This window comes from Cavia porcellus, unplaced genomic scaffold (assembly GCF_034190915.1).
Source record: "Cavia porcellus strain 051 isolate PalLab524CR breed Dunkin Hartley unplaced genomic scaffold, mCavPor4.1 scaffold_3, whole genome shotgun sequence".
NCBI classification, from domain to species: domain Eukaryota; kingdom Metazoa; phylum Chordata; class Mammalia; order Rodentia; family Caviidae; genus Cavia; species Cavia porcellus.
This window is the reverse complement of record NW_026947486.1, coordinates 85,233,822-85,378,000: the sequence shown is the minus strand read 5'-3', so window position 1 is coordinate 85,378,000 and position 144,179 is coordinate 85,233,822. Positions and strand designations below refer to the sequence as shown.

At 35.0% G+C, this 144,179-nt stretch overlaps 1 protein-coding gene and 1 pseudogene across 7 annotated transcripts; one reads left to right on the top strand and one right to left on the bottom strand.

The window, feature by feature from the left end:
• Nucleotides 1-27,532: 27,532 nt before the first annotated feature.
• On the top strand, nucleotides 27,533-142,786 carry Thoc2 (THO complex subunit 2). Of its 7 annotated transcripts, none has more exons than XM_063246356.1 (40): nucleotides 27,533-27,677; nucleotides 45,764-45,822; nucleotides 49,619-49,710; nucleotides 52,440-52,491; nucleotides 56,286-56,356; nucleotides 57,172-57,293; nucleotides 57,829-57,962; nucleotides 68,557-68,723; nucleotides 76,237-76,329; nucleotides 78,784-78,939; nucleotides 79,580-79,752; nucleotides 80,931-81,126; nucleotides 99,294-99,335; nucleotides 99,869-99,999; nucleotides 100,097-100,198; nucleotides 104,460-104,544; nucleotides 105,389-105,482; nucleotides 105,868-105,948; nucleotides 107,691-107,787; nucleotides 110,241-110,358; nucleotides 111,504-111,683; nucleotides 112,590-112,754; nucleotides 115,768-115,836; nucleotides 116,471-116,746; nucleotides 117,958-118,099; nucleotides 118,569-118,726; nucleotides 120,958-121,086; nucleotides 121,428-121,559; nucleotides 121,645-121,829; nucleotides 122,310-122,485; nucleotides 122,719-122,821; nucleotides 123,604-124,031; nucleotides 124,230-124,288; nucleotides 125,724-125,840; nucleotides 130,860-130,997; nucleotides 131,317-131,386; nucleotides 131,469-131,626; nucleotides 133,641-133,717; nucleotides 134,523-134,568; nucleotides 140,007-142,786. In XM_063246356.1, exons 1-39 carry the CDS (start codon nucleotides 27,607-27,609, stop codon nucleotides 134,548-134,550), a joined length of 4,926 nt encoding a protein of 1,641 aa, XP_063102426.1. In that variant the 5' UTR covers nucleotides 27,533-27,606; the 3' UTR covers nucleotides 134,551-134,568; nucleotides 140,007-142,786. The 7 variants fall into 7 exon arrangements, with proteins under 7 accessions (XP_063102426.1, XP_063102429.1, XP_063102427.1 ...); XM_063246359.1 differs by having other exon boundaries at nucleotides 123,601-124,031; nucleotides 125,805-125,840; XM_063246357.1 differs by having other exon boundaries at nucleotides 123,601-124,031; nucleotides 134,529-134,568.
• LOC100719853 (tyrosine-protein kinase Fer-like) lies at nucleotides 139,804-142,862 on the bottom strand (annotated as a pseudogene).
• Nucleotides 142,863-144,179: the final 1,317 nt, after the last annotated feature.

The following is a 144,179-nucleotide window of genomic DNA, read 5'->3' as shown; positions in this document are numbered from 1 at the left end:
TGAGCCCAAGTCCAGTCTGAACTACATAGTGAAACTCTGTCTCAAAAAAAGACCAAAACAACAAAACAGAACTAAATAGACTCCCAGATAGCTATACTAAGGTAGGCTGGAAGAAAGAGAGAAAAGGAGAACCAAAGGAGAGAAAATATTAGGTAATAAAAAAGTAGATTTTAAAAACTTCTCATAGGGTAGTGTGGCAGGCTATGGGCCCTCCAGGGGGAGAACCACCTGTGGCTCCTGAGATCCGAGCCTTGTTGGAACTTAGAACCCTGGAAAACCAAGCAAGCAGTTCCCCTCCCTGGTAATTGGCTGTGTTGTGGCAGGCTGCAGCCGCCCCTGGGGAAGAACTACCTGTGTCTTCTGAGATCCGTGCCATGTTGGAACTTAGAATGCTGGGAAATAAGCAATCAGCCTGCCTCCCTGCTAAGCAATAGTGAGCCTACTGGTGCATGGGCTGAGAACCAATCATCCCACGTCCCCTACCTCCTCTCTCCTGCCCCCCGTTAGTAAATGGGAACCAGGGATCTTAGTTTCTCTTGGGAGACTGACCATAGCAAATAAGGGGAATTTCCTTCTACCATCTCTTTGAAGGCAAATATTTTTATTACTGTATTGCTTTATTCTGATTAATGCTACTTCTCTATTCAATATTCTGTTTTGATAAGTTCTGTAATGTTCTGTATTTCATTTTATTTTGATATACGTGATTGAAAGAAGAACTATTGTGAAAATAATGAGATATACTGTAATACCTATTACTGTTATCCCAGTAACCTGCTGTGAAGTTCTGTACCAATTTCACTACACTGTCTCAGTTGGCTTTATTCTGTCTTGTTCTGTTGTATTTTACTACCTTCAAAATAAAAATTAAAACAAAAAACCAAACAAACAAAAAACCTCTCACAACCTTATAACTCTGGTCATATCAGTGGCATTTGCACATAAGACATAAGGTTCACAATGTGGACAAATATTTTGGAATGAGTAATACAGGAGATGTACAGGATTTTTATTATGAACATTGTAACTTCACATTGGAGAACATAACACAAAATCTGAAAAAATTGAAAGAGATAAAAACAATAACCTCTCAAATAATAAAGAAATTTGAATATGAAACTGAAAAATCCATTGGGTTGCATAAAATAATTTTATATGACAAGTATCATAAAAAACTAGTATTTATTTATTCTTTTAGAACATTCATAATGTTGAAGCTCCAAAATAATAACCAAGGATCAGGGAGTGACAAGGCTGTCTTACACCTCTCCCCCAGCCACTCAGTTGTCTTCTACATAGTTTGACAATCTCCTGTGTACTTTCAGAGATGTTTACATCACACTTTTTACATAAGTGCTAGCATAATGCATACATTGTTCTGTTATTTCCTTATCTTAATATTATGACTTTGAAATGTACCAAAGGAGCTTGCTTCTACTTCTTTTTAGTATCTACACCATATTTTATTTTAAGGGTAAGGCACATTGTTATATTATTTGTTTACCATTCCCTCTTATAAATGAGTAGTCAATCTTTTATTACTATAAATAATATTCACTGAATAACATTGTACATCTCTATGTATATATGTAGAAGATTTTTTAGACATGGGATTTCTGGGTCAAATGGCATGCACATATTGAATTTTAACAGCCTTTGCCAAATTGTTTTCCATAGGAGTTGTAACAATTTATACTCTTACCAATGATGCATGAAAATTGCCTGTTTTTCTGCACTTCATGAAAATTGTTTTTTTTTAATTGAACTTTTGGTCTTATATCAAATGTAAAGAGTATTTCAGGGTGGTCCTATGTTTTAGTTTTTTAATTATGAGAGAATTTGAACATGTCCCTCAATTGCATTTATTTTTTTAAAAATTCAACTAGTATTTTGAGTTTGGAGGAGGAAGATCTTGAAAACAATGTGCTATCTGTTCACATATTGAGAGTACACATCAACAGGACTTATCACTATTGATCTACACCTTGATCACCTCTTTGAGGTAGTGTTTAGCAGGTTTCTCCACTGTAAAGTTGCTCATTTTTAAAAACCACTTTTTGTACTTTGTCATTTGGAAGTATATCACAATTCCCAGTACACACTTAAATAGTGAGGACTTATGATCAATCTCCTAGAAGAAAGAGCACATACATAATTTTTTTAAAAAATGAATTCAAAATCCATAATTATTTGAAAACCTTCTTCATAGATTTGTTCCTACTACTTATTACTTATCTATAACAGTATGAATATCTATTTTATACCTTGTGTTTTAATCTAGTACTACTTTACTTCCTTTTTTACATATGTTGTTCTCGGTAGATCTTTATTATGGTGTTTTTTAAAAATTTTTGAGAATTTTATTACTTTGGGGCACTAAAACATGCTTCAGTTTCATCTTGTATAGTTCCTGTTCCAGTTTATAGAGTCAGTCATTTCTCTAAGAAGTTCTGGTTCATTTTATTGGGGAATAGTATTAGAAGTCAAGATGTGAGTATTTGGTGTACTCATTGCTTTAAGGGTACCATTTCTTCTATGAGACTCTTAATCTCAGGGTTGTGCATTCGAGCCCCATGTTGGGTGCCAAATATTGTAATCCCAAATACTGAGTACAGTCATCCAAGTATTATATTCCCTTTTCCAGTCTTTCACACAATCCAAAACGTTATGTTTATAATTCCATTGAGATATTATTGGAATTCCAGCCAGTTAATTTCAATATACCTCCTCCAATGCAACCCACAGTGAGATAAAGACACCAAGACATGTTCAAAGTTAAGGGCAGCCGAGGCATCCTCGGTCCAATCCCCAGGAGGATATGTGGACAAAGGTCCTGATTTTAGGCCTTTCCCAGAATTTATGATCTTGTGAAGAAAGGGGTGGTTTGAAGATGAGTGACAGTGAGGACGGCAAGAACTACACGAGTAACGAGCTGGCTAGTCAGATGGTGAGAAAAGCATCTCTGCAAAATACAGAGATAAGGATACGCAGAAGAATCAATTTGCAATTAAGGTAGCAACTAGATTGTTTTTGGAGGCTGTTGCACTGGTTTCTGATATGTAAATTTTTGTGCCTGGGGGACTCATAGTTTCTTTACCTTGAGGCTCGTACCCAGTTGACATTGCTGGAACTGACTGACTCTACCATCCTGCTGTACTTTTATATATTTTAGAGAAAGCACTATTTGAGGAAGCAGGAGACTGTGATAGCTTTAGAGATTACATAACAGTAACTCGGTAGCCTTATTTGCAATGCTTAGAGCCAATTAAAGAGAAAAGAAAATACCATAGTCAGCTCTGAAACTATCAGTATAAGAAAATAAGTCTCCATATAATCAAAGTTACAACAGTTGTTCTGCATTCAAAGGGAGTCACTCAAATTGTCTCCCACATAGCTGACACCAAAAGGAGATATATGTACTTATGTGAGTCTTTATAGGTTCTTACAAATATTTTACTTGACTATCTACATATTAAGGTTAAAAATAAATTCATACTAACATATTTTACTTGACTCCATTTCCTACAGATCATTCTACTGCCCAATTGTGCTTTTTTGTAATATTTGATGAATAATTATATAACAAAATTGTTAAAAACTTTAAAGAATTTCTAGAAGAACATTTATTGGGACGTGGGAGAAATTAATTTGGATCAGGAAGATCTTTTTCGTTTATATCAGTACCAGGGATCGAACTCACAACCACACACTTGCAAAGCAAGTGCTTATGCCAATGAGCTAAATCCCCAGCCCCAGGAAGATCTTTTAAAATGAGACATAAAACCCAGAAGCCATAAAGGAAAATAGAGTTATTTGACTGCATAATTTTAAAATTTTTTTGTATCTCCAAACAGCACAAATAAAATAAAATAACTCATACAGAAAGAAGTATTTTCAGCACATACACAATACATATAGGAGTTATACTTCTAATACTCAAAGTATTTCTGCAAAACAAAGCCTAACTGAAAAGTGAGCCAGAACTATGAATAAAAAGATTCACAAGGATAATATGTAAATGGCCGGTTAATGTATGAGAAGATAGTCAATTTCCCTAGTGGTGTCAAAAATAAAGGAACTAAGAGAAAGGGCACTCAAAAGTTTGCTGGAGATAATTAAATTGTTCTAAAATATAAATTTTTCTAACACTTTGGGCGATAAATATGAGTGTAGATGTTTTAGAAGAAAGTAAGGAATAGGTTTTGACAACCTGTATTAGTCAGATTTTCCAGCTCTGGGAAAATGTCACACTGGAAACCTAAAGGAGAAGGGGTTAGTTTGGCTCTTAGTTTTAGAGAATTAAGTCCATGATTGGCTGGCTCCAAGGAGAAACATCATGGCAGAAGGGTGTGGTAGAGCAAAACTGCTCATTTCATGGCAGCAGAGAAACAGAAAGGGGAAGAACATCAGAGGCGCCAGCAAGAGATATATTCTCCTGAGGAGCTCCATCAGTGACACACCTCCAAAAGGGCCCTGTCTCCTAATATGGCATTGAACTATGAACATGAGTGGGCTAATCTACTGATGAGTATAGTACCTCAGGGCCCAATCCGCTCTCTGGGAGTTTCTTAATCCACTCAGTGTGACAATTAACCTTGCCCATCACAATCTCTCTCTCTCTCTCTCTCTCTCTCTCTCTCTCTCTTTCCTTCTCTTTCTGTCTCTCTCTGTCTCTCTCTGTCTTTGCAGTGCAGGAGAGTGAACCCATAGCTTTTACACTGAGCTACATCCCTAGGCTTTTATTAATTTTTTTTTAAATTTTGGGACAGAATATTGCTTAATCACTAACTTGCCTACCCTGACTTCAAATTTGTAATCCTTCTGTCTCAACCTTCCAGAGTTCTGGGGTTACAGGTGTGTCTGACCACACCTGGTTACAATTCTTCATTTTGAAATCTGTCTTACATAAATAGAAGTACAGGTACAAGCATACTTATGGTAGCATTGTTTGTAGAGGCAAATCAGAAATTTCCTGAACGTTTACCAACAAATAAATGATATATCCAAAAAATAAAATATGACACAGCTATTAAATATAGATTAGATATATAGTTTATTCACCTGGATGAAATTCCATTAGGCATCAAAAAATAAACAAAGATCATTGCAAAATAGTGTATATAGTACAATCCTGTTACTGATAACAATGAACAAAAATGCCAATGATAGTTTATGCTTATTTTTTGAATGAACAAAGGCCAGAGAAGAGATGTATTAGATTGAGGTTTCCCAGAATTGAACATTGAGGTAAAGATTTAGCACAGATATTGTATTTGGGAGGTGCTCATGTGAAGTATTGGTAAATAAAAAGAAAACTGAGGTAGGGGAAGAAGAAATCTAGGCAGAATACTAGTGAGCAGGTTATGTGTGTGGGTAATGGGGCTCAGTCCTACTGAGGATTTCTAAGTAATTATAGAACACTCTTCAGAGTGTTACGAATCTGAAATTACTGTGCCAGTGATGAGTCTGAAATTACTGTGCCGTTCTATTCCGTATATGGCATTGCTTGTTGTTATTTTTTTTTTTTTTTTTGGAGTGAGGGAGATTCAGAGGCTTCCACTTAACCATTCTCATGATAGTGGCCTTTTCTCTTTGGGTAAAGGAGCAATTAAGGATTCATCCAACTTCTGAGGATTTTCACTGTAACAGTACATTCAAGGACTAGAGGAACAGACAAAGAATGATCTGTGGTTCCATTGTGAGACTCGTGTCAGGACTTCATTTTTCACCAGGCCTCATTACATTCTACTCCAAGAAGGGGTCATGCTGGGGTTTTGGATTTCCTGGTTTCAGCCCCCTAAAAGATGCATACTCTTCTTTTCCCAGTATATAATCATGCTAACTATATAGTTGCCATGGCATTATAGGCTGTCCCTCCAGAGGACCTGGCTTTTTCTTCACTTGCTTGGGTGTGGGACTGAGAAGTTATTCACTGATGGAAAGTGGAAAAAATACTATTTTACCCCCTGATTTATGGTAGCTGACATCAATCTACTATTCAGTTATTCTTTATTTTTTCAAGATTTTTCTCCAGTGGTGTTGGTGGGCACTAAGCATTTAACATAGGGCCTCACACATGATAAATGCATGCTGCACCCAGAGCACTGATTTTTTTAACAACAAATTGGCAATATTCTCATGTTTTGTCATGGGATGAGCAACTCTACCCATTAATAAGTTGAAATTTTAACTCTTAGAACCATGAGAAAATAAATTTGTATTGTTTGACTATGGTATTTTGTTATGGCAGCCTAACATTAACACAGTTTCCCATCTTGGTCATTTCTAGCAATGCCATGGTATATTAAACATCTATCTATATGGACTCCTGAAGACCCAAGTTCCATCGTTGCCATTCCAGACCTGTATATTATGGTTATTACATTCACCTTGACTCTGATTGTTAATTGATGCCACTTATTCCCTGCTATTTTAAAATTCCATCATCTCTGTGTACACAAAGGAGTCTAATTGCATAGCAGTTTCCCTTATCTTGAATCCTGACCCACAGTCAGCATCATGGAATTTTTCAACATTGCTAATAACACATTCTTTCCCTTAACAAAAGTAGTGTCTGCCAAGTCCTCCCAGGGGACATCACCAGCTGGTGTGTTTTCTGGATGCACATGAGTTAGCCATTCTAATTTGCCCTCCTTTTTGAGCCTTTTGGCTCTTATGCAAGTCAATTCCAACAAGTCCACTTCATATACTGTTTAAGTTGTTGTTTCCAAGTTTCAAGGAGCCAGTCCAGCAGTATGGTAGGACTGGTCCCAATATCCTTGCCAGAAAGGTAATCCCTGAGTCATTGGAGAGTGTTCCATTGTTGATACACCCTCCCACATCCAGTTTTCCATTCCTCCCTGTTCCAGCATTCTCAAGATCCATCACAGTTTATTCTCCTGGTTCCTACAAAAAGACATTCACCAAATCCTAGAACTACTCAGTGAATAATGTCTTTTCTTTCATAGTCAGAATAGTATTTCCCTTCTCAAGCCGTGCTAAGAATTTCGCCTTGTTGTTTGTCTGTAGAAGAAGCATACTGAGGTAGGGGCAAATGTCATGGAAGACAAACATCAAATTTATGTATAACTCTGCCACTCTCACAAACAAATCTGTGGTCCAAATTTTCACAGAGACTTTTTCTAAAAGAGACGAAAAGGTAAAGTTTCCATGAAGGTTTTTTGTTTTCATACCATTCCTAAAGTAAATAATTGGCTGGCCAAGTTTGTCATCTTCTTCCTTTAGTGTTTCTATGGCCATTAACAACAGGAAATTAGCTCAATGGAGTTTTCATTTGTAGTACTGCAAATTAAATGCAGGGAATGTTGAGCTTTGTCCCCCGAGCTTTTTATGTAATTTTGAGATAGGGCCTTAGTACGTACTTCAGGTTGGCCTAGAATTTGAGATCCTTCTGCTTCAGCCTTCCGTATAGCTGGGATTAAAAGTGGATACCACCACACGTGGCTGTAACTCCTCGATTCTTTTTTTTTGGGTGGAGGGGAGGGTACTGGAGATTGAACTCATGACCTCGCCATTTGCCAGGCAGGTGCTTGTGCCATTGAGCTAATTCCTAACCCCTAACTCCATGATTCTTAATATTTTCATCTTTCAAGTGGTAGAGTAATTGCATAAGCTGTGCCTTCCACCTGTGCCCCATCCCAGTCTCAGCAATAGTGATGTGATATCATACAGGGGATTACAACCAGCCTACTTCCATGAGTTATGAAATCCTTGCATTCATATGTTCTACAAGTGACCCAAAATCAGAACTATGTTTCAAAGCACTAATTTAAAGGACTATTTCTGACACTAACTGTGTTGAGTAGAACAGATCCTGAGGTCAATATTTGAGAGCCAAGTATTTGAACTGGGAGGTAATCCCAGGAATCAACATAGGGAAGTGAAATAGGAAAGAAATGGAAAACAGTGTAAGGTCTATTAATGAGCAGGTGAGTGCCGTGGGCAACTGGGATTTAGTCCACTGAGGTTTCAGAAAGCCTAAATAGAACAGAGTTTTCTAACTAAGGAGAAAGAGCTGGTGTATTTTCCTTCCATTCATATCTATCATCGATTGAGGATTGTTCCTATGGGCCTTAACTTCCTGGTTCTAGTGGCCTACCTTGCACACTACTTAAGCACACTTCTGTGTTTAGAAAGTCCTTAGGTAAAGAGGTACAGGTGCATACATTGTTTCTGGTCTGTACAGAACAATGAATTCCCAGGGGATATTGAGAAGAGCATCAACAGAGTCAGCTATAGGGAATGAGAGAACACTATTAAATTTTCTTTATATATACTGCATCTTTTTTGCTATTGTTGTTGTTGCTGTTGAGGTGAACATGTGCATGTTCACTGATTGCCGAGGGGCAAAGAGATGAAAGATCTTCTCCTATAGATTTTGAAACAGAAAGTTTTGAGAGCCATTATTGCCTATCACAACCCACTTATGACTTACTGACTGAAATTTTACTCAAAAAGAGCTGGGGAAAATTAGGACTGAGAGTTGAATCAGCTGAATTACACCTTCTGCCCTTCCTTGATAGCACTTCTCACAGTTTGTAATTACATATTTTCTAAGTCGTGTTTTCTCTTAGTAGATCATGTAGTCCATATGAAAAAAACTCATGTATGTTTTGCTCACTGATATATCTTCAGGATGTAGTGGAGTTCCTAACACATAGTAGCCACTCAGTACATTTTCAGTATATAAAAGAAATATATTCTTTTATATATAAGCATAAGTAGACACACACATATGTGTGCACAGTCACTATAGCATTTTGGGCTTGTAGTTAAGATCTGGAAACAATTTAGCTGCTCATTTATAGGAAACATTAGTTGATCTTTTCAAAATAAATTCCACTATGTTATACAGTGAAATACAATGCAGTCTTTATAAACAGTGAAGACTCTCTCAACTTTAATGACTTTGAAGGTTATTCATGATGTATCATAAAGGGAAAGTGCCTGTTGCACAATAGAATGTATCATATGACCCTATTTATGTGATAGAGAATATACTGAAGTGTATTCCCTCTGGAAGAAGGAAGAACACAAAGAACTAGCAAGAGCAAAGAATCTAATTCTTGATTTTGAATTGTTTTGGGAACATGTACAGAGCACATTCCTGTCTCATAGTCTTTGTACTTCTAGCGCTTAGGAGGCTAAGGCAGGAGGATTGGTACAAGTTTGAGGCCAACTTTTGCTTCATAGTGAGTTCAAGGCCAATCAGAACTATATGCTGAGATCCTGTCTTTAAAAAACCATAAAATTACAAATATGAATTATTATAATTTATAGCTTTCACTCTATTCATTAGAATCCCTGTGCAATGTTTTCTCTTTCTATTTTTTTAACTGAGGCAGGGGCTCACTTTGTAGTATAGGCTGGCCTCAAGCTCACAGTGATCCTTCTGCCTCAACCTTCCAAGTGCTAGGATTATAGGCACCACCATGCCCAGCCTCAATGTTTTTTCTTAGTCACTTGACTTCACCATCCTATGTAAAGTAGCATGATGCCACTCTTCTCCTTGTTCTACTTTACTTTGATGATATGTATGTCTATCTGTTTGTTTATTGTATTTCTTCTCTCAAACATAATTCCCATCTCATTAGGCCACAGATGTAAGTGATTCTGACCTGGACTGCTGAATATCTCACTTTAAGAACTACCAACATTTAGAGCAACCATTCTCAAAATACTATCTGCAGACCAACAGCAGCAGTGTTACTTAGGAACCTGTCAGAAATGCAAATTATCAAGCCTTACCCTCCCAGATCTTCGGAATTATTAACTCTGGGAGCAGGGCCCAACAATCTATGTCTTAACAAGCCCTCCAGGGGATTGCTAAACACAATTAAATTTGAGAACCACTGGCCCTGGCTTTTTTTTTTTTTTTTGAGTAAGCATTTTTCCAGCTCTCTTCGTAGGTGTATTTTACAGAAAAAAAGATATTAACTCTCTTTGCTATTTTCTCTGCTATGCTGTCCTTAAAGTGTTCTAAATAAGATAGAAATGTTGAAATCCTGGGTTTAACCTACCATGTATTTAAATTAATTTTTTCTTTAACTTTACTTCTTAGAAAAAGGACTAATGATTTTTTAAAATAAAAGGCCTGAGAGTAAGTATCACTGGCTTTGTGGGCCATATGATCCATCAGAACTACATGTCTCCATCATTGTAGTATATAAGTGTCCATAGACAATATGTACATAAAAGAGTATGATTGTGTTTTAATAGAAATTCATTTACGGACACTGAAATTTGACTTTTTGGTAGCTTGGTAGACATGTTTGATACACAGTAGATTGACTGATCATGAGGTTATTTTGCATTTTTCGGATTATATTTGTTTTTATTGTCTTGTAAAATACCTGTTCATGTCTTTTGCCCTTTTTTCTGTCTGCCAAGGGGAAACCATTCTGGAGGACAGTATTTTTGGTGATTTACTTTGTGTGGAGGGAGATGAAACAGGATGTATGGATATGCAGTGAGTCTTAGGATATGGCAAATAATTTTGCTCATTGGACAAAGTTAGAGAAGAAGCAATGCTGGCATATCAGTGGTAAGGAGATCTAGGTAAAGATGTATAGATAGACTCTTGGGAGTGGGAAAAAACTTTGTATCTCAAAGTAATACTGTCAGAGAGCATCCACTGCAAAGAAGATTCTCAACAACCAGATGGTTAAGATAGAACATCTTGTAAATTTTAGCCAAGCTTTCTCCTTAGCCACCCCATCTCCAGTGCAGTGGGGCCCATGAACAGGTGGTTACCTAAGCAGGAGTGGATACCATGCCTAGGCCCAGTAGCATGGACTTCATCTTTCCATGGTTGATTTATCTACTGTCATGGCTGAGGATCCAAGAAGACAAGGACAGAGATCTATGCTGTGTCCTTAATATAGTACCAGCAAATGAGGGGATGAGCTACATTGTGTCATCTTTACTGTATCACACTCCTGCTTTGGAGGGGACAGTGAGTTGTCCCCTCCTAAATGTAATCAACACATATTTCAGATTTGGGTTTGTCTTGCTTACCTATAATGCCTCTGTCCAGTCCTACTACTACTTTTCAGTCTTCCCTAAACCCTGTGTACTCCTAACTCAGCTTCAGCTTCTGCTTTCTAAAAATCACAATGTTCAGTAACCTCTTTGCCAGGGGTAAATGGTACACTTGTAATGTGGCATGTACTGAATGATGATTACTCAAATTATCACTGATGGTGATTTGAAATGGGATGAAATTGAAGGGCAAAGCTTTGGGAAATCAAGTGGCTGGAACACTTAGTCCCTGTGGTGACGACAATGATTGCAAAGGATGTTTCTGGTGACCCTGGAGAGTTTCTACACAAAAAAGCACAAATTGAAAGACTTGAGTGGACAGTTCAGATCACAGGGAAAAATAAGAGTCTCAATGCCAGCATTAAAGTACTCTTTAATCTCCTGGAGCTGCAGAACTGATATGCCTAGAGATCACGCTCAGGGACTGATTATAAATGTTGCAGAAGTGCAACATCAATTAAAGTAGCAGCCTTGCTAGGATTCTTAGACCAAGTTGAGGATACTCTTGGGGAAAGAACAGGACCCTAAAACACTGGGTGGAAATATTTGGACATAAACATATGAGGCTGAGAAAAATTTAGCCCCAAATACTCCTGAGATTTTCTTGCCAACAGAAGTACTCCTATATTCCTGACTAAAGGTGCCAATCTCCCATGCATGAAAATCTAGTGACTTCCATTAAAGTATTTGCGTCACAAGGAGTATTGATTGTTCTCAAGACCAACTTCTAGAACATCTTGTTGCCTCTGCTGTCATAAAAAGTGTTAGATCTCAGCATAGCTATCATGCCTAAACACCCAAGAGCAAGAGGAGGTTGAAATGGATCTGTCAAGTGCCATCTGCTCAGTGTCCATTTTCAACTGTACTCTTAGAAGGACTGGGATATGAGAGTGACTCACTGCCTTGGTCTGCCCAGAAATTAAGGGTTTCCTAGGTTATGGGAGTTTCAGCTTGGAAACCAGTAAAATCATAGGAACACTGAGTTGGCTATCCTCCAGGGAGGACACTATCTTCACTAAGGCATCAAGAAATACACTGGGGAGGGTAGCATCTGTCTTATGGAAGAGCCCTATGTAATATCCTCTGCCACCCAGAGCTGATGTGGGAGATGATTAAGTGGAACTGCACTCCCTGACTTTTATAGTAGGGTCCCAAATGGTATAGAATAGCTGATGGTACTTAACTGTCAGTACTAAAGTGGGAGCAATTAACATAATAAAGCACAAGGACAAGTGGTAATCAGAGTATTTTCACTTTCTTCTGTTGCGTAATTATGGAATTACCTAGGAACAAAATAGAAGTGACATATAGAAGCAGAAAAATCCTAGGTTTGGTAAGTGAAAGGGTTTTGGCCCAGACAGGATATTGTAGCCAGGAAAGCCTCAACGGGAAGCAGGAAGCCCCTATCTCCCCCGCCCCTAGGAAGTTACCTGTGACGCCATCTTCCCGCCCCTGGAAATTTACATATGGCGCCAAACCTAGGACCAATGGGCTACCTCTGCATCCCTAACGACCTCCTTAGGTTCCACCCCAAACCGAGGCTACTTACATACCCCTACGCCACGTGTCGGCTAGAGAGATCGCTGGACGCCAGAGGTCGGGGGTGCTGGCCATCTCTCTCCGTGTTCTCAGAATAAAGGCCGCTTTTTGTTTTATACTTCTCATCTTTTGGAAATATTTTTCATCTTTTGGAAATAATCCTAGCAGTAAGCACAAAATTGGCAGGCCCTGGACTCAGCTCAACTAAATTGGTTTGTAGATCTGGGACCCCTTGATTAATAGGGAGGCCAGATCTCTTTGGGAAATGTCCCCACAGCAATACTATCATAAATGTATACTACAAATCTTCCAAGTCTTCCTCTGACTAGGATCTGTGGTTATTTACTACAGGACCATGACCAAGGAAAAAGACTGACTTATCAAATCCTGGCTCTAATGTGTTTTAGAGACTCAATATGTGTGTGCCACTGTAGTTCATCACCAGAGTAAGGATTCAGTTTAGTCAGGTTATAACCAAAATCTTTCTCTGTGAATTCCTTTTAATGGGAACTTGCCCGCATCTTGGCAGAAACACCACACATCACTGTATTTTACTTATCCACTGATCCACTGAAGGAGGGGCCTTATAGAAAGACAGAAGCCTGCAACTGCTTTTTCCTGCTCATATTTCTGATTCTCAAGTAATACTGAAGCCCTGGGACAAAGAAGAGATTAGAGTCAAAACTGAGTTTTAAAAGTGGAATTTTTTTTTTTTTTTTTTTTTTTTTTTTGGTGGTAGTGGTGGTACTGTGGATTGAACCCAGGGCCCTCATATCAAAGACATCCCCAGCCCTATCATTTATTTATTTATTTATTTACAGCCTCCCTTCTATAGTTCAGGCTGGCCTTGAACTCACTATGTATTCCAGGCTGGCCTCAGATTCACGGTGATTTTCATCAGCCTTTTTTATTTTTGTTTGTAGCAGGGATCAAACTCACAACCTTGTGCTTATCAGGCAAGCGCTTGAACCACTGAGCTAAATCCCTAGGACAGAGTTTCACCAAATTGCTAAGCTGTCCAGGCTGGAAATTAATTTGTGATCCTCCTGCCTTGGCTTTCCAGAGTGCTGAGACTACAGGCATGCACCAACACACCCAGGTAGTGTATGCTGCCCTATTACTTGGGCCTTATGACTCAACAAATGGGCTTTGGAAGATTCTGGGTGAACTGCTCTATGAAGTCCAATAGAAACTTCATAGAATTTGGAGCCAGGTGTGGGTATATATGCCTGTATTTGCAACACTCAGGATGTTGAGGCAGGAGAATCGCCATGAGTTCAAGGCTAGCTTCAACTACATAGAGAGATCCTCCCTGTCTCAAAAAATTGAAAGAAAGACAGAAAGAAACCTCACAGAAGAGACTTAGTGGGGAATGAAGCAAGACCATGGGTTTTTTTTCGATGATTATTCTGCATTTGAAAGGCAGTACCTGTTCTACTGCTAGGCCCTGGTAGGTGTTCTTCAATTCACACCTGGAAACTATAAAACTTTATAAAAGGACTTTCTTGGGTCTTGGGAATTGCAATTCAGGAGACATGGGTTCAGATAGTTTTGAGTCAGTGTTCTGAGGATGGCAGAAAGCATGGGAACCTACATGTTGAAAAGGAACAGGGGCTGTGTGACTGATGAAGAAAAATGGAAAAAATGTGTAGACTGAATGACTGTGTCTGTAGTTCAAATCAAACAACTTGTTGATATGAATCTTGAGCTTCTGGGAACAATATAATTGTCTGATATTTTAGACCGTTCTAGATGTCCATGGATAAAGTGTTAAGATGACTAAAGTTCACATTCCAGGCTAGAACTGGATTTGTGCAAGTATAAAATACTACCTACTGCTTCTGTAATGGCCACCCCATTCCATTTGAGTACTTTTTTTTTAGTTCTTTTAATGTTGCTTTCATTGTCATTGTTTTGCAGTGCTGGGGGTCAAATTCAGGGGCTTTATGCAAGTAAAACAAATGCTCTTATCACTGAGCTACATCCCCAGTCCACATACTTATTTTTATTGTCACGTATGACTGACTTTCTGACCAGGGGACAATGAAAGACTTAGATGATTTGAACTGACCATCATGAACTGGATAATAGTTGATAACTCAAACATCAAATATCTACATGCAGCAGTGTTCCATCATTATATACTGAATATGAAATCAGATCCCAGAGAACATGTTTTTGTTGTTGTTGTTTTGGTTTTTGTTTATTTGTTTGTTTTGTTTTCTGATGCAGGACCTCATTATGGAGTTTGGGCTAGTCTTGAACTCTGTATGTAGTGCAAGTTTGCCTCAAACTCCCAGTGATCCTCCTGCCCAGCCTCCTGAGTGCTGGGATTACAGGCACGTGTCACCACACCCAGCTCATGTGTTCCTATAAAGAATGTTTATTTTCCAGTTGTTACATATAGCAATTTGTGCATTTCTATCAGATCAAGCTTGTTCATGTATTGTTAAAATTATGTACATCATTACTGATGATTTTGCCTATTTCATCTAGGAATTTCTCAGAATAATGAATGAAAGTCTCACTAGAGTGGTGGATTTATATATTTGTGTGTAGTTTTGCTTCATATATTTCAAAGCTGTAACTGGATATTTTCAAGATTAGTGTTATTTTTTTGTTGTTAGGATATTTTATTTTGCTCCATATTACCATGGAGCCCATTAAAAGACAATCTCTTGTCTACTCTCAGGGCTAGGTCCAGATCTCTCGAATCTCTGATACCAGATTTGTATATCCATCTTCTAACTTGTGCATTTTTCTGGGTGGTCTTGGCTTCATGTAGGGCAGGGACATGCTTACCACTGATGTATCTCCTCAACCTTTGTGTGAATTTTTTTTAAAAGGCTGGCACCACCAAATTTCTTCAGCAGCCTGCTTTTGAGCTACTAGTGCTACCTCTTTCTGTAAATGTGTGGAGAGTTAGAAGTGCCTAGGAGTTCATCTCTCCTAGGGCGGCCTATAGCCACTGACTGACATGTGGGAGTAAAATGTCCAGCCCCCTTACATCATGCTGGCCAAATTCTGTGTAACCCAGGTTTAGATCTCACTAAGGAACCAGACGGTGTTGCATACATCATTTTGTACCCTTGTTTTTCCTCCTCTGATCAATTTCCTTTATTCCCTTATTTGTTTCTCCTGGGAAAACTTCCTCAATAAGCCATTTGAGCTCAAATATTCACCTGAGGGTCTGAATCTATGAAACCCAATCTTTGATAAAACATATGCATGTGAGAATGCTCAGCATACCGTAACACAGCTTCCATACAAACACAGGCCTAATAAGCCCAGGACTTATATTAAGAATCTCTGTGCAGCATACAGACAAAGCTCATATTTGATTATGACCCATGTTTATGCCACTGTTCAGCATCCTACAGATGGTGCTATGATTAGGGTCCATATAAGTAATAATAGCTAATCTTTATTGAACTTTTTACTTATATACTTGGGACTGCATAGTTGAGTTTTTAAGAGACTGAATTACTTGCAGATTTAACACCATTATCCTAACCACTTCATCTTTATTTTTTTTAAAAATTGGTTTAGACCTTGGAAAAGGGATGAGTGTGAATCATTTCAACCCTTCCAATCCCAACTGATACTGGTAGTTTTGTTTAATAAAGACAGGAAGAGAAACTTGGAGAAGTTAATTAACTTGCTCAAGCCCATGCAGGTGAGTAGTGAAATCTTGGAACTGGGAGTGTAGCTCAGTGGCAGAGCACTGCTGGACATGTGGGAGATTCTGGGTTCCATCCCCAGCACTGTAAAAGCAAAAAAAAAAAAAAAAAAAAAAAAAAAAAAAAAAAAAAAGAAGAAGAAGAAGAAAACCTCCCCCAGCATTGTAGACAATAATTTTTATAATCTGGGCACTGATAATTCCTAGCACACAGGTACTATGTTAATGTCCCAGCTGCAAACTCTGGTCATCTCTGTCCTGTGACCTTGATAAATCTTTCTCATAAGGGTCTGGATCAACCTCTCTTCACCCTTCTCTTCATATTCTGCCTCTTTTCTGGGATTGTAGTTCCAAACTGAAGCCCTAACTCTGTCTCTGACACAAGTAAAAAAACATCTTTTCTCTTGAGAAAGACACATTTTGCACAGGCTGATGCCAGCTAGATTGGACTGTTATAACTAGATGTAGCCTCAAATATGGAAACTATCTGGTAGTGTATTTCAAAGAACCTTTGTTAATTTTGCTTTTTTTTGTACCTGGAATTGAACTCAGGACCCTGTGCTTGCCACGCGGGTCCATGCCACTGAGCTATAAGCTTAACCCCCTTTCTTTATTTTGGATCTTAGAAATCCTCTTGCATTCATTCTTCACTTAGTGTGTTATCCTGTCTTATTTGGCTTTTATGTGCTTCCTTTTTGGTCTCATGATATATGTTTACAGAAGTGGAAGGGAGATTGCTTGAAGTTAAAATTAACTAAAATTAACCTAGCACTCCATGCATCAACTGTCAACACTGTAAGCACTCAACCCCTAGCTTTCACCTGAGACCCCAGATCCTGACACTTTGAGCCAGTGAGAGAGCACCGGTGACATATTTCTACTTGCTGAGACAATACTTCATGTTGATAGTAAAGAACAGGCAAGCCAGTAACAAGGTTGCAAAAGATAGGGTAACTTTGTAATCATAGAACAAAAAGCCAATTAGCTCTAAGTAATTCCTAAAGGAGTCATCATGTAATGTAAAAAATAGTTCTGCAGGCTCTGTGAGAAGGGAAAATCAAGGCCTCAAAGGGCACAACTGCACTTAAGTCATACTATGTCTGTTTCATATGGAGTAGTGTGCATATAGCATACAGTTCAGTGTTTGGAAGGAGAAATCACTGTGATGCATGGTAGGGTAAGCCACATAAAGAAGTATAATATAGCTCAGTGGATCTCAACAGTGGGCAATTTTACCCTCCAGAAGATACTTAGCAATATCTGGAGACACTGTTGGTTGTAATAGTTGGAGTGTGTTGGGCCAGGGACTTAGCTCAGCAGCACAAGTGCAAGTACAAGGTCATAAGTTTGAACGCCAGTACAAAAAAAAAAAAAGTTGGTGTGTGTGTGGAGGAGGTTATAATGTGTCTAGTGGATCAAGGCTGGGGATGTTGTTACAATGCAGATCTTCCCCAACACACGCACAAATAATTATGTGGCCCAACATATAAAGGTTGAGATTTACTGCTTCAAGGTTGAGAATTACTGCTACAGATTATATTGAGAAATATGTGTAAATAACAAGCTAAGGCTTCTTGTTTCACAGTAGCTATACTGTTTCAATTTTCCATGGCAAATGGTGATACGTGAAGATTCACAATGTGGGGGCTGGGGATTTTAGCTCAGCCGCATAAGCACCTGCCTTGCAAGCAGGACATTGTGAGTTCAATCCCTGGTACTGTTAAAAAAATTTCACAATGTATTATTTTACCTTGTATATATTTGAAATTTTTCATAATAAGGAAAAATGAAAAGATTAGGATGCACTGATATCTTAGGTTTGCAAAATATCACAAAGTTTTTTTTTTAATAGTTTTTAATTTTGGGGCTGGGGATTTAACTCAGCAGCACAAGTGCCTGCCTGGCAAGCGCAAGGTCGTGAGTTTGATCCCTAGTACCAAAAAAAAAAAAAGTTTTTAATTTTATTGGCACATGTTTGCAGTACACAATGATTACATTCATTATGGGGAGTTGTTACATGTACAGGACAGATCTCAATTTTTAAAATTCTCCTCCTCCCTCTCCGTTTCTCCCATTCTTTCCCCCTCCCTTCCCTCCATCTTTTGATCCATTTCCTTTTGAAAAAGATCTCCCTATTTCTTATCATTTATCTTGTATTTTGCTATTTATTTATGGTACTGGAAATTCAACTCAGAATCGCACATTAGGCAGGTACTGTGATGCTGACCTATGCCCCAGCCCCTTGCTCTTTATTTATATTTTGAGTTTCTCATATAAGAGAAACCATGTGAACATGGTGGATAGATAACAGCAGCTATGGAGGCTCGCTGAGATAGCCAGCTTAGAATCCAGGAATGGTGTGGTGTGAGGAGTCCTAAGCAAGGGGAGATACACCCTGCCGACCCAGCAACAAACTAAGCTGAGAGAAACCAACTGGAAATGCAGTCCCGGTGCTATAACCGGAACAGATTAAAATCTCAGCATGGAAGCTGCAACCCATGTAGCTGGAAACCGCGATTTGAATTTCCTGCTGCCACTGCTGCATCTGAATCAGCACAGTAGGGACAGAGATGCAAAAGCTCTGAGAATGGGGAATTGGTGAACAAAGTTGAGAGCGGGACGGGTGGGGAGCCCTGCATCGACCTGCGGTGAGTGAGAGGAATGGGAACCCTTCCATAGACTAGGAGGCTCCAACAGAGGACCTTCTGGGACTGGGCAGACTAGCTGGAACAGGACGTTGCAGTGACTTTAGTCGCATATTCCCCTATCAAGCAGGATTGGTGGAGAGCGCTTGGCCTGGGTGACACTTCAGACTAAGACTCAGTAGGCTAGCCCAAACCAGGTCCCAGTGCCTGGCGGTGCACCCTAGCAGTGAAGCATTCAGTAGGTTGACCTGGAGGGTTGGGTCCAGCATAGGCTGCCCAGTTCTGTGTCTCCCTAGTACACTGCTGGTGGCGGGAACACCTAGCCAGCACAATTCAAACAAACTATAACTGACAAAGAAAGAAACTGGGCCTTCTATATATGCTTATAAGGAAGGAACAAAAAGTATGGGAAGAGGGAGCAGCAAGAAAGGGTCCTCAGTCCCCAATCCTGAGAACACTGATCCAGGAAAGGTAAATGTAAAGGAGAATGAGGACAGAAAATATGCAATATCAGGCACGGCACCAATAGACATAAAGCGGTATCTCTGGGGCCTCATAAATGAGTTCAAAAGTGAAGTATTTAACCAAATAAAGCAAGATATAAGTAGAATAGTTAAAGAAATGCTAAGCACCTCCCAAGAAAAAACAGACGGTGGAATGGAAGAACAGAAAAAAAGGGGAGAATTGTTTGATGGAGAAAATAGAGAAAACATAGAATATGTGAAGCAGCTTCAAAGAGATTACCAGGAAACTAAAAATTCTATTGAAAGCTGGCATAACAGCTTGAAAGAAACTAAGCATAGATTATCAGAACTGGAGGACAGATATGTAATGTGGGAGCATGAAATGAAAAACTTTTTAAAAATAACAAGGAAACAAACAGCAATAATACAAAGGCTAGAAGATGATAAGAGGATCTATAACTTAAGAATTAAGATCACAAAAGAAGAAGTAGGGACACAAACAAATGGACTCCAAAAGCTATTCACGGAAATAATCCAAGAGAATTTCCTTAATTTAGCAAAAGGTAAAGATACACAGATGTATGAGGTATACAGGACTCCAGCCACCTACAACCCAAACAGAGCTACACACAGGCATATAATAATCAAAATTCCAGAAATCCAATATAAGAACAGAATATTAAAAGCTGTCAGAGACAACAAACAGATCACTTACAAGGGAACACCCATCAGAATTACAGCAGACTTCTTGGCACAAACCATCAAATCACGAAGAGCGTGCGGGGAAATAATTCAAGCTTTGAAAGATAGTAATCTCCAGCCAAGATTGATATATCCTGCACAACTCTCCATAGAAATTAATGGAGAAACAAGGTGCTTCCAAGATAAAGAGGAACTAGTGGAATTTGCAACCACCAATTCAACTCTACAGAGAATACTCCAGGACATTCTAAAAAAGAAAAATACCAAGATTCCAGAAATAGTGGCAGAGAGGCAGAAAGCAAAATGAAGAAGAACACAAACTGACAACTAATGACAGAAAAAGAGCTTAACAGAAATGAGACAGAGAACGTTGAATGGTAGGAACAGATATTTTGGAGAAAACAAGACATCATAATAGCTAGTGCTGAGTTAATATCATCTTGTTTTAAAGTCCCATCAAGCTTTTGTTCTTCTGTCTCCATTGGTCTTAACATGTTGTATCTTATTGGATTTTATTATATGTGATAATATAAACAAAAACTTTTATGGACAAAGAGATTATACAGAAACCCTTGTTCATTTTCTGTTAGTTGATTCTAAATACCCTGTAATACTGTCATTCTCTTGAATGGTTTTACATTGTCTTGATATGTTTGTTGCTACAATATATGAAGTTATAGTCAAAGATTTCAAGGAAAGAGACACTATGGTAACTACTTTTATGTTGTTATATCTTGTGGTGAAACACTATTTTGATTAAATGGTTATGTTTTGACCTGCACTGTTTTGTTGTTATGTCCTCTTTTATCTCAATCTCCTTTTTTATTATTTACTTGTTTATTTTATCCTTTTAATTAAGGGAAAATGAATAAAAATAGCGGGAAAAATTTTAGTAACCCACTTTGATTTCCTATTAACTTGATTTAAAATCCTGTATTGCTCTCACCATCTTGTTCTGACTGATTTTTCTCTATTCTGCTTTGCTTGATAGTACCAAGTTTAAGAGTGTAGGCAACAATTGTGGAGACAATAAGATTCATTATGATGCCCATTCTGGTTTGACTATTATCTTCTTTTGAAGTCCTGTAATGTCTCCAATGTTTTGGTTTTATTCGTTTTGTTCTTTATGTTTTGTTCAACTTTATTATAACTGATAATATAGGTAATTCTTTTTAAGATAGCAAGAGGCATTATGGTAACCATTGTTGATCACCTTGTATTGTGTTTTTACATTATGTATTATGTCCACCCTTTTGATTTGACTGACTCTGTTTTGTTATGTCACATTTGGTTTGTTCTCCTCTAAAAATTAATAAGAACTGTGGGAGTAATAAAATCCAAAATGTGTAGTTGTCATTGTACAAAAGAGAGGAAAAGAAAGTGCTCTAAAGGTTATTAACTGCATGTATATTTAAGCATATAAGATAGATAACCATATTACTGAGTTTTGTTGGGTCATTGAACTGTTTGCAGTCTCATTGTTTGAATGTCCACTTTATATGCTTTAATTTTGTAACTTGAACAACTATTTCTAAGATAACAATATGTAATCTATTAACTAGTGATTTCCTACTGTTTGTTTTCTGAAATTCTGTATAACATATACTTTTTCTGTTTTGTTTTCTTTTTCTCCTTAAATAAAATTTTAAAAAAAGAGAAACCATGCTACATTTAAGTTTGTGTGTCTGATTTATTTCACTTAATATTATGGCCTGAAGGTGAATCCATTTTCCTACAAATGACTCAAGTTCATCCTTCTTTGTGGAAATTTAGCACGCTATTGTGTATAAATATAAGATTTTCTTTAGACAGTTATCTGTTGATGAACACAGAGGGCATTTCTAAAATTCAGCTATTATGAATTGTGCTGCTAGAAAAATGGATATGCAAGTATTACTGAAGATGATGCCCTTAACTGTTTCAGGAATACCTATAAGGGGAATAAATGAATCAGATGGAATTCCTAGCTTTGGTTTTTGAAGAATCTCCACAGATTTCTAGAGCAGTTGTACTAGTTTACTTCTCATCAACAATGTAGAAGGGTTTCTTTTTTTTCTACAGCCTCATCAGCATTTGATATAATTTTGATATGGGGTATGAAATTCCCAACCTACTATATATCTAGTAAGAGTTGATGTTCTCTAAAATCAAAGAATGAATTTTAGGAACAACATAGGTTAAGAGCAGAAATATTTATTGAGAGAAATACAGGGTCTGTCTGAGAAAGAGACAGGAGGGGTCTCGAGTGGGTGGTCAAAAGATTGTATCTTTTCTAGGGTTTTTTTAGAGTAAAACCATGAAGTGAGGTGGATCTAAAGTGGGGAAAACTGGGAACTCCCAAGGCAATTGGGCATGCAGTGGGACAGAACTATGATCACTCAATCAGATTAATTGTTCAGGTAGAAATGACCAAATTAGGGACGAATGGGGGAGTGAGTTAGGTAGCAAGGGAACATTGTTGGATCAAAGACTCATCCTGTAGGGTATCAGGATGATATAACTCCTGGCTTCTAAAGGTGATCCATACCTAATCCCTAATGTTTATAATTATGGTGTGGTTGCATTAGTTTTGCCTTCTGTTTTGAGATCTATCCCATAGCAAGAGGCGTTTGTCTCCTCCAAGGTCATAAGACATTTGGCCCCCTGTGCCAGCTTCTTGGAGGGTCTAGCCCTGTCTGAATGCCTATAATATTTCTAACTAGCTCACCTGCCTGTAACAGTTTGATTTCTTGATGATGGTCATCCTTACTGAGATATGATGAACTCTCACTGTTGTTTTAATTTACATTTTTCTAAAGCCAGCAATGCTGAACATTTTTTCATGTATTGACCATTTGTATTTCTTTTGAGAAGTATTCACTTAAGTTGCCCAGTTTTTTACTGGACCTTTTATTTGGGGGGTGGTAACATTAAATTGGGTTTTTAATATTTCTAGATATTAGTCCTCTCTCTGAGGAGTAGCTGGCAATTTTTTTCTCATTCTGTAGGTTTTCTCTTTATTCTATTAGTTGTTTCCTTCTTGTGCAAAAGTTACTGTCTATTGATTTTTGACATTGTTTCTTGTTGCAAAGTGTTTTTAAAAGAGAAGTTACTGAAACTGAATGACATGGATTTCCTAGTGAGTAACTAACATTTCAAAGTCAGACGAGATAATATGACATTAGATACACTTGCTAGAAAAGAATAATAACTAACCTTATTTTCCTTCTTCTTCTTCTTTTTTTTTTGTTTCACTATGTAGCTCAATCTGGTCTCAATTTGCAGCAATCTTTCTTCCTCAGCCAACCCAGTGTTGGGGTTACAGTGTGTGCCACCATGCCCCACTGACTCCACCTATTTTGAAAATGGCTATTCCCTGAACAGTTTTTTTAATGCAAGTGAATCTGGCTCACTTGACAAAAAACTTTCAAATTTAGAATATCCTATTTCTAAAGTTCATATATTGATATATATGTGGTATGGTATCTTCATTTTCTTACCTGTGTTTTGTAAACTTTCTGCCAAATATATACTTTTTAAAAAGTTTGCATTTTGAAAAACAGCACAAAAATATAACAGAGAATCTTGTCTGTCCTTCATCCTTAATGAGAGGGAAAACTTTTCCCTTACCCTCTGAGTAGTGTTTGATAGTTGACTTTATGCAATAAATGGACAGTAGACTGGAGAGAAGATATACACTTTTATTATGTGCATGGGACATCACATTAAAGCAAAGTGACTATCCCCAAATCCGGTGAGATCTACAAATTTCCATTCCCTCTTACTTGAGGGAAGGTAGGGGTAATGTAGAACACTTAAGGGGAGAATAATTTTTGAGAAAGATGAATGGGCCCTCAGATGAATAGGTAAATGACTGTGACTAAATCTGTTTATTGTATTGACCTCCAGTCTTTTCTGTGATAAGAGTTTGGTTTTCACTGGCTGGTAAAACATCCCTGGAGGGCATTCATATCAAAAAAGTTTCTTGGGAGAAGGTCTACCTTTTCAGATAAGATCAGAGAAAGCCCTCTCCTGCATTTGTGGTTCTCCAAGTATGCCCAATTTGAACTGAGCACAGTGAAGCAGGAAATGTGGTGGGATTGATGCCTGTAATCCCAGCACTTGGGTGGCCAAGGCAGGGGGATTGTTGTGAGTTCCTGGCCAACCTCCACTACAGAGTGAGTTCAAGGCCAGTGTGAACTACACAGTGAGGCCCTGTCTCAAAAAAAGTATGATGTATGTTAAAAAATATTATAGTAAAAGACATATTTCCATTAATCACACTCAAAATACTCCTGTTCACTTTGAACAAAATTGTTTCATCATCTTGCTGCATTCTAAAGCAGTCCTGGAAGTCCTTTTCACCAGTGTCTTTTGTTGTACAATGTTAGGGCTGCTGTGATGTCACAAATCAATTCAAAAAGTTTAACTTCCATGGTTATTTTGATTTTGGGGAACAGCCAGAAGTTGCATAGTGCTAGATCCCGTGAGGACACACAGTAATGTTTTCATGAACCTGTCTTTCCATTGGAAGGCTCCTGGCAGTAATGTTCACTGTGTTTTTGGCCCCATCTTAAAAACACTTATGAAAGAACTTTTCAGAACTGCTACAGAAAGTACCAAGATGATGGAATAATGATGTTCAAAGCAAGAGGGAAGATTTTAGGGGAATTAATGGCAATGCATCTTTTACCATATTTTTAAAAACTTTAAATATTAACTATATTTTTCTTTCTTTTTTCTGGTACCGGGGATCGAACTCATGTCCACCTGCTTGCAAGGCAGGTGCTTATGCCGCTGAGCTAAATCCCCAGCCCCTTAACTATATTTTTGATCATCCCTTGTATTTGGGGGTAGCTGATAGAGTATTCTGGTGCAATGGAGAAGTAAAAGTACAAAAAGAACAGGTTTGTTGAGTTGAGGACATGGAAATATGCACACAACCCATGGCAGATGGGCTGTCTCCTTTGACCAGAATATGGGGTATGGGATATATGTAACCTTTGACCAGGGTGGTGCTTAGGGCAGGCCCTGATGACCCTCCAGGAGCTGACTGGAATTCTCTTCATGCACTCTGTGAAAGGAAAAAGGAAGTTGTATTAGGGGAAGGAAGTGACCTTATGGTAAACATTCCCGATTTGGCCGTCCATCACCATAATGTCCTGTAATTTATTCTAGGACAAAACTCTTTCAGTAGCATTTCTGGATCTCCTTTAACCCACTTTAGAGTGCTAACATTTTACATTTGCTTACTCATGTAATTAGTTTTCCTTCCTTCCCTCTGTTACCAGGGTTTGGAGATATTGGTGTCTTCTGGAGGTGTTTTCTAGGTTCTTTTTGTCCTGAGCAAAGAACAAGCACAAATGGTAACAAACTTTTATTGAAGATGGGAAAAGAAACAGGCTCTGCAGAGAGTTTGGACCAAGTAAAAGTAGAAAAGAAGCACACTCCACTGCATAAGGGTGTGTCATCATGGAGAGAACACAGTGGCAAAAACTCAGTGTTGATTGTGGTACTGGAGATTGACCCCAAAGTTTTCACAATGAGTTACATCCTCAGCGTTTTTTATTCTTTGAGACAAAGTCTCAGTGATAATCACCCACACTGGGCTTGAACTTGTGATTCGCCTATCTCAGCTTCCCAGAGTGCTGGGATTATAACACCTGTGTTAAATTTTACTTAGAGGCCAGTTCTGAGCATTGTTTCTTGACACAAGGATTTTCTCTTTTGTACCGGTATTAAAACCAAGACATTAACACTGATATAGTATTACTTAATCTACAGATATTCTGAATTAGTCAGTTGTTCTAAACATGGTTTATGTTTTTTTTTTTTTTTTTTTTGGTACTAGGGATTGAACTCAGGACCTCACACCTGCCAGGCAAGCACTTATGCCACGGGGCTAAATCCCTGGCCCCCAACGATGTTCTTTATAGCAAAAGACAAAAAAATTACTAGCCAGGAGTCAGTTATCTTATTTCTTGTCTTCAGTAATCTACATGAATTCTTTAGTCTGTCTTTTTAGGTTTTTTTTTTTTTTTTTTTGAGATAGAGTCTCTCTGTGTAGCCCAGACTGGCCTTGAACTTTGCAGTAATCCTCCTGCCTCAGCCTCCCAAATTCTGTGATTACATGTATGCACCACTATACCTAGCTAGTCTGTTTTCAGCCACCTTGACAATTTTGAAGGCGTGAGTCAGTTTTTTCCCCCATGTACTAGAGCTTGAACCTAGTGCTTAAATTGCCCCGGCTGGGCTCAAATGTGGGATCAGCCTGCCTCTGCCTCCTAGAGTGCTGGGGTGAAAGGCCTATGCCACCAGGTCCAGCATGTCAGTAACGTAAAATTTGGGTAAATGGGTACTGGTTATTGAATCCAGGGCCTTCCTACTGAGCTACATCTTTGAACTCTTTTTATTTTTTATTTTGAGACAAGGTCTTGCTTCAAGTCAGTGATTATGTAGACTGTCCTTCAGTATGGATTTGTTTGATGTACCTTCATGATTAAATTCAAGTTGTACAAATTTTGGGCATGATTTTTATTTTTTTCTTTTGGGGCATGATTAATAAAAGCTGCCCAGTGATTTTTCTAACACCTCATAATGAATCACATGGTAATCATTGCCATACTTCTGTGGGCATTTATTTATTTTTGCAGTATTGGAGATTGAACCCAGTGACTCTTGCAACCTGGGCAAGTGCTTTATCACTGAACTATTCCTCCAAACCTGGGCAAATTCATTTGCATCAGATAGTATGTATTCCAATTTTATGTATTCTGATTCTATTTGGTCCTCTGTAATAAGTATTTTTTGGCGAGCTACTTAAAAATTTTTTTTTTGTTTTTTTATCGGTACTGAGGATTGAACTCACAACCACAACCACGCGCTTGCAAGGCAGACACGCTTATGCCGCTGAGCTAAATCCCCAGCCCTAGCTACTTAAATTTGTGATGTTAAACACTTTGTTTCTGTTTATACTTCCACTCTCTACTTTGGCTGACACAGTGTATTCTCCAGTGCTAAGTAGTATCCCTTTGTTAGGATATTGCTTGTCATGTAATAAATGGCTGAGTCCTTCCCCATTAATTCATGTCAGCAGTTAGCAGAAGCATGTCGTTATTGTTTATATTTGTCTCACAAACGGTGAGCCTGTTGAGGGTAGGTGGTATCATGGTATGTTGTTTCTTTGTCCCGTGTCTAGCACATACTGGGTGCTTGAAAAATAGGGGTTTGAATTAGGAATCTGTGGAAGACAGGGCTACGAGTTGGCCTGGGGAGGGCATTTCCCCCATTTTAAAGGAAAGTGAGGGCGGGGATTGTGGAGGGCGCGGCCAGCGTGTAATCACTTTGCAAAGGGGCTCACGGGTCTCAGCCACTTCCTCAGTGGCGGGGCCTTGGGCTTCCTCCGGCTGGGGAAGCAAGTGGGGCGGGAAATCAAAAACCGAACTCGCAGCTCCCGGCATTCCCCGTGGGCGGCGCTCCCCTTTGACCTCTTGCTCGCGTGCTACACATCCGGGCTTCTGTTACTAGTGAGGGGAAGATGGCGGCCGCGACTGTGGTGGTTCCCGCAGAGTGGATAAAGAACTGGGAGAAATCAGGGAGAGGCGAATTGTGAGTGTTCCGGCCAAAGGCAGGCCCTCGGCCTGGCAGATCTAGTGTATCTGCAGTACTCGCAAATGGGATGGGAGGCGGTGGGGGGGGGAGGAGGAGATGTGCCCCCTCCCCCACCAGGGCGGCGGGCGTGGATGGTTGGCTGGGAGTTTCGAACTCAAGGAGGATCGGTCCAGGTAAACGGATCGTCGTCCTTTTCTTGTCGGACCTCCTTGAAATCCCGGTTGCCTACAGTAGCCCGACTTCCTTTAGTCTCTTAGTAGAACTCCCTTTTTGCCCCTGCGGATCTTCGTGCTTTCCTCGATCTCTTTTTGTCCCCCTCTTCTCTGGCGCTACTTGACTCCTTTCTCTTTATGGGTCTTCGCCGGAGCGATTTGGACTTTCCGTCGCTCTCTGTCCCATTTCTTTACTCTGCCACCCTTTGACTCTGCAGTTTGGAGCCTGGCACCTCCTTTGCCCAAAGTCCGAGGAGGGCGAACCGTCCCGTACTCTCTTCCCACTCTCGGGCTGCCGCCAGCGAGCCCCGGGCGTCGTGGAGATCCCCGCTTGGCACCTCGCGTCCTTCCGCGGAGCGGTGTCTCGGACTGTCCCGGCCTTGCGTAGCGCCGCGGGCCGTGGGGAAGTGTGGCAGGGATTGCCGCTTTCCCCGAAGATCTACCGGCTTTTTTTTTTTTTTTTGGTTTTGTTTTGTTTTTTGCTTTTGCTCCGTCTTTTCACCTTAGAGCTATTTCAGGTTGGAGTCAACTTTTCGTCACTAAATGTTTCCTAAGCCCCATTTTGTCGTGGAACTGTAACTAGTTTGGCAACTCTCCAAGCTTCTTGAGAACCTAGGGTAACACGTTTCCATTAGTCATAAAACTTACTCCCCCCTCCTCGTGTAACAAGAGGCAGTAATTTGCGATACCCGCGGTTTCCTCACCCCGAATTTTCAGAGCTCCATCCCCCCTTTCCGGAAAAAAAAAATCGCTTAAGCAACAAAACCACTGATTTAAAAACAATTTAGTTGTTATTTCCTTCTCGGAATAGCTTTGGGAGCTGAAGCTGAATCCTGTATGAGATTTACTCTTGTTAAAGTCATTCTGGACTTCTGTTTCCCCATTTCATCCTTTCAGTAGCCAGTTTACATTTGGGGATTTACAGTTGCCAATGCGAGAGATACTATGAATCTTTCACTTTGCTGCTTGGAAAGAAGTGAACGGAGCGCTTTGCGTGATCTTGCTCTTGTGTTGCCAGGCAAAATGGTTTTTAAACGCCCCCCCCCCAACACTGTAACAGTGAGCTCTAGAATTGTATTGCGCGGATTGCGCGAATAAGCGGCTGTCTTAACTACACTTAACTAGTTTAGTGACCTTGGGTAAGTTACTTTGTTTCCCCTAGAGTAAACTGGAAATAATAAGTACTCTGCTCAAAGGATTGTTGTGAAGACTAATGCCTGTAAAGCACTTGGCTTATAGTAAGTGCTCAAGTGATCGCTATTAAAAGTAATATTACTACAGCCTTTAGAATATTTAAACGTCTGAGGACAGCTCTTGCACTGAAAGACTACTACCGAGGTTAGCAATTAATTGGTCTGTGACTCTTGTATATTGACTCTTGTCCACTAATGAATTGAGAGGCCCTTGAATAGGAACTGTCTCATTTCTTTTGTTCTGACATCTCACTTCCTACCAGCATATACTTATGAGTCCTTATTGTATTTTATTAACCAACAGGTTTGATACACTTTCATTTTTTTTTAACTGTTGAAAACATTTTTTGAGTCCTTGTATGTGCCAATTAATGAATAGCTGCCAGGTCTGTCCTGTGCTGGAAGGCTGGATAGGAAATAAACCAATCAAGTTCATTATTTTAGGGTAATAACCCAAAAACCTGATAAACCAGTTTATTGTTTTGTTTACTTTTAAAGTCAGTCAAATCGTTTATTTAGGTGCTGCCATCTCCTCTGTAGGTTGCTCAGCTTCCTTTCAGCTGCATTTTTTTTTTTTTTTGAGGTACTGGGGAAGTGCTGTTACACCTTCAGCTCCAAGCTGCTGTTTTTGACAGTTACTGCTTTCACCTTAGAATGACAGCTATTTAGGATAGTAGATGAAATTCTACTTGGCTTCAGGTGGCACTTGCTGGAGAAAAGCTAAGTGATTTAGGTGGTCAAAATAGCTAGTTAAAATAGTTTACTTTATGGCAGTTTACTTGATTTGTGCTGTGTCTTCTTAGTTCCTGTGTTAGAAGAGCTACTTAAAGACTGTTACTAGGAATTAGAGATATATGAAGTTATTGCATGGCTTGTGGAATGTGGTTTGAGTTAGTGTAGTTCCAAATTAGTATAGTCAGTTTTATAATTATATTGTTATATAAAGTGATTTAAAATTATATAACAGAAATGCAATATTTTTAAAATGGTCAAACACATCACCATCCAGTACTTAACTTTTATTCATTTGACCTCGTTTCTTTTAATGAAAACTTTATTGCATATAACCTAATCTGGAGTTTTTGCCCATTGCTGAAGATAGATATTAACATTTTCATTTTGTGAGAACAAATGGTTTTGTTAATATATTACAAAATAGTCATTTTCGTTTTTTTTTTTTTTTGTCTTTTTCCTTTTTATCGGTACCAGGGATCAAACTCAGGACTGCCTGCTTGCAAGGCAGGCGTTTATGCCCCTGAGCTAAATCCCCAACCCCAAAATAGTCATTTTCTTTGTCTGAAAACAGAGCCTCTGTAATATAAAAGAGCAACAGGAAATAATTAAAAACAAAGGTAGTGTGCCACCAAATTATTAATGAATTCATTTGGAGATTTGACTTTTCTAATATGACCTGTATTTACAATTGTATCTTACATGGATTTTTTTTTCCTTTTAAAGAGAAATTAGCAGCTGAGTTTTATTGACAGAAAATCATCTTTTGAAAAATGTAAGATATATTCATGAGCTTGTGAGTTTATTTCTTGTCTGTCACTTCTTACCAGCAGCGTAAGTCTATTCTGGGAGTTGTAATTAGCTTCATGTGTCATCATGTTAAAAGCAACATGAGATGTATGGAGAATTTATAACTTTTCAAAAAAAGTAAATTCTTAACTGCCCTTTGAAAAGCAACTTCTAGGTAGAATGTCTTGGTTTTGAAGAGGAGGTTTTTTTAGGTATTTAAAAAAAAAAAAAGTAAAATTGTCCATCCACGACATACCTAGGTAGGCTATACTTTCAGAGATACTGATTATATTGTTAAGGTTTACTATTCCTAAAATGATCTTTTGTCAGAAGGGCCAAAGAGAACTACCAAAATATAAATAAAGTATTCTTTTCAGTAATTAGAAGTTATAATTTGAATGAAAACTGATATTTTTATACATATATGAGATATGGATTTAGTCACCTTAATTTTGGAATTTGAGTGTTAGTTTCTTAATTGTTTCATGTTAACCATAAGACTTGCCCATGATTTATGTAATATCCTTGCATGTACTGTTAAAGCCAGTGGACAATTTTTAGTAGAAACATAAACACAGTAAGCTTTGTAATTCTGTGTCACAAACAACCTTAATGGATGATTTATAGTCTAAATTCTTAATCTGAAGATAATAGCTTTATGCCAATACTTGGTCTAATTTTGAAATACTTTGTTGAAGTACTTTTCCTGTAAAAATTTTTCGTTAAAAAATTTACTCTCTCTTCCTCACGTGCTGTTTTAAGAAATAAGAAATTTTGTTAGGTCTTGTCTTACTGATTTTTGGTAGCTAATAAAATGTTTCAGAATTTAATTGCCAAATGTTTTGGATGCCATTCTTTTTCTTCTGCTACTAAATAATTCCAGAACTTATCTAAGTACATTTGAGTCTTTTTAAATTTTTATTTATTTATTGGTACCTGTGATTGAACTCATGACCTCACGCTTGCCAGGCAGGCACTTGGGCCACTGAGCTAAATCCCCAGCACTACATTTGGGTCTTTAATAAATGTCTGATCTGAATTTCTTGGAAAGAAGTAGGAGGGGAGATAAATACAGTCATTCTAAGAAATTTTAGTCTTGGTAGTTGAGTTCCCCCACCAATTTCTCTTAAGTTCAGCTGAAAATTATGTAGGCTACTGCTTTCTTTGTTTAAAAAGATTTCATAATGCTTAAATGTTAGAGTAAGTGCTATTCACATACTTGTGTTTTTCACACTGAGTTTTGGGATTGCAGGCATCATACTCTGCCTTTAAATGTTATTAAGGGACTAAAATAATAAATTGAATTTGCACCAAGACAGAAAATTTTGTTATTTTTTAAAGACATACTAAAATGGACAACTATTGGAAATTGTTTTGTTTGCCCTTCACCCCAATAATTTAGGTTACTAAAACTGACAAATGTGTACTAAGACAAATGCAGCATTCAAAAACAATTATTTCATCAAAGATACTTGCTGCTGTTAATGGATTGCTTATGAAGAAGAGCACAGATTAATGTACGTGACTCATTGGGGAAATTATTTCCTCCTATAACCAAGGAATAAATCTTTTATAGTTGAAAAATGTAAGTATCTCTTATGGAAGTGAATTGCCTAAATGTAGTAACCCATTAATGATTTTTTTTTGTATCAGAAATAGAACCCAGGACCTTGCACTTGCGAGGCAGGAGTTGTGCCACTGAGCTGTATCCCCAGTTCCCATTAATGATTCCATGCACAATTTAAACAAATCTTTGAGGTATTAATAGCCCATGAATATATTATCATTTGCAATCTGAAGAATGTTTGTGTCCTAGTGACTGATAGTATAGAATCATATTTCAGTTATTTTAAATTTATATAATAGTGATTCTAACATTAGGTAGGAGTTTGGAATGCTGATACAGCCCCTGTCTCCCAACCATTGGAAAGTTTTTTAAACAAGATGTGTATTTATTACTAAAATAAATAGAACATGAAACTATTGAAAATGTGAAGCAGCAAATGCATTTGCCATAAAAAGGAGTTCTTTTAAAAATTAAAGTTTCTCTAAGAAGGAATATTTGACCTTGTATTTTATTAGCTGTAAGCACAAAGTGAAAGATGAGATACTGTACTGTGTTCTGTTAACATTCTTCTCTCAAAGACATGACACTTTGTGGTATTGTATTTTAAAAGGAATTGAACCTATAGGGACCATGAGGGTGAGGAGGAATTTTTTTAATACTTCATAGAAAATATTGAAGCAGTTTTGTTATTCCTTGTATATACTTAATAAAAGAACTAAATGGTAGACTATTTTTGCTTACAGTCTCTAATGGTAGTCTGAAGCAGATGTTATTTCTGTTGCCTGTTAGAAGGAAGATTGATTTTATTTTATATTCTAGATAAGCTTGTAAGTTTAATGTTTTGTGAAATTAGAAACTTAACTAGTGTTTTTAACCTGTTGCAAGGCCTCCCTTGGGAAAGTGGTTGAAAGTGCTTGGAATCAAATTTAAGTCAGTTAATTTTACTGCTTATAAGGTGCTCTCTGAAAATTGGTTTTTTTTAAACTATGTTTTTATTTTAAATGGACACATTGTGCATATTTATGGGTACAGTTTCTAATTGTATTACATGTATACCATATGTATCAGACCAGAGTAATTGATACATTTACTACCTTGTACTTTTACCATTTTGTGTACAGATCATTCAAAATCCTTTTTACTAGCTGTTGAGCTTTTTGTTTTTGTTTTTTAATTGGGAGGTAGTTAAAAACTTAAAATGAAATAAGCTTTTTAAGTGTGTGAGGATTTAAAATTGCTTCCTAGTGGACTTTTTATTCTTTGGTTTTGAAAATAATTTTGTAAGATCTGCAAGTGAGTTGTTAACCAAAATGTTTATTCTGTTTACTAACATCCTTATCCTGTTCATCCTGATGATAGAGTATTAAAATAATTGAATGACACAGAGGTGAGCTGCAAGAGTATGGGTAATCTTCAAAGTAGATAATCTTTCTGGGGATGATGGTAATGTAGTATCATATTTAGCTTTAGATGTTATTTATAAGGCGATCCTGTATGTCTTAAAATTGTTTCCTGGACTAGAAATAGGATAGCTAGATATAAAAGAGTAAGAAACTCTATTTGTGTATGCATTCATTGTTTTTTTTTTTTCGAAAAAAAGCCTTGTGCAACTTGTAAGAACAATTTTTTTCTAAATCATGACATTTAACAAAAAATGCATAAAACCAAATTGTAGAACTTAAAGTATTATTGTAAAGTGCGCATACAACTTAACCTTCAGGTCAAGGCAACATTACCTTCTTTCCTGATCAAAAAAAGCCTTCTGGCCTCTTTATCTTGGCACTTAAGGTTTTCTTCTTTGTCTCTGTCTCTCTCTGTCTCTCTCTGTCTCTCTCTGTCTCTCTCTGTCTCTCTCTCTCTCTCCCTTCCTTCCTTCTTTTTTTGGTTTTTTTTTTTTTTTTTTTTTTGCCTTTTTCCTTTTTAGGGGTACCAGGGATCGAACTCACGACTGTCTGCTTGCAAGGCAGGCACTTATGCCGCTGAGCTAAATCCCCAGCCCCCCTTTTTTTGGCTTTTTGAGATAGGGTCATGCTGTCTTGTGCAGGATGGCCTTGAACTAAGTCATGGTAATCTTCCAGCCTCGGTCTCTATTATTGCTGGGATTGCAGGCATGTGCCATGATGCACAATTCATCCTTGCATCTCTTTACAGTTTTAGTAATAAATTTGTTCTTGAGCTTCATACAAATGAAATTACAGGGTATATGTTAGCTCTGGTTGCTTTTGCTCCACAATTATGTCTTTAGGATCCACCCGTGTTGTTGCACATTTATAGTTTGTTTTCTAGTTGCATGACATTCTATTATAAAACTATACACTTTGTTTCTCATGCTGTTGATGAACATTTAAAAAATATTTTTCAGCCATTAAGGGTACCAATAGAAACATTCTTATGTAGCTGTCTTGAATACAAGTCAAGATTGGAGTGTACACTCAAGTGTAGGTGTGCTGGGTTATAGACTACACGTAATTAACTTCATCTCTATTAGTGCTAAACTATTCCTTTATTTATTCTTAGCATTAGAGTTTGAGTTGATTTTCTTTCCAGTTTTCATTAACATTTGATACCATCAGACTTTAAAATATTTGTTAATATATGTATGTGGTAGCATTTTATTATGTCTTACATTTTTATTAAATATCCTTTTGTATGTTATTGGTCATTTGAGTTCTGGTTTCTTTATCTGAAGGGCTTTATATCACTTGCCTGCAATTCTATTGTGTTGTTTTCATTTTTTCTCTTTTATTTGTAGAGGTTCTTTATATAGGTCTGTATTTGAACCCTTTGTGGGTTGTAATATGCTGCATATGTTGCAGTGATCTTTTCTTATTCTTTGGCTTGCATATTCACGCTCATAATAGTGACTTTGGATGAACAGAAATTACTCATTTTAGAGTCCGATTTATCCATCATTTGGTTTATGATTAATGCCTTTTTGTGTTTTAAGCAGTCTTTCTTGACTCTTAAGTTTAATGAAGTTATCTTTCTGTAATATTCTGGAAACTTATTTTTTTTTTCATTTTTGAGTTTTAGGCCTGGTGGTGATCTTTGCTGTGAGGTAGGGATTGCAATATGTTGTGGTTGAAGTATATGAAGAAAATTTATCACACAGATAAGTGCAGTGGTACCTTAGTTCACAAATGCAAACAGTTTGGTTCAAAAACAGAAGTATTTGGTAGAATTTTGTTTTTTGGAAACTGCATTGAGTGACAAGCACTACCATAGTCAGATTTCCCACACAAACACAAACATGACCATCTTTTCCAAAATTGTAGAACAAAAGATGTTCATGAATTGAGGTACCACTGTAGTCAAAAAGGGGAAAAGAATTTTGATAGCTTCTTTGGATGATTGTACATATTCTTTTTTTTTTATTGGTACCAGGGATCGAACTCACGACTGCCTGCTTGCAAGGCAGGTGCTTATGCCGCTGAGCTAAATCCCCAGCCCCTGTTGTACATATTCTTTGATGTCATGTCAAAATTCTGTCAAGTGGCAGTTTGTTCCTTCATCCTCCCTCCTTCTCTCCTTTCCTCTCTCCCTCCCCCAAAATTCTCCATGTGTTGTCCAGGTTGGTCTCAAACTCCTGAATTCAAGTGATCCACAACCCCCCCCCTCCCCCCGTGCGCTCTAGTGGCATTTCGTTTCTTTTCTTTCCCTCCCTCCCTCCCTCCCTCTCTCCCTTCACAGTCTTCTTCCTAGTCATAGGGATTGATTGAATCAAAGGAGCACTGAGCTATATCCACATCCCATTTTAAAATTTTTTTTACTTGAAACAACTTTTCACAAAGTTGCCCAAACTGGACTTGAACTTGTGACCTTTCTGCCTCAGCCTCCTGAGTAGCTGGGATTACAGGGCACATGCCATCAGAGGCCAGCTCCCCAGTGACAGTTTCTTGATAGTTTGTTTTAACATAAAATTTATAATCACATTAATGAACTTTTTGTACTTTAATGTCCATTTGTTTCTCTTTTACTTAGAGTAGATCTTTTACCTCTGAATTATTTTGCAATGTCATGTATTGGTCAATTGGAAAATTTTAGTTCACTGAATTATGTAGCTCTTCCAAACACAGTATTTAACACACTGCACATACTTATCAGGAAAGTCTTTATGAATTGGAAAGTAGATAGTCAATTCCATGGTTACATTAACAAATTTTCCCAAATTCTAGTTCTTATTTGAAAGCTTAAACTTGTTATTGACAACAAGTATTCAGAGACACAAATACTCAGAACAAAGCAATAGACTCAGTGTATTTATTTTTGAGAAAATGACCTGCCAGAGATCTTAAGTTTGAATAAAACTGTAGTTTGACTTTAAGTCATTCTTTCAAGTAAAAAATGATGTTCCATTAAAAACAAGACTGTTCAGCTTACAATTCAAACAATTGCATAAAATGCTTCTCTTGTAGACAACCATAATAATTTGAAATGTGACAGAAATTCTTTCTGTATGCTTTTCATTTTATTACATGGACTATTAAAAGACATTTTAAAAAGGATATGTTCTTTGGGCTCATTTTTTGTTTCTTTTTGGAATTTAGGGATCTAACCCAGTGCCTCACACATGCTAGGGAAATGTTTCTTTTACTGGGGTATACCACTAGCCCTGGGCTCAGGATTTAATAAAATTAACAACAACTTTTTTTTTTTTTGGTGCTGGATTTGTTTTTGAACAGTAGTCTGTTACATAAAGTCTCAGTTACACTCAATTCTAGGTGAGGGGAGATGACCAAGACTTTAGGGTTGGGTTTTTCATATGTCTGTCTACAGGGCACCCAAGTTAGGGTGCGATAAAATCTAAGGTAGAGAGTGCTAGGAAGCCAGATTTGGTGGCACTAGATTGAAAGGCAGTATGCACAGGGCCCAGGGTGGAGATTTTTCCAAGGAAGAAGAGAGACCAGAGGAGAGGGAGAGCAACTCACTTCAGTCACTTCACAGTCAATGCCCCTGGTGCTGGGAATTCCACTGAAAGCCTCAAGCATGCTCAGTATACATACTACTACTGAACTATATCCCCAACCAAAAGCACATAACACGAGATCTACCTTAACACATCTTACATGAACTGTACAATTTCCTAATGATAAGCAGCACATTGTTGTGCATGAGATCTCTGAATCTTTTTCATCTTCACAGCCATTAAATGGTAACTCCTGTTTCCCTTTCTCCCAGCCCTTGGTAGCACCATTCTGCTTTTTCGCATCTATATGTTTGACTATACAGTAGATACTTCATATAAGTAGACTCCTGCAATGTTTGTCATTCTATGATTTGCTTATTTTCCTTTAATACTGTCTTCTAGTTTCATCCATGTTGTAGCACTTAACAGGCTTTTCTTTTTATGGCTGAATATTATTCCATAGCATAGTAATATACAAACACATTTTCTTTAACCATTCTTCTGTGGATGATATGTTTCTACCCTCTTGGTTGTTGTGAATAATGCTGCAGGGAACATGGAAGTGCAGATACCTTTTTGAAATCCCGAATTCAGTTCTTTGGGGTAAACACCCAGAAGAGGGATTACAGTAACATATAGTGGTTAGTTTTTAAAATTTTTGGAGTAACCTTCATACTGTTTTCCATAGTGGCTATGTCATCATGCAATTCCATCAGTACATGGAGTTTCAGTTTTTCCATGTTCTCCCTAATGCCTATTTTCCATTTTTTTTGTAAAAGTAATGGTCTTTTAATTGTCATATCAGTTTAAGTTCTTTGCTCATTTTTTAGTCATATTTTTTTCTCATCAACTTATTAAAGCTTATACAGTATTGTGCATACTCTATCAGATACAATTGAGTATCCCTAATATAATAAACAATAAGGAAACAGGAATTAAACAAAACTGTATAACAAATGGACCTCACAGCTGTATGTATGTATGTATATATATATCATTTCATATATGTATATATACATATATATGTATTTCATATATGTATATATATGAAAAGATAGAATGAATGAGCAAGTGAGCATGGATTCCACTCAGAATTTGAATACAGTATTCTTCTCCAGCATACACAAAGCTTTCTAGGGCAGAACACATGTTAGGTCACCAAAAAATTTGTTTTAAACAAAATTAAGGAGATCAAAATTCTACCAAGTGGAATAAAACTGAGTATTAGTCAATACCAGAAGGAAAACTGTAAAATTCACCGTTGTATGAAAATTAAATGACACACAATCAAAGGGTCAAAGAAAAAACAAAAAAAATTAGAAATAGCTTCAGACAACTAAAACAAATTAAAACTTACGCAGCAAAGTAGTACCAAGGGAGAGTGTGCAGCTGTGACTATACATTTAAAAAAGGTGTCATGGGCTGGAGATGTAGCTCAGTGATAGAGCTCTTTCCCAGCATTTATAAGGCACTGGAGTTCTGTCTCCAGCATTCAACAAACAGCAAAACCCCAACAAACAAAATGCCTCAACTCTAAAACGTCAACACCAGGTGCAGTAGTGCACACCTATAACAATCCTGGGTATTCAGTACTCTGAGGTATGAGAATTGCAAGTTTGAGACCAGCTGGACAAAACCCTGTCTCAAATCAAATGTTAAAAGGGCTGGGAAAACTGGAGGTTACAGTGCATACCTGTAATACCAGTGCTCTTGGAGGCTGGAGCAGTAGAATGGCAAGTTTGAGCCCAACTTGGGAAACATAGAGACCCTGTCTAAAAACAAACACAACCCCCTCCCCAAAAAACAAAATAAAAGAAACAAAAAGGGATCTGGCTATAATGGCATACACCTATGTATATTTATGGTACTTGGGAGGCAAAGGCAAGAGGATTGCAAGTGTTAGGTCAGCTCAAAAAGTTAGAGGAAGAGTTTGGAGGTAGTTCAGTGCTAGAATCCATGTGTATTTGATCTCTAGTTTGGGAAAGGAGGAAGATTAAGGAACTAGAAAAATAAACTAAACCACAATTAACGGAAATAAGGAAATAAAATTAGAGCAGAAATAAACTGGGAAGAGAAAAAATCAACGGAAAGGTGGGTTATCGGAATTTCCTGTATTTTGCCATCTTTTTTTCTTTAGTTATTTCTGTGTCTCATCTGGATGTCCATGGTGTCCTGTTGTTTAGTTGTGTTTGTATATTTATAGTTATTATATTTTTTGATGACTTGAGTATATAATGTCTTTGTCTTTTGTGACAGTTTTTGACTAGTTTCATGTATGTATAGCCAGTTGGGCTTTCTTTTGGTTGCAATTTGCGTGGAATATATTTATCCAGTTTTTTCACTTTCAGCCTACTATCCTTATATCTAAAGTAAGTTTCTTGTAGACAGCATGTTGTTGAATTTTATATTCTGAAAAACCCATTTAGTTACACCATCTTATGTTTAAGATAATAATTGATAAGAAAGACTATTGCAGTTTGGTTGTTTCCTGTGATGCAGCTTTTTTTAAAAAATTAAGTAGTATCTCATTGTTTCCAAAATGACCTTGAATTTATGATGATTCTCCTGCTCCAGCCCTTCAAGGGCTGGGATTATAGGCATGCACCACTATGCCAAGCCCAGTTTTTTCCTTCTTTCCTCTTTTGGCTATCTTCCTTTGTAAACACTTAATTTTCTTTCTACTGACATACTTTGATTGCTTTATTATTTTCTTTTTGATTTCAGATATCAAATTCAGGACCTTGCATTTGCCAGGCAGGCAGTTATGCCTCTGAACTATAATCCCCGGCCCCTTTTATAGTTATTTTCTTTGTGGGGCTTACATAAAACATCTTGCATCTGTAATTTACATACTGTACTAAATTACATACAGAAAATTCATACTTTTTCTTTTCTCCCAGCCATATATTGTTACTCATGTTACAAATTACCTTTTTATGTATGTTAACATTTTAAAAGATACTTTTGTCTTTTATACTTGTATTAAACGTGATTTATGTATCATTCTTGGAGGTGCTACATTTGTGTGTCTGTATCTGTGAGGTATATATTTTCAGAGACTTTCAGGTTGCTCTTCAGTGCTTTTTTTTTTTTTTTTTGAAACAAGATCTTGCTCTGTAATTCAGCCTGGCCTTGAACACACTGTGTAGCCCAGGCTACTCTCCAACACCTGGGAAGTTCTGGGATTACAGACATGCTCTACCATGCCTGACTTGAATAATATTTTTTAAACCAAATATGATGTTTATGGTTGGCAGATTTTTTTCTCAGCAGTTTTAAAACATCTCACTTTTCCCAGTGAGATTACAATAATGTTGATAAATCCACTGATATTTTTATGGAGTTTCCCTTGTACATGATATATTACTTATGCTGCTAATATTCTTCCTCAGACTCTCAGGAGATCAGCAAGGTCCTTAACTTTTGACATTTTGATGATAATGTGTCTTGGTATGGAATTTTTAGAGTTTGTCTCTCTCTAGATTTGGGAAGTTTTTGACCATTATTTTGTTAAGCTTTCTGATTTTGTCCTCTCCCATTTTTCTGAAATTCCTATAGTGCATGTTGGTCTGCTTGATGGTGTTCTGGAAACCCTTAAGATTTTTTTCACTGTTTTTCAACATTTTTCTCCTTTCCAATTGGATAATTTTAAATGATCTGTGTTTGAGTTTGTGGATATTTTCTTCTGCCTTGCACAGTCTACTATTGAAGTACTGTATTACAATTTTCAGTTGTGTTATTACATTCGGGTTCAAAATTTCTCTTTGGTTCTTTTTTATATTTTGTGTCTGTTGAATTCATTTTGTTCTGGAACATTTTCCTGAGCTTGTTGAACATCTATATGATTATTTTGAATTCTTTTTATTGGGAAATTCATGTACCTCTGTTTCTTTAGGATTGGTTTTCTTTCTTTCTTTTTTTTTTTTTTTTTTGTACTGGGAATCAAACCCATGGCCTCCTGCTTGCCAGGCAAGCACTTGTGCTGCTGAGCTAAATCCCTAGCCTGTCTTTTTTCTTTTCTTTTTTTTTTTGTGTTGGAGGTCAAATTCAGGGCCTTGTGTATGCAAGGCAAGAAGTCTGCCGCTGAGCTACATTCCCAGCCATTGGATTGGTTTCTTGAGATTTATTTCGCTCCTTTGATTGGCAGTTTTCCCTTGTTTCTTTCACATTCCTTATAACTTTGTGTTAGTACTTTCACATTTGAAAAATCATCTATCCTAGTCCTTCTGGAGTAGGTTTATTCAGTAGAGAGCTTCACTAGCCAGTCCAGCTAGAGAATTCTGGGAACATCTGAAATCTTTTCTGTATTTTTTTCTCTAGACTTGTGGTCATACATTGGTAGTAAGGGGCATACACACTTGCTGGAGTTTGTAATGTCTTGTTCTTTGGTATCTTCATGCTAAATCACAAGTCAATCTCGGAAGCAGTAGCTTGCCATTCTTCTCGTCTTAGCAGCCTCCAGACATCTTGCATACACCAGCTTCTGTAAGTACCATGAGTCAGTCTGATCAGAAACTAGTCTGCTCTGAAGCAGAACCCCCAAAGATGGAATTTTGGATGCATTATCCACTCTTCTTTTTCTTCCCTGAATGAGAGCTGAGTGAGAGGCAGATGACATGTATTGTCCTTTAACTGTTGTGCTATGGATCCTCTGGGACAGAAGTATGATTCCCTGTTTTTTTTGTTGTCATTGTTCTTAGTTACCCTGCAGCATCTAGATTTTGACAGATCCCATCTGTGTTCCAAGACTGGCAGGACAGAAACTAACTAGTCTCTTGATCTGCACCATCACCAAGAAGAATCAGGAACATTGTCTTCTGTTTTCCTCCTTAGGAATTCAGATGCTGGGAGTTTGTGCCTGAATCACATGGCATTATGCTAGGGTGAGAGACTGTGATAGCATATCTGAATTTTTCTGCTGGAATTGAAGTGTCTAGTTTTTTACATTTACATTGGTTACAGGAGTCTTTCAATTAGTGTCTGGATTTCTCATAAAGGAAATTATTTTATGTGTTGATCTTTTTAAAGAGAGGAAGATTTGAGGCTTATATTCTCTTGCTATCACTCTCATCAAAGACATGCTAAATTGGCTTTTGTGAGTGGTAATGAGGAATACAATGAAATAGTTTTGTGACTTCTTAAGTGAGACTGACTTTTGTTGTTTACTTTTGGTCATGAAGGATGCAGTGACATTTTGGCAGTAGCCTTGGTATATGCCAAGCTTTGCTTTTAGATTATTGCACATATCTGTACAGAAAAAAAAGAAAATGGTGTCATGGTATTATGAATATAGTTTTGACTTTGTCTCTTAGAGAGTCTCAGGTGGCTCGTTGAAACACATGCTTGTAACTGCTTTTTTATTGAATTAAAGAAATTTCTATTATTTGTCTGAATCTTAATTAAAAATAATGCATAATGATTTTGTCAAGTCCCCTTTTTGGTTGTGCTGAGGATAAAATCCAGGGCCTCCTTCATGCTAGGGAAAGTGTTCTACCACTGTGCAACATGCCAAGTCCCTGTCAAATGCTCTTTGTATGTCTGTTGAACTAAAATATAATTTTATTTATTTGTAGCTCTGGGGGTTAAATTCAAAGCCTTGTGCATGTAAAGCGGGTACTCTGGCACTGAGCAACAGCTTCATCCCCTATTGTGACTAAAAAATGTGGCAGATTACTTTGAATGAACCTTGTGTGTTTGTGATTAAACTCAGTTTAGTCTTGTTGTGTTTTGATACTTTTCTCTATATACTTAATAGTGCATGTATATAACTATATAGATATTATTGTTAATTCATTTAGAATTGGCCATATATTTATCTATCACTTTTTTCTGTGGTATTGATGCTTGAACTCAGGTGCACTCTACCACTGAGCTGTACATACACTCTTTATCCATTTACTTTTTTGAGACAGGGTCTCGCTTAGTAGCCAGTCTCACTTAAAACTTGTGATCTTCCTAGGTCAGCTTCCTTTGTAGTTGGGACAGGGTCTCGCTTAGTAGCTGGTCTCACTTAAAACTTGTGATCTTCCTAGGTCAGCTTCCTTTGTAGTTGGGATTACATACATGTGCTACCATGTCTGGCTTCCTCATCATTTCTTGTAACTCTATTTGTACCTGGATTTACTGTCATCCTGCTTAAAGAGTGCCTTTAGGGTTACAGGTGTGTAGTTCAGTGATAGTATTTTCTTATCATGTACTTGATCCTGGGTTTGGTCCCAAACTGGTGGCAATCCTGTGTACCTCAGCCTCCCAAGTGTTGGGTTAAAGGTATGCACCACCACACCCAGCATAAAATTGAATCTTCATTTTGCTTTTCCTTAGAACAATTTTTTGGGTACCAAATTCACCGTGACAGGTTCTTTGTTTTAGCATTTGGGTGTATTTCGTGGCTGTTTCTAGCATTTTTCTTTTGAGAAGTCATATAGAACTTGTCTTTTTTCTTCAGGTACTTGAAAAATTTTGCCTTTGGGTTTCTGTAGCTTAACTATGGTGTGTAGTTTTAGATCTTGTTTCAGTTCCAGAAAACTGAATTCTTGGCTATTCCAATTTTTTACCCTAGTCTTTTTTTTCTTTCTGGAATTCCTGTGAAGTATTTTTCCCCATTACTTCCCATACATATTTAAATTAATCTAAGCTGGATTTGGTGATGTATGCCTATGATCCCAGCACTCTGGGGAGAATGAGGCAGGAGGACAGAAAGAGTTGTGATCAGCCTGGACAGTTCATTGACTTACTGAGACCCTTTCTCAAAATAAAAAACAGAAAAGACCCAAGATGTAAATCATTATGAAAGCCCTGGGTTCAGTGTCTAGTACTACAAAAAATTATCAAAATACAATATTTTTTTAATTTTCAATTTTTTTTAAAAAAGCTGTTATTGAAAATACAACTTACAAGAAAGTAGAATAGCTCTCCCAAAAATCTTCAGTTGTTTTCAGCAGTTACCAAATCCTGGACAACCTTGTTTAATCAATAATTCCATCCATTTTCCTATTCTTGTGTCTTATTTTATAGCAAATAGCATTTGTTCTGTAAGTAAACATTCTCCTTCAAAAGATAAAGATCATTTATAAGACATGCTATTATCTAATGAGTTCTAATTTTTAAATAGCTTGGAAAAAGATCCAAGTAAGAGTTTACACAATTGTTATTGTCTTTCTTAAGGCTCTTTTAATCTGCCGATTTGCCATTGTCTTTTAGTTTTCCTTGGAATTTATTTGTTAGAGAGAGGAAAAAGGGTCTTTGTCTAGTAGTTTCCCACTATCAGAATTTTAGTGATTACATTCATATGATATCACTTAATATCTTCCTCTGTCTTCATTTATTTCCTGTAAGTTGGTAGTTGGAGCTAAACAGCATGATCAGATTTTGGCTTATGAGTGTTTTTTTTTTTTTTTTTTTTTTTTTTTTGGCTCATGATTTTTTGTTGCTGATTTTTTAAAGACATGATTTTTTGTTATATGATTTTTTAAAGATATCACAGGTGGAGCAGTATGTTCTTTTTAAATATATACTTTTATTTTAATTTGGTGCAATAATTTTACATATTTATGGAATGCATTGTAACATTTTATGTGTATAATGTCTAATGATCAGATAAGAGTAATTGGCATATCCTCAAGCATTTAACATTTCTTCATGTTGATAATATTCAAAATTCTCTCTACCAGCTGTAGTTATCCTACTATGCTATAGAACATTAGAAATTATTCTTTCTGTTAAATTTCTACATCCCTGTACCGCTTAGTCATCATCTCACCATCCCCCTCCCATATAATCTTTGCAGGTACCAATAACCACTGTTTTATTCTCTATTTCTATGAGATCATATTTTTTAGCATCCTCATATAAGTGGTGATATGTAGTATGTGTTTTTTAGTGCTTTATTTCATGTAACACGGTATCCTCTAATTCCATCCTTGTTCCATAGTGAATTTTACTTTTATGATTGAATAATAATTCAGAATGAATATTCCATCTATCTATGTCTTACTTTCATTTTTTGTGGTGCTAGGGATTGAACCCAGGGACTGGAACATGCTAGGTGTTTGCTCTGTCACTGAGCTAAACCTTTAGAATCTACCTCATTTTTATTCACTTGTTCATCGATGGACATTTTTTTGATTTCATCTTGGCTATTGTGTAGTGTTATAATAAACACAAGAGTGTAGGTATCTCTTAAACATGCTAATCTTACTTCCTTTCGGTTAGTACTTTTGTTTATCAGGATTAGGAGGCACATAATGTTTTGTGATGTGAACAGTCGTTGACAGATGGGGGATTCTTGATATATAAGAATCTTTATTAAATAGTGATGTTTTAATTGACGTATCTATTGGCTCAACTCCCTGAGTGAGAGCTGAGTGAGAGGCAGATGAACCGTATTGTCCTTTGTCCATCATGCTATGGATCCTCCTGCTAAGTATACATAGTTTGTATATGAAAGGCAATCAAATACTTGATTTTAAAAAAAAGGTATTTTCTAGTTTTCAGAATAAAGAATTCACAGGAGCATCCTCCAGTTCTGGCCAGCTATTTTGGGGTTTGTTTTGTCATTATGAACTAACACATTTAAACATATCTGGTACATTCATATCTATTTTTCCACTGATAAAACTTGTGTAAGAATCATCTAGTGGTAGGGTTGGAAATTGATAGTTTTTTTTTTTTCTGTTTTGTTCTAGTTTGCATTTATGCCGGATTCTCAGTGAAAATAAAAGCCATGATAGTTCAACTTACAGAGGTAAGATTTTAAGAAGTAGCATATGTAGAATTTTTGGATAAATTAGTAACTATACTGCCATTTTCATTCATTGTTATATATGAAAACCAAAGGTGTAAGAGGTATTATATGAAGCATGAATATGTTACAGTAAGGATTAAATCTTGTTATATAGTTAAGACTATATATTTTGTATACTGAATTTTTTGTCCTGTATGACTTTTATAATTGGGACTTTGTATATTTAAATTTCTGCGGTTACCTGTACTAATCATAAATGTGAAAGCTTGGGAAGAAAAAGTGGTTTGTACCAGAAAATTTTCACAGATGTAGTTCAGTGTTTCTACTAAAGCTGGTTATCTTTAGATGGTGTCTGTAAAGGCAGTTGTCATAGAAAACATTAAAAATGGAGATGTTTACTGTGAATTACAAATGCAATTTATAAAGAAAAATGTTACATAATTAAACAGAATGTAGATTTTAGTTTTAAAAGATTTTATTATTTAATATTAATCTAAAATAAGTCATGGACTTGGTAGTAAAGCAATTGTGTCTTAAGTTTAAGGTATTTTCTTTCTTTTTCAATAAAGAGTATTTAACCCAGACCTTTGCAATGAACTCTACACCCACTTTCCTGTATGTATTTTTATTTTGAGACAGTGTCTTGCTAAGTTGTCTAGGTTAGACTCAAATTTCAGGTTCTCCTTCTACTTCGCAGAGAGCTAGGATTATAGATTCTACCACCATGCCCAGCAAACATTTTTGTATATAGCTTTTGTTGAGGGTAAAACTCATGTTTTTTTCCAATATGAAAAAAATATTTTCATAATCAGTATTCTATTTTAAGCTAGAAATCAGTACATAGAATGTATTATACTTAAATTATGCTGGTGTAAACATTCTGTAGAATGCAATGTTTTTCTATATATGTGTATATTTATTTTATCAAAAAGTAAATACCTTGATATAAGAAAATCTACTTTTTAAAGAAATTTGGATGCTTGAGTGGAATCTAATTTTTTTTAATCTTAATTTTTTAACAAATAAATGAAAGAATCATTTTTGTTTTCTGTTAATGGAGATATATTTTAAGACTTAACATCCTTAGCATGCCACCTCCAAAATTATTAATTTGTTATACAGTCTGCTTATAAAGTTGTATAAACAAGGGCCCATGGTATGGCACACAGCAAGCATGAGGCCCTGGGTTTTGTCTCCAGCATCTTCCTCCTGAAAGTGTATAATCACTTATAAAGACTTTTGAGGATATATAACTTGTTTTGTTTGACCAAGCCATTTGACTGCCAGAAATGTAAGAAAATACAAAATTATTGCCTTATAGAAACATTTGGATACTTAGGGTTTTTTTGCTTCTCTGTGCTTAAAATCACTGTTTTGCCATATTTGACTTTATTCTCTCCCCCCCAAAAAAGTAATAAGAACTAAGGAGTAATAAAATCCAAAATGTGTAAATTTTGTTGTAAACTTCTCACTTTGATTTTGAATGGAACCTTATATGGATAAGAGAGTTCTTTAAAAAATATTATAAAGTTAATATGTTACTGTTCTCTCCTAAAATTGTTCCAGTTTTAAGTGGGATTGTGTGGATTTTAAATAACTGATTTTTAATTTTAATGGTTGTTTTGGTTCATATATAAATAAAAAATGGTTGTGAATATGGCCTCACTGGCTGAATTGCCAGCACTCTTCTCTTACTCCTGCTTGCTTCTTCAACAATACATATTCCTTCGGCTGTTGTTAACCAGTGCTTGGGGTTTGGTTTGAGGGTCCATGTGGGTGCATGTAGGAAACTAAATACTGCTTCTTCAGAATCTCCTTGATTTTGTCTTGTGGATTGAGTTTGAATAATGTTCCTTCTGACTTTTTCCTTCTGTCCTTCCCTTGAATTAATTTCATTTCAGGCAGGCAGTTTCCCTTGCACACAGTAATTGTTCTTTTAACAAGCAATTCCCTTCCCCTCATCAATAAAACAACATTGTAATAATAGTTGATAAACATGAGTAGTATTAGTATATTAGACATAATCAAAAATTGGTGTCTTCATCAAACCTGTCAGAGAACTTCTAAGAATCTCTAGAAGTCCCTTCTTAATACTGCTATTCTTAAAACTGCTCTTTCTGAAATATTAACATTATGATAAAATTTTCATTAACTTTTTTGTGCATAATTACAAGGGTTGTAAGTTTCCCTATTGTGCATGTGAAGTTTTTCAACTCCAGCATTTTATAGGCTTCTGTGGGCCCTCTCTGGTGGTCTTGAAGCACCACTTACTGCCTCTGTGGATAAAACACAGTAAGATTTCTTAATCACTTTTAGATAGAAATTTAGCTAATTTGTGATTCAGGGACTATTTTTGGTACTTTGTGAATTACAGTGAATATTTTTATATTACATTAGTGTCAGCAGAATGACCTAGGCTGTGTGTTCTCTATTTTAATCTTCTTCTGTGATTAAGATTAAAATTCCCTGAGCCCTAGTTGAGCATTAGTGGATATACTCTTACATATACATAGTTTATGATAATTGGCTGTTTTGTTCTTTTAAGTGATTGCTTTAAAAATTCTTAGTTGTCTGGATAATTTAAAATAAGTGTTACTTATTGTAAGGCACTAATGGAAATGGAAAGCATGCAATTGAATTCATTCCTACCAACACATAGACATTTTTCTTTTATTTTTATTACCTTATAAGCATGATGAATTTTTAGTTATGAAAAGGGCGTATATGTGCATGTATATATGTGTGTGTGTGTGTGTGTGTGTGTATGTGTGTGTGTGTATGAAATAATACATTTTTTATAAAGATTTGGAATAATATGGCTATATTTTCTTTAGGAATTGATTTAATGATTCAATTTATTTCATTGAAAAATAGCATTTTCATTGGCTAAAAGGGGATTGATTTTGATTTCTATTACGTTCTTGTTTTGAGGTTGATACTCATATCTGGGGAAGAACATTTTTTAAATATTTCATTTTCATTAGCTATTTTGCAATGAAAAAAATTTGATTTACCTCAAAAGATGACAAAGAGATATTAGTAAGTTTAGAGCTGCTTGTTTTTCTACTTTTCGTGGTTAAAGTATGAATTAAAGAAAAAGATAGGTTATCACTCAGCTCCTAGCTTCCCAGTCTAAGAACAAAAAGGTTTTTCTCCAGGAAAAGGGGCTGTGATAATTAATAATGAATGTGATTACTTGTGGGTGACAGTTCTCATATACAATATCTTGAACTTTTTTGTGTGCATATAGGTAGGTATTTTTGTTTGAGTTCTGATGGAAATTGATTTCAACTTACTTTCTCTGACAATAGTCCATGGATAAGACATATTGTTTTTTCTCTAAACTGTTCCTTACCTGTTGTCATTGTAGCACTGACGTTGACTAAGTATAATCTGAATATATGTAGAAAACTGAAGTTGACTGTTGAGAAATGGTTTTTGTTTATATCTACTTGCTAGAAGTAATGTGCTCGTTGAAAGTAATTATAGCAACTTTAGTTACTTGAAAAAATGTTTTAAATCTGTGAAATTATATGTAGACGTATAAAATAATCTTGTGAAGGGAATGCTTAACCACTTGGAAATAATAAGGTATGTATAACTTTTTCTAAACCTACTAATGTGTTTTGAGACAATGGAAGAATAAATTGCTAGATAAAAGTACTAGAAATAACATTTCCTTTATTATTGATGTTTATAAAAATTCTGACAAGTAGGAAATACATTTTCCTGTAGAGAATCTACTTTTCATGTTCAGGAGAATATGTTCTTACTTCATTTCTTTTATATTCAACAGATTTCCAGCAAGCTCTCTATGAATTGTCATATCATGTTATTAAAGGAAATCTAAAGCATGAACAGGCATCAAATGTTCTTAATGACATTAGTGTAAGTACTGTATATATGTAGTTACTTAAGTTAGTAATATCAACATTCTTTGTGGCTTTGATACAAAGATCCTTAAAGTATATGTCTTAGCTTAATTTTTTTTGAAAATTACAGTAATGAATGTTTTATGATATTAATTTTTTAAATACTTTTTGAGACAATGTCTCACTAAGCAGTTCAGGCTGGCCTTGAGCTCACTTTGTAGCCTAGGGTGGCCTCAAACTTGCACTAATCCTCCTGCCACAGCCTCCTGAGTGTTGCAAATACAGGCATGTGCCACCATGCCTGGCTATATTAGCCATTTTTGATAGATAGCAATAAAGATATTTTAATCTGACTCTGAATGAAACAAAATGTTATGTAATGTGGGAGAACAACTAAAAATGTGTACTTTTGAAATGAAGATATCTTAAAATTGAGGATTCAATTATTTTAAATTGTGGTTGCCTAGCTGTAACATTTGTTTTCAGTTTTCATCTGCTTGATGTTTTAGAAAATATTTAGATTTTTAAAAACCTTTAAGTAATTAATTCTGTTTTACATTTTCATTTTTTGGAGAATGTAGATTAAGCCCATATACTTCTCGTGGAGGTTTGGTATTTGAATTGGAAAGTGGGATGTCAGTTTGTATTTGTATTTGTATTTTAAAGCAATAGTTAAGCTTGAGGTTTTATAAGTGGTATGTTACTCTGTAATATACCACTTGTATATTATCGGCTGGGTTTTAACTTGTGTAAGTATGTATCCATTTCACAACAGCTTTTATAGTAAAGTATTACTGCAGTGGAATGTGGGGCTTCTAGGTCTCAGTGTAGATTTCTCTTGTTATGTGGCTGTTTAATCATCCTTTTCTCCCTCCCTTGTGTTGCTGGGAAGGAACCCAGAACCTTGCATATATGCAAGGCAAGTGCTTTTGCTACTGAACTGAATCTCCCAGCCTTTCTGTACCCTTTTTCTATTAGGGAAGTAATCTTTGTATAGTTTTTGTGTTTTCCCATGATAATCTAAAGGAAATTCTAAGTTTCTTTAGTGCTTATGACTTCCTCTCCCAAATCGAGGTCCATTTGAGTAGAAGGGATTCAATATGAGTTTCTCTTTATCCCTAAACTGTCTAGTTCATGTTGAAGTGGTTTCTTTCTTTCTGTCCGTCTGTCTGTCCATCCATGGATCTATCTATTTTCAAGACTGGATCTTGCTGTGCAGTTCAGGCTGGACTTGAGTTCATTTTTTAGCCCAGCTTGGTGTCAGACTCTCAAGGATAGTCCTGCCTCAGCCTCTTGAGTGCTTGGTTTAGAGATGTGTAGTACCATACTTGGCAGGAGTGGCTTATTTCTTAAAAAAATATTCTGTGTCTGAGATCTCTTGAATTACTCTAATTTTGTTCTTCAGGTAGCTTGAGTAAATGTAGTCAAGTAGACGTAGCTAGAGTTCATAGTCCTTGAGAAACTTGAAACTGAAATTAGACTGATCATTACCATGATTTCATTCTGTAATTTGGGCTTTGATATAGCTTTAATGTTTATGGGATCTGATTCTCATTATTTTCTTGAATAGTGTAAGTGAATTTTTGTATTTGTGCTTTATTATTTAGTGTCTCCTTTTCATTACTTAGTGATATCTTTTTTTGTCTTTTTAAGACAGGGTTTCACTATGCAGTTTAGGCTGGTTTTGAACTCACTTTGTAGCCCAGACTAGCCTCTAACTTGCAAGGATTCTTCTGCCTTAGCCTCCCAAGTGTTGGCATTACAGGCTTGTGCCATCACACTTGGCTTCTTAGTGGTATCTTTATAAAGATATACTTCTGCATCATGGCTTTCTCATAGTACTATACACTCTAGTATCTTAGTTGCAGAAATGTGTTTTGCGTGTCTTCTTGCACCTGGAAGCTTTTAAAAAAAAGTAATTTCCTGGCCCCTGAAAAAGAGACTGATCTTTAGGCCTTCAAACTACTAATTGGAATAATTTAATTATAATCCTTATTAACGGAAAATGGCCTCAAAATTGAGCATGGGAGTGGAAATTGGGAGACAAATGTAGAATAATGCAGACATTTTTATTCAGAAACAGGATCTGGGGTTATTTCCTTTAAAGACTATAAATAAAAAAAAACATGAAGATAGATTTTCTTAAGTGTTTTTAGCTTCAGAGTTTCTTGAGTTATGCAGTAATAGTTGGCTTTATGTTTTCTGAGGTTTTTGATTTTCTGGTCTGATTTTTGCATAGGTCAGTGTTGACTCAGTTATAAACGTGACATTTAAAGTTTTGGATGAACACTGTACCTTTTTTTTTGTGGTACTAAGGATTAAGCCCAGGGAGTGCTAAGCTGCGTTTCAGCTCTTTGTAATTTTTTTTTTTTTTATTTTGAGGTAGAGCCTCTTTAAATTGCCCGCCTGGGCCTTGAACTTGTGATCCTACTGCCTCAGCCTTCCAAGGTGTACACCACAATGTGTGGTTAATTTGTATGTTTTTAACAATTTTGGTAGGTGTGAAGTGCTCTAAATTCCAGTGCTTTCCTGAGGTGCTTGTTTAGGTTTCTGTTTTTAGATCAGATTACTTTGTGGTAGACAGTTAAACATTAAACTGCTATCTTTTTCTTTGTATCTATGATATTTGAAGGATTTTAACATAGTGATACTGGAGTTTTTAAGTTTAAGTGAAGAATATCATTCTGAAATTATATTTTGCTGTGTCATATGCTGGTATTTACTATTAATATTTTTTAAAATTAGGAATTTCGTGAGGATATGCCCTCCATTCTTGCTGACGTTTTCTGTATATTAGGTAGGTATTAAACATTTATTTCACATTTAACATGTGCTGTTTGGTAAATTGATGTTAAATAAATGTTTTAAAATTTTCTTTCATAATAAATAATTTTGCAAATGTGCAAATGTTCACAAATCTAGCTGCCTGTTTTCACTTTATAGAAATTATAGTATTTATCAAATATCAGAAGAGCCACTTTAGAAAGTACAATTAGAGTATAATTCACATTTTTTGAGGGTTTGGCAGTGTATATTCAAATTTGAGCTAACCTAAGTCATTTCAAGTAAAAAAAAAAAAGCCATGTTTTCTAACATTTTGTCTGTTGAGCTTTTAGTAATCAGCTAGTTAATGTCGTTTACTACCGGTTTTCAATAAATGATGTCAGAATCTCTAACTTAGAACAGTCAAGACATACTTTCTTATTGTACTTTTTTGAGTCTTAATTTTAGGAAGTGCAGGAAGAGCCAAAGTACTCAAAAATACTTTTGTTTTGAGTATGCAAAACCAGCTTTGGAAGTAGCAGCTTCTCTATTTGTCCAGAATAAATAAGAATTCATGCAAGAGAAAAAAGGAATAGTTCGCTGGGTGTGGTTGCACATTCCTGTAATCCCTGCATTTGGGAGGCTGAAGCAGGAGGATCAATGTAAATTCAAGGCCAGCCTGAGCTACATAGCAAGACCCTGTGTCAAAAAACAAAAAACAAAAAAAACAGTTCTTTGACTTAGAACAACAGGGAGTGTCCCTCTATGGGATATATGGACTTAATGTGTTATAAATTTATTTTTCTAATATTAGATAAAGATTAAAGTAATTTTGAACAATTTTCCCTCATCATTTTTGTGCTTTCCTATAAATTTGAATCTAATTGAGAAATTGGTAGCCATTAGAATATTCATTATAAAATAACATGACCTCTGAGGGTCTGTCAAGCTGGGATAAATTATTTTAGCTCAATAGTTTTTTTTTTTTTTCAATTGGTACCAGGGATCAAACTCACGACCGCCTGCTTGCAAGGCAGGTGCTTATGCCACTGAGCTAAATCACCAGCCCCTAGCTAAATAGTTTTAATATTTTAGAATTCAATAAATTACTCAAATGTCTTACTGAGAATCTAGAATTTGGTCTCAGCAAATGTAAATGCCCGAGCTTGATCCTTCAGGGTAGTTCACATTTCAAAACAATGGTAACATATGGAACAGGTTAAAGTATGTGTGGACGGTGATTGATAAATGAAAAGAGCAGACCATTGATGGAAGAGCTAAATTTTTGAAACAGGCACTAAAGCTATTACATTAGTTTACAAAGTAATATGAATTAAGTTTCATTTAAAAATTATTTTTTACAGTAAGTTTTAAAAGATTGAAAGATGATTTCTAGGTAACATTTTTCTGAATCTGTTATTTGTTAGTAGGGTCAGGAGTATAGTTTGTCATCAATTACTAGTCTACTTACTCTGTTTAATATTAGGAAATACTGTTACAAGTCATTGCTTTTTATTAGTAACATGAATTAATGAACGTGATATTTAGTTGCTCTTGGGGAATTTCTTTTAGTCTATCGAGTCCATTTTTACAAGCAAGATTAGGACGGCCTTTGGAAAGAGAATTTCCCTCACCTGTCCCCTCATTCACCCCCCCACCCCTTGGCAGAAAAAAATGATCCAAGGGTGGTCCCAGACCAAGGTAGGGGAATAGGAATAAGAATTTGAGTTATTGTTAATGATAGTGATGATGATGATATAGGTGCTATTTTTGGAGTGCCTCCCATGTTTTAGGCATTATGTTAAGCATTTCTTTTCATTTTAATGCTCACAGCAACTATGGTAAGTTAGGTGCATGTATTAGGAAAAAGGAGTTCTGAGAAATGGTAAATTTTCAAAGCTGCACAGCCAGTAAGGCAGCATTTAAATGTGGATCAGTTTACCTTCAGTGCCCATGATCATGTTGTTTATACATTAATAATAACCTAGATAACTTTCTTTGAAAGACTAATCCTATGATGATGAGAGAGTGAAAGGAGGACTCTGATGTAACTTGATGCAACTTCTGAGCTGGGGTGGGTAGCTGGTGATACTGAGGACAAGAGTTGGAAACATAAGGACTTTTTAGTATAATCATAGGGAAAATTAAAAGAGAATTTTTAAAGTGCAAATTTATCATAGAAGAATTAAGGTTAACTGAGTTTATTTGAATGGCATTATGAGTTAGAACAAAAAGAATATGGAGCAGGGCCAATGCAGTAGGGCTAATAGCATAGTATGTTGATTGTTGAGACTGCACAGCTAAGAAACTTGCTGAGTTGCTATTAAAAGTTTACTCATGATTAGAATAGGAAAGAGTGGTAAGTATCTTAATCAGGTTATGTGGCTGATACGAGAGAAGTCTTGAACAGAAAAAGAGGCCTGTTTCAGAGAGCTTCCAGGTGTTCTGACCATAGGATTGAATCTTAGAGACATTAAGGCCTTGGAGGCTATTGTGGTTAAAAGAATGAACCCAGTTCAGCTACAGTTTCTTAAGATCACTATGGTTGAAGTTCTAGGCTGAGTAGGGACTAGTAGACCAGTTAGACTGTGACACCTGAGTGTCCTTGGAAAGGCTGATGAAATACACTTGGGCTAAAAGTTTTAGTGATAAATTGAGGTTTTAATGCAGTTTACAAAACATAAATCTTATATATTCACTTTTGTTTTGTGGTATTGGGATTGAACTCAGAGTTCTAAAATGTGACAGGTAAGTACTTCCACCATTGACCTCATCCCTGGCTCATCAGATTTCTGTAGTACACTTGGGCTGAGTGTGTTCAGCTACAGAGGCCAGAATATTGGGAGGTGAAAACTGCCTAAGAAAGAAAAGTGCAGAAGGGCCAGGAGAATAGTTAAATTTGATGGTAATCTCATTTGATTCTGAGTATAGATAGTAGAAAGTAAACTGAAACAAAGTCATGATGGGACATCTGTTGTGTTGGTAGAATCACTTAGAGGACAATTTTTTATTGCTTTACCAAAACTGTATCTTTTTAAAATTAGCATGTTCTAAATCATCAATTGACTTACAGAAAAGGTTAATGGTATGTAATCAGCCAAAGCAGTAATTTGAAATCAGCCTTGTTTGTAATCTTGCCAGTCCTGGTTGAAATTGGTATTTGGCATTTAGCAATAATTGTTTCATTTCCACCATACCTTAGGATATGAAAAATTGAGATTTTTGGAATAATTTACTGAAACTCAAAGAGGTCTCAGTTTTTAAATATTTCAGTAGGAAGGAAGTGAAAAGGAGTTAAGATTTTTTTAGTGATTAGCATTGTTGTTCAAAACAAGATTTTAAATATATCTTTCATACTGTCTTTATGAAAAGTTGGTGGACAGGTGGTTTGGATAGAACATGATAGCTTCACAAAGGTGGACAAAATCAGAAGTTTGAGCTTTATGAATAAGAGGATGCTCAGAGTTAGATCTTTGTTTTTGTGTACTTCAAATTTGCAGTTAAGAATTGAATCTCTTTGTAACATCTTTGATTATTTAAACTTTGTTAGAATATTTTTCTTTTTGAGAAAATTTTCTTGAATCTTTTTTGCTTCCAGTGCCATAGCATGTAGTTTCTATATAACCCACTTACCATTTTAAGAATATATTATAGGTGACAAGATCTGTCTTCATATATATGTGAAATCTCTTGTTACTATAGTTTAAAATTTTTCTAAATTCATAGTGAGACATTTTAAAATTAACTAGTTTTAAGGAAAATAACATTTTAGCACCAGAGGGTTCAGAAGGACTGACCAAATGTATCTCTTTTTCTCCATCAATATAGATATTGAAACAAATTGTTTAGAAGAAAAAAGCAAGAGAGACTACTTTACGCAATTGGTATTAGCATGTTTGGTAAGTGTTTCAGAATACTTTTGCTTACTAAATTCTATATTAAATGGTTATGATTGCAGTTAATCATGTTAATGGAGAATGTTGATACTCATTTGACTGCATTTGTAAGGTGAGATTTAGATTTTGAAATGGAATGTTTTGTGAAACTAGAAATGCTATTTCTGTGAAATAGGCATATTATCAAATCACCTAAATTGTACATATAAAACCTTGATTGTTATGTCTGATCTACTTAAGTTCTTAACAAAAGAAAAAGTAAGCATTGTAAAGTAACTAGAAATGATTATAGATAGCTTTTAAACTGAAATTTTTTTCATAAACTGTTAGAGGAATCATGGGGGTAATTTAAGAATAATAAATTTTAGAATTTATAACAATCTTTGTCTGGTAAACTATTTTATATTCCTAAATTTAGGCACAAGGAGAAAATACTGTTATATAGACCTGGAAGAATAACCTAGAATTTGACTTGTAGTAAAAACTAAAGGTTGAAGTGATGTATCAAGTGAAAATTCAGTTAATTCAATGAAAATTTCATCTGTAGTTCTTGTCATTTGTAGGCTATATATAGCATGCAGGTGATTTGAAAATCAATTTTTTAAAAGAGATACCTATTTCAGTGTTTGGAAGGCCATCATTTTTGTTAAATTGAAGTTCTAACTCATCACAAATTTTGAGTTGTTTCATTTACATATATATGTCTAATATGATTTTTGTGTTTTTATTTGGGAGAAATAATTTTGAATATATTTAAGATTGTAGAGGCATAGTTGGAATGCTAAAGAATAAATGGCCTTTAATATTTTTTAATACAGTATTTAGTTTCAGACACAGTTCTAAAGGAACGCCTGGATCCAGAAACATTGGAATCATTAGGGCTTATCAAACAATCACAGCAATTCAATCAAAAGTCGGTTAAAATCAAGACAAAACTCTTGTAAGTACTTGTTTCTTATGATGCAGATAATGTAGCTGAATGTTTTTTATTTATCATTTTGAATCTAGCAGTTTCTAAAAATGCTTTGAAGTTATTTTTTAGTGTAGAGCTTGTTTTTTGCCTTCTAAAATTAGCCTAAAATTGAGTCAGCAGTGAGTTTATCTGAGCAAAACCAATGTTAAATTTGTCCATATTTAAAGTTAAAATAACATTCAGTGCTTTTGTTTCTAGCAATCATAGCTATACTCAAGGTATATGCTTAGTGATGGTATGTTACTGTTCCTTGGCAATATTTTTTCCTTGTGTTACTGGTTTTCCATACGTAATTAACACTAGAGCTACCTTATAAACTGGTATGATTTTCTATACTAAATGATGTGCAAAGAAGTAAATTTCAATAGCTATTCTTAGGATTGTTTTAAGTTAGAAATGTTCAGTGAAGAGAATATACTATTCTGTGCAAACTTACTTTATTTTTTTAAATAAACTTTCTACTTGAAATTAATTTTATTCTGTTGTATTTGTCTGATTTCAGCTATAAGCAGCAAAAATTCAATTTGTTAAGGGAAGAGAATGAAGGTTATGCCAAGCTGATTGCTGAATTGGGACAAGATTTATCTGGAAATATTACTAGTGATTTAATCTTAGAAAATATAAAATCTTTAATAGGTAAGGCATGTCTGAGTGTGTGCATATGTAAATATGTATTATTATTAACATAAGCCTTTTAGACTGTTGGGAAGTATCCAAAAGACAAAATGAGTACATCATATACAATTACTTTTAAGTTAAAAAATAAGAGAGGTATCTAATGTGCTTTTTTATTATTCTGTTAGTAATTATAAAATTTAACATATTTTTGAAAAGTCTCTTTTTTACTGTCACCTGTATATTTATGTTAATTTCTGATCTCTAATATTTTTATCTTGATTTTTTTTTTGAAATAGGATCTCCGTATGCAGTTCAGGCTAGCCTTGGGCTCACTTTGTAGCCCAGGCTGGTCTCAAACTTGAAGCAGTCTTTCTGCCTCAGCCTCCATAGTACTGGAATTGTAGGATTTATCTTGAATTTTTAGTATGTCTCAGTCATTTTATAGAGGGCAGAAAATATGAAAACTTTTAATAAATCTTCAGTGACCTTTTGGTTTTTTTGAGACAGGCTCTTTCTGTGTAGTGAAGACTGACCTTAAACTCAAAATTACTTAGCCAGGCTGGCTTCAAACTCACGGTGATGCCTCAACTTCATGAGTGCTGGGATTACAGGTGTGCACAGCTATGCATGGCTTCAGTGAACTTCTGAAACCTAGTGATACGTAATTCTTTTGAACTTGTATTTTAAGAGTAGTCTTCTTACAAGGGGCTTTGATGCACAGTTTATCTTTACCACTGCCTTTTTAAGACGGTAGCAGAAGCTGGGCATGGTGGCGCATCGCATCTCTAATTCCAGCACTCTTGGGAGATTGAGGTACAAGGATAACAAGTTTGACCACAGCATGGGGCAATTTAGTAAGACTGTCTCAAAATAACAAATAAAAAAATTGTTAGGGTTGGAGGCTAGGATAAAGACCCAGGGTTCAATCCCCAGTATTACAGTTTAAAAAAATAAGTGTTGCAGAAGAAAAAGTGTAACAAAAACAAAAGTGTTACTTGTCTTTACCTTTTAGGTAGCATTTTTCTTTTATTTGCATTGAGCATTAAGAGGAAGTATTAGAATTCCATAGAAAGGAGGGATTAATGGTAGTAAAATAGGGTAATTCTGATTTTCTGAAAGTGGAGAGAATTTCTGCTGTTTTTTGGGATATTATGCTTAGGGAGGATTTTGCAGTTCCATGGTATCTTTAGATTTTTAGATCTATAGGAGAAGACTTAATTCCTGCCTCTCTTGTTGTGTTTTAGAGGATGCTTAGCCTCACCTTCTGAGTTCTTTATCTTTGATTTTGGAATTCATGTATGACTAAGAAAGCAGGTGGCCTAATCTTTATCCATTTCCTGCAATACTTTGTGTAGATATCCAAAAAAAAAAAAACTATGTTTATTAAAAATCTTCCTTGTCTTTGGTTTGGCTTTTGGTGACAAACATATATAAATGTCAGCTTTTAGTTTAGACTTACCTTTTCTTTGAAGTTTGTTCTGACAGCTGTTCTCTCTTTGCTGCTTCTGTCCTATGTTGATTTAACACTAGGAAGAGTAGGCGTGTACAGTAGCAGGATTTTCTTTTTGTTTGTTTTGTTTTTTGAGACAATTTTATTCACTAGATAGTTCAGAATGGCCTTGGAACTGTCTGTGTAAGCGCTGAAGGATTGTTACTTACCTGTATGGCAGTGATCCATTTTTAGCAGTTTTCCTGTAGTAGATTTTTTTCCTCCTCTTTCCAAGATAGATTATGTTTTTCCTACAGTTTATTTTATCTTATTTTTATTTATTTGTATCTAGCTTTGAGAAGCTTGTCAGTACTACTTTGCTATAGTTTTATCTTTCCTTATATCCTGTTATATACTTACGATAGTATTGTCTTCGCAGAAATCCTGTGGCATGTAAGCTGCTTGGCCATTTGTTTTTACTTTTTCTCCTTTTTTTGGAGATCTTGTTCTCTTTCTGTTGTTATTTTGGGAAAATTTCAAAGCAGGACTTTTAAAGATGTGCTTTTATCTAATGAGAAAATATATACTAACTAACTTTACTTCAACTTGTCGCTCATAGAGAACAGGTTAAGTTATTATTTCTGAAGAAAAATGCCACCACTAAGTCATGATACACATGAATATAATCCATGAGTATGAGCAGTATGATTTCTTGAGCTACCTTTTTGTTTTAACCCTCAAGTATACTATGAAACATTGTAAATCAGATGTACTCAAATACCACCTTCTCAAGTCTTCTCTAGCCACCCCTGTGAACACTTTCTGTTGTTCCAACTGTTTTTCTTAGCATTATGATCATAATGTATGTTGGCTCTCTGTTTCTACATTTCAACCAACCCTGAGTTGAAAATATTTGGGGGGGGGAATTGCATGTGTATCAGACATGCACAGGCTTTTGTTCTTGTCATTATTTCCTAGACAACACAGTTAAATAACTATGTATACAGTATTTACAGTGCATTCAGTATTTTAAGTAATCCAGTCATGGTTTAACATATATAAAGGGTATGTATAGGAGAAAACTTCACAGATGAGGTTAACTTCCCACTGCGAAAGCCCGGCCTTCTCACTTTCAGGGGTTTAGTAGAGGCTCCTGGTGTGCCTACTGGACGGCTGTGCCACACAGGTTACCTCCTGGGCTTTGGCAGCCACTGAGGGTGGCTGTCGAAATCCAGTGTGAAATGGTGGTTTCCTAGTGACACCACCCCTTCTTCGTCTGTTAGCCAGAATCCTACGGAAAAGCTTCTCTCCCCAGCTCTCTGATTGCCCTGGAATTCAGTTTGAACCTTAAACCAGCAAAGATAAAAGCTGGGTCGTTTTATCCATCTTCATAATGCAAGCTGGTTCCATGGTAACGGGCAGAAGCTCTGAAGGGAACCTCAAGTGTTCACATCCTTAGAAAGGTGACCTCTGTGTATACTCGGCATGTTTCAGTCCAGTCCCTAGGGGGGTTTTTCCCTTCTCTTTTTCATCCTCAAACTAGCCGGTCTTTGCCCAGTGGGGAGCCCTTGAAGCCTCTCCTGCCCTTGAGACATGCTGGGGCCTGATGACTTTCTCCTGCATCTCTGCCCTCCCTAATCCTCAAACTAGCCATAAACATAACCCTTACCCTAAGCCTAACCTAATCATAACCCTGACCCTAACCGTAACCCGAAGCCTGACCCTAACACTATCCCTATCACGTAACCCCTAACCGTAAGATTAAGCCTAACCCTATCCCTCACGCTAACTGTAACCCTAACCCTAAACCTAACCCTAACCCTAACTCTAACCATAACCCTAACCCTAACCCCTAATACCAAACCCTAATCCTAATCCTAACCCTAACCATAACCCTAACCCTAACCCTAACCCTAATCCTAACCCTAACACTAACACTAACCTCTAACCGTAACCCTAACTCTAACCCCTAATGCCAAACCCTAATCCTAACCATAACCCTAACATCTAATCCTAACCTTAATAGTAACCCTAACCCTAACACTAACCCTACACTAACCTCTAACCCTAACCCTAACCCCTAAACTTAACGCTAACACTAACACTAAACTTTTAACCCTAACCCTAAACCTAACCCTAATCCTCAACCTAACCCTATAAATTATATCCAAATACTGTGCCATTTTATATTAAGAGACTAATCATCTGTAGGTTTTGATATCTTAATGGGAGTGTTGGAAAAACTTCTTGGGTACTGAAGGATGAGTGTACTATGCATTTAACTTACCTCTTCCCAATGGAAATATTAACTCCATGAGAGCAGTGATTTTTATCTGGTTTGTTTAGTACTTAACCTTCAGTGCCTGATGTATATGTGCTATGAATGAATCTTTACCTCATACTCCTAGAATTCATAGTGATTCTTTTTTTTTTTTTTTTTGATGGGTCTAGCTCTGTGGTTCACGCTGGCCTTGAGTTCAATTTGTAGCCCAGGCTGGCCTCGAACTCACAACGATCCTCCCACCTCAGCCTCCTGAGTGCTGGGATTACAGGTGTGAGCCACCACGCCCGGCTAATTCATAGTGATTCTTAGTTTGTATTCTCTAGAGAAATTTTTTTTTTGTCTTTTTCCTTTTTATCAGTGCCAGGGATTGAACTCACAACCACCTGCTTGCAAGGCAGGTGCTTATGCTGCTGAGCTAAATCCCCGCCCTTTAGAGAAATTTTGAAAGTTTGTCTCTCTGGCTCAGTGCTTGTTGCTTTCTGGTGAGATGATCTTTTTCTTTACCTGGTTGTCTGAAAAAAGGAACTTTTCTTTGATGCAAAAATTGAGGTTAAGACTTTAATTCCAATGAATATTTTTTTCAGTGTTACAGTTAATTGGGTTCCCTCTAAATGCAAATGCCATCTAGATCTTATCTGGCTAAAATAGCGCACAAACACAGCGTCTTATATTTTTCATGACATCCTTGGATTGTTTTTGCGTTATTTATTCTCTTTCAAGGAGCAATCTAGACAGGTCGTACTTCACACAAAACTGTCTTACATTTAATCCCCTTCACTAGCCATTATCAGAAAATGATAACCTCGATTAGGAGGTATGTGTTTTTTTTTTTTTTTTTTTAAGGTACTGGGGATTGAACTCATGACCTTGTGCTTGCCAGGCAAGTGCTTATACCACTGACCTAAATTCCTGGCTGGGAGCTATGTATTTTAAAGAAAACTTATATTCAGGGTACTTGGTCTGGTCAGAAGTCCTTGTTTATTATCTTTTGGTAAAAAAGTAGTTGTTTGCTCCATAATAGATTCTAGCTTGTCAGAATATTTATATTCTAATATCCCAGTCTGTTTTCTGCATAAGCAAGCTAAGAAGTAGAAACACTGAAAGTGTAGGGTAATTGATATCTCAAATATAACACCAATTTTTTTTTTTATCAGTGCTGGGGGTCGAACTCACCACTGCATGCTTGCAAGGCAGGTGCTTATGCCGCTAAGCTAAATCCCCAGCCCATAACACTAAATTTAAACAAATTAATATGAAACTATTGTATGAGAAGTTGTGCTCAACTATTTCAACGAAAGAGACATTTTGGTAGCTATTGTTAATATCTGGTTGTCTTGTTGTGAAGTGCTGTGTTGCTTACATTGTTCTGTTCTGATCCTTTTTGTTCTGTCCTCTTTTGTCTTAATCTCTTTAAAGAAAATAAAAAATAAACAACTTTAGAAATGGAGACATTAGTAGTAGATTTTTGATATATCAGGTCATACATATATCCTGTCAAGTAGTTCTTGCAACAAGATGGCAAAATGTATCCTTCAGAAATTAAAGGAAGAAGTACCAGAAATTAGGCTCTTTTGATTGCTGAACTAATGTACCTTCAAAAAATAAAAACAGCATGTTTTATGTTTCAGTATGTACAATAAAAAAATATTGTTAGGTGATCTTTTCTTGGTTTTAAATCAGCAAACTTTTTCTATAAGGCCATATGGTTTTTGTTGCAACTGCTCTGCCATTGTAGGTTGAAGTGGCTGTGAACACTACATAAGTGAATATGACTGGATTTTAGTTAACAAAGATAGCCAAATGGATTTAACCCATATGACACAGTTTGTCAATGCTTGCTCTAAATAAAACAATTTTGCCTTAAATCTAGTTGTGGAGCTCGTTTACTTGAGCTTAATTTTAGAGGGTGAGAATGACTCTTCCTGGTTTGTGGATTAGTGGGTCATTGTCTTCTCTTAGACTTGAATCCTTACTTTCCCAGAATGAAGGCTCAGGACCTTCATTTGTTGCCTAGTGTCTAAGACTGTAGATTGGGCTGAAAAGTGTCAAGTGAGAGTCTTGCCCAATTTGATCTCACAAGTTCTCTTTTTTACTTTTCAAGTGACCATTTTCATTCTTGGAAAGATTGTGAGACCATTAGCTTCCTTGAATACATTATTTTGAAAGCACTTCATATTTTAATTATCTTTTTATAATATGCATCTCAACACCGTTTTCCTTTCTGTCCTGTCAGCTTTGTCATTTCTGTCTTGTCAGCTTTTTCCTTCCTGTCCCTTTTTGAAAGAGAAGCCAGTTGGCTACCTCCTTTACCTAAACTGTTTTTGTGTTAAAACTTCTTACTCTATGTTAGGAAAAGTGCCACTTACTGTGAAAACAGACTGAAATTTGTGTTTTCATATGTTTTTTTTAAAATTTTTGTTAGGTACAAAACTATTTCCTAGAAATAGTCTAGCATAGACTTTTAGTAGCCTGTTTCTTCCCCTTTACCGCCTTTTTTTTTTAACCTTTCTCCTTTTTCTTCTTTCATTTTTCTTTTTTCTTTTTTAGTAATGCAGATTGAATTCCAGGTCCTTGTACATACTAGGCAAACACTCTACCACTGAGGTATATCCCCAGCTTTTTACAATTTGTTTTTGAGACAAAGTCTAAATTTCGTAGATTGTCCTTGTATTTGGAATTCTTTTCCTTAACCTCTGGAGTAGCTGGGATTATAGGTATGTTTAGCCATTTTCTAAGGGTTTTTTTTTCTAGGTGCTGAATCATTTCCTTTTGTAAAAGCATGAACTTTCTCTCTTCTAAGGTCAAATTTCAGGAATATGATGTAGTCTGTAATTCTGTTTTCTTCTTTGCACTGTGTATGCTAAATATCTTTCTCTGTCATGTTGACAGCTTTATCTTGGTTTTTTTATTTTTGCATTAAGAATTTTCACTTATTCCTACAACAGCTATGCCTATTTAATTACATTTTTTGCTCGTAGTTACAGTTGCTGCAATGTATTGAACATCTATGTGTCCATCTTTGGGGAAACTCAAATTACTTTTCAGTGCATTTCTTCAAAGATGTATTATCTGAAAGGTGTGAATTCTTCTTATGGACAGAGGAAGCTTTTATTAATCTCTGTATCTCAAGAACTTAGCACTTAGTGGGTAGTTATAAATATTTGTTTAAATGGAGTGACCTCATGATCATTACAATCATTTCTTAATTTTCAACTGCTCTCCAGTATTGTTCTGTTTCTTTCTCCAAAGGCATTGTGTTTGTGAGCATATGTGCATGCCTGTATTTTCTTTAATGTAATTGATCGTAGTGGTAAGGAGCCAGGCTTATGGTCTTTGTGAAGATCACATGTCTGTTGATGCTTGGAGTGGACAAAAGCCTCTCTGAGACACTTGGACACAAGAGTCTTATATTCTATCACAGCTGTCATTGAAAAAAAATTTTTTTTGGACATTCAAGCTCATTGATTATTATTAGTATCTTACTATATGTAACATAGCTTTACTGTTACTTAAAAGTTTGTATTTGTAAAATAATTTTCTAAACCTTCAATTTGGCTATTTTTCTCTTTACAACATGGAATTGATTTAACTAATTTATAGTACCTGAGATATTTACCACTAGAAAACTTACTGTTTTTTTTTATTTTGAAAGATAAAAAGAGTGGTATCTATTTTAAATTAAAGTATAGGCCTTTTTCTCTAGGTTATGGCCTTAGATTAAACCTAGAAAGTAATGGGTAGTTAAGAATATGGATAGCTGCCAGGTATTGTGGTTCACGCCTGTAATCCCAGCACTCGGGAGGCTGAGGTAGGATGATCGTTGCGAGTTCGAGGCCAGCATGGGCTACAAAGTGAGCTCAAGGCCAGCCTGAATTGCATAGTGAGACCCTGTCTCAAAAAGACAAAAAAAAAAAAAAAAAAAAAAAAAAAAAAAAAAAAAAAAAAAAAAGAATATGGATAACTAGCCTCAGTGAAGTAATACTGTTAAAACAAATGTTATTGGTTCATATTTCATCATATTGAAATTGTAAACTGTTGTCAATGAAATGTTAACTTTGTAAGCTAATATATTATAATTATAGTCCTTATTCACAAGTTATGTGAATGTAGGTAATTATTTTCAGAATTATATTTTCTTCTAAAATCAGATTTGCCTGGAATATGATTTAGTCTGTAATTCTGTTTTCTTTTCTGCAATGTGTAGGCTAAACATCTTTCTCTGTCATGTTAACAGCTTTTACCTTGGTTTTTTATTTTTGTATTAAGAATTTCAATTTATTCCTATGACAGCTATTGCCTATTTAATTACATTTTTGTTCGTAGATACAATTGCTGAGATGTATTGGAAATCTGTGTGTCCATCTTTAAGGAAACTCAAGTTATTTTTAGTGCATTTCTGTGGTAGAATAGTTATTTTTATGTAGTGATTTTTTTATGTTAAATGTAGAAGTTACAGAGTTAGAGAATTAATAGATCTACTTCCATAATCTATTGTTTGTGTTATAGCAATTTGTATCAGTGTTTTTTGCAGCTTTATTGAGATCTAATTGACATTTGGTAAGCTGTGTATATTTGTATGCTGTATAAAGAAAGACATCACCACAAACAGGATAATACAGATTCCTGTCACTCCCCCTCTAATTCCTTCTTGTCCTTTTGTATTATCCCATCTTTCTACTCCCTTTCTTCTTCCCAGGCTACCACTGATATACTTTTTGTCACCATAGGTTAGTTTGCTCTTTCTAGAATTCTTCTTTAAATATAATCATACAGTGTGTGATCGCTTTTTGGTCTCATTTCATTCAGCATTATTAGTTTAGCATAATTGTTTTGTGATGATCCCATGTTGGTGATTGTGTTCTTTTTTATTGTGGAATAGTGTTCCTCTGCACATGTTATACTATAAGTTGTTTATTCATGTGTTGATGGATCTTTGGAATTGTTTCCTATTACAAAGAAAGCTGTTATGAATATTTGTGTACTAGTTTTTGTATCAACAGAGACATTTATTTCCCTCAGGTAAATGCCAAAGAAGGGAAAGGCTGAATCATATGATACGAAGTATAAATTTAACTTTTAAAGAAACTGCCAGTTTTACAAAGTAGTTGTACCACTTTGTATCCCCCAATTTAAGGATTCCAGTTGTTATTTTGGAGTCACTTTTATCTTCAGAGGCCTTACTTTTTGGAGATAAGAGGTAAAATATTTAGGATTATTTTTCCCCTAGAATTTTAAGAAAACAACTTTTTGGAGAATTTGTGAAAATTTGAAGCTTTTTAAAGATAAGATTACTGTTTTATTCTTTTCCTTAGTATGAGAAATGGAAAAAAATGCATTCTTAAATATTGGTTACATAAAAAGGGGAAAATACTTGTATTTGGTTTTCTAAGTTATTGCTAAGATATTATGAACCATACATAAGTTTTACGGCATTTAATATGAATAAATGTGCATTTAATGGAAGTAACTGAAGATCATTTGTAAAAACGTTAGGGTAGGAATAGTTATAAAAATTTTCTTGCTGGAGGTGGTGGTGTACACCTGTAATCTTAGGTTGCGGTAAGGGGTGGTGTGCTGAGGCAGAAAGATTGCCATAAGTTTGAAGGCAGCCTGAGTTACACAGTGAGTTATTGAGTTCAAGGCCATCCTGAGCTACATAGTGAGACCCTGGTTCAAAAAACTAAGTAAATTTTTTTTTCTTGAGAAAAAAATCTTCTAAGTTATCTATAAAAAATGTGTTTAGACCTCACATATCTCCCGAAGTTGAACATAGTTGTTCTTTTTTTCTCTAACATTAGAAGAAATCAGTGTTTATTTGTTTACCCAATAAAGTGGTTATGAAAAACACATAATTTAAAATACTACAATCTCATTTAACTTGATGCAGTTGAGAATGGAAATAAACCGAGGAACTAGCAAATTAATATCTCATTCTTGATTCTAGTATAAGATGGTGTTTTATTGAGAGGAATGGTGTATAGAATTACCTGTGTCATTTAAAGTAATTTTTCTTTTTGTTGTGTGCAAATGATTAATTTCTCATAGCATAATGTACATACGATGTGACTAAACTATAATGGTAACAGGTGGAGTGCATATAGAATTAGTGTATTAAGAATTAGAGTGGCTGGTAGGAATGTTTATCGAGTCCATGTGCAATTGGCCTTTTTAGTTTTCCCTATGAGATGTACATGGATAAATAGCCATAAATACCTAGTCAGTGTTTCTTTTCCTGCTGTGTATGGGTTTTTATTCTGTGTTATCTGTACTCTGTTGTCATTTCTCCAACTCCCTTGATATTCTCTGATCTCTTTATTACCAGTATACTGCTTGAAACTATAAGTCAGTAGGACAGTTTTATTTTATAGCTCTATTGTATATGTAAGATAAATGTAATCATTTAAAATGATTGTATAAATGATGGTCCAGTTTTATGAACCTAAACTTTTAATTTTATTTCAACATGCCAGATATTTTTGCCTAAAATATTTTTATAAAAACCCTTTAGTTGCCTAATTTGTCAAGTGTATTGTTTGATTTTCATATCTTGCTAAGAATTAATTGTGTGGATCTCTTTCACTGGACTGATGAGACAATGTGGCATAGAAGAACGTTTACTTGACTAGTATCCCAGGTTCTGGGCTCCATCTCCAGACCTGTCATTAACCCATCCTGTGATCTTGGATAAGTCACATTCTTGTCTGTAAAATGTATAGAATGTTATTTTTTGATCATATTGAAAGTAATAAATATTTCTCTCTGAAGAAGGGGAAACAAACTTTTAAGTTGTTTTTAAAATCATTTTTATTTTGCTATGTAAGTTTTCCCTGAAAGTTACTGGGTTTACTAGAAATGACATATAATCACTTTTGAATTTGTGTATATCTCATCTGTTACAGGATGCTTTAATCTGGATCCCAATAGAGTTTTGGATGTCATTTTAGAAGTGTTTGAATGCAGGCCAGAACACGATGACTTCTTTATATCTTTATTAGAATCTTACATGAGTATGTGTGAGCCGCAAACACTGTGTCATATTCTTGGGTTCAAATTCAAGTTTTACCAGGTAAAAAAAATGTATATCTGTATATACAGGTTAACATCATACTTCTATGTGTGTAATATGAGTTTTATTTAATAATCATTGGTTTCAGCTCATTCTTTTAGAGGAAATAGATCCATGAAGAGCTAATGGTATGTTAAGTACTGTACTAGTATGAATGCTGTGATATGAAAGTCTAGAGGCTTGCATAATTAAATTTTGTCTTAGGAGAGAGAGACTCAATGAAGACTTCATAGATATAACCCTTTTTAAAGCTAGTTCTTAAAGGATGAATAAGAGTTCAAGAGTTTTCTATACAAGAGTAATACATAGTGTGAGAATGAAAGTGTAGTGGTATGAATATACAATAAGGAATGGTCCATAATCTGCTATAACTGTATTGAAAAATAGGAAAAGAAAGGATAGAAAATGACTTTGGAAAGGTAGGTTCATTTTAGATTGTTATGAACCTTGAATACTGTGTTATGAGTTAGGATTTTATTATATAGACAATTGTTACTGGAATTTTTATGAATTTGAATAAATACTTGAGGTATATTTTACATCATTTTTCATTACATACTATAATTGCTCTCAAGCTAATCTATATCACTGATTGTTTGTCTTTCAATTCATCTTTTATATTACAAAATTACTACTATTATTACTTTCTAAAAGAGATTTGACTAAGGCACTTTACTGCTCAAAAGTCTTTGCTGGTAGAGTGAAGTTCAAATTTCAGCAAGTGCCAGGAAAAGCTCTTTACAGTCCAGCGCTGATCTTTTTTCCAGCCTTATCTTCAGGCTTTTTTTCTTAACCTAATAATCTAATTATATCAAATGATGACTAGCAGTTTCCTGAATTGCTATGAACCTTTTTTCACGCAGTTCCTTATACCTAGAAAACTATTCTTACTTAACACTCTCACTTCTCTTTTCTTCATCTTGTAAACTCCTATTTATTCTTTAAGATCAAGTACTACTTGCTCTGTAATGTCTTAGATGACACTTCACCTGTGTAGATTTAGTCATTTCTTATAGTTTTATAAAAATTGACACATTTCTGATACTTAATCATGTTACATTAGAATAAATTGTGGCTATTTTTTTTTTGCAAGATTGTGAGCCATTTAGGGCAGGTTCTGTTTTACTAATTTCTGTGAATTAGTTTACAGCTCTACAATAATATATGTTCAATAATTGTAAGTAAGTGCTCTGTATTTTAGGAAGAGAATTCTCTAGGTAGCATGGAAGATGTATTAAGGCCTCCATTGTCCTTTTGATGTGACTTTGCTAATTTGCTTACTTGTCTAGCAGAACCAGCTGGTTAAGAAGTACTCTTTCATTGAATGTTTATGATGTCCTTTGCTCTGTTAGGTACTGATGGTACTCTGGTGCAGAGGAATGCCTACCCCTGTTTTCTTGGAGCTGTAGTTCATGATAATCTGAGAATTCCTTTTTGGATTCTAAGTGATACAGTGCCTGTGCCTCTGCTATTCTTTATTTTTGTATTCTCCAGAATGCTCCAGAAAACAGAAGATATGGCACATCAGTGCTTAAAAGCATATAGTTTTAAAGTTCAAACAAGTCATGTGGAAGGACTTTTAGGCAAGAGTGGTATTATGCCTTTGCTAAAAAATTAGCAATAGAAGCTGTTCTTTTTTCTCCCAGCAGCATGAGAGACCACTCTTAGGCTAGGGCAGTGAATGAGAACCTTTTAGAGTTTTCAGTGATGCAGATTGCTGTGATGCATGTGCCATAGGCTTGTCACTACTGATACTGGGAAACAGATGCAAGTACTATATTTCATTAGATTTTAAGAGGTACCACGGTTGCTTTGGGTTCAAGAACATGAAGCCCACTGCTGAAATAAAAGCATATCCATAATTTAACTTGGGGCATGATAAATTAGAATACAAGTTGAGGCTTATATTTTAGGACATATCATAGTACATAATGCTCTCTGTAATACCAGGTTAATTGTGTTCATAGTTTTAGAATTAAAAATCCTTATATGAAAATATTCCATATAATGAAAACTTTAAGCTGAGTTAAATATACCTGGGGATTAAGTGTTTGCTAGTATTTGTCCTTTTTTGTAGATAATGGGGATTTTCCTTATATAAAATATAGCCAAAAATACTTGATTCACAAATAACCTGTTAATGGAAGAAATAAATCTTATATTGCTGTATGTAATCCCCATTCTCTTATGTCAATTGCCAGATGTATCTTGTCATTTTAAGAGTCTGAATCTTAAGGGCTACTAAGTGTAGAAGAAATGTCAAAGATTTTAGGTAATTTATGATCTTAGGAGGGAAAGTAAGGAAAGCTAAGAAAAACAATAGCTGTTTAGAGATGTAATCTTATGAAAAGGGCTCCTGGTGTACATGGTCAACCTGTATGTTAGTCCCTTGCCTAACTTTTTACCATTTCCTTTCCCTATCACTTCCTGAAAATGTTTATTCCTTCTTAAATGTATTTTTAATTTAGGCTTCTTTTTACCCCTTAGTGCTAATACTTCTAGGCAAAAGTAAATATTCCTACTGTGATGTTGGCAAGAGTGATTTTTATTCTAGTATCAACCCATGAGTTGATTCTTTTTTTTTTTTTTTTTTTTTTTGGTGGTGGTAGTGGGGATCGAACTCACAACTGTGCACTTGCAAGGCAGGTGCTTTTGCCACTGAGCTAAATCCCCAGGCTCTGATCAACCCATGATTAGCTGTTTTGAATGTTTTGACTTGGAAGGGTGAGGGAGAATGTAAACAATTTTAAAAGCACATTACCATTTTGAAGAGTAGGATAGGCATATTTTTATTTCTCTGATTTCTACAATAGAGAGTTAGCAAAAACATGAGGAACAACAGAAAGAATAGTAAGAAGGAAATACTAGGAAGTGTAAGGGTGCCTAAAGATAAACTCTGCTGAAATATTTTTGTCACAGGAAACGAGGAGGAAATGATGGTTTTCAACTACAGCCCCTTGAGTTTTGGATTCATAACACAGAGTAGTAATAATGGTACCATGTTATGCTCTCTCCAAATTCATTTCATTTAAGAAGTATTGTCTGGGCACCCTTAGATGCAAGGTATTGTTCTAGGCACTAGAGTTACATTTATAAACGGAAATACTTGATTTCATGATGTTTATATTCTAAGTAAATTGAAAGTGAAGTGATCCACAAAGTGGTGAAAAATAGAGTAGGATAAGGAACATCAGGAGTGCTGAGGTCATAGATTGCAAATTTAAATAGGATAGTGAGACTAGAATTCATTGAAAAGGTGAGATTTAAGCAAATGCTTGGAGTATATGTTGTACATATACCTGGGAAAGAGCCTCCAGACAGTCAATGCAGCAGCCCAAAGATATGAACATGCCTGATGTGTTAAAGAACCCATGGGAGGCCAGCATGGCTGGATCAGCGTGATTGAGTGGGAGGCAGTAGGATGAAGTCAGAGGTAAGAGGCACTAGGGGACAGAGAATCAGTGCAAAGTCTTAGTGTGGATATTATGTGAGGGTTTTGAATAGGGGAGTGATATAAGTTAGATTTTTCATTTTCTTTGTTTTATTATCAGTATTTTCAAGTATAAAGAGAAGAATAACTAATGTATGACTATAACTTTATCACCTGGAATTAAGTTTACTAATATTTTGCCATGCTTTTTTGAAATATGTATTTATTTATATTAGTTATCATGAAAGTTTCTTCTAGAATATTGTACTTTGCACTCTTTAAGGACATTTTAATCAGAGGGCTAATTTCATACCTAATGAAATCACTGTCATATAATAAAGTGAAACTATATTCAGATTTCCTAAGATGTCCCCAAAGTGTATTCACAACTAGTTTGTTGAAATGATGAACCAAAGACCATATGCTGCATTTGATGGTCAAGATTTTTCAGTCTCTTTTTATTTAGAATGCCTCCTGTTAGTTGCATTGAATTGCTGATAAGATCATTCCTCAGAAGATTCACTTTGGATTTGTATGGTTGCTTTTTCATGGCTGATTTAATTTGCTCTTTGTCTCTATATTTCTTACATATGTGCAGTCAGGTGTAATGGCTTGATTATACTCAGTAAAATATTTAACAGCAAAAAACTTTAGAGGTTATGATACAGGTTTCATGTACTTTAATATCTGATGTCCGTCTTTAAATGGATCAGTAGCAGTCTGAGCCTTGTGTTACACCCCCCACCCTACCACTAAGTTACATGCAGGTTGATACTTTGACACTAAAGTGAATATTCAGTTTCTCATCAGCCTTATTTTAAATGGTTTAGGATCCATGGGTAATCTTTGGTTGAGCCAGTGTTTTGCCCGAAGAGCTCTATATTCTTGGTTTACTAACTTTATCATGCCCTTCACATCCATTAGTTGTCATTCTTAAATAAAGAAGAGTTGCTTATTATCAACTCAGGCCATTTGGTTTCCTTGAAATGCAGTTTTTACTGGAAAGTCAAGAAAATTGCTGTAATATTTTATCATTAGTAACTTATTGAGGAAAGAGCTTCTTTAGTAGCAATCTTCAAGAGTATAAGGGTGGGGGAGGGAGAGAGAGGCAAAAAGAAAAAGTGTGAACATACTTGAGTATGTTTGTGTTGATTAAAGTTTTACAAGGATCCACCAGATTGTGATAGCAGTGAATGTTGGTCAGATTCTGAATATATTTTGAAGGTGAGATTGCTGATGGATTGGATGTAGAGTATTAGAAACTAGAGTTAAGGACTACACATTTCAGATTTTTTTTTATCAAGAAGCCAAAAAGATGGGAGTTGTCATCAGGTGAGATAAGGGAAATTTCAAATGGAATGGATATGGAGTGTTGGAGGTAGTAACAGATCAGTTGTGTATGTGTTAAGTTTGAGAAATCTGTTAGATTTCCAGGTATAAGTAATTGGTATATGGGTCTGGTAAACAACAGGAACTGAATAAATAGTTAGGTGTTTAAATCTAGCATTCAGGAGCAATCATAGGGCTAGAAATGAAAATAGATATATTGAAAGATTAGATGCTGTTCAAAGTTACAATACTTGATGAAATCACCCCAAGTTGAATATAGAAAGATAGAAGAGAATCAAAGACTGAACTCTAGAGCATGTCAATTTTAAGGGCTTTAGAAGAAGAGAAGGGACCAGCAAGAAAGTAGAAAAGGAGTGGTGTGCAAGTTAAGAGGAAAATAGAGTTTATGGCATTTTGGAAGCTAAATGGAAGAAGAAATAATCAACTCTGTCAAATGCTTCTAGTAGGGGATTTAAGGACTGAGCATTGGCTATTGGATTAATCATCAAAGACATAAAAACTGGTTATTTTGATGGAGTTGGGTTGTGTTAAGGGAGAATGGGAAGAATGGAATGAGAGACAACTGACAACTCTTTTAAGGAGATACTACCAAGCGGTGCAGACAGTGGAGTGGTAGGTGGCAGGGGAAGTGTACTAAAGTGAAATAATTTTTTTGTAAAGATGAGAAAGAGAATACTCCTGTATGCTGATTGGAATGATCAAGTAGAAAGGAATATGTGTGGTAAAAAAGAATAGGGAGAATTATTTGGATTATATTATTAAATAGAGAAGGAAGGTTAGTGTGTAAGTAGGTAGGTTGACTTTAAATAGCATCAGAGTTCACTTTTCATAGTAGTTGAGAAGGTAGCATATATAGCTATAGTTGTTGATAGGTACAATTGTGGGATTTTTTTTCTTTTTTCTTTTTTTATTGGTACCGGGGATTGAACTCATGACCACCTGCTTGCAAGGCAGATGCTTATGCCGCTGAGCTAAATCCCCAGCCCCCAATTGTGGGGTTTTTGTAGAAGCCCAATTGATCCAATTTTCTTACTGAAATAGAAAACAGGAAGTCGTTGAGTGCATGGATGAGACAAATAGAGTATAATTGGCCAACAGCATTCAGGGTCTATGTGAGCGTGGATATATTGGTATCATGGAGGGGGTTATAGATATTGGTGATACTAAGATTTAGGATATGAGTTGAGTGGCTAGGATAGGGTAAAGGAAAAGATACTGGGAAGAGAGGAAAGAGTTTAAGGCCAGCTTGGTAGAAGCAGTATATACACATGTATATAAAAATCTCTGAAGTTGAGAAAATTAAGAAAAGAGTTAGCTGAGCCTGGAGGCAGCATGTACCTATAGTTCCAGCTACTCTGGAAGCTGAGGTGAGAGGATCACTACTTAAGCCTAGGAATTGCAGATTAATCTGGGTAATACACAAAAACAAAAACCCTAACCTAAAACCCAAGTAGAGCCTGCAAGAAGAGTGATAGTGAATCAAGAGTGAAGGGTGCCAAGGTCTGTTCAAGCACAAGGTGAATGGGATCTTTGGAAGAGGAGTCTCGATATATAGGGAGATTTGTTGAGGATGGATTAGAAATTCCAGAGAATTCTATGAAAGCGTTTCAAGGCTATGGAAGAGTGAGTTAAAACAGAGAACAGGGATTGTGGAGAATATCATGATCCAAGTGTGAGAGTTGATGTTTGACTTGGGAGTCTGGAGCTCATTTAAATAAGGATAAAAGAAATAATGGAATCTTAGTATATTTCATTTGGGTGGTGGAGGAGAGGTGGTCAGTATTAAGTTAGCCATGTTTTTGTGAGTTTGCTCTGAAACTCTGACCAACATTTGTTTTCATTAAAAACTATTGTGATTCTTACCATTTATAAGCAGACATTTAAAACCAAGGAATTATTGTTAAATTGAAGATATATCTGTATTAAATGACATAGTCTTTAAATAATACGTGAAGTTTGATTAGCTCCATATTTTATGTTCCAAATACCCATCACAGTTGTGATGGGTGAATTAACCACAAAGGTTTATTGTCCATGTGCAGTAAAATAAAAGCTTGGTGTGTTGTCAGTATTTGTTCAATTTTATTCGAACATTTGACTTGGTATTGCCAGTTTTTTATTTTCTATTCATCTGATCCCAGAAGTTTAAAAATTTTCAAAAACTGTTATTCAAAAGATCCTTGTGTTTTAGTGTGTGATCCTCATGGCTAACCTGGAATTGACTTTGATTTCCATGGCTGTAGTATATATGGACGCTTGTTTTGAAGGAGAAGTTAGAAGACAAACATATAATGCTTAATATAGAATCCAAGAAGTAAAAGTATAAGGAGAAAGTAGAAAGCAAACAAATAGTTATATGTGTACACATTTGCCAGTCTTGTCTGTCTGCGCATCCATTGAGAGAAATACTAGAAAAAGCAAGTTAAGAAAACATATAAACACAGATGCAGGCAGTTGTTATACAGTTTAAGTTTTTACTTATTCTGTTCAATTGTCAAATGTTATTCAAATGTATAATGTAAAAGCCTATTTTTAAAACTTTCTCATGTTTGTCAGAAGATACTCCAATGTGAAGAATGATGCTGATACAGTAATTTTTGCCCTAAATTCAGGTCTTTTATGTGACAATGAAGTATATTCTTGAAGTATATTCTTCATTATAAGTAGATAAAAGATACAATTTTAATCGTTTCACTTTATACACTAAGTTGAAACTTTTCTTTTGTTTTAAAGGAACCAAATGGCGAGACTCCATCATCTTTATACAGAGTTGCAGCAGTACTTCTGCAATTTAATCTTATTGATTTAGATGATCTTTATGTACATGTAAGTCAAGTGCACTGCTTGTAATACTTGCTTATCTAGCCCAGGGATGGGGTAGAGGAGTAGGCAGTCATGTAGCACTGCAAGGTTGGTTTTAGCTCTCAAAAGTCTTATTTTTTAAAGCCCTAATACATTAATACTTTGTTTACTTGATAAAATGAATGCGTTTAATTCATTTCTTAGACACTTGTGGAAATCAAATACCTTTTGGTCACCTTTACTGAAGTTAAGATTAGATACAAAGTTCAAATTCTTTCAGTCATTATCAAGGCATGTCTAATGGGAAGAAAAGCCAAGTTTTAATATAGTTTTCTGTTTCTGTATCATGTGAATAACAGGAAATATGGGATTATCCAGCACTTCTTCCTTTTCTCTATAGTGTTAATCTTAGATCCATTGCAAGATGAATGATTAGCTTTGTTAGCATATTTATGTTTTTGGTGTATCTAAAAAGTACTTGTGTTTTTATTGTGTAGCAAATGACTACTATTGTGCCTTTATTGCTAGATTGGGGATTTAGAAGAGTTGTGATTATGATAAATAACCTATAGGTTATAACGATAGTTTAGCTGTCAGTTTGAAAAAGCTAAATTTTCAGTGTATAAATTACATTAGATTTGAATTAGAATACGTGTTGTCTTAAGCGTGTCTAAAGCTGACATTATCTTGTCTGTTTTTGAAATCACTTTATAACTTCCTTGCCCATTTTTATACAGAATTGAATAAAACTTGGTTTCTATCATTAAAGCAGTTGTATTCTAAGAAGGAGAAAAATAGTATTGTAAAGTATGCTATTGGGGGTATTCACAAAGTGATGTCAGAGCTCAGAGTAGATAGTGATCATATATTTTGGATTTTGGAATACGTTTCCAAATAGTGATGTTGAATTGAAATCTTGATAGGTGACTAGGAGTTGTCCAGGTTTAAATGCTTGAAAGCTTTGGAGTTAAAATTAAGTTAATATAAAGGCAAGGAGTTTAAAGAGACTTCATCATCCTATTATGTAACTATCAGGAATCTCAAGTTGGACCCTATGTGGTATGTAGGGGAAATGAAGATGGAGAAGTAGGTTGAAACTAAATTATTAGTAGGACTTTGAGTGCACATAGTCTGTTTTATTTCCTCTTGGGCAGAGACAGCCATTTAGCGTTTAAAGAAGAGAAGTAATACACAAACTGAGAATATAGAAAATCAATCAGAAAAGGGAGAATTTAAAGATGTAGGCAATCTGGCATAACAAATGAAAGATTTAAAATGGTGATAAATTTAATAATGATTATGTCTGAGTATAACAGTAAATGCAAGCAAACCATATGTTCCTATTAAGAAGACAAAGATTGTCAGGTGGGATAAAAAATTTGGCTTATTGTTTATGTTAGATACATATAAAATCGAAGGATATATTTTTGCTTCATATACACCCAATAATATACTGTTTTCAAAATACACAAAAGTACAAATTGAGATAACTGTAAGAAGAATCATTCAGTTTGTGCATTAGAGGAAATTGCAATGGTCCAGGTAACAAAGATGAGGACTAATGCAAGGCATACAAGTAAAGCTGGAAAAATGTGTTTGCCATGCAGACTGAAAAAAAAAATCTTTTTTACCTCCTTGCACCAGTCCATAGTGACTTTCTCCCTCCTTTTTTCTTGACTAATGAATGAAGCCTACAGTATTTAACATTTTTACCTTTTCTTTTATTATTTATTGATTGTTTACTTGGTGTTTGTTTTAGCTACTGAAATAAACATTTCTAGGGAGTAGAACTACTGTTTTTGTAGCTCTATGGTGCTTAGAAACTAAGTAGTTTGTTGATTGTCTTTTTTCTTTATACCATGGTTATTATATGAAATACTTATATTAACCATGATAAAATGTGGCTGTTCTTGAGTCTTTGTCGTTAGAAGGTTGACTATAAATGTTTACTTTCTCTTTTACAATAAAATAGAAACTTGTCTGAGACTTAAATAGATACTTAGAAAATAAAAGAAGATGTCAAACTTGACATTTTTAGAGTTCAAATCTATTCCTTGTTATAATTCAGTAACCCACCCTTCCCAGATTTGATCCATATACAGTAATTTATTTAATTAGGAGATTGGCCTTGAAAGCGGGAAATATGTGGTATTTTTAATGGAATAGATATAGGTATTTTGGGGGGCAGACTAACAAGTTTAGTGGTAACATCACTCTTGTGTTCAGTTAGGACCTATAATAGAGAGAAGACATGAAACTTTGAAATGCTACAGAATTTTAGGATGTATACAAAATTAGGTAATACCTAACCCTGTCAAATTACAATAACTGAGTGAGAGTTTAGAAGGGAAATCCTAGTCATGAATAGGCTAGACTTCTTATTTATAGTTTTATCAAATGAGAATAGTGCTGTTTGCTTTTTATATAAGTATATAGTTGGCACTAACTGTTTCTTGAAATTTAATGAACTTTTTAAAGCTTCTTCCAGCTGATAATTGCATTATGGATGAACACAAACGAGAAATTGTGGAAGCTAAGCAAATTGTTAGAAAACTTACAATGGTTGTATTATCGTCAGAAAAACTCGATGAACGAGAGAAAGAAAAGGAAAAAGAAGAGGAGAAGGTAGAGAAGGTATAGAATTTATTCTAGTAAATTTAACATTGTTTTCTTTATTTAGAAATTTATTAGAAATTACTAGATTTCTAATAATTTCTAATAAATAGCTCATAATAAATTATATAAATTTAACTTCTGATAGTTTGTCAGCGTATGAGAGCATAATTTCTTAAATTTGAATGAGTAAGTACCTGATTTAGGGAATGCTCATTTTGCAGATGTGATTTCATTTTTAATCTGAACGGCACCCTCCCAAAAGAGGCTACTATATTTTTAAATATAAATTTTAAAATATATTCTATGTAAAATCAAAGTGTATTAATTGTATTTTTGCCCTATATCTGAATGTCCCTTAACTCCTAAAGGAATTCTCAAAGATAAATTAATTCTAATTCCCTGTGGCACCATATAGTATTAACTAGTGTTTAATCCCAAGTTTATTAAACTGTAGTGCATATGCCTACTAAATGAAAAAGCAGATCGTATTTTCATTTTACATTAAATATTCAGGAAAATGCTGTTTCTCAGGAGTGGCAGATATTTTTGATACGTTTTGGCACAGAATTTTTGTGTTTAGCTCAATTTTTAAAGAGAAGTTTTGAGATTTCTTGATGTCTGTATCATAAGTATCTTTGTTGTGCCTGTTCATTTTTAGCCACCTGATAACCAAAAACTTGGTTTGTTGGAAGCCTTGTTAAAGATCGGTGATTGGCAGCATGCACAAAACATTATGGATCAGATGCCTCCATACTATGCAGCTTCACATAAACTAATAGCCCTTGCTATTTGCAAGCTGATTCACATAACTATTGAGCCTCTCTACCGAAGGTATGTTGCTGTGTACTAACACTGAGGTAGAACTAGTTTAGGACTACCTTAAAAAATCTGCATATTTATCTTTTCTCTTCAAACCACACATGTGTTATGTATTCTCAAAAGATAAGAACTGTTCACAGTTCGTTGAATATGTATTAGTGACTTCTTTCCTGATGTCTAGTGAATTATGAAAAATTAGATTTACCCCATTAAGAGTGAAAAATTTTTTTCCTCTGCTTTTGAGTTTTCCTCCTTTTTGGGTGGAAATAGACAATTCCTGAGGTTTTTACTTAGTGTGGTGTTTCTCTATCATGGGTTGAGCGACTCTGAGGGAGGACATTAACACTGTGTGCCTTATGTCTCCTGGCATATAGTCTGCTGTTCAGGAAATTACTAGTGAAGCCTCTCTTATCGTCCCTAGTTACTGTGTCAACCAGTCTTGTAGCCCTGAGCCTATTTGCAAGGTGTTGAGGAGCAAATATTGGCAGCAGCTCTGACTTAAGCTGCACAGATAAGAGACTGATTCAAAGCTCCAGGCTAGTGACTTGTGCATAGCTACTGGCTGCTGCCTTCAGTGCCACCTGGGCTGTGGACCATGAAGGCTTCTAAGAGAGTGACCCCAGTGATTCCATAGTGGAACACTTGCTCAGCAGGTGAGAACTCTGGGCATGCTACTTTCTTTAGTATGGTACCTTCTTTCATTATGCTGCTCACCTTCCTTACTATCATTTCACTTGTATCAGTCTCACTTGTATCACTCTGACTGAGAAGTGTTTTATTGACTTGAATCAGTGATATTATATCCATATTTTTCTGTTTCATCTTCAGGTGTATCTGAAGTCCCCTTGTTCTCTACTGCTGTATCCCTATTCTTGATACTGACCAAGTTTAACTCAAATTCATATGATAATATGTTAAATATGACTTGAAATCTACACTTCTCTGGTATCCTTTTGTTAGAATCTATTAATTTGAAACATTTTCCTCTGAGCTCTGATTTTACTCCTAATGAATATTTTTCTTTTTATACCAGCTAAGAACTATTTAGTATAATAAAGTTAAGTACAGTTGAAATACAGAAAACAAATGTGAACAAGAAAAGATTCACTTACTCATTAAGATGATTGTGTTGATTTTAAATGGTATATATTATATATATATTCATATTTATAATTTTTTTCTTTTTATAGAGTTGGCGTTCCTAAAGGTGCTAAAGGCTCACCTGTTAGCGCTTTGCAAAACAAAAGAGCACCAAAGCAAGCAGAGAGCTTTGAAGATTTGAGGAGAGATGTATTCAATATGTTCTGTTACCTCGGTCCTCACCTTTCTCATGATCCTATTTTATTTGCAAAAGTGGTGCGCATAGGCAAGTCATTTATGAAGGAGGTTAGTAAAATTTTTCTCTCTTGTAGAAAACTAAATTTGGAAATGAAAATTTCTGAGTATACCTGTATTTATCAGGATTTCTAGAAATAAGAAAAGTTGAGTAAGGTTTGTGTAAAGCTTATTATGTACTAAGCATGTATGTATCTTATGATTATATCATATATGTATTCTAAATCCTAAACACACAAATAAATACATAAATCATAAACTACAATACAGATCAGGGACCTTTCCCAGGCTGAGTACCCAGTTGTCCACCCATACCAAGACATACAGTAGCACCAGGAAGCTGGAGTTTCCCTTTGTACTCCCTTCAAGGCATAACTCCAGGCATTTTATACTTGTTTTACTTTTTTAAAGTTAGCTTTGAGGTATAATTTATGTGTGGTAAAGTTCTCCAATCTTAATTGTTTAATTTGATGAGTTTTAGCAGATATATACAGTTGTATATCTACTACCACAATCGCAACAAATAATCAGTGGAATATTTTCATTACCCATAAAGTTGCTCTTGCCACCTTGCAGTCAGTTTTCTCATTCCCTTGTTCTGATAGGCTTTGTGTCACTGTGGTATTACTTTTTCTATAGCTTTATGTAAATGGAATTATATATACCCTTTTCTGTCCTAATGTTTTTGAGATCCATGTGAGTTACGACATATGTCAGTAGTTCTTTTGCTGAGTAATATTTCATTATATAGAAGTACTAGTGTTTGTTTATTCCTCAGTTGTGGAATTTAGGTTGTTTTAAATTGGGATTTATAACTAAAACTGCTTTGAATGTGTTGTGCATGTTTTTTGGGAGGCATATATTTTTATGTCCCCAATAGTGAGATTGTTGGGTCATATAAGTAAGTGTATCTTTAACTTAATGTAAAATTGTCAAACTGTTCCAAAGTGTTTATACCGTTTCGTATCCTTAGGAGCAATTGTATGAGATTTCCAATTGCTCCATACCCTTACCACACTTAGTATTTTCACTGTCTTACCTCATTCCATTGAGTAGATATGTTGTTCTAGTAAGTATGTTGTGTTCTCTCTTTGTGCTTTTTTTGTCTTTGATAACTAGTCATAGTGATCATCTTTTCATGTGCTTATTTGCCATTTGTAATTATCTTTAGCAAAAGTATTGTTCATGCCTCTTGCCTATTTGCAGATTGGGTTGTCTTTTCATTATTGAGTTGTATATGTTTTCTATATATTGTTAAGTATAAGGCCTGTATCATACTTGATTTTGAAATTATTTTTCTTAGTTGGATTTGTCTTTTCTTTTTAACTGCCTTGTGATAAAGGAAAGGATGTTTTCTGATTAATTCCAATTTAATGATATTTTTATTTTTTTGTACAGAGAAATCTTCTTTTTTAATTGGTACCGGGGATCAAACTCATGACCACACACTTGCAAGGCAGGTGCTTATGCCGCTGAGCTAAATCCCCAGCCCTGAGAGAAATCTTTGCCCAATCTAATACCTTATATCTGAAAAGGATGTATAATTTTGTGCTGGGTCTGGTGGTCTACCTGCATCCCCAGTGGCTTGGGCACCTGTCAGGGGGATTGGAAATTTGAGGCTAGTTGGGGCAACTAGTGAGACCCTGTCTCAAATCGGGGGGAAAAACCACTTACCTCAGTGCAAAGGCCCTAGGTTCAATCCCCTGTACTACTACAAATTTATATATTGTTTGTTAGTTGCATTTGACTTTAATTTTACACAATAACTTAAGAAAAATGAACAGTTTTTGTATTTGAATCCATTGATACCTGGAATATTTGACTTAGTTTTTACTACTTACCTTGTAGATTGTTCTTAATGCTCACAAATTTGCATTTTAGAAAGGTACTTTAAAAGATATCTGTGAAGTAAATGTTACTATACATATCATTTACTATTTAGCACATTTATGCAGTTCTGAAATGATAGTGTTTCACCATCTTGATCATTATAAAGGTTTAGAAAAAGATGAATCATGTTAAAAGTACCAGCTTCAAGAACAAAAGGGGCAGGCCTGGTATATAGTTTGATTCCTGGGACCACAAAAAAAAAAGAAGAAAAGGGCAATCTGTCTTTTTCAGAGCATCACATTAAATTTATTTGTTCCATTACTAGTGATACTAACTTTAATTACTTGTCTAAAGTCTTAGCATCAGGTTTTTCCACTATATGGTTATAATTTTTTTCTTTGTTTTATGTAATACGTATTTTATGAGGAGTTACTTTGAGACTGTAAACAGCCTTTTTTTTTAAAATCATATTTTCATGTAAGTTATGCAGTTCTTTTTAGTTGAAAATATTAAAATGTTCAGATCTCTTGTTTTGCAGTTTTTTGGCTATAGGTATCATAAATTTTTAAACAAGAGACCAAACATCTAAATTATGGAAATCCTGTACAAATACACATATATACATATACACTTTTGCCAAGATACACAGTTGCTAGAGCTGCCACATTTCCCCTTACTGCTTTTCCAATGCAGTCCTCCTCTTTTTTTTTCTGTCCTACTTATACCTGGTTCTTACACCATCTCCATTCCATTCTTGTAGTAGAGGTAGAAGATGAGAAAAATATTGTCAGAGCCAGCATGTCAAGCAGAAATGTGTCTTTTGCTATTACTAGTGTTGTTGTAGGAAAAATGAATCTTTTCAGTAATCTAAGTCAGGAATTTTTTTTGGCCTTTTTGAGACAAAGTCTTGCCGCGCAGTTCAGGCTGGCCTTCAACTCAACTTAGTAGCCCAGGCTCGCTTCACACTCACAGCAATCCTCCTGTCTCAGCCTCCCTAGTGCTGGGATTGTAGGCATGCACTATACCTGGCTTTTGATTCATTTTTGCCCATAGAAATATTTTACTATGACCAATTCTTTGGTCTGTGTTTATGAGTTTAGAAGACTTGTTGGCCTAGTTTGGAATTCAACCAGAATTTATAAAGTTCCTTTAAAAGGTGACTAAAACCTTAGTTCCAGATAATGTATTTGTAATTAAACTGCCTTGGTGGTGGAGGCAGTATTTTTATTTTTATTAATTTATTATTTTTGAGGCAGATTCTCACGGAGACACGAAGTTGCACAGGCTTGACCTGAACTTGGAATTTTTATACCTCAGCTTCCCAGAATGCTGGAATTACAGACATGAACCACTGTAACCCCAGCTTCAGTTAAACTTCTTTGATAAGTGTCACTCAAGTTTAGAGCCACTTACACATGTTTTTTAAAAGTAGCTTATATGTTTGTATCAGCTATTGCTTAACAGAATAGTTTCCTATTGTGTGGTTATTTGAAGTCAGTTACTTGATTGTGTGTATCTGTATTACATTTGAAGTATGTAGTATAGGACTTTATTGGTACAGTGATACTCAAACTTTAGCATATAACAAAATTACCTGCAGGGTCTGTTAGAATGCAGATGATCAGTCTTACCTTCAGTATTTCTGATCCAGTAGATCTGGGTAGAATCTGAAAATTGGTGTTTCTTACAAGTTCCCTGATGATGTTGATGCTGCTGGTCATAAGACTAAATTGTTCTAGTATAGCAACCAGTATAGCAACCAGTATGTTTTCGTACTTCCCCCTTATAATGGGGTGGTTGTGAGTCTATATAATTGTTACATATGAAAGAACTTATTTTGCTATCATTAAAATTTCCTTTCTTCATAGAGCACAGCTTTGATGTGCTCAGCTGACATAAATGTTTTTGGTCACACCTACGCACTTTATTTCTAAAATTATTTTGCTAGTATATGTTTGCATTGCACATTCATCATGGGGAATTGGTACATATACATATGGCATATTAATCCTTTTTACATTCCTTTCTGTCCTCCTCCTTTCCTTCCATCCCTATATCCCCTTTTCTTCCCCCAAAAGTATTTTTCTGTTTCCTATCATCTTTTATTTTGCTCCTTAAATTATTTTTCAGTTCACATGTAAGAGAAACCACGTGGTATTTAACTTCTGTGACTGATTTATTGCATTTCACACCATTGTCTCAAGATGGATTCGTTTTCCTACAAATGACTCAAATTTATACACCTCGTTTTCTTTATTCTTGCATCTATTGGTGGATGTGTAGGTCATTTCCAAGATAAAGCTATTGTGGGAGCACCTGTACACTTTAATTTTTTTTATTTTAGAGCCATTTTAGGTTCTTAGCAACATTGAGAGAAAAGTACAGAGATTTCCCTTATCTCATTCTACCCTCAAACATAGATGGGCTCCTTAATAAATCAGTGTCCCTCATTAGAATGGTATATTTGTTACAAGTGGTGAAGCTACGCTGATACAACACATTGTTGTCACTCAAAGTCTATAGTTTACATTAGGACTTACTTTGTTGTACATTTTAGTAGTTTAAACAAATGTGTAATTACATTTATCCACAATTATAGTATCACAAGGAACATTTCCACTGTCCTAAAAATCCTTTGTGCTCTGCCTATTTATCCCTCTCGCCTGACACCTGGCAACTACTTGATTTTTGTACTGTTCATAGTTTTTGCATTTTTTGGAATGTAATATAATATCAGCCTTCCTCCTCCTCCTTCCTTTCTTCTTTCTTCTTTTTTTTTTTTGTGGTATGGAGTATTGAACTCCAGGACTTGTTCATGCTAGGCAAGTTCTCTACCACTGAACTATAACCCCACCCTGTCAGCCTTCTATTTATGGATTCTGCATTTACAAATTCAGCTAACATAGGACATACTTTAAAAAATATATCCGTACCAAACGTGCATAGAATTTTTGGATAATTATTCCCTAAAAAATGCAATACAACAATTATTTGTACTTTGTTAGGTAATGTAAGTGAGACATGATTTGAAGTGTACAGGAGGATGTGCTTAGGTTATATGTAAATACTGTGCCATTGTACAGTTAAGGGACTGGGGCATCTATGGATTTTAGTATCTTAGAAGCAGTACTCCTCAGATACCAAGGAATAATTGTATTTGGAATCTGTCTTAGTTAGTTTCTTCGTCACTGGGGTTAAATATATGATATGAGGAGAGGTTTATTTTGGCTCACAGTTTTTAGAGTTTGTAATTGGCTGGGTCCAATGTGGTAAGTAGAAGGACATATTGGAGGAAAAGCTGCTTTGTGTCATGGTAGCCTGGAAGCTGACAGTAAAGGAAAAAGGCTGGGAGCAAGATACATTATTAGGTTAAACCAGACTGACCACTGTTTCCCACCTGACCTTGTCTCTTTTTTTTTTTTTTTTTTTTTTTTTTTTTTTGTCTTTTTCGTTTTTACCGGTACTGGGGATCGAACTCACGACTGCCTGCTTGCAAGGCAGGCGCTTATGCCGCTGAGCTAAATCCCCAGCCCCTCTGACCTTGTCTCTTAACATCACACATAACTATAGAGTTTTATGATTGATTCAGTCACTTGTCAGAAGCCCAACTGTGAGCACATGAGGCTTCGGGGGAGGCATTAGATATATAACATAACAGAATCTTTCAGTAACCTTTTCAAATTGGCATTTTTCATTTGATAAGATAATGTGCATTTATGTTTTCTCCACATCTTTTCATGACTTGGTAGCGCATTTCTGTTTTTTCCCCATTCCTTCCCCCCACCAAACCCTCCTCCCCTCCCCATCATTTCTGAATAGCTGAATAATATTCTAGGATATTAAAGGATATTTAGGTTGTTTTCAAGTTTTATCAGTCATAAAGCTGAATTTGTGTGTAGGTTTTTGAGTAGAGATAAGTTTTTGTTGGTGTACATTTTCTGTGTTTTCAGTGGTGCACTTAGACTATTGATGTTAAAAGCAATTAGTGATATGTTTGGATTAGTGTCTACCAAACTTATTACTGTTTTCTATTATTTGTCTTTTTTCTCTTGTATTTAATTATCATACTTTTTCTGCTTTTGGTTGCAATAGAACATTTTACATGACTCCATTTGTTCTTTACATGTTAATTCAATTTATTTTTATTGTTTTTTCACTTTTTTAGTGGTTGTCCTATAGTTGCAGTTCACATTTATAAGTAATCTAAATGCAGTCTATGCTGCCTCATGGGTAGTTGGAGGACCTTACAGCAATAGAATAACCCTCATTCTTTCTTCCTGACTCTTGTCATTGGGGTCATTCATTTTGTTCATCGAGTACACAAACATATAAGCATACATATTGAAATACATTGTTGCTGAGAACTTAGCTGTTAGCCCAGTTAATGGTAAGAAAAATAAGGATTTTATTTTATCTTTACATAGTCCTTGTTTTTCTTTGAGGTAGGGTTTTGGTATACAGTTCAACCTGGTCTTGAACTCACTTTGTAGTTAAGGCTGGTCTCAAACTCAGCAATCCTCCTGCCTGGAATTACAGACTGGGTCACGGCTAGCCTACATAATCCTTTTTTAATATCTTCCTTTCTTTGTATAGATCTAAGTATTGACTTGTATCATTTTTCTTCTTTCTGAAGAACTTCATTTCTTACAAGGCAAATCTAACAAATTCCAACAACTTTGTCCACAGAAGTCTTTTTTCTGTTTCATTTTGACAGATAATTGTGAATCCAGAATTCTAGGTACTTTTGTTTTCTTTCGGCACTTTCAAATATTATATCCCTTTTTTTCTTGCTTGTATGGTATGTAAAGAGTCTGATGTAGTTCTGTCTTTGCCTTTTTATAGGTGAGATGATTTTTCTCCTTTAGGCTTCATTCATGATTTTTTTTCATCCATCCTGTTTGGTTTTCTGTGAATTTCCTGGGTAAGTGGTATAGTGTCTGATGTTTATTTGGAGAAAATTCACAGTCATTAATTGCTTTAAATATTGCTTCTGTTCCTATTTTTCTTCTGGCACAGTGTTCTCATTTATGCTTATGTGATACCTTTTGTAGTTGTTCCAAAGTTCTTGGATATTCCAATCTGATTTTGTAGTCATTTTTTCTCATTGATTTTTAATTGTGAAGGCTTCTACTGAGATACTGTCAAACTCAGAAATCTAGCTGTGTCCATTCTACTAATAAACACTTCAAAGGTATTCATTCCATCTCAGTGTTTTTAATCTATAGCATTTATTTTGGTTCTTTCCTAGGATTTCCATCTCTGTGTACATTGCCCATTTGATTTTGCATGCCATTTAGTTTATCTATTAGAACCCTTAGCATATTAATCATAGTTGTTTTAAAATCCTAGCCATATAATTCCAACATTAGTGCCTTATGTGAGTCTGATTCTGATATTTCAAACCATTCATAGTGTATCTTTTCAGACTATGGTGTTTTTGTTTTTTGGCCTTTTAGTATGCCTTGAATGTTTTCTAGGTAGTTGGACATAAGTACTAGGTAAAAAGAACTATTATAAATGAGCCTTTAGTGATATGGGTGTAAGGGAAGCATTTTATTGTTCTGTAATTGGGTCTTAGTTTTTGACCTCCTCCATCAATGTCACCTGTGTTTCTCAGTCTCTTCCCCTTGATTCTCCTCCTATTGCCATCCTGATGAGGACACAGTACTGATACATTTTAAAATAATTCAGTTTTCTATTCTTCTGCTAAAAAAAACCACTGAATCAGAAATTGGAAGACAACAACAACATTTATAAAAGATGATGCTTGTAATCCACAGACAAGCCCCCAAACTCGAGTTCAAAATATGGGGCAAAAACATATTTTAAAAAGCAGCACTGATTTATTTTATCTTGGGCCCAGTGACAAAGTGCAGTTGGAGTTTGCAAAAGCTGTGTATTGCTCCTCTGTACTTGCAGCCTTTATGTACATATCACAGTTTACAAAATAACGGTTATGAGCGTGGATCAGGAAATCTGCTAATAAGGAAGACCTTTGTTTTCCTTAGCAGAGAACAGAGAAGTCTAGCAGTAATTAACAATCTTTTGTCAGCTTATTTTAGCACCATATCTGTTATTTGTAGAGGGCAACAATGGTTAACATATCAATTAGGTCACCCAGAGGGGAGGAAAAACGCATACAGAACAGTAGGCAATGTTACAGGTACTTTGGCATAACACAAACATGACGAGCAATAACAAAGCTCTTTTTGCTAGTGTAGAGCATTCCCCACTGATTTCAGTCAGTGAACCAAATCATTGGCTCATGGGGTTTTTAGACATAGGTATCTGTTTATAACCTTGTGTCTTTAAAATCATAAGCTTTTATAGTTTGCTCATCTGTCAAGTCTGGTCCCCAGTATAGTCGTGGAGGGACAAGGAGGGGCATCATCGGCAGCAGAGTAGCAGGGTTTGAAGCTGCTGTCCCCTTGAAACTGATGGTAGTCAGATCTAGAAGTAGTGCCTGATAATGCATGACTTGGGAGTTGGGCAGCCATCAGTCTGGCTGAGCCTTGAATAGAGTCTCTAGTGAATAGGAGGGGACAATTAAGAGTTTCTTCCAAAAGTCAATTTTTAAGCCTCTTTTACCAGGAGGGCCACCGAGGAAATCACCCACAGACAAGGTGACCATCCGGCTGCCACATAATCAAGTCTCTTGGAAAGATAGGCAACAGGCCTCTGTCAGAGTCCCAAACTCTGTGTCAGTTTTATGGCTCCTAGAAATTTTTGCATTTGCTTTTTAGTCACAGGGACTGGAATCTGTTGGATGGCTTGCATCCGCTGGGAGGAGTCTTCTATTTTTTTTTATGGAGAGTCCAACAACCAATGTAGTATTTCTGCCCAGCAGAAACCTCTTAAGCTTGGTCTTTAAGGTCCTCCAAGTTGTCAAGTATCTTTAAGCAACCTCTAATAACTGAAGGGCATTTCCTCAAATCTCTCAAACTTTTGTAATTTTTACTTAATGTCAGGGGCCAACTGGGTTACAAAGGCAATATTAATGGCCCTTGCATTTTGAGGTGCTACCAGTGTATAAATGTGATAGGCCTTTTGCAATCTTTTTAGGAAACCCCAAGGGAGACTTATTAGACAATTGTCTCACCTCTGCTGTTTTGGGCATATTGGTGTGTTTTCTGGAGTGCCCTAATTGCTATCGAGAACAACTGGCGATACTGATTGGGAACTTCTTTACCTCTGGTTGTCCAATTGGGGTGGGAAAAAAGGAAAATACGGTTTTGGCATTTTGGATCAGAGGCAGGTTTCATCTGGATGGCACACTTTTTTGTCCCAGGGTGCCATGTGGCAGTTCATTGTTACTGAAATTACATACTTAACAAAAAAGGGCTTTTTTATAGGTAACAAAAGTAATTGTGCCACATAATCTCCCAGATGTCCACAGCATATGCAAGAACTTGTATTTTATCTCTATAATCACCAATCACATTAGGTGCAATAGTTATTTCTTTTAAATTTAGATTGGCTTTTTCCAGTAAAAGATGAATTTTTTTTCTCTGTTTTTTCCTATCAATCAAAATCTCAACCATGTCTTTACAATCTATAGCATTCCTGGAGATTACCCTCCCCCAAACTCACAGTATAGCCATGCCACAGAAAGCATTTTCTCTTTTACATTTTTACTTTAATACAAAACCACCTTTTTTTTTACTTATTACCAGTCAATTACTTTTTCTCTTGATTTTTAGACAACATTAAAACCTTTAACAAAATCCTTGAAGTGACCTTTTTTAGTAGTCTAAAACATATTTAATCATTTTATGTCTTTTCACCACATTAAAATGCTACACTTAAAAACTGTAACTTTTTTAGTTGGTTCAATTACAGTACGGTCTGGTTTTACTTGGTAAAGTTAATATGATTTTCAAAAACCATAAATATACATATAAGTGTTTACATATATTTACATTTTAACCAGAAAGAAAAATACTTTTCAAAAGGCATGCCGAGGTTGCAAGTAATCAATTGAGGACAAAACATTAAACAAGGTGCCACAAAAGACAAGATCAACATTAAAGACACAAACAAAGGTTTTTTGTCCACAGTTTGGTGAGCTAAAGAACACAAATGGGCCCCAATGCCCCACTCGGGCCTAAGCCCTCACACGGGCCTAGGCCACACACACGCACACACACACATGCACACACACGCACACACACGCACACACACACGGGCCTAAGCCCTATACATTACAAACGGGCAAAAGCCCTCGGAGTCCCATGCAGAAGGAGCCCTAGCTCGTCTGCAGTCACTGCGTGCATCCAATTACAAATGGGCAAAAATCCCCACACGGACTGAAGCCCAAAGTTACGAATGGGCCCCAAAAGCCCTTAATTACAAAACAGGCAAAAAAGGCCCCCAGAAGTTGTCTCATTTTATTTATCCGCAGTTACAGATGTGTACACTCAGATTACAAACAGGCAAAAAAAACAAAAAAAAAAAAAACCAAAAACAAAAAAAAAAAACAAAAACCCAAATACTAACAACAGATGCTTAGCTGATTGAGCGATGAAAAAATAATTTTTGGGGGGGTCCCCCAGTAATCCTAAGTGAGCCCCCAAATCTTGTAATCTACAAACGAGTTCCCAAACTCGAGTTCAAAAAATGAGGCAAAAACATATTTTAAAAAGCAGCACTGATTTATTTTATTCTGGGCCCAGCAACACAGTGCAGTTGGAGTTTGCAAAAGCTGTGTGTTGCTCCCCTGTACTTGCAGCCTTTACGTACATATCACAGTTTACAAAGTAAGGGGTTATGGGCGTGGATCAGGAAATCTGCTAATGAGGAAGACCTTTGTTTTCCTTAGCAGAGAACAGAGAAATCTAGCAGTAATTAACAATCTTTTGTCAGCTTATTTTAGCACCACATCTGTTATTTGTAGAGGGCAACAATGGTTAACATATCAATTAGGTCACCCAGAGGTGGTGGGGGGAACGCATGCAGAATAGTAGGCGATGTTACAGGTACTTTGGCATAACACAAACATAACGAGCAATAACGGAGCTCTTTTTACTAGGATATAACAATGACAAATTCTTTGTTGGTTATGATCAATTTTTTTGTATCCAGCTGATTTAATGGATTAATGTTTTTATGATGATGACAGTTAATCTCAATTGAGCTCTTACTGTATGTAGGCCCTATTCTAAGTACTTTACATGAATTATGAATCAGCTAATTTAATCTACCAAATCTTTTGTCCTACTGTTTAAGTAATTTGTCCCAGATTACACAGTTGCTATGGGATAGACCTGTGATTTCACTCTGTGCATTCTAACTTTAGATCTGACTAAGGTCAAAACCATCATGCTGTACTGCTTATACAATGTAATGTGTTTGAAATTGAACAGATGGTAAATCTTCTACAGTGTAAATTTCTTGAAGTTCCTCGCTATTATTATATCTGTTAGTGCTTTATCTCTGTAATCTCTTTTTTCATCCTATTAATTTCATGTAAGCTTTTCTTGGTTTATTGAATTGTTTTAAAATATTTTCTTTGCATATATAGCTACTTGTAGAAAATGCACCTATGTTTTATTTTGTATTTTCTTCTAGACTATGTTCATTTGTCCAGTTCCATTGTCCCCCATTCCCTGTCTCCTCTCTCCTTTTCCTTTTCTTCCCCTCCCGCTCCCTTTCCTTTCTCTGCTTCCACTTCACCTTCCTCAGGTATTGCAGCATTTCTTTTCACCTTAATATGGGCAGCTCTGTTCAGACCTTCTATTCTTTCTGATGGCATGTAAGTGAATCTTCACCTCCTTTGCACCATATTAATGGCCAGTTTTCCTGTTTTGAACCTTTTAACACTCTACAATAGATGAGGGACTGAGCTCAATGGATGCTGAATACAGCCCTTTAGAGAATCTAAGTTTTACTTTCTTTTCAGATTTATTTGCCCATCCTGTGCAAGACACATCTAGCCAAGTGGGTATTTGGCTTCTTTGTCTTTGAATCCTTCACCCATCCAAGTACAGTGCTTTTGAAACATAGCAAAGCTTGATGGCTCATTTTTCCTTTGTCACAGTCCTAGGCTTTTCCTCACAGAGGTTTTTCCTTAGGCTTTTGACATACCTTGTTAGCCATGTTACCAAAGATTCTATTTAACTTCCTTGCTGAGCACTATTGCAGATTGTGTTAGTGGCACAATACATGTGACGCTGTAGTACCAAAATCTTAATTTGATTGTTCCACCAACCCCCAAAGTTAATAGCATAGGTTTCTCTTTTCTTGTTTGGTTGCTGGTGGTTAGTTTGGGGCATTAAAAAAAACCAGAAAACAAACAAACAAAAAAAACCAACTTTGTCTACTGCCTTAGAAATTTTGGTGGGAAGCATTCCATGTTTGTTCTTCACTCTGCCATGTTAAGTCATTTGTTTAACTATTTTTTACTGTTATTTCATATGTTGGTTCTTGGTAAAAGCTGAAGTGTTGTAATTGATTGACAAATAAAGCTTAGGGAAACTCAAAGTGAGATGATTTGAATGTACCTTAGATGATAATATACGAGATGTGACAGTGATATTGTGGTAATGTAGAAAAATGTTCTTATGAGATAGATCCTGAATTATTTCAGGCCTGTGGGATTTTATGTCAGTGAAAATTTTTCATAATAAAAATTTGGAATGCTGGAGTGAAAATGAACCTTAAGTATCTTAAGTCCGAGTTTTCCAGCATTCCAGCTTATTAACTATCTACTTTAGAATTTTGTGGGTGTTGATAATTACAGCTTTTTGCTTTTCATCAACTGTTAGGGGAGAAGAATCTGTGATCCTGCTTTACATCACTTCTTTGGAAATTTCCTACCTTGGTTTTATAGGTTAGAACCCAAAATGGATATTCTTTTTGGATAGAGGTATGGAGTTCAAGTACAGTTGCATTGTGCCATACCTGTTTTTAATTTATGTGAGTGTAACTAGATTTGTACTATCAAAATATTCAACATGTATGCACAGAAATAGGAGTAAAATTTCAGATCTTTTGATTTTCTTTTTTTTGGTTCCATTTCTCAGGTCTCAGTATTATAGCACAGTCAATGTGAACCTGGTATTTAATTTTTCATGTGACATGAACCTTAAATATAAGCCAATTATTTCATCTCATATTCACATCTCATGTTCACTTAGTAGTGAATTTTTCTTATGCTAGAATGGGAAAAAGTGTATGGTAAACTTAACTGAAAGATGATGTATGTCTATAAACTTCATGGATGATTTAGGAAACTTTTTCATCTATTTTACTAGCTTTAGAACCTAACTTAGCCACAAAGTATACTCAGTTAAGGCTTTGCACCAAAGTAGTGAAAGGATTAAAATTAATCTTAACTAGTTTCATCAACATGAACTGGTAGCTACTCACTAATTATGTGACCTTAAGTTGGTTACTGTTCCAAGCCAGACATTGCTGGTAATATTTGCCTTTTCTAGTTACTATGAAGATCAAATGAAATATGTCTAAATATTTATTAGTTACTAACATTAATTATTCCATGTCATAGAGTTAGAAACGTGAGTAGTAATGAATTTTTAATATAGTGAGTTGCCACTTTTCTGTTATTTTACTAGTTTTTTTTGTCTTTTTCATTTTTATCCGTACCAGGGATCGAACTCACGACTGCCTGCTTCCAAGGCAGGTGCTTATGCCGCTGAGCTAAATCCCCAGCCCCTATTTTACTAGTTTTTAATGATTTAAGTATTAGTATACTTTATTTTCATCTTTAAATATTAAGCTACTTTAAAATAGCAGCTTCATTTTCTTTAAGATCACATTTCTTAAGTTTACATTTTAATGATAATCAGATAGTTACCCTGTTGAAATGTATGTTGTAGATTTGGTAACAAATCAAAGATAATTTTTGAAAAGCAAGTTGTTGTTACTATTTTGTGTGTGAATTAGAGGAGGTATGGTTGTATCTCTCCATTTTAAGTAGAAATGAGTTTTGTAAGAATACTTAAACAATAAGATCTTTTATTATAGTTCTTATTTTCCAAATAGAAAAGGCACTGCTGTCATTGGCATCAATCAATTAAGCTCCCCGGTGTACTTTTGCTAAGAATGTAAATGGTCTTATTCGAACTGCATGAGGAACTCTAGTGTTGGAGACCAACTTTGATCTAAAAAAAACCTCACAAAAACAAACATCTTGCTCTTTAATGAGCCTGACATAGAAAAAATCATTAGGGTGCTTACACTTGCACTCATATTGCTTCCTATAATAATTGATTTGAATTTTGAGCACCTTATCTTTTATTGAGTATGTTCATGTGACAGTTCTAATTAAGGTACTCAATCATACTTAAATGAATTACAAATCAGACTTCAGCACTTCCCCCAGTAGTTAAAAGGGGTAAATACTCAAGGATAGGAGAGGCTGTATTAAGAATTAATAGGCAAATTTAGACTCTGTACAAATAGTGTATAGTTTTTAGAAGTGTGTTTTATATAAGAAACAGACTTTGAAATATGGACCAAATGCATGCTATGAGCAGTTTATTCAATTCCCGCCCCTCCTCGCTAATAATTTTTTTTTCTGAAAATGAATCTCTGAAGTTAATTTTAGGAAGAAACTTCAAAATATAAAGAAGATAAGTAATGTTTGATAGCATTTATGAAAATGTGCACTGGTTGGAGATTTGGGCATTTGTTTTTCTAAGAGCATAGCAGATGCTTTCACATTCCATTCCATTTCATTGTGTGCTAGATTAATCTTCAACTGCTGGTACCTATCTGTCTTTGTCTTCAGGCTGGTGCCACAAAGACCAGTACTGAAATGCCAGAGAACTAACACTTCATTGGCCCCCACCTTTCAACTGATGAAAGACAACAGTTGGTGCAGTGAAATATTCCTACAATGCATTTCTACATAGACTCAGAATCTCCAATGGTATAGAAGTCCATTTATCTGCAAGAATAATTTCCTAGTTGGTGATTCCTATGATAACTTCCCAAATAAACAGTGCCTGTACTTGAATAAATTCAGGATCTGGGGGAAGCTAAACCAAAACACAGGAACATGTTACTTTAAACAAATCAATATAAAAACTTTAATTTGCTCCAAAGTTAGGGCAGTTTTGTGATTTTGTTTTATAGACACTCATTGGACCAGGTATGCTGGTTCACTGCTGTAAGCACAGCACTCAGGAGGCTGAGGCAGGAGGATTGTTGCAAGTTTGAGACCAGCATGGGCTACAAAGTGAGCCCAAGGCCAGCCTGAACTGCATAGCAAGACCTTGTCTCAAAAAGACCAAAAAAAAAAATCATTCAAAATATAGCACATTTATGTATTTATTAAGGGCCTGAAAGTGTTTGTACTTTGCTTCTTAGAACCATTGTGTAAAACGAAATGAACTTGCATAGCACAACTGATATTTTAACCAAAATAGTTAGCTCTGATTAGTGAATTTGGAAGCTGAGTATAACTATATAGCAGGGTTGGAGGTATGTTTTGATTGTTTTTTTCTTTTTCATTTTTATTGGTACCGGGGATCAAACTCACGACCGCCTGCTTGCAAGGCAGGTACTTATGCCGCTGAGCTAAATCCCCAGCCCCCGGTATGTTTTGATATTAAAACTACTCTCACAAGTTGTTTCCTGCAGTTCGAATGTTACTTACATTGTAGGTAGACTACTTATTGTCTGAAATAGGACCCTTGATATTGAAAAATTGTGCTATTAATTACACTGTGGTAGGTGGCCATATTATTATGGTGTGTAGGTGATGATATTATTGATTTGTTAGCCTCTTAATACAGTATAGATATTAACCTAAATGAAATACAGTAGGGAGTTAATACTTTTTAATTTAGCGTCTCTTTCTCTTTTTAAATGATATCTCAATGTTATTAGATATTTCTAAGCATTTTATAAAATATCTTGAGTTTCTGATTGGAATATAAAAAGATTCACAATATAAATGTAAAATTTTTATTCTAGTACATGTCACCTAGTAGATATATAGGGGTTAATAGGAATGAGAAAAATAAAAAGAGTGAAAATTGTGCCGTAATTTAAATAGGAGGAGGTTCAGGTTCTGGTCTAGTCATAAATCTTTTTACTTTTTTACCTCTTGGGGATTAAGTATTAGTCTTAAATAACATTGAAATGTTCATAGATTAAATATATTAAAAATAGACTGTTAACAGTGAAAAGGTAATTTATCTAGTTCTATCTATAGATTTCCCTTTTATTCCTCAAATCTTCCAAAGCCTCCCTCTTGATGTTACTGACCTGTGCTATTCCTTTGGTGCCCAGTACTGTTGTGTACACCATCAGCTACTCTGTCTTTGTGGAGTGATACTGGAACTTGTTTTGGGTCTCTCTAGATGTAACTGTAAGTGCTACTTCACTCAAGCTTAAAAATTAAATTGCTAATTGTACATTGGCAATTGTAACTTTGATCTTTAGGTAGTTGTCCTCTCACGGGTAGGAACTTTGCCCTGCTCATCTTTGAATTCCCAGTGCCTGACACTTAGTGAATAAATGAATATCTCTTGTCTTCCTCTATTTCTGTCTCTCATTTTATCCTGACATTATTATCTGAATTAATAAGCATAGTAAATGGGGCCAGGAATTTAGCACAGAGGCTCAAGCTCTTCCCTGGTAAGCACCAAGTTGTGAGTTCGATCCCTGGTATCAAAAGAAAAAAAAAAAGCAAACTTAAAAAGCATCAAGGGGATGGAATGCATTTCTTTGACCACTAAAAATAAAGTTGCTTTTGTTTGCATGTATCGCTTGATTTTTTAATCCTTGCTATCATTAGTCTTCGATAGGAAGAGTATTTTTTGTTTTTACTGTTCTCCTAAGTGGCATTATTTTGTTCACCATTTTTCTTTTTCAAGTTTTCTTGCTTATAACATCTAGAAAATTGATGCGTAAACATTAGAAACTCCTAATAGGTACCTGTCAAGAGAATCAGGCCTTATTAGTAACTCTAAGATGATGCTTTATTTCTACAGAGAAAACTATTTCTAATTTTATTAGGTTTTTTGAATCACAGTACACCAGGAAAAGGGGAGTTTAACTGCCTTAAATTTTAACATAGTTGACTATAAACCTAATTTTTTCCAATTAAGTTATATCTTTATTTCTTCTGTTGTATATCCAGTATGCCACTGTAATTACAAGTTACCCATGGGAAACAAAAGAAAAAGAACTATTGTAGCTCTATTTTTGCCAGGCTACTCCTCTGTAATCCAGTTCCTTATTTGCTGACAGTTGACTTGTGTCTGTGAAAGAGAATCATAACTTTTAAACCCATTATTTAGGGGGGGGGATGTATTTGTATGTATTTTCCCATTAAGGTAGAATGATAGGTACTAAATTAGCAGGTGAAAATGTAGCAAAGAAGTTAGACTTTCCAGTGGCAACACCCATTAAAATACTCAAGCATACAAATGAGTACATGCACAAAATACCCTCATCTGTGAAGAAAATTACCTTATTAGCTACATATTAGCTTTTCCTCTTTTTTCACTTGATTTTAAATTATGTCCTCAGCAAACTAGATTGTCCTTAAGTGTCAGTGTTTGAAGAGTCCTGTTTATTTGTGCATACTCCTCTACTTGTGTATATGCATAACAAATACCACTATTTTGTTTTGAATAACTAGATAATAACATCAACAAATGTATCACTTCAGGGGCCCATTTGGGAATCAGTGATAAAATACAGTTTTTTTTTTTTTTTCAAATTCAGTCCACGTTAGGCATTGGTTTTGTCTTTTCCAGCAGTGTTACTAATAATTTGAGCTTAGTTGCAGTGTGTATGTTGATATTCATGAATTAAAACATAGCTGTAAATTTCTTTGTGTTTGGCTATAATGGCTTTTCTCATAATAGCCTGTCCTGCTTCTTCCAGTATGTACTTTTATCTTGTCTTTTTCTCTTTTACTCCTGCAGAGCCAGTTTTTCTCTCTTGCTTTACTTTTATTTTTTCAAATAAACTTTACTACTTTAAAAAAATTTCTTTTTGTTTAATTTTGGCTTTGTTTAGTGTTTGATTTTACTAATTCTGTAGAGAAAATCTAGATAAAAATATAAATGCATTATAAGCTAAATGTATGGTTACAGTTTTATATTTATATCCTTAGCTGTTAGCTATGTATTATATACTGAGATCAGTTTTAGGATTTTTGGTTTATGATAATGAGATTGAAAAGTGTTGGTTTGTGAAGCTTACAGAGGATCATGATAAAGATGATTTAAATGTTAGGAATCTAGATGAAATTTTAAAATGTTAATTATAATAGACTATATATAGAGCTACATGTGTGTAAAAACAATCCACTTTTTTGTGAGTTTATCTTTTTCTGATTAAAAATTATATTGTGACAGCATAATTTGAGTCTTTTTGCATTTTATTAATTTTTAAAAAAATTTTAGTTTCAGTCTGATGGGAGCAAACAAGAAGATAAAGAGAAAACGGTAAGAGACTGAAAAAATCAAATGTATATAATGTTTGTCTAGACATAGTATACTACAAATTTTACTGTGAATGAGCTATGATCATCTATATGAATAACTATTTTATACTTTACATGTTGACTGCAAGTTTTGGCAGTTCATATAAAGTTGTGTTTTAAGATTCCCATTCCCTCCCCACTTTTTTTTGAAGATTAATGTATTGAGAAAGGAAGAGAGAAAAGTTTCTCATTTCCTTGCTGCTCTTCTTCACCCAATTTGCTGTTAGGATATATAAACAAATATGGACAGTGATAGGGCAGAGAATTGCATATTATGTGGTTTGATTTTTTTTTTTTTGTGTGTGTGTGTGTGTGGTAGTGGAACTCATGACATTACACTTAGCAGGCTGGTGCTTATACCACTGAGATAAATTCCCAACCCCTATTATGTGTTTTGAGCTAAATCCCCAGCCCCTATTATGTGTTTCCCCAAGAATATCATTTTGGGGGTAAATTAATGTGGACTTTTTACTGAAATAATTTTTCTCTTCTTAGGAAGTTATCCTTAGCTGTTTGCTTAGCATTACTGACCAGGTACTACTTCCATCTCTTTCTTTGATGGACTGCAATGCTTGTATGTCTGAGGAACTGTGGGGAATGTTTAAAACATTTCCTTATCAGCATAGGTAAATACATATTTTCATATTTTTAACAACTAGTAATTCTACTGTTAACCTCTAATTGTTTAACTTTTCCTAATTCTTCATCTCATCATTTTTAAAGATACCGTCTGTATGGCCAGTGGAAGAATGAAACTTATAACAGTCACCCACTTTTAGTAAAAGTTAAAGCTCAAACAATAGACAGAGCCAAATATATCATGAAGTAAGTTTTGATTTATTTTTCTTCATAGTAATATAAATTATATCTAGATCTAATTTGCTTTGTTTCATCTAGTTTACATCAGTGCTTTAATTTTGAGAAAACTCTGTAGCTGAGTATATACTCCAGAAAGAATGGCTTATCAATTTTTGTGGTTTTAGCTTCTTTTAATTACCAATTTAATATTTTTATAGTTGTCCAGGTATAAAATTTAATAAGAATTTCTTTTAATATATCATAGGATGAGTTATTCAAACAGAAAAGAGTTTGCTATGGGCTTTCTTTACACAGCTAATGGCTTGTGAAAGGTAGTCAAAGTTCTAGGAATTATACCAAAAGTTATTGTATAATGTTATATAATGGAGATGTTTTTATGTTAGGAAGATGTATTGTGATTATATAGAACTGTCTCTGTAGCGAGCCAATTTTTGAGAAAATTCTCTTTTATTTGATTTTTTCCATTTATTTTTATATCATTAAAAACACAAGAGTGGCCGGGTGTGGTGGTGCATGCCTGTAATCCCAGCGCTCGGGAGGCTGAGACAGGAGAATCGCCAGGAGTTCAAGGCCAGCCTGGGCTATATAGTGAGTTTGAGGCCAGCCTGAACTACAAAGCGAGACCCTGTTTCAAACAAACAAACAAACAACAAAACACAAGAGTGATGTTAGTTCTACTTCCAAGTAGACTATTTGACATTAGATTTATACTTGCTATATTGCACATATTTTCATGAAGTCTGTTTATTGTCAGTTGTCATTTCTTTTATAAATTTATGTACCATTATGGTTATTCTAATTAAAAATCATGCATTCTGCAGGTTGAATAGATATAGTATTTAACAATATACAATCTTTTATCCTTGTCTAAAGATACTGTCTTTCATCACAGTCCATTGGGAAAACAGGAATGTGCAGGGTCAGTTTGTCTTTGAGGTGCTGTTATGCAGAATGTATAAAGTGGTATGGACCAATAGACAGGAGAATGAATTATTTTACCTGGGACTGTTATTACAGATATTAGGCTCTAGACCTCCCAAATAAGTTCTGGTCTTAAAGAGTTCTTCAGGGGCCTGGGATTTAGCTCAGTGGCACAAGCGCCTGCCTGCAAGCGCAAGGTTGTGAGTTTGATCCCTGGTACCAACAAAAAAAGAGTTCTCTACATATAGTTTGTAACTTAATATCACAGGTAATATTTATCCAACCATTGCTAGGTGTCCTAGGCACTGATCTAAGTGCCTAGTTTTGTTTGATAATGTTAGGTATTGTTAAATTCCTTGAGTCCATCTCATCTGCTGTCTCTACTAACACAACCTTAGTTCTTTTGTCTGGAGCAGTATGGTACCTTATAATTCTCTTGCTTCAAAATTCTGTGGTTAATAGCCATTGCCTGCAGACTGTACATCAAGCTTTCTGGCATGGTGATATAAGAGGTACTCCTTGCTTTTTCCCTCCGTATATCCATCCTCATTTCCCACCAGTTCAATCTCCAGCTGTACTTAGTCTGTTTATGTTTTCCTAAGTGTACCGTGGTCTCCTTACCTTCACTTCTGCATATATTTTTTATTTTCTTTGTACAGGTTTTCCCTTACCTTCCTTTCCCTTGTCCATGTAGTGATTCATTGTTGGAGAACAAGCTTCAATGTCACCTCTGTGAATTCTTCCCTGGAACATACTACTCAACACAACGGATTGTTCTTTATTGTGCCACCACTATCCTTTAAGCAAATAATACTAATGTATCACTTAGGAACATTGCTTTGATTGTTTTCTCTTTTTAATTATCTTTTTGAAAAGTTTATATTTCAGTAACTGTAAAGAGGTATACATATTCTGTGTATCAGTGAGATTATGCGATATTTGTCTTCGTGTGCCCAGGTTATTTCAATTAATTATACAATTTTGTAGTTGCATCCATATTGTCATGGATGACAGAAATTCCTTCCTTTTAAAGGTTGTATACTGAAAAGATGATTACTAGAGAGGCTACTAGGGAGGGGTACGTATGGGGAAAAGGGTGATATTGATCAGTGCTTACAAAGTTTTAGTGAGACCAGAGAAATAAATTTTGGCAAACTGTTCTGCATTGGTGACCACAGTTAATGATAAATTATATTTGGAAATTATTGATTACATAGATTAATATTTTCATGACAAAAAATTGGTGCCACAGTGTTAATTAACTTGACTTTTGCTAGAAAAAATCCAAATAAAATCCATTAAAATACAAAGATCGAAACATCACGCTGTGCCTCCTAAACATACCCAAGAGAAAAGCTATACTGTAAAAAGTCTTTTACTTCATCCTGGTCCACTCAGTTCTTTCCCAATACAAAAAAAAGTAACTAGTGTTTAGATTCTTATTTATCTTTCCAGGTATTTTTATGTATATACAGGACAATACAAATATATTATCCTCTTTTTAAATTTTATTTACATCATATAAGTATTGTTCTGAAATTTGTTGTTTTTAAAAAAGAATATAGAAATTTAAAAAATGGTTTTAAATCTGTTTCCCCATCTAGACCAAGCTTGAGAGTAGTAATTCATCTTTGTATTCGTAATGGTTAATAATTTGTCATAGTAAGCATTAAAATGAATGAATAAATGAATAAAAATATAATGTAGAACACTGTGTTTTTAATAAATATACTGGGTTTTTGTTATATTTATAAGCTGTAATTATATCACCAAGCTTGAAGACTTTGAGTTTAGTATTGTTTGAACTTTTTACATTGAAAATGGAATGTATTAATTTGTCACTGGTAGAATTTCACAAAGTTTGTATACTTCTTTAATTGAACAGTGAGCTTGTAGTCAGGCTTGGTGGCACATGGCTGTAATCACCTCTGGAGGCTGAGGTAGGAGGATCACCATGAGTTAGGGACCTGCCTTTGCTGAATAGTCAGTTCAAAGTCAGTCTGAACTAAAGTGAGATCATGTCTCATAAAAACAAAAACAATAAAAAGCCCCATGCTTGCTATAGAGTACTCAATTCTACAGATGATCATTACTTGTGTTTTGTATGCTAGATACCGTGAAAAGCTTGAGTGTAAAACAAAACCAAGAAACTATTCCTTTAATTTTTGTTTTTCCTACTAATGTGGTAGAGGTAAAAGGAAATGAAATAAAAAGCCAGGTTGAGTGTGTGGGGTGGGAGGTTATCCTTGGCAAGTAGGGGGACACCTGAAATATGACTAGAAATAGGGACAGATGGTAGTAAATTTGAGGTAGAACAAAGGTTAAAACTAATTACTTGTTTTCTCCAGTAGGAGGGGAATGGGGTAGGCTATGTAGAGTAAAAGGAGAAGCAGCTGATGAAATCATATTGAATATTGGGTGGGCTTTTTTTGTTTTAAGAAGCTTCTTCAGGTAATTATATTGTTTGGTATTTCTAGAATGGTCATATTCTTTGAATTATAAACTAAATTCAAAACTTATTTTCATTTTAGAAAGCCTCTTTCATTTTGTTTGTAGCCTTTCCACATTTAAGTTTTTAGATTTATTATGTAATTCAGAGGAGCTTAAGGTTCTGTGTAATAGTTGTTTTGAGCTGTAAGAATTTCATTGATATTCACAAAATGTTGGTAAAAGAATACTAAGCTTAGGGGAAAAAAAGGAAAAAAGTAGAAAATATTTTAGGAATGTGTTCCCTGAATATGAAATCAACAGAACTTATTTAGGAGTGTCACATTTGCTTTTATTCTATAAGAGCTATTGAACTGGATAGCATGAGGCTTTTCGTTGCATTGCACCACACTGGATATCCTTAATCATTAAACTGATAACCCTTCTACATCTAAAATAATTATGATTCACTATAAAAAGAATTTTATGTACTTGTTGAGTATATCAAGAATTTAAATGAATTGTAGACTGTTACTATAAAATGGAAATGTATATTTTCTTTTTTTTTAAATTTTTTGAGAAAAGGTCTTATTGTACAGTTCAGGCAAGCTTGAACTCACTATGTAGCCCAGGCTAGCCTTGACCTTGCTGCAGTCCTCCTATCCCAGCCTCCTCAGTGCTTGAAATGTATATTTTATAAATATTAAGCATTTAGTATAAAATTTGTATGTCCTTTGGGAACATTCCAAACCACAGTTATTGCAGTAGAGTACAGTATATGGTGAATACAGTTGTCTACATTGATCCATTTTGGATATTCAGGAAAGAATTGCTTTTTCTACTGTGATGTTTCAAAGCTTTTGGCCTTATGAATAATGTTACTTAAGATGATCCCTGCCACCTTTTTCTCCCTTTGTAGGAGGCTAACCAAGGAAAATGTGAAGCCTTCAGGAAGACAAATTGGGAAGTTGAGCCACAGCAATCCAACCATTTTGTTTGATTATGTATGTCTTGAGATTAATATTGTTTTAAGGAATATTTTTGTTTAGCTGCTTTAAAATCAGCACTAGTGGAAAAAAATGTTTAAACTAGTGTTTTAAAGTGGTAGTTTTAGGGAGAAAATCTTTAGCAAGTGAAATGTCAAGTTATGCTAAACAAAATTACTGTATAAATGTATTTAATACATTGATTTTTCCTAGTACACAAGACAGTGCCGATATTATAAATACTTTGCTGTCTTGTTTATTCTAGAAGCATTTGCTGATTTGTAGCTTTTAGAAACATTTGAAAAGCTTTTCATTGTGATTTAGATACAACTTGTTTTTTTTTTTCAGTGCCATACTAGGGTTGAACAAGGGCCTCTTCACCAAAATACATTCTTGGCCCTTTTTATTTTTAATTTTGACACAAGGTCTTGCTTAGTCACTAAGTTGCCTAGCCTCGTCTCTAACTTGGTGATTCTCATGTCTCAGCTTCCCAGACTACTGGGATTACAAGCATGCACCACCACACAAGGCGTTTTTTTTTTTTTGTTTGTTTTGTTTTGTACTGGGATTTGAACACACAAGACTTTCTATTTCATTTTTTAGAAAAATCCTAACACACATTTGAGATAAAACTATCTTTCCATTATCCAAACTTGGACCTCCTCTAATTATTTTCTAATTTGAAAATATATTTAAGGAAAATACTCTCAATGGCAATGATAGCATAAGCTTTATTCAAATATGAAATTATAGGAAACCACTTTATTTTTCTTTTTTGAAAAACTATATTGTTTACTTGGCATAGTAGAAACCCTTTTTTTTGTTTAGTTAATACCATCTGTTGTTCGTTGCTATCTTCTAGATCTTGTCACAAATACAGAAGTATGATAACTTGATAACACCTGTAGTAGACTCATTGAAATACCTCACTTCATTGAATTATGATGTCTTGGCCTGTATCCTTTCAAGTGAAGTAGTGCATAGATTGTAATGATGAATGATTTATTTGCCAAGTAACCTATCTCAGATTGATTCAGGTGGCTGAAGTTTACTAAGTAAAGAATCTGAAAGAGAACATGAGTGTGTGTGTGTATGAATACTTTTGTGTTGTATAAAGGGAAAGATGTTAGATTTGTCAAATTGCTTGATAATGGACTCTTGCTTGCTGAAAGATGCAAAAGAGGCTAAGGAAGAAGAATCAGTACGACAATGAGTATTTTAAAAATACTTCATAATAACTTGAAGCAAAGAGTTTTATTTTTTCCCAAAATATAGCATTTCTTTTGTATAAGGGTCTTTGTTAGATATGTAATGACAAAATATTTTCTTAACTCATGAAAGATTGTATCATTGAAGCTTTAGCTAATCCAGAAAAGGAGAGAATGAAACATGATGATACAACCATTTCCAGCTGGCTTCAGAGTATGTATTTTTTTTTTTTCAAAAATGAAGTTACTGTTGGTACTAATGACTTTTTTTGTATTGTGTTACCTATGTTTAGACTTTTAAGAGCTTATTTGTCAAGAGGTCCTTAAAAGATTGTCTAGCCACTCGGCTTGTTCTACAGTGTTCAAGTTCTTGGCTGTATAAAGACATTTGTTTGCTCCTTACTACTTTTCATGAACTGAGACTGTCCTTGACTTTGATAAAATTTGGAGCAGCACTATTGGGGAGGTAAAAATCATCTTCATGGGCCAGGGATACATAGCTCAGTGGCAAGTGAGAGGTCATGAGTTTGATTCCCAGTAACAAAAAAGAAAAAGAATCATCATCTCTTTGACTACTGTTATTAGAGGACTCATGCTTCTTGCTCTTCAAATCTGAGATTCTGATTATCATTAAAAGAACATAAATTTGACTATTAACCAAAATGTCTAAACATGTATCTTTTTATTTCATGTACCTTTGAGTTTTACACACCACTTCTATTTCTTCAACCTGTTATTTTGATACTGAAATCTTTCATTCATTCTTTATTGACCTATAGTTTGAAATATTTAAGTCGTGTAATTAGTTGCTTTTAAAATCAGTTCTGCACTGTTGTAACCTTATCCCCTCCCCACATTAGTCTGGGTTCCATTAATATTGAACTTGTTGTGCTTTCTATAGACTTTTTGCATGTTATTCCTTCCTCTTGGATTTTTCTTTCGTGACCATTCATCTTCCCTCGTCCACCTGGCATTTGTTCAATTTCAGAATATGGGTCATTTCCTTTAGAGAGTTTTCTTGGTTAATATTCTTACATGCAAGTGTGAATTAAGTCCTCCTCTTTTGTATTCCCATTGGGCTTTTTATTCATTGTAGGCACTGCATTTTATTTTTTGTATCCCCCTCTAGACCATAAGATCTTTAAGGGCAGGACCTATATTTTGTCTAATATCATTTATGTGCTTAGCAAACAATTGTTGAATAATCTACAGATTACTAGACTCTGCTCCTCTTGTCTGGACTGTAGTTTCCTTCTCCCTTATGATATTATGAGGACTATTGGTTAAAACTGGTCATTTGTCTGTTTCTTAGTCTGACAATATTTATGTGTTTTCTTGATCCTCTACAGTTAGTAGCAGCTTTTGAGATAAAAAGAAATTTTTTTGACTCAGACATTTGAGGAGCAGGGATCTTGTTTAAATTTACATAATGACATGTAAGTTTTTGTTGTATCTTAATCAGGTTGGTTCATTTTAAACCAATGGCCTATTTTGTGCTATGTGACCACAAGGAAATTACGTATGTTTTTTGTTTTGTTTTGTTTTGGGAGGTTGATAAAGGGTGTCAGTATGTAGTCCAGGCTGGCCTCAAATTCATGGTGATGCTCCTGCCTCAGCTTCCTGCGAGCTGGTGTTGCAGGTGTTTTAAAACCATGACTAGTTACTGTCTATTCTGAATTTGCCTCATCAATAGAGTTATACAAAACTAAGATGATTGCTGTGAGGGTTAAATGAGAAAGTCAATATAAAGTGCTTGGTATGGTATTTGACATATGTGTACTCAATAAATCTTAACTATTGTTATTGTAAAACTTCATTTCATGGCATCAGCAGTACAGTTCTTTCTACTTCATTTTGTTTTAGAAGTTGAGTTAGTTGAAGAAATGATTCCTAATGTGCTTTCTGTGTTATGAACTGTTTTGATTCTGTTTTTTTTTTTTTTTTAATTTTATATAGGTTTGGCTAGTTTCTGTGGTGCAGTTTTTCGTAAATATCCAATTGATCTTGCTGGTCTTCTGCAGTATGTGGCCAATCAATTAAAGGCAGGCAAAAGGTAATTGTAAGAAATTACATATAGATGAAATTCTATAATTAGAGTACTTCTAGTGGTTTTGAAATACTGAAATAGCTACAATCCTGAAAGGCTATTGTAGGATCAAGAATAATAATTGCTTATTAGTATGAAATTGTTTAAGGAAGTTATAACTTCATACATGAAGGATACCTTTTCTGTACAAGTAAATAATATTTGGCTGTATATATAACCCACTAAAAAGATACTTTTACTTGTTTTGACTACCTAGTCTTAGGCCTTTTGGTAGTGAACAGCGATATACTGTATAGCCTTCAAAACATTTTACACTATTGATTATGCATCTGGACAGTAATAAACCTTTTCTGTATTAAGTATCTGGTGGAAACATGTATATTTTAAGGAATATATAGTATTTTGAAGCATAATTTTGAATTTGAACTTTAAAGATATGAAAGGCTTACCTGCCATTTGGACAATGTTCTCTTTATAAGTACTGACATTTATTTTATTCTGGGCAAGTATCAGTGTTTAGAATTTGAATTAATGTATGTGTGGTGTGATCACAAAGTAAGGTGAGTGTTTAAATTTTAAACATTACTATAGTGAAAGACACATTGCTATGAATCCTTAACACACTCCTCCTTCTTTGAATACCCTTATCCTATCATTCTGGAAGCAGTTCTGGAGCTTCTCTTTCATAAGTGTATGCTGTCGTGACTGTGTTCGTGTCTTGAATTGTTTCAAAATATTTATGTATTGTGGTCACTTTGACCTTGGGGAAAGACTAAAATCTCATGGTACCAGGTCCAGTGAATAGTGTATGAAGATACACACTGTAGTGTTTTTATTTGACAGAAATTGCCATAAAATTCTGATCAGTGAGGTATTCTCAGAAAATATGGTGAAAGCTTAATAGCACACTTGTCTTACTGTTTTTGGCAATGTGATCTTTAGTTTAATTTAAAATTTAAATATATATATATATATATATATATATATGTATGTATGTATGTAATGTTTATTATCACCCCCTTGTATATTAAACTTCAGCAGTAGCTTAACTAGAGTCAAAGAATCAGAAATTGTTTCCAAAAGCTTCCTGGTAGAAAGAAAACAAACAAAAATTAGAAGCTATCTGGTGTTCTAAACAAATATATTCAAGTAATTCTTGAAAGATTGTTATTTAACCTTTGGGAAAACTTCAGAAATTGTGTAGTCTCAGGGTTTGGTCAACCTATCATTTATGATATACTCATGCATCACCATTTGCTATGTATTTCACACTTCTCTGTAGTCCAGTAGGACACATTATTTTAAATTTATAACTTCTCTGTACTATGTCTATATTTCTTTGACCATGTAATTAAATATGTAGTTTTAAAAAATTAAAATATTTTATTGATACTTGTACACTAATTTGCATGAGGCTACCTTGCTTTGAAAAACTGTCTTTAGGGAAAGCAAGGCAATTTGAGAAAATAAACACTCTAGCAAAGAATATTAGAAAACTTTCCTTGCCCTGGCTTATATCCTGTGTATATCATACTTTACCTTTGGAAAAACTTAGAAAATCTTAAAAGTCACTAGATGTTATTTCCATTGATGGGCCTAAATTTTGAGATTTAAAATGCATTCCTGTTGACACATTATTAAAATGTACTTAGGACTAGCCAACCAACTACCAGGTTTAGTTACCAGTTTTTCTTTTTTTCTATTTTCTAAGTGTGTATGGCCTTTCTATAGATTTATTCATTTTTAGTAAGTATATTCTTTAGAGATATGACTTTATACCATCAAAAATATATTGGCCGTCCTGTATTATAGAGAAGAAATATACTACGAAGGACATTATTGGGACAGGTGATAAAAATGAAATTTGAGTGATAGGTTTACTAAAATTGATAACTATTCTGTGATTGTGTAAGAGAACAGATCTCTTCTTAGGAATTTTAGGGGTTACAAGGCCATGATTTAAATGATTTGCCTTAAGATGGTTAAAAACATTGTGTGTGTGGAGGAGGGGAGGGAGGAAGAGAAAATGTAAATGATAGAGCAAAAGTAAAAATTGTAAAATTGAAACTTCATCTGGCTGAGTGTGAATGAAAGCTGGAGGCTTTGTTTTGTACTCTGATTTTAGGATGGCTAACTTGCTCTTTCTGTGTGGCCAGAATGTCTCTGTATGTCCTGGTCTTTGGCCATCGCTTTCTGAGAATAAAGTGGTGGATCCTTTAGCCAAACAAAAAATTGTAAACTTGGGATAAAGGGTTTTTGAGTGTTCTTTATAGTCTATTTATAGTTTGAAGTAATTTCCAGGTACAAATTAAATATATTCATCTAAAGAATGCAGTTTTTTCTTAAGTTACATTAATCTCATATTATGTACAAATCATGAATTCTAAGTATATTAATTATAATGTATTGTCACTTTTATATATGTTTTAACTATAGATTTTTTTTATTTTTTGGAATAGTTTTGACCTGCTTATATTGAAAGAAGTGGTACAAAAAATGGCAGGAATAGAAATTACGGAGGAAATGACAATGGAACAACTAGAGGCTATGACAGGCGGTGAGCAGTTGAAAGCTGAGGTGGGGGCTGCTACTTTTGTTTATTGACTATTTAGATGCAAAATGTATACTAGTACTTCCTTCCCCATGACTCTGCTTTTGAAGGTTTCAATTACCCCAATCAACAATGGTTTGAAAAAATTAAATGGAAAAATCTAAAAACAAATTATACATTTTAATTTGAGTCCCAATCTGAGTAGCATGGTGAAATCTTGTGTCTTCCCAGTCCTCTCTCACCTTGATGTCAATTATGTTTGGCTATCATATCTGCACTGTACACACAACCTGCCCAAGATTGACTGTCTATCAGACTGAGTCTATTACATTAGTTGTATTCACGTATTCCTTACTTAAATAACCTAATGGCACATCAAAATGTGTATGTCCTTCATGTCATTGGATATATGTATATTGTATCATCTCACATCATAAGATCGTATAAGAAACCATATTCATATAACTTTTATTATATATAATGGTTTTTCTATCTCATTGTTACTCTCTTACTGTACTAGATTTATAAATTAAGCTTAGGTGTGTATGTATGAGGAAAATATGTCATGTATGGAGTTTTATACCATTTGCAATTTCAAGCATTTGTTTTGACTCTTGGAATCTGCTGCAGAAAAGAGGAATTCTACTTTGTGCATGGTCATAGTATAGAAAACAAGCAATTTATAGGTACTGTACATAAAGTCAAAGTTATGTATATCCTTTTCTCACATTCCCTCACCTCTCTCTTTAAAAACTGAGATATACTAATATTGTAATCTTTTTTTAAAAAACGGAAAATAATATGAACAACAAAAGTAATACATTTGTATTAAAAAGAAATTTTCTGTGGTCGTCCTTGATATCCTCCTATTATAAATCTTAACATAGTTACTTTATTGAGTCTCTTCAATACTGAAAAATGTAAACCTGTATAAAGGACTACAAGATGCGAAGGGAGTGTATGCAGAAGTTTAAACACAATTGACAGTTAACCTTTAAGCCAGAGTATAATCAATAATAGTGTCACTAACATAAATTTGTGAAGGAGAAGGAATGTATAATACAGGAATATTTTATCTTAAATATTGGAACTCAACTTTCCTGTCTTTTTCAAAAAAGATGGCATGAGCTATGTGTTATACATCAGTGATTTTGTATCTTCTCTTATGCAGGGTGGTTATTTTGGCCAGATCAGAAACACTAAAAAGTCCTCTCAGAGATTAAAGGATGCACTGTTGGACCATGATCTTGCTCTTCCTCTCTGTTTACTTATGGCTCAACAGAGGAATGGGGTTATCTTTCAGGAAGGTGGAGAGAAACATTTGAAACTTGTGGGAAAACTCTATGACCAGGTAAGTTGTTATGGATGGTTTAATACTCACAGTGGGAAATAGAAAATGCGATATAATTTGAAAAGTGTCATTTTTGTGCATCATATGAGTATGAAACAATGCTAATGTCAAATAGGGATTCTAGAAATAAGGTCACTGCAGATTATGAGGTCACTGCAAATTATAATATGTGTTAGTTAGCTTATCAGGGCGTTAGCATCTTTCTTGTAATGTGATTATGTGATTATATTTGTAGATGGTCTCTAAAGTCCTTTTTCATTGAAGAATTTGGATTCTCTTTGTTTTGACAGTGGTTAATATATACTTGGCTAATTCAAATATATGAAAGCATCAGGCTTTTAGTTTTAATTTTTTAATTGATATAGAATAATTGTGTATTTATGGAATGTAGTGGAATAATTTGATATCTATATACAGTATATAATTACCAGGTTAGTAATTAGCATTTACATCTCCTTAAACTGTTTATCATTTGTGTATGTTGGGAACCTTTGAAATCCTTGTTTTCAGCTCTTTGTAAAATGTATAACAAATTTTTGTGATAGTCACCCTACTGTATACAATTACAATACTAGAAATGATTTCTCCTATATAGTTATATTTTGATATCCGTGATCAAACCCTTCTAGCCTCTTGTGACTACTTTTCTGATCTCTACTTTGATGAAATCAACATTTTAGCTTCCACATATGAGTGGAGGCATGCAGTAACTACTTTCTGTTTTGGGCTTGTTTCACTTGACATCTTATCCTCCAGTTCCATTCATGTTGTCACAGTACAATTTGGATTCTTAACTGTTAAAAATTTTTTTTAAAAATGATTTATGTTAATCATCTTGGAAAATACTTGTTGGTTTTTTAAAATGATTAACGTATCTGTGTTTTTGGTCTTATTTTTAAAATTTAGTGTCATGATACCCTGGTACAGTTTGGTGGGTTTTTAGCATCAAATCTAAGCACAGAAGATTATATAAAGCGAGTGCCTTCCATTGATGTGCTCTGTAATGAATTTCATACACCCCATGATGCAGCATTTTTTCTGTCTAGGCCAATGTATGCACACCATATTTCGGTAAGTACAAGTATCTTTGTTGACATTCACAAAACGTTTCAAATCATTCCTCAATTATTTGATTTTTACATGCATTTTAGTTTGACCTAAATATAGATTATGTCACAGAGTTATCCTTTTTTAAATATTAATGTCTCAACAGTGTACAATGAAAATGTCCTTTTTCGGTCTTACTGGTTTTATAATTTTACTGTTATTGCTCCATCAATTGTCCAGGTTGATGTCTTATGGACTTTTTAGAACTGTAGTTTTTAGATATTAGAGTAGATAAGAATAACCAGGGAAGCTTCTTAACTCAGAATCCTTTGGCCCAAAATTCTAATTCAGTAAGTTTAAGGGTACCTTGGAATTTTTAGTTTTTGTTTTGTTTTTTTTGGTTGTGCTTGTTAACAAAATAGGTGGTTTCTGGTGCTTACACCTATAAGGAAAGGAAGAGTGTAGGAATCTCTTGGCCCCCTAAATATTCTTGTCTAATCTGATATGTAACTTTTAGGAAGACTGTGTTCATGGTTCTTATATTTTTTGCACTTTAATGAAACTTATTAATAAAACTTGACCCAGAGTAAATCAGAAACTTTCAAACCATAACATTCAAGTACTGACTATTGAAATTCAAATAAAGATGTGGTGGTGGGGGGGCGGGGGGGACCCTCTTTCATCTACCACTTGAAATGTTCTTTTGCACTTGAAATGTTCTTTAAAGGGAATTGTCTTTTCCTTTTGGCACCATAGTCAGTTCATGGAGCCTCAGCATATTCTTCATTCTTCTGTAAGCTTGGATTCTATCCATTCTTCTGTTTATTGTTTTTGAGTCTGTACTTCACGACCTTTCATTTCGTCATATTTTAGAGGTTTTGATCTTCTCTTTTAAATCAAGATTCCTTTATTCCCAGAAGTAGAGGTATACAAAAAGGTGCTAAGAAATTTGAGTTTCAGCTGATCTTGTAACCAACCATTTGGTGTTGTTTACATATGTCAGTTGCTATAGCTGGGTGGTGACAAACCTATAGCAAGTGCTGCTGCAGTAGGCTGTTATCATTGAAAGTGCTAAAAGGTTCACCATCACTGCTATAGTCTCTCACTTCTCTCTTAACAGCAAACTCAATGTTGCTTAATTACCACTTTATTAGCGCTTAGCTCTTTTATACTCTAGGGGGGAACAAGGAAGTAAAGTTTTTTTCCCTTTAGACTCTGTCCATCTGGAGAATTGCATGCTTTATTTAGACCCATTCTGCAGTAATTAGAAGGTACCTCTTTTCTTGAAGGACTGAGATGGGAGAATTGTTTCAAATCAGCAATTCTGACTTGTTGCTATACTCAGAATTGAACACACTAATCAATAGAAGTGAACCCTAGCAAACAGGAACACTTGTTGCCTGAGCTATTCGCAGTCACAACCAAGTTGTGGATACAAGTAGCTGTCTTTTTCCCCCCTAGCCTGTGTAAAATATTGTTTCTTTGTCTTTTAAGAAATACAAATTTTAATAAAGTAAATGATCTTTCCTTTTCAGGCAGGGTTGAGGAGGAAAACAAGTATATAGAAGTAGCCGTATAGCCCAAGCCTCAACTAGTCTTCTATCTAATAGGCCATTTATACTTCTGTCAAAAAGGAGTTCCCCCAGTAACCTAGGAAGCACTGGACAGGTACTCAGACTGCCCTGGGGATACTTGCTTTTCTTTCTCAGGTGAAATACTCTCTTGAAGAGCCTTTGATAAGAGAGGAAAAATGCATGAGTATTAGAGGACTGCTAGGTCCCCTTCATAAATTGGCTACAAGGCTGTCTTGGGAATAATTCACCAAACATTGCCCAGATTCTGGGCCAACAAGAACTATTTTGAACAGCAATTAGAAGTACAATAATTTGAGGTCAGTTCTGTTCTATACATTTAGTTTCCCAAGTTACTTGGGATGTAGGAAAGTATTTATTATTCTTCATTTGACTGATGATGTGAGTTTGAAGTACTAATAACTTTAGATAAAGAAATAGTTATCCTAAGTAAATGTGAAGTATAGTTGTCTTTTCTGATTAAGACTATTTTTCTAACTAGGTAGGGAATAGGAAGGGGTCTCATGATAGAAATTACACATTTTAGAACCAGAGAACTGGGGAGACTGGAACTATCAGATAACCTTCTCATACTAATAGCTTAATTTTCACTTTTAATTGTTGACATTCATCTTGAGACACAGGTCTCAAAGAGGCTTTCTCCTAGTTTGATTCTAGATCTTTTCCAAATTAGGTAGCTGGGCTATCTTTGCAGGTCGTTTCAGTACTATTTTAATCCATGTTGTGTAAGAACCTCAAGAGATGTTACTCTGCTCATCTAGATTCATATTAGTTACATTCATTAAGAGCTATTTTCTAACTTTAAAAACTTTTGTTTTTAAAGGTCTCAGGTCTCTGATGTAGTTGAGACTCGCTGTGCCATAATTGTTTTTTGTAGCTTTGTCTCTTGTATAATCTCAGTAGCTATCAGCATACTCTGTAACATCGGGATAACAGGAGATAAATCTTTCTACTTGTAGAACAATTGTAAGACTGTTAGGTCCTGCTTGAGATACTCTGTGTAACAAAGAGGACTTGTTATGTTTTTAGTCCAAAAGATTCACAGTAAAGCAGCATCCAGGGCATTCAGTTAGAGGGCATAGGGAAGGAAGGCAGCTGGATTATAAGAAGTTGAGACTCTGACCTTGTAGTATAAAACTAGAGCAGAACCTTTGACCACTGACCATGTAGTTCTGGGTTACATGTCTAGAATAAATTGATTTATATGCTTTTCTGACATAAAAAAGCAACTAATTTTAGGACTTCTCTTAGGGGCACCTTAAAGATGATGCATAACCCAAGTGAAATTTTCTCTGTGAGAGCTCTTTTGTCCTAAAGAGACTGAAGGACACGAGACAATAACAGCAGTTTTACTTTGTAGTAATCTTTTTCACTTTTAGCATACACTAAACTAATATGCAGTCCATTCCATTGCACTAACAGATTTTTTTTCTCATATAATTAAGAATATGGCCTTCTTCCAAAGAAGCTGTAGCATCAGTTCTCACATGGCTTTAAACTTCAGTGTGCCACAGGTATTTATAGAAAATTTTATTTAGCTCTGAATTAGAGTAATCAACTGGTCTTGGTTTGCCTGGGACATTCCCAATTCTAGCACTAAATTCTTATGTCCTAGGAAACCCCTAAAACCCTGGCAAGCCTGGCAGTTGGTCACCCTACTTAGCAGTCTTAAATTAATTTTCTCATAACCTTTCTTAAGTATTAACCCAGCTTCTTAATTGACAAATTCTAATAGCTGGCTGGAACTACATGTAATGACACTACATTTTGTCCTGCTTAGATATTTCTAGTTTTATTCTACTTCACTAAAGTTAAGACCACTACTTGGTTCTGTATCCCAGATACAGCAGTAAAACAATACGGAGGGGTGGGATGGATAGAAGCAAACATATTCTATTCACTAATCAGGTTAGATTTGTTAAAAATAAATCTTACAATAAACTTCTACCCAGAAATGAAACTAAAGATTCCAGTAACTTCCAGGGATGACTTACCTGAAAATAAGTATTGTTGGTAAGACACTAGAATTCTCCTAATAGTTTTAAGATGGTCATCTTCTGGGTTTTTGTATCACAAAAGTTAAAGCTATAAACTTTGTTGTACATGTATATTTATATAAGTATGTGTGTTTTTACCTTTTATTTCCAGTCAAAGTATGATGAACTTAAAAAATCAGAAAAGGGAAGTAAACAGCAGCATAAAGTTCATAAGTACATTACATCATGTGAGATGGTGATGGCTCCTGTTCATGAAGCAGTGGTCTCCTTACATGTTTCCAAAGTCTGGGATGACATCAGTCCTCAATTTTATGCCACATTCTGGTCATTGACAATGTATGACCTTGCTGTTCCACATACCAGCTATGAGCGAGAAGTCAATAAGCTTAAAGTCCAGATGAAAGCAATTGATGACAATCAGGAAATGGTAGGTTTTTCTTCAGGTAGTTTAAGTATAATAACTTCATGATATTAATTCAGTGATATCTATACTTCATAATTGTTTTAGCTCAGGATCGTTGAAGCTATGATCCTCTTGCTGGATAATATTTTCTTAACTGGGCTTAAGTACAACCTTACAGAGCATGTGAAGCAGGGGTTAGTAAAAGGGTAAAATTATGACTAATCAAAGACTTCTATGGCTGGGCATTGTGGTCCCCATCTGTAATTCTAACTACTCAAGAGGTTGAGACAGGAGGATTTAAAGTTGGAGTCTAGCTCAGACAACTTGGTGAGATTGTATCTCAAAATAAAGTAAAGGCCAGGAATTTAGCTCAGTGGCATAAGTGCTTGCCTGGTAAGCGCTAGGTCATGAGTTTGATCCCCAGTACCATAAATAAATAAAGTTAAAAAAGATGGGGAAGTAGATTGACGTCCCTCGGTTAAAATTCCTAGTACCATCACCACCAAAGCAAAACAAAACAAAACAAGACATTTGCATTTGATTTTTTACTGAACACTATGTAGTATGTCAAAGTGATCTATATGATTCCAGTTGTAAGAGCAGTAGGAGTTTCCAGAAGGGCAGCACATTATGAGACTTTGTTGAAGAACTGAGTCTAGAATTGTGCAGACCTTGAAGGTATATTCGATGTAGAAATATGGAGCCAATAAAGAGGCCATTACAGGGTTTCAGCAAAGGCAGGAAGTAGTATGAGGACTGAGGGAGATCACTTTTCCTGTATAGAATAGACTTAGTGAGAAATTAGGCTGGTATCAGATTATATAAGGTACTAAAAGTCACATGAAAAATTGGCTTGCTTAAATTTAGAGCTGGTTTGAATATGTGAGCAGGGAAGTGATAATAGTAAAAAAAGTAGTACTTTAAAAGATTATGACAGTAGTTTGAAGGTTGCTTAAGTGGGGATATAGGAATGAAAGAGCAGAGACTGTGAAAGATGAATTGATCAGTGCCTCAGGTGGTTTATTACCTATTTCGGAAGGTGACCTGTTTAAATGGTGTAAGAAGAGTAAGTCATTGTCTTGGGTGTGAATGGAGGTGAAAGTATATTCAAGTAGGTCTAGTGTACATTTGTGTTGAAATAATTACAAAGTGTCAACATTTATCTCTAAATTTTGTAGTCAAAGGAAGAGAGGTAATAGTATATAGTAGAAAACTGTTTCAATTCTACTTCTTAGCCTCCAAATAAAAAGAAAAAAGAGAAGGAACGTTGTACTGCCCTCCAGGATAAACTTCTTGAAGAAGAAAAAAAACAGATGGAACATGTACAGAGAGTTCTACAAAGACTCAAATTGGAAAAGGACAACTGGCTTTTAGCAAGTAAGTTGTTGGCATTATTATATTCCTGCTATTAAATTACAAATGCAAACCTGTACAATTTGGAAGTGTTGAAGTACGTTGTTTCTGTTTCAACTCAGCATTCACTAGCCCATTCTTTGATTATTCATGAATTAATCATTCTTTGATTATTCATGAATGCAAAAAAAAAAAACATGTTCACTTGAAGGAATTAATTTAGTTTACTGGTGAAATTCATTATGTTATAACTAATTTCGACAGTTTCTCATTCAACTTTTCTGAATAAAATATTTCTGGGAAAATGATAAATAGAAAAATGTTCATAGAATGAAAATAATAGTCTTACCCTAGGCATGAGTGGTTATAAGCTATAAGTAGTTTGTGGTTTTATAGCATTCATATACTAAAATTAATATGTTGTCATGTTTAGTGGGCATGAAACACTTGAGGAAGAAGTTTACTACTTAATATATTCTTCCCTTATTTTTAGAATCTACCAAAAATGAGACCATCACAAAATTTCTACAGCTGTGTATATTTCCTCGATGTATTTTTTCAGCAATTGATGCCGTTTACTGTGCTCGTTTTGTTGAATTGGTACATCAACAGAAAACTCCAAATTTTTCAACACTTCTTTGCTATGATCGAGTAAGTTCTTTTTATTGTAACTTTAAAAAATGTCTCATACAGTGATAACTAAATGTTGTTATCTATAGAAGTATTGTGTGTGTGATTAAAAGCATGAACTCAAGTGCATGCACTTGAATCTTAGCTAATCTGGTACTTTATTTATGTAGTCTTTTTCAGAAAGGGCTTCACTGTGCAGTTCAGGCTGGCCTTGAACTCACTTTGTAGCCCAGGCTGGCCTTGAACTCAGAAGTGATCCTCTTGTCTCAGCCTTCCAAGTACTGGATATACAGGTGTAAACCACTATACCTGGCCCTCTACCTACTTTCTAGCTATGTTATCTTTCAAAGGACTTCGCTGTGCTTCAGTTTCTCTTATCATCATGAGTAGAAGTCTTAGTCTTGACTCCTTGAAAAACAAATAAACTAACAAACCAAACCCCAGAAATTCAGCAGAAAAGCTTTATACCTTTAGACATAAAATCAGGGAAGCTTTTTAGTGTGACCATATTCACAGGTTTTGTATCTGGCGTTTTCTTTTCTTTTCTTTTTTTTTTTTTGAGATAACTATTTTCATAATATCTAGTTACAATTCTGTCTCAAATGTGATATTTTTTCCTCATCTTCCAGGAATGTATTCTTTTTTTTTTTTTTTAATTTTGAAGGTAGTAAAATACAACAGAACAAGACAGAACAAAGCCAATTTAGACAGTGTAGAGAAATTGGTACAGAACTTCACAGCAGGTTACCAGGATAACAGTAATAGGTACCATGGTATATCTCGTTATCTTCACAGTTGCTCTTTTAATCAGATGTAGCAAAATAAACCAAAACAATGATATTATAGAAATTACCAAAACAGTGTTGAATAGAGCAATACCATTAATCAGAATAAAACAAAACAGTGGTAAAAATATTTGCCTGCAAAGAGATGGTAGAAGGAAATCCCCCTTATTTGCTATATTGCATATGGTCAACCTCCCAAGAGATGCTCAGATCTCTGGCTCCCATTTGCTTATGGGGGTGGTGGTGTGATGTTTGATTCTCAGCCTGTGTGCCAGTAGGCTCACTACCACTTACCAGGAGGTTGAGCTGGTTGCTTGGTTTCCCACCGCCCTAAATTCCAAAATGGCGTGAATCTCAGGAGTCACTGGTGGTTCCTGCCCTGGGGCTGGTGAAGCTTGCTGAGCCACAGCCACTTACCAGGGAGGCGAGCTGGTTGCTTGGTTTCCCAGCCCCCTAAGTTCCAACATGGCATGGATCTCAGGTGTCACTGGTGGTTTTTGCCCTGGGGACACTGCAGCTTGCTGAGCCACAGTCGCTTACCGGGGGGTCGAGCTGATTGCTTGGTTTTCTAGCGCCCTAAGATCCAACATGGCGTGGATTTCAGGAGAGGCTGGTGGTTCTCCCCCTGGGGAGGCTGCAGCCTGCCACACCACAGCCGCTTACCAGGGAGGTGAGCTGGTTGCTTGGTTTCCCAGCGCCCTAAATTCCAACATGGTGTGGATCTCAGGAGTTGCTGGTGGTTCTCTCCCTGGAGTAGCCATAGCCTACTACACCACAGCTGCTTACCAGGGAGGCGAGCTTGGCATTTTCTTATAATAAATTAACTCCCTTTTGTGGTTTAGAGATGTCATATACATTATATCGTATTTGCTGCCTATCTATTTCTAGTTTCAATCAACTTTGAAAGTTGTTCCCCAAATTCCAGTCATTTATATGGTTGTCATTAAGAAGCTATTATGTAGTAATAATGATAGTTGTTGAGTCATTGTAAATCAATTTTATTTATAATATTTTTTGCTTGATTTATAAATATGCTATTTCCCCACAAAAACCAGAATCTTCAAAAGTTTTTTTTTTTAATTTTATGGAAAAAATTAAAACAAAATTTCATAACAAAATAATAAAATAATAATTAATACATTGAATGTTATTATCATTAAAGAAGTTATCAGACTATAAGACATGGGCATAAAATATTCCCTAAACCATATTAGTTACAAAACTTCTTTTAAATGAACTAAAAGAAACAAGGAGTATAAGTAACTTGCATTTTGGTATTTTTTTCCCTTTTCCTTTTCTTCATTTCCTCTTTCCCCCAGCCTAGTTCCATTTTCCTTTAGAACAATTTCTTCCAATTTCAAGTTTTGGCTTAATTTGCCTATTACTATTTTTCTATAACAATTCTTTAATATTTTCAACTGATTTTGACCTTCCTTTCCCTCCCCAAACTTTTCTTTTTTCCTGTAGGTTTTCTCTGATATTATTTACACAGTTGCAAGCTGTACTGAAAATGAAGCTAGCCGATATGGGAGATTTCTTTGCTGTATGTTAGAGACTGTGACCAGGTGGCATAGTGATAGAGCCACATATGAAAAGGTATGGCTAATAAATATCTGTAATATTTTACCTATGTGTATAATGACTATTTTCAGTAATCTTTATATTACTCAATTTTAAAAGGAAAGCTGATTTTGATTCACTTGTAAAATGGTGTGTAAAGGCATAATTAATGCATTAAGAAGTGATATACTTTTTAATTCTATTTCAAACTAAGTTACTATCTTTGAATAAGCTAAAATTTTCTGCAAAAGCAACCTATCATCCAGATGCACGTGCTGTTTTTTGTGGAATCACTGATCTAGTCTACTTAGATTTCAACTTTGCTATTTTGTGGGATACAACTTTTAATAGTGACAAACTTTTTCCCCCTTATTTAGGAATGTGGAAACTATCCAGGGTTCCTTACCATATTACGGGCAACTGGATTTGATGGTGGAAATAAAGCCGATCAATTAGATTATGAAAATTTTCGACATGTGGTACATAAATGGCATTACAAACTAACGAAGGTAAAATAAAATCTGAATTTTCAAAGCTAATTTTTTTCTCTTCATACTTATAGTTTTATAATGGATCTTAACTTGTTTTTTGTAGGCATCAGTTCATTGCCTTGAAACAGGCGAATATACTCACATCAGGAATATCTTGATTGTGCTAACAAAAATACTTCCGTGGTACCCCAAAGTTTTGAATCTGGGTCAGGCTTTGGAAAGAAGAGTGCATAAAATCTGCCAAGAAGAAAAAGAGAAGAGGCCAGATCTATATGCATTGGCTATGGGGTAACAAAATTATACTTTAATGTAATTTGTGAGAATAGATGACAGAAGAATTCTGAAGACTTTAAAATGTTTTACAGTGTTGAAGTTTATCTTCTGCCTTACTTCAGGAGATTATGGGAGATTATGCGATCATGTTCCCACAGGCTGGTGAGAGTTGTCACTTCTGATTATCAACTTCCGGTCTATACTGGATGAGAGCTTCAAAAGTCACATAATATGACATGAATGGGCGGAATTGTAATTTTATCATCATCGTTATCAGCTCTTCAAGAGCAACAGTCAAATTTTAAGGATCAGTTTTATTTTTATGAAAGTAGATAGGGCTCTCTTGAAAGATTTTTAATAACTTTAAAAAAATCAACTTTTTCCCTCTGGAACCAAATAGCTGAGTGAATAACTTGCTAATTTTATTCATTTAAACCCCATGTTTTTGCACTTTGATTTGTGTTTGTATATTTAAACACTTTGTGCGACTTTCAGCTACTCTGGGCAGTTGAAAAGTAGAAAGTCATACATGATACCAGAAAATGAGTTTCATCATAAAGACCCTCCTCCGAGGAATGCTGTTGCCAGTGTACAAAATGGGCCTGGTGGTGGGCCTTCATCATCAGTAGGAAGTGCATCTAAATCGGATGAGAGCAGTACTGAGGAGACTGGTATGCTTATTTGTAGAAATTTATGTAATGATACATTTTATTTCAGCAAAGTGAAATGTTCTGTTTATATCACATGACAAACAATGCAAGCCTAGTATTACTTCATTTTCTAGGTAACTGTTAATATGTAATCAGCTTGCTGATTCTTAATTAAGCTCCAATCATTTTGCTGTGAAATGGTAGTATATTTATGTTTAGGCTCTTGTTAAAAGAAATTTTTACTTTTATTTCAGATAAATCAAGGGAGAGATCTCAATGTGGTGTGAAAGCTGTTAATAAAGTTTCTAGTGCCACACCTAAAGGAAATTCAAACAATGGAAATAGTGGCGCTAACAGGTAGGACCATTGACTTTTGTCACAATTCTGCATTCATATGTAACTGGTTTCATTAACCATGAATGGAAGGGGATAGTAGTTGAGTTGAATGGAAGTCATTTATGCTGGATTTTGAAGTTTTATAGGTAGTCTTAATTTTAATAATGTACTTACTATCCTAATAATATTCTATGTAATTATGTTTTATATAACAGCTTTCTTTCCCTTGCTGAGGTGGGGAATGTAGGTGGTAAAGTTTAAAACAAAATAAAATTTAGGATAGAGCTATTGCTCTAGGGGATCTATGTGTGGCTAGTTTACATAAAAAAACCCCACACTAATTTAGAATAGTTATCCATCTATCTCAGTGATCTGTTTCCCCATAGTAGTACCCTTGGTTGGTTTATGGAATATATTTTTGGTCGTTGCCTTATTAGCCTACAAGGTTATGAATGGATACAAAACCTGACATTATTTTAATCATTGATTCATGTATTTTTTTTGTTTGTTTTCAATGCAGGGTCTAGCATTGTAGTTGAGAGTAGCCTTGAATTCACTAGCCTAGTCTGTCCTTGAACTCAGTCTTTCTGCCTCAGTCTCCTAAGTGTTGAGATTACAGGCGGGTGTTCATTGATGAAATTATTATTTACTGGATAAAGAAGTTACTCCTTTTTACTTGTTTTGAGGTTGTCATTTAGTTTTCTTCTAGAATTTTTAGAATCAGTAAGACATTCTTTATGATTTTAAACATAGACTGTGTTTTATAATTGTCTTAAAATTCTATGTTTTTTATTCTGAAGCAGCAAAGCTGTTAAAGAAAATGACAAAGAAAAAGGGAAAGAGAAAGAAAAAGAGAAAAAAGAAAAGGCTCCAGCTGCTACTCCAGAGGCCAGGGTACTTGGTAAAGATGGTAAAGAAAAACCAAAAGAAGAGCGGCCAAATAAAGATGAAAAAGCAAGAGAGACCAAGGAAAGAACACCTAAGTCTGACAAAGAGAAAGAAAAATTCAAGAAAGAAGAAAAAGCTAAAGATGAAAAATTCAAAACTACTGTCCCCAATGTAGAAGCAAAATCAACTCAAGAAAGGGAAAGAGAAAAGGAGCCATCGAGAGAAAGAGATATAGCAAAGGAAATGAAATCAAAGGAAAATGTTAAAGGAGGAGAAAAAACACCAGTTTCTGGGTCCTTGAAGTCACCTGTTCCCCGATCAGATATTGCAGAGCCTGAAAGGGGCAAGTATATCTTTGTTTATATTTGTCTACCTTTTATCATTTTGATGCATAGTTGATTATTGTTTGTTTTGACAAGTTATAGGGATTTTGCTAGGAGAAAGAGTAATTGTTGATGTTAATAGTTCATTTTTTGAAAAAAAAATAGTTTGAAAGATTGGAAACCTATTTTATTCTGACTATTTCTTTTTGTCCTAACAGAACAAAAACGCCGCAAAATTGATACCCACCCTTCTCCATCACATTCCTCCACAGTAAAGGTTAGTATAGCCTGAGGAAGGCAGCGTCCATATTAGGCTCACCTGTTTGGAATACCAGTGTCCTGACTTCCTTCAAGTCTTGTGCCAAGTATTCACTGGAGCCACTGGAGGTTTTATATTGCATTAGAAAATGAATTTTTTCTGTATTGGTGGACTGATATTTTTTTCCTATTGAGTATTTTTATTATAAAAAAGTTAAAGCTTCAAGGACCTAGCACTAATTTTGTAGTGTTTCAAAGTACAAGAGAAATTTTACCCAGAAGTGCCTCACTGCTTTAAGCAGTCTTTTTTGGAGTGCAATGGTAGCTACAAGCAAATGAATCTTTTCAGCAAAATGAAGCCCATTTTTCAGCATAAATATTGAAGAATATATAGCACTGAAGACATCCAGGATGATACAGGATAAGCAAGATACCTCTGAATTTATCAAGCTTCTTGATGAGCATCATACCGATGTGCCTTCTAAGAAGGAGTCTTGAAAGGAGTTCCATTTTAAAGTCTCCTTGGTGATCAGTTCTCCTGTAGTTGTGTATATTCAGTGAGCATGCAGCTTCTGTTGTATCTTCCCTTGGAGGTTTGTTTATACCCATTGGGTTCCCAACAAGTTGAACCTTCCGTTACGATAAAAGCAGATGTGGCATCCAATCCTACCACCCAGCAAAGAGAAACCCCAGGCATTCAACTGCAGCACAAAATCGTGGGTGTAGCCTTCTTGAAGACTCAGGGTAGCCATTCTTTGCTCCATATTTAATTTTAATTCTAAAGTCATCTAATTTCATGGAATCTTTGAATTTGCAGTACGTTGAACTTTTAAAACTGTAAGTTATTAATTCTTCATCAAGAGCACTGTGGTGGAATACCGTAATTGATTTACTTTTCTTTTTTTTAAAATGCTGTGTGTGTGTGTGTGTGTGTGTGTGTGTGTGTGTGTGCGCGCGTATACTTTACGAGATTCACCATAGGCACTTTACAAAAAAAGTGATTACTCTTTTATAGAATATATTTTGTTTTCTTGTAGTATAATGCCACTAAGTTTTTTTAGCTATAATAAAACATGTCTAGCTTTATTAGATTTATAAGTAAAGTCTGAAACTTTCCAACTAAAGAAAAATCTATGAAAATATGTCATTGTTCTTCCACAGTGAACTCTGCTATTTAAAACTTTTTGTGTGGAGGAAAAATGCTTTGTTTTCTTAAGCCTTTTAAATTAATTATAACTTAAATGCAGAGATATAAATATTGTGGCATTGACATTTATGTTTAAATTTTTAGCAGAAAGAATAAAACTTGTATTTCTTTCTCATTAAGTACATATAATTTTTTTGACATTACAATCCCATTACATGGTTTTGTTTTTGTTTTTTGTTATTGATACTCATATTGATAATTCTGTCACTGAATTTATCCTCACAAGAAGTAGCTGGTTTATTTCCAGGTTACAGCCATACTTCCCAAAGTTCCTCTGGGTTCTGAGAACTATGCCAGCTCACCTGTCATCTCCATTCATTTTCTACAGGACAGTCTCATCGATCTCAAGGAGTCTTCAACAAAGGTTTGAGCCTTTTAAAATCATCATGCCTACGAAAACCAAAAAGTTCTTTACTTCTTTTATCCAGTGTATATATTCAACCTAGTAGATTCAGTAAAGTAGGGTCAGTGGCAAAAAGCACTCTACTTAGAATGACTTTTAAAAACTGTTACTACAAACTAAAGAAATGACAATGGTCTTTTTATATAATGTGTGTAATGTGGCAACACTTCTATAATTTGTCTTTGGCTTGCTGTGTTATATATTCTCCTTTTATGCTTTAAAATCTGGAAATTAGTTTATAGTTTGGGGAAAGGAGTTATACGGGTTTGTTTTAGGGGAGTAGGTTTCTTTAATTTTTCAAAACAAGCCAGACTTCTCTTTTTAAAGGACAGTCCGGAAGACCAAAAAAGTACTTTGATGCAGACACATAACTGTTTTAACAATTGAGTCTGTCTCAGTTTTATTTAGTTCTTTATACTATCTCTTCTGATGAGGTATCTTTTTGGTGGCTGTGGCATAATATCAAAAGATAAACTTAATGTAAAATATTTATTCCACTAACATGGAAACACAACCAATTTGGGTATGTCAGTATTTATTCTTAACCTGTTAATCTGCTTTCCTGGGTATTCTACTTCTAAAAATAGTGTATAGTTTGTATATTGTATTACATAATTAATTCTAGTATTACAGTTGGATTGTCTATTGTTCAAGCTAGTTTGTTTTTATTATAAAATTTGTACCATCCTTTATTTTGACTTTATACTTCTCTTTTATCTGCTAAATATGTTTGTTTACTGATGGACCAAATGGAATTTTGGGATGACTGCTTTTACTATAGTTTTATAATGAAATTTCTGTGGATTCTGGGCAAATAAGCACTGATTTTTAACAAATTAGCCACTGTGCCTGTGCCCTAAAAATATGGACATTGTTTTTAGACTGTACTATATTAATCAAAAGAGTATCAGAAATACAATAGATTCTTTCTTTAAAGTTAAAATAAATGTATTATTGGGTAAACTGAATTTGTATTGCAATTAGTAGGTCTTTATAATTGGTTTGAGATTGTACTTGTCAGTCTTAACCATCAGTGGCTTTTGTGGGCTATTTTAAATTCATGGGTTAATAGTCTTGTATTTATTTACTGAAAGATATTTTGAAGCGGTTTTGAAACCTGCTGTAAAATTAACAAGACTTTCTAATCATTGATGAAGATTCCTTTCATTTGTGAAAGCCTTTTGAAAATAAAATGTGGGATAATATATATATTTGTCTCATTTCATGCTCATAATTAGTGCTGTGGGGTTAAATAGGGCAGATAGTACATATCTTTTTGACAAATGAGATATTTAAAATCTTCTTGAGCCTTTGTTAGTATATTACCTGTTAGTACCAAAATGTGAACTAAGATTTTTTGATTCATAGCACCTATCTCAACAGTAGTCAAAAATGTTCCTAGCTCCTTTAGTGTGTTTATCTTATTTTTTAAATTACAGCGATTCATGTGGATTTTCCCACTTTTTGGTTACAGTTTTATGAAGATTATAATACAATAGATGTATTCCACATACAACCAGAAAATCTTGAAAATGGCATATGTGTCTAAAAATTATGTGACGTGTACCACTGTTCAGATCATTAGAGCCTAGCATGGTGCCTAGCAATAACATTCGATATTCAGTGAATATTTAAAATGAACTCTTAAGCATTTGGACATTAGTAAATCATCTAAAGTACTGGTTTGTATGGTTGCTGATGTTACTACAGTGTTGACTATTGAGTTTATATATTTAGAAAGTTTAATAGCATGTTTTAGAATAAATTTTTTTCTGGACTTTGATTTCTAAAACTGATTTTCTATAACTTGACTATTTCTGGAGTAGCTTTTGCTTCTTAGAGGATTTAGCAGATAGTGTCTGTTTTTCATGTTGTCCTGTCACTTGTCTGTAGAAACTGTTTCCCTCATTAAGTTTGACTTCTTAGTTGTGCTTTTGCCCCTAGGATTCTTTTTTGTTATTTTTACTTCCTCTGTCTGTCTGTCTATCTATCTATCTTTTTTTTGTTATGAGAGCTTCCTCTGTCTGTCTGTCTATCTATCTATCTTTTTTTTTTGTTATGAGAGATTAAGCACAGGACCTTCACACTGAGCTACATACCCAGTCATTTAAAAAATTTGAGGCTATATCTTGCTAAGTCCCCAAATTGCCCAGGTTGAGCCCCAGTTTGAAATCCTCTGCCTCAGCTTTCCAGAATGAGGGAATTAATAGGCACTTAAAACCAATGACAACTGCTATTTTCACTTTTTAATGCCCGGTAAAACTTACACATGAACTTGATTTTTCAGATAAGATTAAAGAGCGAAAAATCATAATATCTAAATCTTTTGTTTTAGTGCACCGTCTATACCAGTTTTCTCCTGGGATATGTCTAGTTTTAATTAGTTGTGCTTTGACCTAGCAATCCCATGCAGATACATTTGATAAAGTGTTAAAAGCATGTTCCTCTAACCAGGCATGTGTTTTAAAAATAGGTCTAGTTCTTTTTTTGGACCATAATGATCCCAGTGTTAGGAATAAAAGCAAAGCAAGGATAAAATTCAACACTGTTGTATACAGATCATTTATTTTATTTGGAATACATGTTGAGTACTCAGGGTATACACAAGCTACTAGAAAGTATGTAAAAGTAGGAAAATTATCCTAGTTTTCTTACTGTATTAAAAGCTCTTGGGGACAAAAATAAATGGCATGAAACTAATAATACCAAAGGTGAGTGGGATAGCACATGCTTGTAATCCTGGCACTTGGGAGTCTGAAGCAGGAAGATTGCCATGAATTCAAGACGAGCTTATGCTACATAGCGTAGTGAGTTCAAGCCTAGCTTGAGCTATATAGCAAGATCATCTCAGAAAGAAATAAAGACAGACAGACAGACGAACACACTGGAAAGCAAGTTGTAGGGTTGAATGACTGATGGAAGTGCTAATGGCTATTAAATTGTCTTTGTAGACGAAGTAGAATTTTAAGAGTTTAAAATAAAAGTGAGCAACATTCTGGTCAAGAGAACTGCTAAAATGGATAGGAGTTAGGGAGTAGTATGGCCACAGCATGGAGCTTGTTTGGTTGTAGTAAAGAGGGGTATAATTGTGAAAATATTGTGGAGAACTTGGAATGCCTTAGCCTATGCATTTCATTCAATAGGCTATGAGAAAATACTTTTTTTGTGGAAAAAGTATTGTAGTTACAGCTGTTCTTAAAAGAGTAGAAAGGAAAATTGAATTAAGTATATATATATATATATATATATATATATATTTTTTTTTTTTTTTGTCTTTTTCCTTTTTATCGGTACCGGGGATCGAACTCACGACTGCCTGCTTGCAAGGCAGGTGCTTATGCCGCTGAGCTAAACCTCCAGCCCCGAATTAAGTATATTTTTAAACAAATAATTTATTGTGTATCTATTGAGCTTTTAAAGTTTTCGTATCAGGAGTGAAATATTTGATTAATGTCAGAAATAAGCCCCAGAAATTTGCTCAATTGCTTGCAATACAGAATTCAAATAAGCACAGGTAAACATTTCATTCTTGTAGAAGGGTGTGTGTGTGTGTCTTGTAGAAGTGTGTGCCTTCATTCTTGTAGAACGGTGTGTGTGCCTGCATGCACGTGTGTGTTGGTGAATAAACCTTTTTCTATTATTAGAAAAAAGTAAGCAATACCATCTTTAGAAAAATCTTTGAATATTGCAGTAATATATTATTACCTTTGTCTTTATCAGTTTCTTGAGTAAATTAAGGTGTGATAAACCTCACAGTTAGAAAAAATCTTGAAGCATTAAATGTCTATTCAGCAAGAGTATCTTTTAGACAAGTACTTTATGACTTTATAGTTCTCTTGCTCTTTGTTATTAATAAACATTCTATTTCAGTTGATCAACTTTTAAACATAGAAATTTTAAAGAATCCACTTCTGCATTGCAAGGCAGTATTTATGAGCCAACTGAATTGAAAATGTTTGATGATATTAAAATCGTTTAATTTTTACACTTGTGGCCTTTTTTTTCTTGTTGTTCCTTTTACTACCAAAGAATTGTTCATGTAAAAATATTTGCCTCACTCTTACATTTACTCTTAAGGTATATGTAGAATTGTATAGTTATGCAATAAGTTTTTATTGAGTATTCTGTTGCCTAATAGTTTTAGTTATTAAATTCAGTTTGTAACATTGTTAAATGCTGTAAGGCTAGGCATCTGATTATTTCCTACTACTTCTTAAATATTTTCTCTTATGGTAGATTCCCATATTTTCATCTTCCATAAGTAGGGTTGTCTCTTGGCTATTTAGATTTAGAGTATCCTTACTGTTTGATTGCCTGTAGGTAGACCTTTTCGCAGTTAAAGCACAAGCATAGGGCAGTATTTTTCATTATTTTTCAGTCTTTGAGTAGTTTAGTTGCCCTCAGCCGACACATTGGCTTTCTGACTATTTAACACCAATACAATAAATGTCAAAGTCAGTTATGATTATTCAGTGGAATTGGAGTATTGAATAATCTCTGCCTAGTTTATACTGGGATAGAAAGTATTTACCATAAAGAAATGGCTTTGTTTTATTTTTACATTCTCGCTTACTGTCATCATCGACTGCCTATTAGTGGATGGTAAGAACTTTTCATGATTGTGCAGAGGTTTGTATTTTGTTTCTTTATGATAAAGTCCAGCCACTATTTTTCACTTGTAGACTCTTGTAATGGTAGTGGTGACTAGGTCTTTACAATAGTGAGATAAGGAGCTTACTTCAGAAATTTCAGTTGAGGCAGTGATATACTGGTTTGAGTTTAAATGGAAATTTTTACAAGGCTACGAATCAAAAGCTTTTGTATAATTTATGTGATACTCTTTTATCTCTTATAATACAAACAGCTGACCAGTTTTGACTTTGGGTCTAACTACCAATTGTCTTCATTTAATTAAAAACCAAAAGGTCCCAATACTGGAAAACTAAAATAATCTTTAGTAATATTGCCTTAATTTAACAGCTCTACCTTAATCATACTACTCCACCACTGTCCAAGAGTAAGGAGAGAGAAATGGACAAGAAAGATTTGGACAAGTCAAGGGAAAGATCCAGAGAAAGAGAGAAAAAAGATGAAAAGGACAGGAAAGAACGGAAAAGGGTGTGTAACGTTTTAAAACTAGTTTGGAAACCTCATTATTATATAATAGCGTTTATTGCCTTTAAAACATACATAGCAATCTGTTGTTTTGAGTTTTAATTGGTATTTTTATGCTCAAGTGTGTTTGCATCTTCTGCAGTATCAAGGATCTTTAGTCTAGTAATCTCTACCAGCTCTGCTTTTCTTTCACGCCGTTTTACGAAGTATGTGAAACTACTGCAAATAATTCACCATGATAGTTGTACCTTTTCTTATAGAAAAGTAACTGAAACAAAAACATAAACCGTTTATCAATATCATTTACAATTCTTGATTCTAGGATCATTCAAACAATGACCGTGAAGTGCCACCAGATTTAACCAAGAGGAGGAAGGAAGAAAATGGGACGAGTAAGTAAACATATTAATACTTTCAAAGCAATTATCCAAATGAATTATAAAAGGCTTTCATGAATCTCTTTTGTAATTTTAGTGGGGGTTTCAAAGCACAAAAGTGAAAGTCCATGTGAGTCTCCTTATCCAAATGAGAAAGACAAGGAAAAAAATAAGTCAAAATCTTCAGGCAAAGAAAAAGGCAGTGAATCATTTAAATCTGAGAAGATGGATAAAATCTCCTCTGGTGGCAAAAAGGTAAATTAGGAAAACAAATAATGTACTTTTTCTTAAAAAAGTCAACCCTTTAAAAATTTCGCAAATGTTGAAATTTTTCTTTGTCAAATAATCTTTTGTTAATTTTATTTGGAGATGAGACATGGGAGGGAGGTGAGCTATTTGATTAGGGAATTTGAATCAAATTATCCCCAGATTATTGGGAGGGTAGGTATAGTTAGTATATTTCTGAAATTATTTTTCTCCATCCCATTCCCACCTACTTCTGTTCTTTCAGTTTTAACCTTCTCTTTTTTTCCTTTTTTCTATCTATACTTCTTTGCTTTTAGTTTCTCTTTATTCTTAAGATTAAAACATAGTAACATGTATTCTCTGTGACCATCAGAGTGTCATAGTATTCATTAAATAAGATTTTAAATATTTTTATATTTTTCCTAATAAACTAATTTGCTTGAAACTTAATTTGCTTTTAAATATAAGGTATATTCTCTTACATACTAATGGATGGTTTTCAAACTAAATCTCATGTCTGTGCCATAATGTAATAAACAATTGCTAAATATGAAGTATTCACAAAGCATTCTTGCATATATTCAAAATTATGCAGTATATTCATGATTCATAAAAAGTTTAGAACATTAAAAGGTGACGACTACTTGTATATGCTTTCAAAGATAAACTATTTTAAATGTCTTTTTGATTGAGGTGAAATTATTATAGTGTAAGGAACTTTTAAAGTGTGCAATTCAGTGACATTTAGCCTATTTACAATATCACACAGTCATCCCTGTAGTTCCAAAACATTTTACTCACCCAAAAGGGACCCTACATGCATGAAGCAATGAGTCCCCACTTTCCCTGTCCTTGACCTCTGGCAACCATTAACGCGTTCTCAATGGGGCTTTGAACTACAGGTGGTACATGCATGACTGACCCAGCAGGCAGCTTGTACTAAATGGAGCTAATCACTGTTATTGTTTTTTTTTTTACTAATAAATTAATAAAAAGCCACAGGACAGTCATGAATGTACCACCAGTGTTTCAAGCCATCCAGCAGCTAGACAAATGTATTATTGGCCGCGTCATGAACATGTTAATCTACTTTCTGTCTCTGTGGATTTACCTGTTTGTAATATTTCCTATAAATACAGTTATACAATAATGTGACCTTTAGTGTCTTTTTTCACTTTGCATAATAATGTTTTTTAGATTCTTGTATGTTGTATAATCTATTATTTTCTTTATATAAGTAATATTCCATTGTGTGAGTATACTACATTTATGTGTTTGTCAGTTGATGGAATTTTTAGGTTGTTTCAACTTTTAGGCTATTGTGAATAGTCCTGCAAACATTTGTCTGCTGCCATGTATTTATTTGAATATCTGTCTTTAATTCTCTTGAGTATTCACTCAGGAGTGGAATTCTAGTTTATGCTTAACCTTTTTGAGGAATTGTCAAACTCTTTTCCTCCTGGCTATACAATTTATATTTCTACCAGCATTGTATCAGGGTACAAATTTCTCTAAATATCCTTTGCAATATTGGTTATTTTGTTTTTTGTTGTTGTTTTATAGCTATCCTAGTGGATGTGAAGTGGTATCTCATAGTTCTGATTTGCATTTCCTTAATGACTAATGATGTTGAACATCTTTCCATGTTTCTGTTGGCCATTTGTATATCTTTGGAGAAATCTATTCAGATCCTTTGGCTGCTTTAAAATTGAGTTGTCTTTTTGTTGCTCAGTTGTAAGAGTTTGTTATCTAATTTAGATTACTAGATCCCTATACATGATTTGCAAATGTTTTCTCCCATTTTGTTGGCCATCTTTTCACTTTCTTGATAGTGTGCTTTTGATACAGGGAAGATTTTACTTTTGGTGGAGTCAATATATCTTTTTCTTTTGCTGCTTGTGCTTTTGATGTCATATTAACTTTTTGAAGAAAAATTGTAGCTGGTGGGTGATGAAAAGTGAGCTGATTTTTAAAACAAATACTTGGTTTTCCCTCCCCCAACTAATTCCACCATTCCTTATAGGAGTCCAGGCATGATAAAGAAAAGATAGAAAAGAAAGAGAAACGGGACAGTTCAGGAGGAAAGGAAGAGAAGAAACAATATCCTTTTCATCTTTATTAATTAATATTTCAATCAGTGTTGTCGAAAGCTTTGATAAAACTGATGTTTGGAATTACATCTTGTAGTATGTGGTGTAAATATTTAGGTGCTGGTTAGCTTTCAAATGGTCTTTTTAGTTAACCTTCTCAAATATATGAAATCTGAAAGTGAGAGATTTGATGTTCGTGACTTTTTAACTTCTTTTGTGACTGAGATGTTTTATGCCACCAAGGGATTTATATTACCTCTGTCTTTATTGTCACCAAGAGGAAGAAAAGGAAAAAGAGTGCCTCGGGCTGGGGCATGGTGATGGAAAGGCAAATTAATGTGTCAGATAAGATTTGGTAGAGTTTGAGGCTGCCAAACTGGTCAGAGCCAATTAGTACCATAGTAAGCTAAGGGATTACTCTAGAATATGGGACACTATTCAAACACAAGACACACATAGGCACACACACACACACACACAAACACACACACACACACACACACACACACCTACACACCTGCCCACCTGCCCACCCCAAGTTGGTCAGAGCTAAATAGTACTGTAAGCTAAGGGATTACACTAGAAGATGGGACACTATGCACACATAAGACACAGGCACGCACACAGGCACACACACACACACCTGCCCACCCCAAGTTGGTTAGAGCTAAATAGTACTGTAAGCTAAGGGATTACACTAGAAGATGGGACACTATTCATACACAAGACATCCACAGGCACACACCCACACACAAACACACACACACACACACACCTGTCCGCCCCAAGTTGTTTTCCCTTAATTTGTCATCTACTCATAAGTCCTCGGACAAGCACAGATAATGAAGACTTTCAATCAAGGTGAGTGTTCTCTCACCTTTTCATTTAAAGATAGAAACAAAATGGGTTTGATAACATTGAAAAAGCTAGATCCAGTTTGCAAAATACAACTACTTCAATTTTCACCTAAGTAAAATGTAATTAATTGCCTTTTAAAACTATCTATAGTCCTGAGTGGTGATAGAATTTGCATTTTACAGGTGAAAATACTGATTGAGACTCTCGAGAGTTTAAGTTGAAGAAAGTCACAAGAGATATTAGCCAGTGTAGCCAATAGTCAAACTTAGGTCTTACTCTTTAGTGTTCCCTATTCTTCTTGCCATCTCATGTGATCTTTATCCAAATATTTTTGTTAATGTTTTAGACCTCTTTTTCTACCACTGACTGTATTTTGCAAAGCTAGAAAATGAAGTGTATGTTTTTAATTCTAGAATTTAAATATGCAATTTTATTGTCAATTAATGCACTCAGGCATTAGGTCACATATAAAAAGTATTTTAACCATCTTAAATAAATCTTGGTGGGCAGAATGTTTAGACTATAATATAGCCTGTTTTAAACATTTATGCTCAACTTATGAATAGTTACTATTTGGTGGTGTTAGAATTACTGATAAGACACTTTGCCATCTACATTTAATACTTCTACATAGTACTACATGTTTTTTGAAGTTTTTTTTTGTTTTTGTTTTTGCGACAGGTTCTCCCTATGTAGTTAGGCTTTCCTTGAACTCATATGTAGCCCAGGCTGGCTTTGAACTCTCTCCTGCCTCAGCTTCTGTAGTGCTGGGATTATAGGCACGAACCATTAACACCCAGCCAGATCATATAAAGTTATTAACTCTGTATTTTATAGCTCATTTTCTTGCTTCCATTTTAGATATCATTTCTTAAGGATATTAAATGTACCTGCTATCTATACCTTACCCCTAATATTATTGACTACATCTAATCTTTCATGAAGTCAGATCAGATAGATTTCAAAGCATTTACAGTTGTTCAAATTAAGAGTGAGAAAAATAGCCAAGAGCCAGTACAGTATAATATGGCCTTTAGAATATGAGTTTCGTCATTTTTCTTTTGGCTGCAAAGCAGCCAGACTAGTGATCACCTGATGAGTGGTGTTTTTCTATGTTAAAGTGAAACAAACAAGAGGTTTTTTTAATAAAAGAGTATTTGGGATTTAATAGTTTTTTAAATCAAGAAGATTATAAAAGAAATATTACCCATCATTCAATTCTATTCACCTTCCCTGCTATCTTCTGCAGTGAAGTATAAATTTTTAATCTTTCTTTGTTCATCCTTCATCTTTAAATCTTTTAATTTGGCATGTTGCTTTCATATATTCTTTATCAAAAAAGCTAACAGTTTACGTCTGAAATATTCATTAGGAATGGTCCACCCATTATCACTGATAGCTTTCACTGTGATTTTTTTTTTTTTTTTTGAGACACGGTTTCACTATGCAGTGTAGGCTGGCTTCAGACTCGCTCTGTAGCCCATATTGACCTTAAACTAAGGGGAATCTCTGTTTCAGCCTCTTCAGTGCTGGGATTACAGGCATGTACTGCTACATCTGGCCTTATTGTGATTTTATACATGTCCCCTTATTTAGTAACTAGGTATTATTCTTTTGCATGTGACCGTTTTACTACAGATTTCTGAGTTGTTTTTATACTGGCCTTGAGTTTATACTTCTCTATAAACCCTCAGGAACAAAGTCATGAAAAAACTGACCAGTGGTCAGTTTTTAGCTGATGGTCTTGTAACAAAGTGTCTCGATTCAGATATCCTTTTAAAGGTACATTTAGCATGTTTCCCTTGTTCAGATTTCTTGCTAACAACTGTGTACTGTAGTTTTGCTTGGGAAGACTCCTTCTTTTGTGAGATTCTGGTTGACATTTTTCATTTTCTGGCTGTCTTCTGAGTGTTTTCTGGGTACCTCTTTTCTGTTTGAATTCATTCTGTGGTTGGGCCAGCCTGTGTTTTCCTTTATTTCAGAGATCTCTTAATTTCTGATTGGTACCACCTATCTGTAGGCTACTCCTAATACCACTCCCCTTTTTTCTTTTTAATTTATTTTCTGTTCTATGGAAGGAGAGCTTCTAACATGTATTACACTGGCATAATTAAAAGATGTCACTAATTCCAAGATTTCATTGTTGATTTTTAGAACATTTTTAAGGGGAATGAGTAGAGAAGTGACACTGATTTGTACTTATCCTGATTTCAAAACAATAAAATGGTCACATTACCTTTGTTTTGGTACTGGGAATCAAACTCAGGACCTTGCACTTGCCAGGCAGGCACTGTGCTGCTGAGCTATATCCCCAGAAAAATGATCACATTAGAGTTAAGGAAAGAGGTATATAATGGGACCCAGATTAAATTCATTCAGTCTGTCTTGTTGTGTCTCCTATTTTTGGTTCCAGATTCTTCTATCAATTCTCTGTATCTTGTGTTTCCTGTAAAGTTTGTCCAATTTCGTAATACTTCTCTATTAGCTTCTTAAACATTACTACCTGTTGCTTTGTTTTTAACTTTTCTTCTTCTGCTTTAATCTTTAGAAATGGCTGCCTATTATTTAAATTGTCCTCTAGGAGCCATCTGTTAGCTTTTCAATTTTAATTTGATATGGGTGGCCCTCAGCTCATACGCTGTGCATCTGTGTTTTTAGTCTGTTATATTCCTATTCTAATTCTCCATTACAACAAGGCCTAATGCATGTAAGTTCATTTCTCAACCTCCAATCTCATGTCTGGTATAATACTCTTACCTTCAGAATGCAAGGTTGTAAATTCTGTTATTGGGCAAAATGAGGCTTGTTACTTGTACCTTTTTGGCCCCATGCAAAGTGTAAGTTTTGAGAAAAAACTTGGTTGCCCATAACAGTTAAAAGAATTGACAGTTCTGAATTTCCATTTCTTTTGAATCAGATTATCTGAGAGCATTGTGTCCTAATTTCTGCGTGGCAGCAATCAGACTTGCCTAGGTGCTACCCTCTTTAGAATGAGGATTGCCTCCTACCCTGCAAAACAGTTAATCTCAATAGATTTCCCCACTCAGGTCACTCGTTTTCATTACATCCCTAGCCCCTATACACAGCTGATAATGTAATTCTTGCTCTAAACTTTTTAAAATTATTTTCAGTTCATACTTAGAAACTGATCTCTTAAGTGATCACAGATTTATTTTATGAACACGTTGCCATTCTGGGGCTAATTTCTAGATGTTGGTAATATATATTGGATAGGGAGTGTTTAAATTTCTTTCTGTTTTAGCTAGCTTTAGCCATTGCATGTGAGTCTGTCTGGGTTAGTGGTTTCCATGTATATATGAGTATGTTACATATCTACCTTCTTAGATTGTGATTTTGTTCAAGGAAATAACTATCCCTGCCTGCTTAAAAAAAAAAAAAAAAACCAAGAATTTTTTCTTTATTTTTCTAGAATATTTTAGATGTTCTGTTAACTATGCCTGAAGAGCAGTACAGAGTTAGCAAATATTTTGGGAATCAGTGTGAACTTGATAAAGGGCAATTTTTAAAAAGTATGTCATTTAAAGAAAGTTCATTTAACTTACATCATTTGAAAGAAAGAAAAAAAACATGCTTATTAAAAAGTTGTTCGCTGCAACATTTTTTGAAGTCATAGTACTATGTTTTCATTTTAGTTTGTATGTGTTAGTCATTAAATATGTAATGACTCTTAAGAGATTGAAATGATAGAGACCATCCTTCTATTTATTATCTTTTATACTCCTTCAAACACATGGAGTTTGAGTTCTGTGCATTCATACTTTTAATAGTTACCAAACATTTGAGGGCAGGAGGAGTTTTTCGTTTCCTTGTTCTTTCTGTTAGGGTAAACCAAATATTCATTAAGATGCTATTTTCTTTTTTTTTTTCAGTCTTGACATAGGCGTAGGTTAAATACTTCCATTCCATATTTACCACTCAGTGTGACTGTCTTCTGCATATATATATTTATGTTGAGAGGTATCTTTGGATAAAATTAAGATTTATCTCACTGAGTGTGGTGGCACACACCTATAATCCTAGCACTTGAGAGGCTGAGGCAGAAAGATTGTCATGAGTTCAAGGCCAACCTGAACTACATAGCAAGACCCTGTCTCAAAAAATTTAAGATTTATCTCAACAGAGTCTCAGTTTTTAACATTACATTTTACTTACGTGGAACATCTCAGGAACTGTGTTTCCTGGGTTGTAATAAAAGAGCAAATCAAAGTATAAAGTGGAATTAGGATGATTGTCCCTGTCTTCTCTTCAAAATTTGTTTCTTCCTTATATTCATGTGATGTCTTTAAAGTGTCAGTTTCATCATTATATACCTTTGTGCATGTGCAAGTGCATGCATGTGTGTGTGTAAAGAGAGAGAGGAAATACTAAGATCATGAAATCCTGACAATCTCAAACATTTGTAAAAATGAAGGAACACACAATACTGAGATACTTCCTTTGAAGTACAGACACTTAACCATGAGTAAGCTATTGTTTTGGTGGGCTTGTATTTTGTAGTTGTTAATTTTTTATTGTCATCCAAAAGGCTATTTTAAGAGGAATCTATGAACTACTGAAACATTTCTTAGAAATTTTTTTGTAAACATGACCATAAAAAAACTGTGTATATATAAAGGCATACCTCTCATAAGAAGGCTGATTATATGTTCCCCTTTTCTTTATACTTTAATCACCACTCTAACTGATATCTCCATACCCACCTTTTCAAATTTGCCTTTTGCCATCACAGCTCAAGTCAGCTACCCTAATTTTATGATCTGATGCCCTAACAAAGAGGAAGGTATATTAGAATATAGGTGTATTTTGGGTTAAAAGTGAAACATAGGAGGTTCAGATAATTACCAATATAAAGTAATTTTTACAAATATAATTTTGTCGCAGCAGAGTGAAGGCCACCTTTTGTTTGAATGTGTCCCACAAATATGGTATTATCAGTACAGTTCATAGAACCAATAGAGAAGAGGTGTGTCTGTGATGGAAGACAGCAAATTGTGAACTGAGATTAAAGTAGACAGTGCTATTGAGAAACATCAATAACTTAAATTTGAAAAAGATCTCTGCGATTCCATTTCAAACCTATGCTTTTGTATATGGAATTGTTAAGGTATGTTTTAAAAATTTAGTAAGAAAATAGTTGTAAGAATGTTACAGGTAATGTGGTATTAACTCAGTGTTAAATGAGAACAAAATATTATGCTTTTTAAGATGCCCCAAAAGCTGACCTTGATGTTTCCTCACTATGTGACTTTCTTGATGGCAGGTAGCTTCTCTTAGAAGTTCATTGAACTCAGGGAGAGTTTGCAAGTTTGTAATTCCAACACTTCAGCATTGTTTTGTAACACTGTCTGGACACTGCTGAGAGACTGACATCTAGTATCTTCTTTCCACTTGCTCTTGTGCTTGCTGATTTGTCATTCCAGGGTATGGACAGACCCCTAAGCTGAAGGTCTCCCAGAGGAGGATGCCAAAGCTCCATGCGTCATTCTCAGAACGATACTCCCATAATTAAGAGCTTCTGGTGCTGTCCATTTAATGGGAATCTGCTTTAAGTCAGAAGATGAATATACATCACCATCCTCTTGATGAGACATTCCAAAGTCACTGATTTTCGGAACATTATTTTCACCTCCAGGCAGTTTCTAGCAGCAAGGTCCCTGTGCATACAATTTTTACTCGAGATACTCCATGCAGAAGCAGCATCTAATGAAAATTTCACTAACTGAGTTTTAGTTTATCCTTTCTCAGGAAGGAGAGGAAATCGCCTCCTGGAACCAGTTCCTTAATGATGTAGATAGGCTGTCTTTGTGTGTGAACTATAAGTTTTACAACATTGGGATAATTATGTTGCTTAAGGATTTTGTCTTGTAAAAAATTTGATTTGCGTTCTGGCGAAAGATCTCTACTTGTTTTAAAAGCAACAGAGTTTTATTCTTTAATATGCACTTAATTATGCCGTCAAAATTTCCCTTGCCTAATGAGTCTCCTAATGTGACATCTTGATGATTGAGAAGTGTTTCTTACTCTAGTTATGATCATACAGACACCATGATGTTCTTTATTAGAACATCACTTTTCTTCAATTTAAAAAATTGAGATAAATTCACTTTTAAAGTGTGCAATTCAGTGGTTTTAGTATAGTCACTATGCTGTGCAGTCATCACCACTGTCTAATTTCAGAACATTTTGCTTACCATAAAAAGAAGGCCCATATGTGTTAGCAGTTATTCTCAATTCTCCCCTTCTCCCACTCCGTGGAAACCACTAATGTACTTTATGTCTATGGATTTGCTTATTTTGGATATTTCACATTAATGGAATCATGCAATATTGTGGCCTTTTGTATCTGGATTCTTTCAGTTAGCATCATGTTTTCAAGATTCATCCATGTTGTAGCATGTATCTGTACTCCATTCCTTTTTATGGCTAATATTCCATTGTATGAATGTGTATCATATTTTTTTTTATCCATTCTTCGGTGAATGGACAGGAACAATGACTTTTTAAGTATTAAAACTGTAAGTTCAAAATCAGTGTATCCATAATTATTGATAATGTCAAGATTATACATGATATGAACAGAATGCTGTGTAGAAATGATATGTAAATTATTTGTCAGCATTTCATGCAAGTGTGATTATTTTCTAAGACCCCTTCTAGCTCTGGTTTTATGAAATATGTGAATGTAGTATTTTCATCAATAAAGATTAATGCATTGAGCATTAGTTTAAATTTTGAATGAGCAATGTTAGGCAGATATGAAGATATTTGCCACATGTTGTAATGATCATGTTTTGAATTATTTCAATATGCAGTATTTGAAAAAATGTCAATACATAAAGGAAATGAATATAATTGAGTCAATATATTTTTAAAGCAATTTTTATAATTTAGCAGATATTGCATCTTAATATAAGTCACTATTAAAATTGTCCTTGTGAAAAATAATGTCATTTTCTGTTTTTCTTTTTGTTGATCATGTAAAATAGGTTCCTTTTCTTTGCTACATGTTCTGTTTATTTTTTATAAACTATTGCTTTCCCCTGTGAAATGTTTTACTTGTTGCGATCCCCACTCCCATGTTCAGTTCAAGTCATTGTATGCTTATCTTAATGGTTTCTAAGAGTGGACAATAAGAAATACACAACTGGTTCATCCTTTTTCTGGGGACTTCATTCAAGGCTTTGTTTTAACAAAACTCACCAACTTTTCTTTCTTAATGTGTCCTTTCTTCTTTCCTTCCTTCTCTGCTTCCTTGCTACCTCTCCTCCCTCTTTTCTGTCCTCTTGCCCTCTTCTTCTCTTCTTTCCTACCTCTGACCTCTGTCCCCACCCTTGCTCCCATTCTCTTTTTTTCTCATTCCCTCATTCTTTCCCTATCTATCAATATAATCACTTTGTTTCTTTCAGGTGAGATTGGAATGAAATTGTTCTGCTGTGACCAGAAATTTATTTTCCTGAGTAGATTGCTGAGAATTAAGAATGAAGAGGGCCCATTTGCATCTCCTTAAATTATTCAGTAATCTACTTTATTGCTCCATGTGGAAAACTTAAAATTGTTTAAGTTGTGAATTATTGTGTTTTAATTTGTTGCTTAATTTCTACATGTTTATTTTCAGTAATGGCTGAAAGTGTTAATTGTTCCCATATTTTTAGCACAATGTGCTGCATCTACTTCCAATAAGCAACCATGGTTACATATGTACAGAATTTCACTTTTGGTTAACTAAATATTGCGCAGGTGTAGCTTCTCCCAACCTGAAATGCTTCCTTTTTACTGTTTGAAACTGAAAATAAACAGTTATTGAACCATTTTGGATTTACCTCATTTTGAAACTCAGTTTTAATTTATTATTTAGCCTGTTTTTAATATTAATCACTAACAACAAAATGGGAAACGTATCTTATGAAATGCCTAGCAATCATTTTATATACTACATGTACAACATTAAAGTCTGTTTTAAAAAAAAAGATACCAGCGCTCGCCTGTCCCTTCCATGTTCTCTTGTAATTAGATAAATCTGGGTGGGGGTTAATCAAAAGCTAATTGTTTTAATTTGACAGCAGCAGGAGCTTTGTATTGCTGAATTTTCGTCTGTGAAAGTTTCACAGTGACATTTTTAAAAGAGAATTTTTTTAATCAAATGAATTCTACCAGTGTAACCCTTTTTCTAAATAAAAAATAGTTTTCTCAAATGATTGTATATCATTGTGTGTATTGTTGATTATTTAGAATAACTTAACAAAGGTACTTCAATATACTTTCTAACCTGTCTCCATCTTCCATGGGCTACATTGTTGTCAAATGACATACCCAGTAATATGAAACATCTTATTTGATTACATCTGCACTAGGAGGAAGCATTGAGCTAGAAATATGCCTAAAATTATTTATTCAGTCTTTATTTTCTTAGAAACATTTATGACTATGCAAATTAATCTTTTGAGACAAAAAGGATCAACCAAGAAATACTGAGCATATCTTAAAATTGGCTAAGGAGTATAACTTTTGGTGCCTCTTTTCAGGTGTTATAATTTGCAGACGATGAGTAGAATAATTATTTGTGGGAAAGTGATGTATTCACTCACTATTGAGAACCTGTGCAGTACTTGGCATAAAAATATTTCATTAACATTTTTGATTAAGACAAAGTAACTGTAGCTCATCTTGAAATCATTTGTCTGAAACATTAGAGGAAGAGCTTTCCATCTATGTTGCATTCACATTTTAAAGATTTAAGTGGTTTTTTTAACTTGAAAGTTGGTGGGTACTAACTACTCATAGCATCAGTTATCTATTGTTCTCCAGGTATTGAATACCAGCAATCTTTGCTTGTGTCCTTGCTAAAATTTCACTGATGGTAGAAAATAGTAACATTTGGATTTCACTGTGCAAAAATAATTTAGGTTGGAGGTTGGAAATCTATATAGTGATAGCTGTTTCTGAACATTGGTCTGTTTTATATCTAAAGAAATAATGAGACCCAACAATAGACAAAGGTCTATTGTAACCTACAAAATAAGGGCCAAATGAGTGCTATCAAACTTTTTTGGTAAAATGCCAGATAATAAATACTTAAGACTTTGTGGGCCATATGGTCTTGCTGCAACTTCTTAACTGTGTATTAAAGTTAGTGAGTCATAGTAAACTAATGAGCATGGCTGTGTTTCAGGAAAACTTTTTTTACAAAAAGGTAGAACCTGAATTTGGCTTGTAGGCAATAGTTTGGCAACTCCTTCTATAGAGTGGTCTCCCACAATAAAGGTCAATGTTATATGTGGCAAAATGAACTTTTGAAAAATGAAAAATGGGGAAAGAGTATCTAGAGACAGAGGAGATGGCCGGGGAGGGTAAGGGGAATAAAGAATCAAGATGCATATGTGTACCTTACTCCGTGAGGTGAATATAAACTTCATGTAATGCAAACATGTTCAAATACAATTTTAAAAATACTTGAGTTGCCTGCCAGGCATGGTGGTACATGGCTTTAGTCTTAGTACTCTAGGAGGCTGAGGCAGAGGACTGTTAGATTCAATCCCAGCCTGGCCAAATTAGGGACTTAAACTGTTTCAGTATAAAAAGTAAAAAGGGCTGGG

Coding starts and splice junctions, on each gene's coding strand:
- Thoc2 (XM_063246355.1), top strand. CDS start 27,607: ATGGCGGCCGCGACTGTGGTGGTTCCCGCAGAGTGGATAAAGAACTGG. Junction 78,940..79,579: donor AAGAGGAGAAGGTAGAGAAG/GTATAGAATTTA, acceptor GTTCATTTTTAG/CCACCTGATAACCAAAAACT. Junction 100,199..104,459: donor AGAGCCAAATATATCATGAA/GTAAGTTTTGAT, acceptor CTCCCTTTGTAG/GAGGCTAACCAAGGAAAATG.